Raw genomic sequence first — 107,789 nt, 5'->3', positions numbered from 1 at the left:
GACGATTTTTCAAAGTCGCACTTCTCCGCTCGGAGGTACAACTTGTGCTCTCGGAGTCGCCGCAAGACCTCCTGAACGATCTGCCGGTGTTTCCGGAGGTCGGAATGGGCGATCAGGATGTCGTCAAGGTAGATCATGACGTCTCCGGAGAGGATGAGGTCCTGAAAAATGTCATTCATCATCGTTTGGAACGTCACGGGAGAGTTTGTCAGGCCGAAATACATCACCAAGGGCTCGAACAGGCCTCGGTTAGTCCGGAAAGCCGCTTTCCACTCGTCACCTTCCTTGATCCGGACGTTGTTGAAGCCCCAACGGACGTCGAGTTTGGTGAAGTAACGAGCGCCTTTGAGCCGGTTGATGAGGTCGTTGATCAGCGGAAGGGGGTACCGGTTTTTGACAGTCATCGCGTTGAGAGCACGGTAGTCCTGGACGAAGCGGAGTCCGCCGTCCTTCTTCTTGACGAAGAAGACCGGAGACGCCATCGGAGACTTGGAGGGGCGAATCCGGCCCGTCGAAAGCCCTTCCTCGATGAACGCGTCGAGCTCGCGTTGCTCGAGGGGCGAGATGGGGTACACCTTGCAGTTGGTGGGCTTAGCGTCGGGGACGAGTTCAATGGCGTGGTCCCAGGCTCTCCGCTCCGGTAGCGTGTCGAAGGACTCCTTGTTGAAGACGTCCTGAAACTCCTTAGCCCAGTCCGGGATCTCGGAGGGCGGAGGGGCGGAGTTCCTGGCGAAGGCTTCGGCCAGGCGCTGTGAGACAGTACTGCCAGCGTATCTCCTCCGAGGGGCGGAACGAGGTGTAGAAGATGCGGTCACCATCTTCAAGCTGACCATCGTCTTCATCGTCGTCGGAGTCCGGCATCAGATCAGGCAGGGCGGAGTCGTCACCGGAGACGGAATCGTCTCCGTCGTCAGGCCCAGAGAGGTCCATGGCGCAGACCGAGGGGAACGGGCCGGAGCGGAGTCGCTTCTGGAGCAGCCGGAGTCGCCGTAGCTCAGTCCGTTCGACGCGTTCTTCCTCGCGGCAAGTGGAGCAACCGCGGGGGCACCGTGTCATCTTGACCTCCTTGGTTTCCCAATTGATTTCCGGGTTATGCTTCCGCAGCCAGGAGTACCCCAGAATAAGGTCTTGTTTACCAAGATGAGTGACGGCGAAGTTGAACACGCTCGGAATGGCCTTTGTAGCGTAAGACCAAGTCCGCGATCTGGTTGATGGAGCCGGCGTCGTTCGGAGTGCCATCAACGTTAAAGACCGGAATCGGTTGCGCCAGGGTGCGGACCGGAATGCCATTCCGAGCGACATAGTTTGTGTCGATAAAGTCGGAGGTGGCACCACAGTCAACCAGGCCAGAGAGCGAGAGCTTAAGCGCGCTGGTAGTGGACTCTAGCTCCAACGGGAGGTGGAGGGAGTTCACTCCGGGGGAGGCAGCGACAGTGTACTGCTTGGGCAATTTCTTTTCCCAGGCAGTGAGGCGGCGAAGGACGATGACCGGAGTCGCGGGCGGAGTCGGAGACGGAGTCGAAACGGGGGCGGGGGAGGGTATGTCTTTCTGTTTCAGGCTCGTTGTAGGGCAAAGGAATTGATTCGTCATACAAACAAGCGAAACGATTTACGGACGCGAACGAGGGCACACCAGTCACTCGTCGCGGGGACAAAATCCTCTCCGGCCATCGACTCCGCGGCTGTTTCCGGCAGCGCAGCTGTGTCCGAGTAGCGGGCGATCAACTCCGCTAACATCTCGTCACCGAGTTGTTGGATCACCTCGTCGAGGATGTCCATTGAGCGGACATCCGCGGGGAGGGGGCAATCTCGGCGAGATGGTTTGGGTCGCCGCACCTGAAGCAGGCGCGACGAGGGGCACCCCGAGCCCTAGTGCGATCCAACTCCATGGGGACGGGAGCTGGAGGCGCCGGAGCGGGGGCGCGGGCCGCGGGTGGCACGACCGGAGCCACCGGGCGGAAGGGAGCCGGAGCCGGGACGCGGTTGACCGGAAACGGAGTCCGAATCAAACCGCCAGGCGTCTTGGGGGCGGCTGACTTGATCAGCTTGGCCCGGACCAGGGCCTCGTATTGACGGAAGGCCCGGGTGCGCCAGCTAAGATAGTCCCGGAGGTCCGGGGGGTCATTCGAGGACGTGATTCCGTTGTTGATCAGGGGATCAAGTCCGTGGCGGAACTTGGTCACCTTGACCAACGCGTCTTCGAATCCGGCGAGGTCCATCAGGTCCTCGAAGTCGTCGGTGTACTGGTAGACATCCTTGGTGCCCATGTGATAGGCGGAAGTCTCCAGTTTGGAGAGAGCGTGATCTTGCTCATTCTCCTCGACGAACCGGAGTCGAAACTCGGAACGAACGAGCCCCAGGGACGGAAACGGAAACGGGGCTTTGCTTCCGTGGCGCTCCGCCCATTGCTGAGCAGGTCCTTCTGCCATAAACGACATGGCATAGCGGACGGCCTTTTCCTCGCCGCCTCTCCATTGACCACGAAGGCCTCAGGGGCAAGGCGGGCGTAGGTGCGGACCGCGTGAGGAACGCGGCCGCGTTTCCGATCGCCGTTAAAGGTGAACGGGGGGTTTGGTCGTAAAACCAATTTTGAGGCGAGGTTGATGTCGCCAAAGAGGGCCTCGGAATCGCCCTGAACCGGAGTCGGAGTCGGAATCGACGTCTCCGGTGGTGGTGTTTGGGGTCCGCCAGCAGTATTAGCGGCGGCAGCGGCAGCGGAAGCCTGGGTGGTGAGGAGAGTAAGGGCCTCAGTTAGGCGGTCGATTTTCGCCTCGAGTGCATCCAGCCGAGTGTCAGCGTCAGGAGTAGCTCCGGAAGGCATGACAGGTGCGGGGACGACAGGAGTGGCAGAGGAGGAGGGGACAAGTGGCAGGGGCGGTGACGAGGGCGGAGTGGACTCGGACTCCGAGCCTGAGTCAGCGCCGAACCTGGCAATCTTGTCCGGTTGATCCCGTAGAGAGTTTCTTCTGCTGTAAGGGCAACCCCGGAGGCCTGAGATCAAGGTCCTAGCAGGGGAGGATCCAAAGAGTGAATAGAAGTAAGCAAATACAAGTGAGGCTGACCTAGCAGGGGAGGATCCAAAGAGAAGAAACTCTAAGGGTCCGCCTGCTAGGTAGCGGAACTATATACTGCGCTCTTGACGCGCCAAGGTTGATCGTTGCTCCGTGCAGTATGCCTGCGCCATGTCGCAGGCCAGGTCCCAGGGGGATCGCCAGGCGGGGGCGGCGATGCGCCTGACGGAGGCGGTGATGCGATCACCGGAGTTGGAACCGGAGTCGGACCGGAATCGGAATCGTCTCCGAGGGGCCGAAAGGGAGGTTCCCCTGACAGGAGGCCGAAGCGGGGGTTCCCCTGACACTTATCAACAACACTGCAAGTTGAATCGGATCAAGTCTGACGAAACATTGTCCTTCATACTGTAAATAAGTATAGAGAAATTTAGTGCTTGCTTAAAATGCTACTTAGTTAACTTGTTGAAGTGCTTCTTACAATGTCAGCTTCTAAGAGTGTTTTAAGCTTGTCCTAAAGTTATTTTCTAAATCACTGGTTTTAAACATCTGTTTAAGCACTAGTGACCTTTGGTGCACGCAGCCGCAGGTGGAGACCTTGCTTCATTATCAAATTCTGTGTAAAGGCTGGGGCCTAGCTGAGGCTTGGCACTAATTCAAAAGATTCTTGGAGAAGCGGGCCAGAAGGATGCAGGCTATCATATTAGTGTGACTTGTTTGTTCATGTTTGTTCCTGATGTTTACACTTGTTTGGCTGATGGAATTTCAACCAGATGGGACCTTGTGAAGCAAGGTAATGAGCATTATTGGGTCTGTTAAGCAACATCCTAAACAAATACCAAAAGGACTCAGTTAAGCATCTTGTTGCAGATCTACCAAAATTTGAAGTTTAAGTCACTTCTTGAATTTTTGGTAGATCTTAAACAAGATGCTTAAATGAGTCCTTTTAGTATTTGTTTAGGATGTTGCTTAACAGACTAAATAGAATTCATGCTTAAACAGATGTTTAAACTAGTGGTTTAGGAAATAACTTTAGAAAAAACTTAAAACACTCTTGTAAGCTAACATTATAAAAAGCACTTCAACGAGTTAATTAGGTAACATTTTAAGCAAACCCAAAATTTCCATATTTACAGTGTGAATAGCTGTCACTCTGAAGTAACCAGTCGGACGTCACGGGAATCATAGGGCAATTTGCTTACAACAAGTTGTTCAACCAGCCCAAGAAGCTTAAGAAGATGCATTTTATTAGTCTTGAGAGGGCTACTGTACAGCAACATTTACGAGCATCGTACCATAGAATTAATTGAGATCTAACGCTAATCGACATCGTTCATACCGCCAAATGTTCTTGTGGGTGTGGAGGGAGGTCCTATGACAACGAGATTGGATAGTGGGATAAGAGGAGGTGGGCCGTCCGAGTCATCGGCAGGAGGCGAGCTCGCGGCGGCGGCTTTCTTCGCCGCTTCCTTCTTCCGCCGCTTTTCTGCCATAGCTACCAGCTTCTTGCGCTGCGCCTTGCAAAAGTCGAGCACTGCGTCCATGCCGTCTGCAATGTGCGCCTTGCTTGGTCGTTCACCGATTCTAGGACGGGTCAGGACCAGAAATATAGTCAACTGTTCCTGCCTACCTGCTCATCATCTCGTTCACCACATCTGCATGCTTAAAATAAGGCATCTCCTCCACAATTTTGTGGTAGACCCGGTTGAGGAGAGCAGACCCACCGCCCTTGATCACACCAACGGTGCTGACCCAACTCTCGAATCGCTCCCGTAACCGCGGCCGAAACTCCTCCCTCAAGTCCTCCAAGTCTGGGTCACCGGGGTCAAGGTCCAAGAAGCCAACCATGTCCCCAGTCTCGTCTCCGTCTTCCATACCCGGCGCAAATGGAAAGCCCAGCATCATTGCTGCGAATGCCATTGGATGAGTAGTTCCCGACCCAGGGGTGATAACACTATCGACCCATGAATCGATGCGCTGTCGCCTCGGAGCAGTATCCACCCGCAGCTTTCCTATGTCGGTGAGCACCGGTCCAGCTATCTTGTCTTCGATTTTACAGAAAGCGGAGCGTATCGCGACACGAATGGCCGCAGCGGTGTCCAGTAGTTCTCGTTCCGCTATTTGGAGCGCAAGAGGGTGGAGAGAGCTCAGTTCCGCTAGGGAAGCAACAGCTGTTTGGAGAATATTCGCATCACGAGGCCGAAGGAGGTAAGAATGCTCATTTAAAAGGGCCGCTGAAGCAATAGGGTTTCCTTCTGCCGTGTGAATATCGAGTGCCGCAACAAGAGTATCGGCAGAACAACCTGCGATTTCGGTGACGGTCTTTTGAAGTTGCTCTTCTGTTTCATCGTAGGTGGGGCTGATTGACAGAATGCTAGAGTAAAGTTTGTGTGATGGTGCAGTTTCGAAGAGTGCAGTAAGGTGGTCGAGAACAAGATCGCGGACGGAAGTGTGGTGCTCATTGATAGCTTGCGACCAATGACTTCCATGAAGTCGGCAAGGACAACCAAATTCTTGCTCACGGTCGGACTCTTCGTCCGATTCTTCTCCATCTTCATCGTCATACGTACCTGTGCATGTTTCAGAGAGAAAGCCGCATATAGCCAGAAGAAACGTACTACTGGAGCCACCATATAGAAGTTGTTCTAATGCCTCCCACGACAGACAGTCCTCGATATCCGTAAGCATGTTGGGAATGTTTTCGGTTCCTCGATTCTTGAAAAACATGCAGACGAAGAGATCGCGCCAAATCCATAGCAGAACACGGTCAAGCCGACGTGGTCCAGACAAGGTGAAATTTTTGATGACCTTGCGCTTCCTTCGTATTTCGATTGTGATTTTGTGGTGGTTTATTGAGCAGCGACATTGCCTTGGAGGTGTCAGAAGCTTCTCAGAGAGCGAATATAACCGCACCCAGCAGTGGGAATTGTTGTGAGAGTGTCGAGGACGTCGGCAAGAAAGAGCAGACAGCGATGGGCCTCTTCGAAGTTGATTTTATACTCAAAAACCACGCTCCAAATGTCGTTTAACCACTCCGTTATGCTCTCTACAATCTCCTCCATCAGCTCTTCACGACGCGATCGCTCCTTGACAATCGAGCGTTTAGCGTCCCGGACGAGTTCATCGACAAGCGCGTTGATTTCTCGCTTCTTCACTCGAATATTGAGGTCCGGCGCAGTATCATATTTCATGCGGAGCTGTGTGGCGGATTTGAGGACTACAAGTGGCCTTTAGTCTCTTGTTTCATTCTCAAGACAACTGCAACGCGCCTTTCTTTCCTCGCTCTCTCGAGACATGATCCAGTAGCGGAGCCAGCCTTTTCTCCACTAGCTGCTGTCTCGCTTCTGGTGGCAAGGCCTCGTAGAGCCTCATGAAACTGAATAGACAACGCGTCAATCTACTTGGATAATGTTCTGTGGAACAAACCTTGAACTGGTTGGCGCGTCTGGCATCCCTGATTCTGACACTAGAAGTGGTAGCAGAGGATTTGGTGGGAGCCGAGCGGCTGGCGTTAGGGCAACCGGTGGTGGACAAGGGAAGGGTAGATGGTGTTTTACGTAAGCCCTGTCATCCGTTCCAAGAATTTCAAAAAGACGCGTCTTCTTGCGACCGACCGCCATCCGCTCACCTGTAAATAGTGCCTGTCGGTGCAAGATGGTCAATCTCGCGATCTTGAGTGCTCTCTTCCTACTCTTCCAAGCCTCCTCTGCCACAACCTTCAATCCAAGAGCCTACACCAAGAATTTGGTAACATGCAAAGCCAGAAACCGCGCCGAAGAAAAGGACGTCGATATTAATATTCGTACGCTGTATCTCAGGCTCTTCTGTGCTATTAACCCAAGCCCTTTAAAGACTATGTCGACATCAATCAAGAGGCCAAAACGACTTTGCTTATGGTCCACGGTTGGCCAAGTCTTTGGAGCACTTGGTCCAACCAAATCCAAGAATTTCAGGCTTGTTCAGTCCTATATTCGACGGGCTGCTACTCACTGGGCTACCAGTAGAACGAATACCGACTTGTTGTCCCTGACCTCCGAGGGTTTGGTGAATCCACACATCCCGGCGACGTGAAAAGCTCCGGCACAATGGATGACATGGTCCGTGATATGGTTTGCGTGCTGGAAAATGCCGGGGTTACGTCTGCTGTTTGCCTTGGGTTGGTCTTATCATCATTTCCCCCGCTCAACTAACAATCTCATAGACATGACTGGGGCTCACAAATATGCTATACGGCCGCTCGTATGCGTCCAGACATATTCACCGGCGTCGTAGGAATTGCTGTCCCCGTAGGTAAATCTATAACCCAGTTTTCTATGCTGAAAGGCCCTCAGTACTTGTCTTCTTCGGGCGCATTCACACCTATAAAACATCTCGTCTCTTCGCTCCCGACACTCTCCTATCAAATTTACTTCAACGAACGTACTGCTGAGGCTGTTGCAGAGCTTGCCAAAGATATTCGTAGGACGACCCGAGCTACTCTCCGTTCAACTGCAAGCTCGCCTCCCAAAAAATTCTTGAGAAGCACGACATCTTTCTTGGATGCCTGGGCTGACGTTGCTGATGTTTGTATTCTCGGCTCGCATAGCAGTCATTCAACCTTTCGGGATAGATTCCTCCGGTTCCCTTCTTCAGTCCGGACGAAGAAGACTACTTCGTAGAACAATACTCCATCCAGAAGTTTGAGAATAGTTGGTATTTGACCTTCCTCATTCGGGTTGCACTGAAGCAGTGTCACAGCGCTCCAGTTTTACACCGAAGAGGTATGCATGCTCCCTACAGGTCGCCCTTACCCCGACACCCGGATCCACAGAACCGCAAACTAACCTGGCAATTCGCTCAAGAGCAAGGCAATCACACCCCTCCCACAGCCCGCCCTGTCCCTTTTGCCTAAACAGGTTGACATTTTCCCCTTCCATCGACCCAGATATATCTAAACCATCTATTTTGCCACCAGGACCCTGTCGCTAACTGGGGTTTCGTTGCGAAGTTCCTTCGTTCGGCTGATTTCATACCCAATCTCAAGACCAAGGTACGTCCTCCTGCTCCTCCACGGCGTTTCTTTTCAACATGAATTGCCAGTTTATGGAGGGTGGACACTGGTGCCACCTCGAACACCCAGGGAAGGCAAATGAGATAATCAGGGCATGGCTAAGTGAGAGTGGTTTGGCTGCTGCTGCCCAAGCGACGGCGGAAGATGGCGTGCATGACGAGCTGTAGGCTAGTCAGCTCAAGCTCAAATTTCCAATAAGATCTACAGAAGTCAAACATACTTGTAACTACTTACCCTCTCTTGCTTTATGTATAGAGCTTTCAAATAGCTGAAGCAACTCTGGGTACCGCGTTGCCTCTTGCTAAGAGGCCAGCGTCAGCAAACTTGTGGGAGGGTCACGTCTTTGACGTCGTAGAGCCGGAATATTCCTGTATTTACTCTTGGACTACAGCAGGCTGCAGGCAATACTGGACCTCATCTTGCGCGAGCTTTGACATTTGATCGCCAATACTGATCAGAATGATGTCACTGATCCGGGAACTGAGGGAATGTATGACTCATCGCGATAACGTGTGCCTTGACGCAAACTTCAGTTTGCAGCCATGAGCAGCGACAATGGTGAACACGACATCTTCAACCCGTCGACGCCATACTCAACATTGTCATAACGCTCTGCATGGCTTGCATGCTTACTGGAGCATAGGCTCTCCAAGATCGATATCGACGGCATCTGAATCATCGCCACCTGCGCGTGCAACACTGTGCCAACACCCCGTTTCGAAACTTCAAGAAGGGCTTCGGACCTCTTCGGACGGTTGTTATCTTTATTGGCGCACTTGTCCAGTCAGTTGTTCAAAACTTTATTTATTCGATTTATTTATGCTTGAATCAAAACTTGAAGACCTTAGGCAGGGTCAAGTTTCATTCAAGTCCTAGAATACAGGGAAGTCGTTATAGACTCCTTCCTCCCACCGTTCCCCTCTCGTGCAACAGAGTGCATCAGTACTTACGGCTAACTCGAGCCGACTTGAGCCCCCGTCACTTGATTGTAAGCGTAGATCAATCAAGCGGGTTTGATGGTTTTCACTGTTATGCGAAATTTCAAATAGACTAGGCGTAGTCTCTCTTCCCAAGACCACCACCAGCCGCATGACGCTTTCCTTGCTTTTGTTATGCCGGCTGTTTGGCCTCGCAGTCGCGTTGAGGTGCGTAGCTTGACTGAGAAGGCGTTGTCAGGCTGCTCACTACAGCTTGGCAGCCCGAAGATGGATGTTGCCGGTGAAACGGATGTCCTTGAGAGAGCCGTGGTGGTGCGCTTTCTCTCTGTTTTCTCTGGCCATCGTTCTGACCTTAGATAACAGTCAACCCATCTGCATTTCCTTTCGCGGCGAGCCGAACTCAGCTCATCCACTCTCATTGCCATCATCGTTGGCTCCGTCGGCGGTGTCGCACTGCTTATCACCCTCATTCTCCTCATTCGCCTCATCAGGCGCAGGCGGTCGGACGACAATCGGAGAGACAGCACTGACGACTCCCAATATCAGTATGCCTCCGCCTCGGTCACGAGTCCCAACACACCGGCCAACTTCATGACGCCGATTTCTGCATCTTCTAATGCGGAATATTACAATGCGACTCCAAGACCATCTTTCAATGCCACACGCGAAAAATCTCCCAGACCCATAACTGCTGATCAGTCGCTGTGGTTTTCCGAACAACCTTCAGAGAAGCAGATTGAAGAGCAGCCGACAGCACAGCAACGGCCAATAACGCAGAACTATTCATTGCCCCGCCCAGCAACAGCGTCCTTCTCAAGCATATTGCCTCCTACGCGGACCCTGGAACGCAAAAGCTCGATGCAGCAGTTGATCGAAGCCACTGGCCTGTACGACGACGCGCCACCTTTGCCTATTACTACGGAAATGCCCGCGCCTACACCATCACACAGTCCCTCTCCATCCCTTAGTCGGACGAGATCGACGCCAAGCCCCTCTGTTCCAACGTCGATTACTCCTGAATTGTCAGCAGCACTCGCTAGCAGGGCTACCCGACTTCGCGCAGCGTCCCCGCCGTCTATTGACCGTGGGAATTCACGATCACCTCCTTACCAACAACTTCCGCTAGCCAGGCAGAAATCTGAACCCAACTTCCGAGGGTCGCCACCCTCCCAAATGCGGCCCATGCTGACCGTTGCTGTCGCCCCTCCGGAGCCAATTCATCCTATGACTCTCATTCCTCGACCGCGAGAATCCAGTCTGTCCCCTGAACAACAGAACAATCGCACTCCCATTACCCCTGTGCGACGGAGAACGGGGCACCAAATATCAGCGTCAGAAGACACCGGTGCTATGTTGAGCCGTCCCTCGAGTCGGTTCAGCATCTCACCTGTCGCGCGGTCTTTCCCAAGCATGACGATGAATATCCTTGGGCTTCGAGGACAAGGGGAGGACACGACTGCGTCTTCAGTCGGCGTGGGAGCCAGACGGTCACGACATACGCGTAAATTTGGCTCTGACGTAGTGTCATAGCCCGTCGCGACTCGCTTTTGTGTATAGTATGCCTGCTGTATCATTATATTCCCCTCCCTCCCTATACTCTAGCTCTCCCGCTTTCCAGTAGTAGCTGCACGTTAACTTATTACCACTGCACTCTTTTACATAGACACACACTCGCTCTAACGTTGAAACTATCTTATCAATCAACCCTCCTGTCGTGATGCGGTATTTTTGCGCTCTCATATTGCGCCCATTAAACATTTCTGGTAGACACTCACCACGACGAGTCAGCTCGGGAGGTGAGCCTATTCTCACCGAGAGTGGACCATGCCGGCGAACCGGGTCGCGGAGAATGTCTTTGGAACAATGGGTACGCGCTAGTGCTCTGTAAAGGTTGGTAAATCTCACCGAAATTCATCACAGGCACGATTTGCTGGACTGTGCAGCTTACGCCCCAAGTCTGGAAGTCGTACCGGGACAAATCGACGCAGGGGCTGTCGCCATGGCTCGTGTTCGTGTGCCGCAACCTTCACAGTGACTGGCGTGGAACTTACTGAGCGCAATACTTACAGACTCTGCTGGGGCATCTCGGCTGGCTTTTTCGGCGTCTACGCTATTGTCCAGAACCTCAACATCCCCCTGATCATCCAGCCACAGCTCTTCGGGCTGCTCTGTATGGTCTCGTGGGGCCAGGTCTGTGTTTGTCGCTCCTCCACTCCCACTTTCGGGTGAAAACGATCACAGTGTCAGTATTACGGCTCCCCCCGACCCAAACGGCACTCATTGCTGCTCGGACTCGCGGCATTGCTGCTCCTGGGCGGCGTCGAGGCCGCAATGGTGTTTTCGATTCGCCCGTCAATGAACCCACGCGCAATCATGTTCTTTGGCATCTTCAGCTCCGTGTTACTCGCCCTGGGGCTGTTGGCACAGTACTACGAGATCTACCAGCGCAAGGAGGTCGTCGGGGTCTCGATCTTGTTCATGACTATTGACCTAATGGGGGGTGCGTCGGCCCACTGCACATTTCCTCTGGCGGCTGACGCACGGTACCCACCCGGAAGGCGTTTTCTCGGACTTGTCGCTGGTATTCAAGCCCAAGTTCGACGGCATTGCGGCCATTTCTTACAGCATTGTCATTGTGAGTGGTTGTGCTTATCGATATATTTCTTCACGCTGCGAAATCACAGGCAATGGATGCGGGTGTCATACTCTCTGCATTACTCTTGAACCCACGCGCGAGACGGCGAAGACGGCGAGTGGAGGATGGTGAAATTAGAGGCGTCGAGAACCGAAGTCTGTCATAAGTCAATAAACACACTAATAAACCTTGAACCACTGCTCATTCAACTCGAATACCAGCCTTCCTTGGGAATCATTCAGACAGTATATATCTACTACATGCTGTAAATTATAGTTTGGAGGTTGGTTTCCTGAGGGGCGCAAACGAGGCTCGTCGCTTCTCCTGTGAGGCACGCAGGCCCTCTGGAATGTCCTAATGATATAATCACTTTCAAGTAAACAAAACAGCGAAAAGGTACTAACCTGAGTGCGCAACGCTGCTGCATTCCATGCAGCAACATAGTCGAGATTTTCCGGGACACTGTCGGGCAGTTTACCCAGTGATACGAGGAAGCCTTAACCCGTACCTGTGGTCTCGCGAGTGAATTAATATCCTTTTGGTCCCGGACACCGCAATGGGACTTTTTGTCGCAATGATGCCAGCCAGTTCGAGTGCCGCATGGATCACCTCATCGCGGCCGCCAGGGACTACGCGAGAAATAAGACCCATCCGGAGGGCATCTTCAGCGTTGAACATTTTGGCGCTGTAGGCCAGTTCGTGCAGCATCGAGTGGTTGCCAACGACTTTGGGGAGGAAGGAGAGGCTGCCTACATCTGCCGCCAGCCCAATGTCGACTTCCTAGACGTTTCTCAGCCAAGAACTTAGCGACGCCTGATAACAAACAGACTTTGATACTGAACTGCGCGGTTTCTGCAGCATACCGGATATCACATGCGGAGACAAAGTCGACGCCGAGCCCCAGAACAAGTCCGTGGACCGCAATGATGACCGGGAAGTGGCAGAGCTGGGGGGAGCCGATGGCGCGCTGGTATTCCTGGATGTCACCGTGTAGCGAGAGGGAGGCGCGCGCATCATCAACTTGCTGGACACCAGAGAGACCTCCCTGAGTTATATCGGCAGCGGAAGCGACTGTGTTGTGAACTTGAGCAAAAGGAAAGGTTGTTTGTTGACCCACAGTCAATGCCGGCGGTGAACAATTTAGGCAAGGCGGACGAGACTACAGCGGCGCGAACGTCTCTTCCTTCCCTTGCCAGCCTTGTAAAAAGAGCACCGTATGCTTGCCAGTATCTTCAAGTTGCGTAAGTCGTTGTTCATCCAAGTGCAAACATAATACTCTGCAGGGAATGCGTTCACGGGCTTTCTGTGCACTAATTGTGAGAACAGCTTAGACAGAAGTTAGAATGCGGACCTGGATAGCTCAACATGGAGAACGTGTGGTATTGGTTCAGATACTTTGATCCATTGCGAGGATAGGTCTGCAGCAAGTCCCATCCCAAGATGAAAGCTCGAAGGAGAGTGATCGGCAGCCGCTTACCTAAGTCTGATACTAATTTTTGTTTTGCTTCTCTCCCTCAGACTCTCTTCAGACTCTCCAAAAGCTTCCATGGCCGCTGTCGCTCGTGCTGCTCTGCGTAACTTCTCTTCTTCCTCCGCCGTTGCATCGACAGCAACTGCAGGTGCTGCTAGGTATGCATTCGTTGCCTCTTCTCGCCCATTGCTGACGACCACCAGCAAACTCCCCAATGTCTTCGTTCGTAGTCTACTCTTTCTTGGACCCCTAACACCTAACCAGCACCGTAGTTTGACATACATATCAACTCACAGCCCAAGGGCCGCATTGAGTTCAAGCTCTACGACGCGGAGGTTCCCCGGACAGCCCGAAACTTCCGTGAGCTCGCCACTGGCCAGCATGGGTTCGGTTATGCGGGATCCGGCTTTCACAGGATAATACCCTCGGTGCGCTGACATACTCTACAACGTTTATTTTGTGCTCAGACTAGGACAGTTCATGTTGCAAGGCGGCGACTTCACGCACCACAACGGTACCGGTGGAAAGAGCATCTATGGCGAGAAGTTTGCCGACGAAAACTTCATCCACAAGCACACTCGGCCTGGGTTGTTGAGCATGGCGAATGCGGGGAGGAACACAAATGGATCACAGGTACGCAGTTTGTTGGTGGCCGTTAACTCCGTACTAACGCCATTTACCAGTTCTTCATTACAACGGTACCTACGGATTGGGTGCGTTTGTTCTCATTTTGCAGCCGCTCTTGTTGCTGACTTGCGCAGCTCGACGGAAAGCACGTCGTTTTTGGCGAAGTTGTCAAGGGCATGGAAGTCGTCAAGGCTGTCGAAGAGCTCGGAACTGGCAGCGGTACACCCAAAGCCAAGATTCTCATTGCAAAGTCTGGCGTGGTCTCGGAGGATGTCGACTAGAGTGTCAAAATAAGAAAAGTACCGCACTTTATTAGAGCCTTTTAATCGAAATACGACTCACTCATTCTTTTTTATTGGCTGGAACCAGATGAACCCGCGTAGCTCGAGGTAATAAACATTCACTCGGAGCTCGGATCGGACGCAAATGCGATCCTCCAGACGCCACGGCGAAATCTCTCCGCAATCGATCTATTCTTAGGCCTTGCGATAGGCCCGGAATTGGATGGCCTCGCAAGAGTACATATGACGGCCAGCGTTGGCGGCAATTTGAGACCGTTCCTTGTTTTCTTCCTCCTCCCTCACTCTTTTCCTACTTGCGATGCTAACGACTGTGGGATTGCTGCTTTCCTTGTCCCTGCCCTCTCTCGCGGCGGCGCCCACCTACAGCGCGACATACCTGCCGTCGAACCTGCCTGACCATACAGAGGAAGGCCAAACCGGGACGAATCGATGTGGGACGGTGGCAAACCAGACTTCTATGTGCCAGAATGCCTACAGTGCGTATTTTGCGCGGTTTAGGGCAAGGTTAATTGCTCCCCAGTGAATGCAGTGGACGACTGGTGTGTGTGGGCGCCGCCCCAGCCGGGGCCAGGCTCAGGTATCGGTGAGACAGAGGTGTGTTGATCCTTCTTATGGTGACTTCGACTAAACGGAAGAACCAAGCGCGTTGAGGTTTCGTGGTGTCTGAAGGTATGGCATGCTGCTTATCGTCTATCTGCCGGCGATACTGACCAAATGGCTTTAGGACGGCTACGGCACACGACTGATACCAGACGGCGCGGTGACGGGCGCTCATTGGATCGTCACGCCCGACTTTGTTCAAGTCACCGGTGCGCATAATGCCCGCGGTCTGTGTCTTGCTCACTCCAAACAGGCGCTGTCGATATGACCAAGCTGAATGTCCCTGCAGGCGATGAAGGAGGCGGTAAGTCACCAAATACCCGCAAGAATGATCTGACAACTTTCCTTAGAGCTGGATCCCCATGGTATGTCTCCCTTTCCGAGCTTTAGGGTGGGCTGAAGGGGGTGTAGGCGCAGACGGAAACGGTTTGTGTTCTTTACAAAGAGCTTGAGCCAGCTAATGTTCCCGTAGGAAACCCTGTCGGCGGAGTTGTCTTCTCGAGCGCATTCGGCCAGCTTCAGCAAATCTTCGAGTGGACAGTAGGTGCTAGTGTATGTCTCGCGAGGTCTAACTAATCAGCAAACTAGAACTTCATGGACGGCCAGCTGTTCTGCTTCCGGGCCTGCAACCCCAAAGGACCAAATGCACCAGGCTACTGCCAACACATCTACGATGTCATGGGTCAGTTCGCCTCTTTCTCTCCTTCATCTGTGCACTGACCCGGTCCAGGATGCCAATGGAACATGCCAGGCAACTACGATGCAGGCTTTACCAGCTGTCAAGCAGATAGCGGGGAGCCTATGGGTGTTTACGGGGGCTCTACGTGGCATCAGGGCGACGGCGCCACCCCTGCCGCGCATCCAGCCCCAGCAACAAGGGCCTGTACCACCCTGTCTACCGTCGGGAACGGCCAGGCGGTCCAGACTTCCGGTCCTGCCAGCGGTCTGAGCTCTGTGGTCAGTTGCTTTACATTCTCTTTTCCGAGGAGTGCATTCATCTCTTCCACCAGCCTGCGCCCACCGGAGGTCCGAGCGGCAGGTCGACCGGTGTTGCGCCGTCTGGGTCAAAAGCTACCTCATCAAGTCGCCCCAATCCGTCAGCAAGCGGCGGGGCCCCCAACTTGGCCGTTCGTGGTGCTGGCCTGGATTTTACCTTTTTGAGCACCGCGTTTGTTGTGGTCTCTGCCTTTGTCGGCGCGTTGATGGTGCTGTGATGGTGTATCAAGACATTTTTTTTCGCGCGCATTGTGATCCTACTATTATTACTTACGGACCTTAATCAGGACTTTAAATTTGGAATGGCTGCCCTACACATTGTGCATAGTATACTTGAGCGATCTTGTTGGCCTTCTGGGTCAAAGTCATGTCCTCTTCGCCCATCAATCAGACTCGACTAATCAACATTACGCTGTCGGGCCGGAGGTGTGAGCACATCACCGTCTTCAATTTTGTTTCTCGCTGACAGCGCAGTCTTCGGGCGCGATGACGGTGGGCGCGTTACCCATGGACGCGTCAGTGGGGGCTTTTTAATCGCTGGTTGAACACTGTAGTTCTCCAGCCGACCACGATTCGCCCCACATCCCAGTCCGAGTCTGATGCCCAAGGTTAGCGACTTCGATCCAGCAAGAGACGTCCCGAGTCTGGAGGGGAAGGTCATCTTTGTTAGCGGTGGTGGGTGCATGCCTTTTTTGTCAAATATTCTTGACGACTTAGCATGGTTTTCCAACAGGAACTGGTGGCTGCGGGAAGGAAGCTGTGTTGGAGTATGCGCGCCACAACCCCGCCAAGATTTACTTTACTGGCCGCGACGCTAAACGAGCGCAAGAGGTCGTCGACGCAACCCATTCTGTCGCGCAATTCGTCCAGTGTGACATGACCTCGCTCATGTCGGTTAAACAGGCAGCGGAAACGATAACAGCTGAAGCTGAGCGGCTGGACATTGTCGTTTTCAATGCCGGGATCATGAATGTGCCCCCTGCACTCACCAAGGAGGGCTACGAGGTCCATTTCGGCGTCAACCACATCGCACATGCGCTCTTCTTCAAGCACTTCTGTCCTCTCCTGCTCAAGACTGCAGCGCTTCCAGACTCCGATGTCCGCGTGGTGTCATTGACCTCGCTTGGATATCAAATGGCGCCAAAGGGTGGTTTGCCGCCAACAGAGAGGTATGACAGGCCCCGGATGAACCAGCCGAGGCTGGCCAGGAGCTCGGTCTCGACGACCCCGGGGTGGATGGGGACAGCGGTCAACTGTGGGTAGCGGCGGCTGATCTCCGTGGCGAGGTAGATGTTGGCGAGCTTGCTCTGGCCGTAGCGCCGTTGTTTGAGCATGCCAGAATCGAGCGGGGAGCGGAGCTTGTCGAAGAGAATGCCCCTCACGCCCGCCCAAGGCGCGTACAATACCCTCTGGGCAACAACGGCAGACAAGAGCAAGATCGAGCAGGACTGCTTTTACGTGCCGGTTGGACAGAAGGGCGACATTCGCGGGGAGTTTTTGAACCAGACGGTAGCAGGGAAGCTGTGGGAGTGGACAGAGAAGGAGTTGGCGGGATTTTAAGAGCTTGTTTCACATAGCCACTACTTACTGACAGATGGTTTCAAGATTTGCTTTCTTCACCCAACATAAGGGCTTATTACCCAAGTCTGTTGGCCGCCGGCAGAAATCAAACATAAGTATGCTGTCCACAATTATATTATGCTGCCAGAGTATAAATATGATTATAATATGCCTCCTGCTCATTGTTATGAATATGAATAATTATAATAAAAAATGCCTCCTGCTCATTGTGATGAATATGAATAAATATGAATATAATTATATTATGCCAAGGTCATATTCATTATATATTCATTGATGGCATAACCTGTTCAAAACCTTGATAGGCTGGTTTATTTTGCAACAAACATACTCTAAAGGCTTTCTCTAGAGACTAGTTATGTGACTTTGCCCCTACAAACCAAACAGTTCACTAATTGATGTCCCCATTTGAAGTCACATAATGATACAATGAGTTGACTTGGAATAGTTGTTTTGATATATTCTGGCACCACTGAATTCTACTAAAACATTTCTTCTCAAGCCAAAGGAATGTAATAGCTGGTATCAACTGCACTCTAGGGAACACTCTGACGGGTTGACCATAATTAAATATATTTCGAATATAATTGAATATATATTCAAGATTATGAATATAATTATATTATGCTCCCAGGCTCCAGCAATATAAATATATTATGAATATGAATATATTATGCAAAACATAGACAGTACTAAACATAACTAACTTCTTACTGATATCCATATCTCTTTGGCTGCATAGTGTTGTCCAAAGATATGATATGCAAAAATATTCTTTGGATATATCATGGAAACTACAGATACAATACGCAGGATCGTTGTCCATATCATATCATATCATATCATTAGTTGATGGGATAAAAAGTTTATGATATGTTCTAGGTCCCAAATGGCTCAATTACTAGTAAAGCTCATTTTAGATCATTTTATGAGCCAAAGCATGAGAGCAATCCCGTTACTGTACACGTACCACGGTACGGCACGGCACAGGTACATAGAGAGTATGCCTGCAGTGACTGATTGCATGTCCCACCAGTCATAAATCTGTTGTACCAGGAGGCGTTTTTGTTTGCTCCTGCAGTATAAACCCTTTTTTCCCCTAAGGTACATGACCTTATCTTCCCTGTGGGAACAAGTGGACTATCCCAGTGGTCTTTCCCATTGTCCCTGTAGGTACAAACTATATTTCACCTAAGGCCTATGCATTGCTACCACTCCAGGAACATTTTGTTTCTGCCACTAGGTACAAAGTTTCTTTTACCTCAATGTATATCCCTTCCTTCCTGGGAGGCATAACCATAGTTTGCCTGGAGGGACAAGCAAGTGATAACTTACCTTAGGGATTGCTTGTCCCTTCAGGCTAGCTATGTAATATGCCCCTGGGGACAAACTGGTATGCCTTGGGTCAAAAGTCAGGCATGCCCTTGAGTCAAAGTAAGATGGTCACCAAAGGCAATATTGACTATTTCCCTGTAGGAACTATATCCTTGTCCCTATAGGTACCTGAGCATTGCTTCTGTGATCATTTTGTGTACCAGGACAAGTTGTGGGTCCTTGAGCGTTTGCCCCAAGTGCGTTTGTCCCCAGGTGCGTTACCTGTCAACATTTTCTCTTATTTCTCTTCCATGCCTTTCTTCCAGCCAGGTCCAACTCCTCTAGCTGGGACTCTATGTCCTCGCTGCAAGAAGGGCACTATTCTCTTCTCAACCAAGATTCATGGCACCTATAGCACCACCTATAAGGGCCAATACCTTACGAAGTCTCGTATTTTAAGCATGCTACTTGCTACCGGTAATTGAGGATTATTTCAGTGCTCAAGAGCATATGACGAGCGGTCAACGGCTTCTTGGCTTACGGATGCAGCCTTAAACACTCGGTGTGATGGGCTATGGCTTGACGACAAGATGCAAAACCCCAAGGTACGTGTTTTTTTTTATGTGTGTAGGTACTAAGGACTCATATTGGTAGCCCGACACCAACAGTATTCCTTGCCTTTGCGGTAGTTCAAGAAACTTGACATGTACCCACTTCTTGTGTCGCAGATGTTGTCACGAGAAATTTCTCAGTGACGAGAGTCATGTATGCAAAGTTGGGAGCCATATGTCGGGCACCCTCATCTGCACCGCAGACACCTACAAGACCGAGGCAAACGGGTAATTCTGATTTTCAGTTGTATTCTTCTATTTGATGTCTTGACAGGACTTGCAACGTTTCACAATTCTCCTGCAGCAAGTTCGGTGGCTTATAAAATTCCCTCTTTAGCCATACCCTCCGAGTCCACTCTTTCTTCCATATTTGTCGCATCTCCCTCCCCTACTATCCCAATACCAATCACGGTTCCCGGGGCTAATTCATCTCAGTCCGGTATCCCTTCCTTATTTCAGCCACCAGTCCATCTAGAACACCGCCGGAATGTTTCACACTACTATTCAGCCCCTGCAAACTACCTCTTGGCCTCAACCGGACAACTTCCCAGCACACCAAATCCGAATCAAACGCGTGTAGCTAGGCTAGATGAAGTGCGCGCGGCACAAAAAGAAGGTTAATCTGATTTGGTATTCGGTGTGTACATACTACTAGGTCCTAACACAGGCTTAATGTGTTCGTAGAATTTCGAAGGCGAAAACCCACCTCCACGACACATTGTAGCTCCTGCTCCCGATCTACCTTTATTCAAACCTTCGACTTGTGTCATTCTTCAGCAGGTGACACAATTGTCCGCCTCAGAATTAGAGAACTTCTGTACGGTCCACGAGGAAACCAGTTGTTGGCAGGCACATGGTGTCCCTCTTTCTAACGTTCAGGCACCTACAACAATCATCCTTGGCCCGCTTCATCTGGTCGGCACTCCCTTCATTCCAACTGAACCGCCATTACCTGCTATGAAGCGATCTGCCTCCCCACTGGAATCTCCATCTAAAAAGTCTAAGTATAGGTATGTGCCGCATTTCTTCTTCTTGAACATTGCTAATATTAGACTAGCGAAGATTTTGATGTCATTCAATCTCAAGAAAATTACTCTCAGGCGTCCTCATCAACCTCATCCCCTTCCAAGAAAGAGAATCTTATTACTCATGAAGAATTCATGGCATACGAGAGGCTCATAAAGACTGGTGGTTATGAAGGGAGAAAGGAGGCTGCGCGCAAGGAAGTGTTAGGTCGTAAGCCATCCCATACAACCTGGTACCGCCAGTACAACAAATGGCTTGCAGCGCATACGGAGCAAGCTTAGCTTAAGATCGAATAAACCACATCTTAAATATTATCTTATATTCATTTAATTTAATAAATTTTCAAAAAAAAAAAGGAAAAGAAAAAAGAAAAACGTGTCACAGCTACTCTTTTCTGTCGGAGGCCCTATGGAGATTTTCCAGCCTCCTGCTTCTGAGTTGGAGTTATGGCTCCAAAGAGGACTCCTTTCCAGACAGGATCTCATAACCCTTGCCTCGGACCGCCGCCCACAACCAGGTGAACGTGCACGTCGTGACCCTGGTCTTGCACGGCAAACCCTTCCCCATCTTTGTCAGCTTGTTGCAGAAAGTGGAGTGGAGTACAACTCTCAGATAGTTGAAGATGGCAGAGGGAACGTTGGACCTGTCGAGGCGGTTCTCATACATCTGGTGGAAAATGGGTGCTTCGAGTTATCCCACCTGGCAGGTTTTACATTTTGGCTTTTATTTGAACTAAGGCCTCCTCTACTTTAGGAAGCACAAAATCTGTTGGAGATGGAGGTAAGTGAATACTGCAAGCTATAGTTCGTAGAGTCACAATATTTCATTAGCCCGACCATCAGGTATCCAATGAAGATGAACGACGAACTAGCTTAGAAGTATCTTCTGAGTCTAGTGAATCGTCAGAGTCTTCTTCGGAGTCAGAATCAGCAGCTCACTCATCTCCGAACAACGAAGGCAACAACGAGAGCGACAACGAGAGCGACAACAGTACACGAGCAATCACTGACCAGTTGCCTGCCTTTGGCCAAGGCCGTAGGGTCCTTCGTTTGAGGCAGCAGAGTACCGACTCTTCAAGTTCAGGAGATGGTAGTCAAGATTCGGATAATAGTTGTGGTGGTGAAGAACAGCAGAGTCATTCAGATGAAGAGCGTGATTCTGGTGACGACGAAACACAAGAAGAGGGTCAGAACACCAATGAAGGTAATTTTCTTGTTGACAATAAGCCATCTCAAATCACTGACATGCTATCCAGCCTGCATTCAAGTAAAGCTTCAGTTGCGAGATGCCAAGACCGAATACGAGCTTGGGCCGATTCTGACGATTGAACTTCCCTGTCCATTTGGCCCAGAGCTTGATCAGCAACGTTTTCCACTTGATGTTGGTATTGTGGCGTATATGGTTGAAACGATTGTTCAGAGAATGCCTACCAGCTTTTCACGTATGTGAGATTCACTACTAAGAAGTGATGCTCACGTGATGACAGCTGACGATACGTTGACGGTTCTAGGCAACTCCCATGACTATACCACTCTTCAGTCTCAGGCATATATGCTTATGACTGGTTCTCTTGAGCGGTGTTGCTCAGAATGTCGGCTCTCTTGTCGACCCACTGTTGGGGAGCCATATCACTTTCGAACGTTGGCTTTGGACCCTAACCTGATTACGCTACTACCTCAGACACCTAACCACTGGCACACATCAACTGTTGAAGGCCAAGACGACTTCTATCTCACCCGTGTTGCTAATGCATCTACACCCACTTTCGACTTTACTATTTGTGTCATCCGTCGTCAACTTCACATCGTGCCTGCTTTCAAACCTGTTCGTGCTCCCAAGAGGGCTCGGAAACGAGGTGACCAGCCTGATTCCCTGAAAAAGAAACAGCAGAATGCAGACGAAGTCAAACTGGTTGAAAAGCAATGGGGCACAACCGGTATCTTTAACGCAATCCACCATGCTTTCTACAACAAAAATGATTCCTATAATCTGGCAACGGTAATGGAGTGGGCAGATTGGATTTATATCGCAAATACGACCACCAAACGAGATCCTGATGACTCAGATGATACGAGTGACGGTTTGTCTTTTCTTTTACAAGTCTACACATATGCTAAGGCGGTTTTGCATATAGATCAATATATACGCATTCAACGCAATACCTGGCACGAGCTGCTCAAGCACTCACCTGATGGTTGGATTACTCCTCTTCTGCGCTGTGGCAAGATCATTCATGATATGGGCGGTGGATTCGAAAGAGTTTTAGCTGAGTATCCTCAATTGGAGAATGAATTAGGTGGTGTTACCAACAATGGCGTGCCGAAGAACCCACAAGTTTCACCTCAACGATTGCTTACCGCACTGCTTCAGGTTTTCAAGGTGTCACGAGGGGAATTGAAGGTGGATGTGCAGCACAGAGGTGAAAAGCGTAGACGTTAAATTCAGTCATCATCATCCTCTATTTCAATGTATTGGCGCTCGGGAATATACTCCTGCCCATCCTCGTTCTCCGGTTCTTCGTCCGCCAAGTAAAACATAGGGTCATCCTCCCACCGGTGCAATCGTTCTCTCCGCTGGGAACTCTGAACCTTATCCAGAAATTGAGACCGTGCCTGGCGAAGTGGCTCGAGAATAGTCGTATAATCAGAGGTTGATACCGACTGCCCAACCGCAGCTGCCCACATTCTGTACTGCCAATTTGGGAGATCAAAGCCACCACGGATATCAAGAAGAGTTGAACAATGAGGACAAGGAACTTTGGGCTCAGTCGGAGGAGGACGAGCAGTCCGTCGTGTATTTAACATGAATGCCATGCAGCTAACACATATAGCTGCACGGAGACAATGATTGCTGTGTCGTATAAGAGTTGAGATCTAACAATATAAAATATTTGCATACCAGGGATTGGTTGTTGGCACTGAGCCTTCATCCGTTTTACAAATCCCGCATTCAGCAACTAAATTATCGCGAACTGAATAAACATCTTTAGCTGCGTTTGAAACCAGGATTATAGCCTTACAGAGCTGGATAGCCTGAGCATTCAATGAAGGCTCTAATGTTTGAGCTCTTTTTTCAGGGCTTGAGCTCTCGACGCCACCTTTCGAACGCTCTCACTCGCTCAGCCCCGCGTGCAGCCGTTGTGGAACGTCGCTCCAGGGAAGATTGCTATTTTGGGTTAATGAGTGAGTGGCCATATTTCCGTCAGTTCTGCACCGAATCCTTAGCTCTCTTTTCAGGTTTCTAGCCCTCAATGATACCTTTCGAACGCTCTCACTCGCTCAGCCCCGCGTGCAGCCGTTGTGGAACGTCGCTCCAGGGAAGATTGCTATTTTGGGTTAATGAGTGAGTGGCCATATTTCCGTCAGTTCTGCACCGAATCCTTAGCTCTTTTTTTAGGCTTCAAGCCCTCGATGATACCTTTCAAACGATGCCACTCGCTCGGTCCCGCATACAGCCGTTGTGGAACGTCATCCAGACGAAAGTCGCATTAGAATAGCCACATCACCTTGACAGTAGTTACCTAATCTACGTCTTTTCATCGATAACTTGTTGTCCCTCCACCTGCTGCTCCATGCCTGGAAGATTCCTGTGCTGGGGAGGTCCACCCTTGGTCGACTCTCGTGAATTCTTGATTAACCATGTCTGGGACTTGGATGGGAGAAGACTAGCACGTGTTTTCCAGGACATTTTCTTCCAAGTCACTCCTCGCACTAGCAGCCATTCCACACTGGCTGCTCACATGGTGACACAACCATTCTGGGTCTGTGGCTTCAAATTTCAACCTTGGCATAATTGGCTAAAGCTATTCAGATCGATTTTGCTCTCCAATACTTTGAACGTGTTTTCTCCATGGATCTTGAGACCTTTCCAGCCAGCGAACTCAATGTCCTCATTGATCAGTTCCTGTTGTACCAGGAATTCCGCTTCAACCAAAATCAATCCCAGCTCAGTCGGACCCAACACACAGACTCAGAATCTTTCCTTATGCATGTCAAACGCAAGCTTCTCTCGATTCGTCCCGTGGAGAAGAGATGCTTTGTTGGTGTGATATATTATGACCAAGCCCTTCTTGACACTTTCCAGGATGCTCCTGACCGCCAATACTCACTGCTGGAAGCGGTCTTACTTCCATATGGTCATAACTGGCAATATGATTTCTCGGGAAATGCTGATCTCTCAGACCTGACTCCTCTGGATTCCGACATAGAGACTCCCGCTCCAGTATCTTCTTCGAAGGATGATGAACTAGATCTCCAGCCCCTACGAGAGGAGTTGCGTCTGTGGGAGTCCGAACAACCCAGTCGCAAGTTGCCTCTCATCTATGAGGATAACCTGTCTCTTCTCGAAATTCGTACTCATCTTCAAGTTGTTTTCTTTCCGGTAAAGTCTTTCCTTGAACTTAGTGGGTTCCTCTGACGCATGCTCATAATACAGATAATTCCTTGGACAATAGATCGTGCAGATGAGTTGAATATTGCTATTGCGGTGTTGGTCAACGATTTGGTTTGGCTTCGGAACGTAAAGCCTGGAACCTATCAACAAAACTCTTGGCTACACGAGCTTAAGGTTGGTCTATATGAGACATGCAGAGCACCTTCTCACACGAGCTAGACGTCAGGATTGCAACACGAGCTGGAGCGCCTATGTGATCCAGGCAACCTTATTGAATTTAGCAGCAATCATCTCCTGCTCCCTTCCTTCCGCAAATACAACTGGAAATTGGCCTTCATTCTACTGCTTGACCTTTGGCTGCCTCCTCCTTCATCTTCAACGGTCTGTTTTTTATTCATTTCTGAACTGGATAACTGATAATTGTGGCCTCTTAGCCCTCCCTGATACCAATGCTGGATCCAATGTATCCGAATTTTCCTCAAGACTTCTTTCAGCACTGGAGTGATACTCCGGAAATGCATGTCTGGAGTTTTAACCCAATGGCGTCTTTCTTCATGTATTCACGTGCGGCTTTCAAAGTCAACTGGCAGCAATGGATTCTGCCCCATCTCCGAACTCTGAATGCGACTACAGGCAAATTCAAGGCTTGTATTGAGTCCTATACAGCATTTATCTTCTGACCTACTGTGCAGAAGCTGTCGGAGTGGAACCCAACCTGTGTATATGACCACTTGATGGATTTTCTCGTAGTATCCCGCCCCGATCGTGATCCTGGTCCAACCACCACACACACTAACGCTCTGCATGCGAATGCAGCTGAGTTTGTGACGGGGTTTGGACCCACGTTTGCAGACCATTCTCACTGAAACCGTCTGGCAGAGGGAACTAGTGCAACGTACACGCGATGCCATTCTTTCCAAAGCCAATCGGAAATCTACAGGGACAATCGATTTGGTTTCCACATCACACTCAGAATCATTGACGCCAATTCCAGTTGCAGAAGCATCGTCATCTCGAAAACGTGCTGCTAGCGTCGATACCACCACCACCTCCCATGGCTAACAAAAAAAACCGAACCCACCCGAGGACAGAAACCCAGCAGAACCAGGTAGACGATGGCCTGCCAACGACCCCGAAACGTCGAACCCGAACCCAGAACAAGAATGCGAACCGACGATTAGCGGAAAAGGTTGCTCATAAACAAGTTCAAGATCTTCAATCACAGAGTATCGACATGGATGACAGCAACACACCAGCATTCACCCCTTCGTGGTGGTCAGACTCGTCCTGTGGCAAGTGTGACAAACTCCCTGACCATCAACGGTGTGTATTGTTGGTGGAAGTAGAACGGAATCCCGAAGTAAGTCAATATAAAGACTATGCTGTGACCCATGCCAAAGGGGACGATCGATTACAACCCCGGGCTTTGAAGGTAACCTTATTCTAACCCTGTGTCTGTACTCACTATTTGTTAGAAACGCAAAACCAAGCGCAAGGTCTCATCTCATCCAAACAAACGAACAACAAAACAGGGCTTTATATCGCCTGAAGAATTAGGCCTGCGGTACTTCGATAAGCGTCCTGGAGTTCGTGAGCAATGTGGTCGGGATGTTGTCAGATTTTATGTTCGGGAAGATGGGAAAAAGACACTGGTGCGTTTTTACTTATAGGTAAACAGAGTCTAATGACTATTAGGTTGGTGGTGTAAGCTTTGATACGTTCTCAGAAGAGGTGCTTCAGACGCTACAAGAAAGCCATCGACTTGTTCAAGTCAGATCGGTGCGGCGACGTGATGCTCTTGCACGGTGGTCACACATTGGCACGATGACAGGTTTTGGCACTCGACAAGGAAGTGGTGGATGTAAAGGCGATATATACAACCCATACACCTCATACTCAGGCCAAACAGTCCAAGATCTACTTGCTATCATGCGCCAGGGTCTAGTGCGTATCATCTTTTTATCGAATTAGTGTTCATATTCTCTAGACTCTTGATCTTTTGGTTGAAGGCAGTCGCATTATATTTTCCGGTGCTCCGCAGCAATACGCAGGCCTATGTGAAGATGCGGAGCTTGCTCATATGGGCCGATATGGCCTGACTGGGTATCATTGCAGTAATTTTGTTAGCTGCGTGCATCGTGATCGTGATGTCGACGCCGACACTACCTGTCTTCATCCCTGTTTTCAGCTGGCAAAAGAAAACTGTGGTCCAAACGACTTTAACTTTGCATATGTCAAGTTTGGTGTTGCAATTCATACCTCAACGAACACTTTGTGGTATTCCAAATACTTTATTATCTTCTTTGGTCTTATTTGTCTTTAGGTTGTTCGATGGGCGAGACTGGCATGCTACAATTATGCCTAGTGTGCAAGCAATCAATGCAGGGGCACGTTCTGAGGGGGATCATGCTTCTAACAACCGCCGAAATGTAAACCGGGCACGAACTTGTCGAAACGCTCGCGATAACTTTGTACGTCACAATGCTCGTGTAGTTTAGAGCTATATATTTGACTCCGTCCACTGCTTCATCAAGTCCTGTCAGGGGAACCCCCGCTTTTCGGCCTCCTTCGGACCCTCCGAACGCATCCGAGGCGCATCCGACCGGCGCCCCCTCGGACGCTCCGACCCACCCCGACCATCGTCCACGGCCTCCTTCGCCCGCACAATCACCGATCCGTCAAGACCCTCCCAACGATCACCTTGGGACAGAGCCTGCGACGCCGCTCAGGCCTTCTGCGCTCTACGTCGGCAGTTACGGACGACCAGTATATAGTTGGCGCCCTAGCAGGCGGACCCTTAGAGTTTCTTCTCTTTGGATCCTCCCCTGCTAGGTCGGTCCCTCCGTGTATTTCCCGTAGCTTTTATTCACGCTTTGGATCCTCCCCTGCTAGGCTTTCGTCGGAGTCTCCAGGGTTGCCCTTACAGCAGAAGAAACTCTCTACGGGATTAACCGGTCAAGATTGCCAGGTTTGGTGCTGACTCAGGCTCGGAGTACGAGTCCGTACCCCCTCGTCACCGCCCCTGCCACTTGACCCCTCCTCCTCTGCTCTTGTCGTCTTTACGCCCGCTATGTCTACCGGAGCTGCTCCGGACGCTGACGCGCGCATGGACGCACTTGAGGCGAAACTAGACAACCTCACCAATCTCCTCACCCACCTTGCTTCCCAGGCTTCCGCTGCCGCACCACCTCCGGCAGCTCCCGAACCGCCTTCGGCATCTCCGAATGCCCCCGACGCGGATGCGTTATTTGGTGACATTACTGTCGCCTCAAAACTGGTCTTACGACCAAACCCCCCGTTTGCGTTTAACGGAGATCGCAAACGCGGCCGCGCCTTCCTATACGCGGTCAAAACCTACGCTCGGCTTGCCCCGGAGGCCTTCGTAGTTAACGGAGAGCCGAGCGAAGAAAAGGCCGTCCGCTACGCCATGTCCTATATGGCGGAGGGACCTGCTCAGCAATGGGCAGAGCGTCATGGGAGCAAAAACCCCTTCCCCTTCCCTCGGTGGAGCCAGTTCCTCTCCGAGTTTCGCCTTCGGTTCGTCGAGGAGAACGAACAGGACCTGAGAACGAGCAAGACCTCGCGCTCGCCAAGTTGGAAAGCGCGGGTTATCATATGGGAACGCGGGACGTCTACGGATACACCGACGACTTCGAGGACTTGATGGACCTCGCTGGCTTCGAAGACGCGTTGGTTAAGGTAACCAAGTACCGCCACGGACTTGACCCCTTGATCAACAACGGCATCACCTCTTCGAACGACCCCCCAGACCTCCGTGACTATCTGGGCTGGCGCACTCGGGCTTTCCGACAATATGAAGCCCTGGTGCGAGCGAAGCTCATTAAGGGAACGGCTACCCCGCGGACCGCTTCGGGAGCTCCGCGCGGCGCCTTCCCCATCACTCGTTCGGCAACTCCGTTCCCCATCCGCCCGGTGGCCGCACCTGCGCCACCCGCGGCCCGCGCCCCCGTCCCGGTACCTCCGGCTCCCGTCCCTATGGAGTTGGATCGTACTAGGGCTCGGGGCGCCCCTCGTCGAGCCTGCTTCAGGTGCGGCGACCCCAATCACTTGGCTCGGGACTGTCCGCTCCCCGCCGATGTTCGCCATATGGACATCCTCGACGAGGTGATCCAGCAACTTGGCGATGAGATGCTGGGAGAGCTACTTGCGCGGTTGTCCGACACCGCGGCCTTAGCAGAAGCGCATTCGGAGGCTCCGGCAGAGGATTTTGTCCCCCGCGACGAGTGACTGGTGTGCCCTCGTTCGCGTCCATAAATCGTTTCACTTGTTTGTATGATGAATCAACTCCCTTGCCTTACAACGAGCCTGAAACGAAAGACGCACCCCCTGCCCCCTCCGAAGCCCCCGTTCGGATTCGCCGACTTGCCTGGGAGAAGAAGCTACCTGGCAGTTATACCATCTCTGCCGCTCCTGGCGTTAACTCGCTGCACCTCCCCCTTGAACTTGAGTCCACTGCGAACGCGCTCAAGCTCTCCCTCTCGGGTCTGGTCGACTGCGGAGCCACTTCGGACTTTATCGACACAGAATACGTCAACCGAAACAACGTGCCAGTCCGAAATCTCTCAGTACCCATACCGGTCTACAATGTCGACGGCACCCCCAATGATGCTGGGTCTATTCGCCAAATCGCGGACCTGGTCCTACGATACAACGGACACTCCGAACGCGTTCAGCTGGCTGTAACCCACCTTGGGAAACAGGACTTGATACTCGGGTACTCCTGGCTCAAAAAGCATAACCCCGAGATCAACTGGGAAACAAAGGAGGTGAAAATGAGCCGCTGCCCTCGAAGCTGCTCCACCTGCCGCGACGAGGAACGGACCGAGCGCTGAGGTTCGCCGCCTCCGACTCCTTAAATCGCGCTTACTTGCGGGCGCCTTCCCCACCGTTTGCGCTATCGATATCGCTGGCCCAGACGATGCCGACGACGAACTCGGAGCTCCTTCGGACCCTCCGGAGCGCTCACCAGACCTTGACGACGACGAGTATCTTGAAGACGGCGACCGCATCTTCTACACCTCCTTTCGCCCAATCGAGGAGATTCGCGCTGGGAGCACCGTGTCCCAACGCCTTGCAGAGGCCTTCGCCCGTAACTCGGCCCCCCCGCCTTCGGAGATTCCGGACTGGGCCAAGGAGTTCCAAGACGTCTTTGACAAGGAGTCCTTCGACACGTTACCAGAGCGGAGGGCTTGGGACCACGCTATCGAACTCGTCCCCGACGCGAAGCCCGCTAATTGCAAGGTGTATCCGATCTCCCCCTTGAACAGCGCGAACTTGACGAGTTCATCGAGGAGGGACTTGCCACAGGCCGTATCCGCCCTTCGAAATCTCCGATGGCTTCCCCCGTCTTCTTCGTTAAGAAAAAGGACGGAGGACTTCGGTTTGTCCAGGACTACCGCGCCCTCAACGCAATGACGATTAAGAACCGGTACCCCCTCCCGTTGATTAATGACCTTATCAACAGGCTTAAGGGCGCCCGTTACTTCACCAAACTCGGCGTTCGCTGGGGCTTTAATAACGTCCGGATTAAAGAAGGAGACGAGTGGAAGGCGGCCTTTCGGACCAACCGAGGGTTGTTCGAACCTTTGGTGATGTATTTTGGCCTGACGAACTCCCCCCGACTTTCCAAACGATGATGAATGACATTTTCCAGGATCTCATTCTCTCAGGAGACGTCATGATCTACCTCGACGATATCCTTATCGCGCATTCGGACCTCCGTAAGCACCGCGAGATCGTCCGCGAAGTCCTTCGGCGACTCCGAATGCACAAGCTGTACCTTCGCAAGGAGAAGTGCGACTTCGAGAAATCGTCAATCGAGTACCTGGGGGTTATCATCTCTCACAACCACGTCGAAATGGATCCCGTTAAGGTTGCCGGAGTCTCCGCATGGCCTCCGCCCGAGAACAAGAAGGACGTCCAGCAGTTCCTGGGGTTTGCTAATTTCTACCGCAGGTTCATTCGGGATTTCTCGGCCCTAGCGCAACCCCTCTTCGCGCTCACCAAGAAAGACCAGAAATGGGCCTGGGGAGACGCCGAAGCCGCCGCCTTTCAAGCTATCAAAGACGCGGTCGTCTCAGAGCCCGTCTTAGCGATCCCGGACGACTCCCGGCCTTTCCGACTTGAAGCAGACAGCTCAGATTATGCGACGGGGGCGGTTCTTTCACAACAATCCGCCCCGGACGGGAAGTGGCACCCTGTAGCGTTCTATTCCAAAAAGCTTAAATGATGTCCAGCGCAACTACGAGATTCACGACAAGGAGATGCTCGCGATCATCCGCGCACTCGAGGAGTATCGGCATTTCCTCGAGGGCGCCGCGCATCCGGTCGAGATCTGGACTGACCATAAGAATTTGGAGTATTTCCGAAAGGCACAGCACCTTAACCGTCGGCAAGGCCCGATGGTCGTTGTACCTTTCCAGGTTTGACTTTACGCTGCACCACGTCCCCAGGTCGCCAGATGGGCCGTCCCGATGCTCTCTCTCGCCCGGCCCGACCACGGTATCTCCGACGACAACTCGGATGTCACCCTCTTACGCCCCGAACTGTTCCACGTTCGCGCTTGAGGCCGTCACCGTCTCTGGGCCTGGCTCCGAACTTGTCCGCGACATCAAGGAAGCGCTATCCGGTGAGCCTGACCTAGAGGAGCCCGTCGCACTTGCGGCCCGGCAACTCTTGAAGGTCCGAGGTCAAGTTCGGGGCCCCCGCTCATCACGTTCGGACGAGTGGGCCGTCTCCGGCGACCTCCTGTACTTCCGCGGCAAGGTTGTAGTCCCTAAAGACAAGGACCTAAGGAGGCGCATCATCGAGCTCTGCCACGATACGCGAGTCGCCGGACACGCCCGGGCGGTTCAAGACCTTAGAGTTGGTTTCGCGCAACTACTGGTGGCCGCAGATGTCTCGCCATATCGGACGCTACGTCGCGACCTGCGACTTATGCTGCCGCACGGCGGCCCTCCGAAGGCTTCCGCATGGAGAGCTCCATCCGACCGAAGTCCCGCCCGAACGTTGGCACACTGTCACTGTAGACTTCATTGTCGAGCTGCCCGAGGCCCATGGGTATGACGCGGTTATGGTAGTGGTCGACGCCCTCGGAAAGCGCCCCCACTTCACTGAGTGCCATACGACAATAGACGCGGTCGGAGCTGCCCGCTTGTACTATCGGAACGTCTGGAGGCACCACGGAACCCCGAGAAGTACATTTCGGACCGTGGCTCGCAGTTCATCGCTGACTTCACGCGCGAACTCTGGCGCTTAATTGGCGTCAAACCGGCTACCTCCACGGCTTACCACCCGCAAACCGACGGACAAACCGAGCGCGTTAACCAAGAGCTCGAGCAGTACATCCGGATCTTCACCAACTACCAACAAGACGACTGGGACGAGCTTATCCCTGCCGCTGAGTTCGCCTATAACAACCACGTTCACTCCTCCACTCAACAGGTACCCTTTATGACGGACACTGGCCGGCTTCCCGAATGGGTTTCGAGCCAGGCGCCCGCTCAGAGTTGGAGTCGGTAAACGAGTTTCGCGATCGGATAGCTAACGGCGTCTCCGAGGCAAAGGCCGCACTCGTTAAAGCCAAAGACGAGTATAAACGGTACTACGATCGGAAACGTTCGGACGCTCCGAATATTCAAGTTGGTGATAAGGTTTGGTTGGACGCCTCTGACATTAGAACGACTCGGCCCTCCGAGAAGTTCTCCCACAAGCGCCTTGGACCGTTCAAGGTGCTCGCAGAGGTTAGCAAAGGTGCCTACAAGCTAGACCTCCCCCGCGTTACTCCAAGCTCCACCCCGTCTTCCCCGTTGTTAAGCTCGAGCCCGCTCAGGACGACCCCTTCGATGGACGACCCGGCTACGACGAACCGCCCCCCCGAACTAGAGGACGGAGTTCCCGAATGGGAAGTCGAGGAAATCTTGGATGCCAGGATAAGGTATAAGCGTCTTAACTATTTCGTCAGGTGGAAAGGCTACGATGCTTCACACGACTCGTGGGTTCGGTTCGACCGTGTCTTTGCGCCAGACAAGATTGCGGACTTCTATCGGAGATACCCGGGTAAACCACGGCACATCGCCTCAGCAACCTTCGACTCGCTGCCCTTCCGTATTATGCGTCGGGACGCCGCATTCAAAGGGGGGGGGTGATGTCAGGGGAACCCCCGCTTCGGCCTCCTTCGGACCCTCCGAACGCATCCGAGGCGCATCCGACCGGCGCCCCCTCGGACGCTCCGACCCACCCCGACCATCGTCCACGGCCTCCTTCGCCCGCACAATCACCGATCCGTCAAGACCCTCCCAACGATCACCTTGGGACAGAGCCTGCGACGCCGCTCAGGCCTTCTGCGCTCTACGTCGGCAGTTACGGACGACCAGTATATAGTTGGCGCCCTAGCAGGCGGACCCTTAGAGTTTCTTCTCTTTGGATCCTCCCCTGCTAGGTCGGTCCCTCCGTGTATTTCCCGTAGCTTTTATTCACGCTTTGGATCCTCCCCTGCTAGGCTTTCGTCGGAGTCTCCAGGGTTGCCCTTACAAGTCCTCCTCAGATTGCATAAACGGCTGCTTTCCCTTTTTCCTCATCTCCTCCACAAGCCATTCATTACGGAGTGAAATCATTTCATCGAGAAAGAAATTATATCTGAGCCACTTCAGTTGACCGATAAATGGAGGAAGTAAAATACCTAGCAACAGACATCTCCCGTGTAATAGCTTGAAAAGCACCAAACCAGACGTTGACCTGCTCTGCAACCGACGAGTTGAAGGTCCATGCAGGTTTACCATTTCTTGTAGTGCGTAACTCCGAGAAAAGGGAGGGAATGTTGTTGGCATTACAAAATGGTTCGTCGTGGTTTTTGTTAGCATGAAAGACATCCACAACAAGTCGGGTATGTTTGAAAAAGCTATCACCTTGAGCTTGTAAATGTTTCAGCAACTGACAGGCTTTATCATAGAAGATATGAGTCGGAGACAACCAAGGCTGAGGAAATACACACTTCAAGAATTCCTGTATGAGTACATTTAGAATAGAGTGGACTCTATAGGAATAAAACTCTGACCTTGGCCGATGCAGGGCCTTCCGCCGAAAAAAAAATGTGGCTCGAGCAGTGATAATTCCGCAGCACATAACAAACAACTGTTCATTATGAGTCCAACGCCGAGCAGTTCGCAGCTTTGGTTTCCTAGTAGTAGGGCTCTGTTCAACCGGAGTTGAATTGCTGGAAGATATCAGAGCCAATGTGGACTCAAGTGCTGGTTTGCGGCGGTTACGAGGAACATTATCTTTGGCTAGACGGCGACTAAGATCACGGAAGGCTGCATCTGCTTGGTTCTGAAGCTCCAGCTCTAGTTCTCGATGAGCAGGAAGTGCACACGTAATGAAATCGGGAGGGGTAGACTGGGTGCATCCGGAAATGTGACAAAGAAGTGCGTTGTTGCGATGCTCAGAACAATAATGGTCTTTGACGGATTGAAGTGGGTTTTGACAATTCGCTTCTGCACAACAAGGATGGCCCAACGTGACTCCATCCATGGTGCCGGCACGGATGAAATCTGGTCCCAGGTATTCAGAACATATGGAGTCAGATATAATAAGGAAAAAGACGCACTCAGCTCGCCATTTGGGCCATAAGAGAATTTTAAACAGTCTAAACAAGCATGAAGATATTGGGGCTGTCCGTTTCCTGCCATGAGAATATTGTATAGATGGAGTGCTGGGTCAAAACGGTGCTCTTGTATTCCATGATGTGGCAAAGTCAGTAAACGACTATACCGGGTGCTTCGTCGAATGAGAGCATGCATAAAAAAGCCATCTAGGATAGCACTGGCTTGTAACTCGGGCTTGAGTGCCAGATCTGGGCTCATGATGTCGGTTTGACCCAAATTAGCATTATATAGCCGGGCTAGATTTGTAGTAGAAGTGCTAACGCACTCAGTGAGTATCGAGAATATGGTCTACAACTGCAAGTAGAACGTACTGTGACAAACAAATCTGTAGCTCAAAGTATTCACATAGTTGATCCTCAAGAAAAGAGGTATCTTGAGCCTGAATATAGGTCTTCACTTCTGGATAATATAGGCGTACAGCGGCTGGATTGCTGGCTTGTGCAACAGCATAGCTATAATGGTATCGTGTGTAGCATTCTAGATTGAAGGTATTAGGTGATTATATATTAGATCCAGGAAAAAATATATACTTCGGCAATATAAAGAGATCTCGTATGCGGGCAAAATTCCTCGACGCAAAGGTGAAGAGACGACAAAAGGTCTTGACCGGATGACTTAGTCGTGCACGACCATACTGAGGATCTGGGCAGAGCTGATAGGGTGGGTACAACATCTCAGCCCCTATGAATAAATAAGTCAGGTTTGAACATGGCTACAAAATAACTGGTGTACCAAGTCCCAATCGTTCTCCATGTAACCGAAACACGTCATCTATAGGCTCAACAAGCAGTGGTGTAGTCCATGCAGGGATTTGGGGTGCTAGCACATGCCAAAGGTCTTGGAGATCTTTTGTTTGGATTTCTCCAAGGACTGGTTGAAGTACAGACACCAGAAGAGATATTACTTCAGGTGGTAGCAAATTAGGCACAACGCCTGCATTGCTTAATTGCAGGTATTCCTATAGACGAGTCAAAATTGAGACAGTGAGAAGAATAGCATGGAGCTGGAGCTGCTGAGAGGCAAGAGTAGCTGCAAGAAGAGGCAATGAGTTGGTGGAATCCATTAGAAAAGAGATGATGTGATGTCACATTTACTTGGTCGAAACGTTGAAATCCTCCAATAACCCCAAGGGAAACTTATAATGTCCCTGAGGGTACATGAACATCTAGCCATTAGGCAAATTAGGAATATCCCTGAAGGTTTGTCTAAAGAACACTGAGGTTGCTCTACCTATTCCACTTCAGGTACATAGAGAACTTAACCTCAGGCAAGTTGGCTAGAGACCTTGAGGGAATTTGAGATATTAGACATAAGTTATAATGTTTATTTAACTATAGGCAAATCTAAAGTACCACTGCAGTGTTATTATAATAGCCCTGTGGTTGTTTTGTACAAATTGCCTCCAGGTAAAAGTTAGTACTGTCCCCCTCGGGAAACTGGTAGTATAACATAAGTAACAGTGGTTGCCGTCCCCGTGCCGTGCCATGTACCATGTGTTGAAGTTCTGATGGTCACAGTGTGACTCGCCGGAATGTTCTGGCACTTTCCACTTTCTGCTGACTGATATTTTTCCTGATTGCCTGAGAATATACTAGAAGAATGTATAACTACAGTCACAGCGAAATTATAGGCAGATTCCTTTTTGGGTAGGTCACATTTCCCACCAGCCAAAATGCCATCAAAACCAGCGATATCGCCATTTTTTTTAGAAAAACACTATGCTACATGTGAACGAACTATCTATGGTACATTAGGAGACATTAGTAGTCAATCCAGTAGAAATTATTTGCCTTTAAAGCCTCTAATCGACGAGGGAATGAATAATATGTGTGAATAGTGTATGTAATAAACCCCGGGGAGCCCCAAACCTCCTTCGCGATGGAAAAGATATCCTCCCGGGTCTTGGCGGTCATGTAGCGAGGGAAGTGGGGAGGAGTAGCGGGACCAAGCCAAGGTGGTGCTCGCGGTTTTGTTGCTGGATGTGGCGGAGGCTGTGTTGAATTTCGAGTGCCGCGTGACCCAACAAACGCGTCGACGCGTCAACAAACGCGGTGGGCGTGCTCGAGAAGGACAAGGACAAGGGTATCAATGAGGTCACATAAATTCATCACGCGTTACATGGTACTACCCAAAAAGGAATCTGCCTATAATTTCGCCGTGACTGTAGTATATAAACAGAATAGATAGTCAGCGTAGGGCATCGTTTGCCCTAACGCACAGATCCCTCACAGGAGTGTGATTGCAAACTGATTGCGCTCACTTTGATCCCATCGCTCTCCGGATCACTCGGAATTTCAACACAAACGATCACGGTACACGGCACCGTTAACCCGCCCAGCATCGCGCCTCTGCCCGCGCATGCGTTGGCCGCTGTCCGACCTCACCGTCGACCGCTATCCCTTGGCCATGCCCATCGGCTCCACGCGCCGAAGCCCTGTCACTGCGCGCTTCTTCGCTTGGCGTTCCCACGCGCTCCCACGACGTCTCGGATTCATCGACGCCGCGCCGAGCCCGTTCCCCGCTTGAGGCCGCCGCCCTCTGCCTCTCGCAACTGGCTGCCGCCACTCTTGTGTTCTCAGGCCGGCAACCACGCTACCCCCATCGCTATGATGCGATCGAACTGTCGGCATTGACGCCGCCGGGCGTGCTGGACTCTTCTCGTTGATACACTCTGGGACTTGGCAACCGCTGTCTCACCTTCGGTCTTCCGCTTGCAACCGGAGCATGGCCGGTCTCCCGCGAACTCGACGCGCTGCGCATTGCTCCCCGCTTCCGACCTGGCTCCCAACTCAGCCAGATCAACCCTCTGGGACCTGCTCTCTGTCCCACTGGCTACCCGCTCACGATCAGAGCGAGTGCCATGCTGCCCGCTGCTTATGCGCCATTTATCTGGCATTCCCGCGGCCTGTCAGCACCCGTCAGCCGTCCTCCCGCACTCATTACTGCTTCCACCGCGAACGACGACGACGCTCTAAAAGATGAAAGCACCCATGGTCACTGGCACTTCCTTCATCGACTATACCCCCCACCTACCCTACAGCAACTCTAATCCTTCACCCACCTTCTTCCCACCCTGGATATTCACTCCCGACGGCACCCATGTCCAAAACCCAAACAGTACTTTGACCGTGACGATCTGGACATGTAGGCCTCAGCAATCCGAGTGTGCTGACACTTGCGGATGAGGCGCGCGAGCCGGCGACGGACTGCCAAAGGGCTGCGTAACTTGGTGTACTACATGATGCCAGAGGTATCTATGGACGGCAATCAGTTGATGGGGGAGCACGGACGGAATGGGGGAGCGGCTCGTCATGGGGGAGTGTTGAAGTTCTGATGGTCACAGTGTGACTCGCCGGAATGTTCTGGCACTTTCCACTTTCTGCTGACTGATATTTTTCCTGATTGCCTGAGAATATACTAGGAGAATGTATAACTAGTATATAAACAGAATAGATAGTCAGCGTAGGGCATCGTTTGCCCTAACGCACAGATCCCTCACAGGAGTGTGATTGCAAACTGATTGCGCTCACTTTGATCCCATCGCTCTCCGGATCACTCGGAATTTCAACACCATGGCACGGCACGGCACACAGGAACAGGAACTTTCTGCAAAGCATACGCTGAATGATGCATACAATATGATACACCAAATTCGTAATATTGTATCTGTATCAAGTTTGGACAACACTACAAGCTTGACCTCAATTTTGCATGTTCACTTTTTTCAGCACGAGGTCTTCTGAACCAAGGGAACGGAGGTCGGGCATGCTCCTGGCAGGGACCCGATGGTGGGGCCGGTGTTGGTGATGGTCAAGACGCCATCAACGTTCTGGACAAGATTAGCAAGCAAAACCTGACTTCCTCACGGACAACCCACACGGTAGACACACGCCGGGCTCTTGTTGGGGATCGCGGGCGTGTCGTAGCTAAGCAAGATTGAGTGTGTTAATGCTGAATGCTGATCCACTCACTTGCACTGGACAGTGTTGCCGCTCGTTTGCCATTGCAAGGTGAGGGTGCGCGTCAGCCCTTGGTAGAAGATGCTCGGCGCGCAGACACCACAGGAGACTGCCGTCACGCCGGGAATGAGGCTGACTGCAGCAACAGTCGCGAAGAGCGCAAGACGGGACAACATGCTTGGAGTTCTGCCTCTCCGCAAAGTGAGCATCGACCCTTTTATACGCTTCGACGCCCAAGGCGACACCGAAACTGGGTCTGGAGCAGCCCATGCCAGTGCTCTTCTCGAGGAACCAAGCGCTCAACCGCCCGTCAAAAGTCCACATATGCCGGTAAATGGCCTTCCATGGCGATTCATTCACCACACACCAAGCGCAAGATCCGCCAACTGCCAGGCCTTCGAATTCGCTGGTGGGAAAAGAAAGGACCCCCCGACAACCCCCTTAGAGGCCGGAGGCCGGGTTTTGGGGTTTTTATCCGGTCATTCTTTAGGCCCTTTTTACCCGAATTTTGCCTCCGGGGTCCCAGGAGGTCTCATTTGTACCCAGTTTCGACCCCCCCCCAGCGTTGGAGGGTAATGCCAAAAAACCCGGGGCTCGGAAATAAGGTGAATGAGCTCTTCGGGGATGGAAAACCAGTGCAACACAGGATCGAACATCGGCGGGAACCTAATTAGGGGCGCAGAACCGCACGAGGATGGCCGGTTACGCCAAGAAGGATTAGGGTGGAAGTTACCCAGTCAGGCCTCCGGCCCCCCCTAGAACACGGCCATTTTTTGACACCTGAGGCCCCCGGCTTAATTTAAGCCATTTTTACCCAGTTTACCCCCGGCCTCGGCCAAAATTTGGTCAAAATTTACCCTGTCGGGGCTTCGGCATTTGAGGGGGTTGTCGGGGGTCCTGAAAAGAACGGCCGCGATGGTCTGCGGGACCCCAAAACTTGAGAGAAGGTACCGGTAGTGCTGATCAAGAATCTACAGGATGGTGCCTGCCTTTTGACGCTGCGCGTCATTCTTGCAGTCCAAGGATTCCAATCCAAATACCCACTTGATTATTGCCTCTTCGCGGCACGACACGCACGTTGGCATCCATAATTGCGGGGCTTGGTAGGAACCCAAACATTGTCTCCGTAACCACCACTGGCATTTAATCATAACCTATGGGATCTTCAAGCTACCCGCCCCGGCCCGACAGCTTAGCACGACGTCTTCTGCACCAGCGAAATCACGGTTGGACACGCGCCGCCAGTGTTGCTAATCGTCAAGATTCTACAGCACCCAGTCAGCGAAAGCCATTCCACGGTGGATGCAACCTACGCGGTAAGTGCAGAAGGGATTCAAGCCAGAGATCGGCGGAGTGTCGTAGCTGGCAAGGTCACGGTCAACCCCGAGACCAATAAATCTGCTTGGAAACTTACTTGCACTGGACGGTATTTCCGCTCGTTTCGAGCTGGACGGTAAGGCTGCGCGTGAGGCCCTGGAAGAATATGCTTGAGGCGCAGACACCGCACGATACGGCGCTAGCGCCTGAGATCGCGGCAAGGCTGGCGACGAGGAGGGAAAGAGGGCGCAAAACCATTGTGTAGTGTCCGACTCGTGCGCTAAGCTCTGTTGGCTTGGCTGTTTGCCAATGCCGTGGACAACCCTCTTTTATAGCCCAGCGGTATTTCTCATGCTGCAGCCAACGCGACAAGTCCTAGAGGCTGCAGGCCACATCCTTCCTTCTTGCTGGCTCCAAGGCACTAACAAAAATGTCAGTCACAGGTCGTGGCCAGCCAGTAGGAAAAGCGGAGCTCGGGATAAAACGACTGAAAGCCTGAGTTGGAACTTCGCACGGGCGAAAACAACCTGATGCCGAGTTGAGGTCAGTAGGATTGTTGGTCAACAACTGAGGCTGCTATCCTCTCGCCCGCTTCTTCTTCTTTCTAGAGCTCGAGGTACCAACATACAGAAACGCCAGTCAACGGTCATATCCACCAAGAGAAGAAGTTGAAACATGCACCAACTTTTTTCAGCTTCCATCTGTCGCCCAAAATAACTCCTCATGCCAAGCACAACCTCCGCAGAGTGTCGTTGGCCAATAATGATCAAGCGAGAGCATCCGAGTACCTGCAAATTGACAATTGGAATGGACTTGAACGCTTCTTCCCTCGGCTTGCGTCAAGATGATTGCATCGAGTTGGATTCTTCTACAGTGCTGTCGTGGTACAATAAGCGATAACTAAACGGAGAATACAAGAAGAATAAGCACTGCAAAAAGTAAGAAAAGCTTAACCTGAATGACTATTCAAAGTCCATCTCGTCTTCCTTCACGTCTCTCACGAACTCCGACACATACTGCAGCAACTCTCTCGCTGCCGGCGTGCGATCCCATTCCGTCCGGTGGTGCCACACCTTGCCCACACATGTCGCCCGTAACTGCTCAAGTTGTTCGATTGACATACCCGCGGTCGAGTCCGACAAGGCAGCTTCGAGCTCAGAAACGAGCATATCGTCGATGACAAAGTCCGGCAGGGGCGGCGGCGGAGTTGGGGTCCGCTCAACTTCAATTATTAGCGTAGGCTCAGAGACGATCACGGGCGGCTGTTCTGGTTGCGGCTCGGGTTCAAGCGATTTGGGGCGGGGAGAAGGCGAAGAAGGAGCAACAGGATCGCTGTCGGGCATTGGAATAAGTAGAGATTGTATCGACATGGAAGATGTTGAAGCAACAGGCGGGGGTGAAAACCGGGTTTGTGTGATGAATGGGTCCTGTGCCATTTGCTCTGATCCTTGCTGTAGCTCAAAATGAACCGTCGGGACAGTCGGCAAAGTATCCAAAGGGTCGTCTGATTCGTCAGGATTGACAGTCCCCGTTCTTGACCGCTTTAAGCCTCGAGGTCCACCAGCCCCCTCGTCTGCTGAGCCACCATGCGAATCTGTCCCCGCTCCGTCAGAACGCTGTCTCTTCAGCCTTCGCTCCAACTGAACCGGGTCCGTAATCGTCAACTCAGGCTGAAGACCGTTATTTCGCGCGCTTCTTCTCGTTCCAGCAGGCGCATCCGACCCACTCGCATTACCACTCTCCTTCTCCTTCCCCTTGTTCGCATCTTTAGCCGCCTTGATGGCCTCCCCTTGCCGCCGCCCGTCTCGATCGCTCCCTGACCGCCATACGCTCACACTCAAGCCGCAATTGAGGGTCAAACTCGTGCATGCTGACCTCCGTCGCCGTCAGCATCGCTTGCGCCTTATACAGCCGCTCGATGTCTTCTGCCTGACGTGTTGCCGCATTATGCACCATTTTGCGAACATCTTCGAGGAAGTCGTCAGGCGTCAGATACCGGCCTTTGTACAGATAAGTGTGCATTCTTTCCAGGTCAATGTCGTAGAGAGTTTGTTGCTCTGGCGCAGGGGGTGGGGGTGGAGGGAGTTGAGGTTGTTCGAGCTCTGGCACAATTCCGTTCACGTGACCATTGACAAGTGGCTGTGCATCACCGACAACATCGATGTGCTGGGTTGTCGCCGTCCGGACGACCGGAGAGGTCGTGACGACTTCCAAGGAGTCGTTTTGTTGTTGAACATCCTCCATTAGCACGGTTTCGAAGCTGTACTCCTCTGTGGCCCGCTTGGTGAACCGCTTGAACTTCCTTTTGAGTGCAGTCAAGATTGGCTCGAGTCGATATTTTAACAGCGCCAGCACTCGCTGATCATTTTCCTCTTGCACGGCGAGTTCTGCAGCCGATGGTTTTCTTGGTTCAATCGGCGGAGCGATCTCCAACACTTCCAGTACCCGTTTTCTTCGCGGCATCCCATCAGCATATTCATTTGGTGGTCGGCGCAGGTCTTTGATTAAGGACGAGAAGAATTGGTGACGAGATTGTGAATTCGGGGCGTCGAGTTGGACACGGCCACTCTTTCCAACACCAAACCACCCCCTAACATCTTTGGGAAGCTCTCCAAATGCGCCGTCGACAACTGCGAGAAGGAGAACAGGGTCGGATGGAGCAAGTGTGTCAAGCATTGCTCGGACAGTTGCACGAGAAGTTTCGGAGACAGCGGCACACCAGCCAAGGAGAGCAGGAATGTAAATGACAGCTGGAGCATGTCGTTTGGCTTCAACGAAAAGTTGCACTATTGCGGCTTCAGGAGTCTATATATTGTTTAGTTTGACCATGTAGCCTCCAGATAGGACCACAAACCCGAGTCGAATCACTTAGCAGCGCGCCAAGTTCCAAGCTTTGCACATGATAACCTTCCAGATGATGTAATGCTGCTGCTCCAACAAATGTCTGACCCATTCCCATAGCACCATAAAGAACAACTCGAGGACGATATAGACGTAAAGAAGCCATCGCTGGAAGCAGATGAGAAAATCACAATGAGCGAATGGAGCATAACACACATTGCATAGTCATTTCCCTTTCCAAAGCACCGGCTTCGCCACCCACGTCTTCGAATTCGGCCTCTTCTAAGGCGCTAAGCTTCTTGTCGACAGGCAATACCATTGCGATCGCGCTTTTCACGCGTTCCAGTGGGTCGCCTAGTAATGGTACAAGCTGCTGCGGAAGAGGAGTCGCAACTGATGAGGAAGACCGTGCGGCCGAAGGAACCAACTCTGAGAAAGTTGATCAGCGATAACGCGATCACGAGGTAATAACGCGCACTCTTAATGGAGATCATGAAGTCGCGCAAACCAACTTCGATTGTGTCCGGCTTGAGCAGAAGGCGTTCTGAAGTTTTGTATATTTGAGGGTAGCGTCGTTGCACGGCATTTAATGCTGCTTCAGTACAGAGAGCCTGACTAGTGTCAGTGCAAAGATAGAAAGACGAAACCAGATCACACACTCTTAAATCAGCTCCACCATAACCCTTGGTCATTGAGGCAAGCCCTTTGAGTCGCTCCCGCCCTTCTTCGGAATCCCAGCCCTTCCAACCCTTTGTCATGATATTCAAGATCTTCTCACGAGCCTCGGCACCAGGCAGCGCAAAGTAAAATTCTCGGTCAAATCGCCCAGGTCGTCTCAGTGCAGGATCGATCGCATCCGGTCTGTTTGTAGCACCAATGACTACAACTGAGCCTCGTCCGTCCATACCGTCCATAAGCGCAAGTAACGTAGCAACAATAGATGCATGGATCTGGTCTTGTTTGGAAGAACGGACTGGCGCAAGACCGTCGATTTCGTCGAAAAAGATGATACTGGGTTGATGGGCGCGGGCTTCTTCAAAGAGCAAACGAAGCTGTCGTTCGGCTTCGCCAACCCATTTCGAAAGAATGTCCGCTCCTTTTCGCATGAAGAACGTGATTTGGCGCCCGTTGGTACGACACGACGCTGCAAGCGCCCGTGCAAGGAGGGTTTTGCCAGTACCAGGAGGTCCATGGAAAAGAACTCCGCGCGGGGGTGTAACCTTGAATTGTTGGAAGACTTCGGGATAAAGGAGGGGAAGTAGGGTCATTTCCTTGAGGGCATGAATGTCTAAGGAGGACATTAATATTATGGGAGAGAAAAATCAATGGAAAGCGACGTACGTTCATCTAAGCCACCGACTTCGTCAAATGTAACATTTTGGTTCACACCCAATGGATCCGCGTCAGCCAGCGCAGCATCCCCCACTTTCCCCAGACCAAGATTGCCCATGTTTCCCGGCGTCGACGAAAAACCCATTGCGACAGGCTTTCTCGGTGTACGAGGAACACCAGCCCCTGGGTTATCCGAGTCAGAATCGTCAGGACCACCCATTCCCATCCATCTCCCCAGTTCTGTTCCATTCGCACTCCAACCGGGCCCTGGCCTCGTTTTTTTGCGATGCGGTGGAGGCCTGGATGGTGGTGGGCGAGGCATTTCTTCTAGTGGTGGCGGGATAGCATAGTTGATCCTCTGTCGCTGGCGTAACGAATATGGCTTTCCATCATCTTCTTCGTCTTCTGCCTGCTCTCGCGCTCTTCGACGGGAGCGCTCTTCCATTTGCTCTTGATCCTCTATTAGCTCCCCAATGTTGTCATCAACCTCTCCTTCAGCATCAATGTCGGAATCGGGATGGGTGTCTGAAGTCTGGTTTCCAGGGGAGTAGTTGTCCTGTGCTTGCTGCCGCTGCCGCCGCTGAAGCCTCTTTTCACGCTCAGAAGGGCCATTTCGTTTGGCCGCGCCAGTGTAAGTGTTAGAGCGAGTCTGTGGCTTAGGCTGCTGCTGCTTCGTCCTGCGGGAACGGAGAACTCGTCGACCGTATTCGTTGCCGTCAAACAGTCCCTGTTCTTCTTCCTCATCTTCAGTAACAAATGCATCGAGATTTCCGTTTCGTCGTTTGGTACGCGGCCCGATAGGTTCGCTTTCGTCGGAATGAGCGCCGCTCCCAATAAAGTCATCAGGCTCTTCGCCCCCACTTTCTGCATAGTTCATCTTTGCATGCTTTCGACCACGCTGCGATATGGCTATGACTGGCTTCTCGGGCGATTCTTGCTCAAAGTCCTCCATAGGTTCGTCGTGGTTGGACGGCGAAGTCATAGTGTACTCTGACCCCGACCCACTCTTGCGCCGGTTTGAGCGGCGGAGTCCGTTCCCGTCAAACGACATAGTAGAGTGGGAAAAGTCGAGAGGGACGCTGCGTCGGGGTCGCTGTGGCGGTCGAGAGAAAGGAAAGATGTCACTGTCACACATGTGACAGTCTGTTTCTCACAGACAACAAACCTCAAAATCCCGTCCTCGATGCATCCTGGGGGGTCCCCAGAGGCTCCGAAAACTTGTTTTTCATAGCTGCAACTAGTTTTCTTGACGACTCATAAGCAAAAACGCGAAACAAAGCCGAGAACCCGCTCGAAATCGCGCTTTGCGACCCTCCCCAGCTTGAAGATTGTCGTCGGAGCTTTTTTTGCCACCGCAAATCGACGCGACGAGCTTAACGCGTTCAAACCGGCCCTGAAGTGATGACATCAGCAGTCAACAAAATGTTGTCACGAACGTGACTTCCACCCTCATCCTTTCATTCCAAGCGCACCTAGTTCCAGACCAAGTTTTCTCGCGTTTGCGACCAGCAGCAACCATGCCAGTCATTCGAACCGCGCAATTCAAGATCCCGACCATCTACTACGCACCCACAAGAGCGAAACTTGACGAAACTTACTTCCCCACCACTGCTGCACTAAGAGACGTTTATCGCACAGACGATGGCAAGGTCAGCGGCACCTTAACCGCTCGCATACACTTACTTCCGTCCTCCAGCGTGTTACTCAGCACCAATGGGATGTCTACGACTACACGAGAACGATCCCGGCTGGGAAAGTCGTTACCTACAAAGATGTATGTGAGGCCATTGGCGGCAGTCCTCGTTCAGGTGAGTTTTAACCCGAGTGTCTCTCCTAGAGAACCTATTTCAGTCGGTGGTGCTCTTCGTGTCAATCCATTCGCTCCTTTTGTTCCCTGCCATCGCGTTATTGCCTCCAACCTCTTCATCGGCGGGTTTGTGGGCGAGTGGGGCAAAGAGCACAAGACGGGTACCCAGTGCGATCGCAAGCTCGCGCTGCTGGCGCAAGAGGGGGTCAGTTTCACGGAAGAAGGATTTCTAGTTGGACGAGACAAGTTATGGAAGCGATAGCCTTCTTTTTTATTCGTCACTGTAACCATCCTATTCACCATGTACAGTATTTGTATCGTATGAAGAGCAAACTATAATGGAATTTTTTGTCATCTAGTCGGTCATGTTCTCACTTCCCACATCGCATGAAAACTTCTCCCCGAACCCTCACCATCCACGACCCAGACCACCGCATCTCGCTTCTCTCAGGCCCAATCGACTACCAACGCATTCTTCCAGCTCATTGCGACTCTGAATCGGAGAACTGTCATGTTCATCTTACCCGTGCCTCCCGTATTGGCTGTGGACACCATGCAAACGTCTATCGCGTCACTCTGGCTGACTACCCGTTTTCTGTTGTGGCCAAAGTCGCCGTTCCGCGTCAAGCAGCGCGCGATTTTCTCGAACATGAAGCCAAGGTCTACGCTGAGCTCCCAGCGGCTTTGTACTCCGATCTCGTCATTCCTCGATTCCTCGGGTACTATATATCCCGCAACGACGTTGAAGCCAGCCCAATCTTACTCCTGGAGGAATGCGGGGAGCCAATTGACCCAGCAGTGCTTTCAGACGACAACAAGTGCGTGCAATTCTTATTCCAATGCCCTGGAACGAGCTCATAGTAACAGAACACAGATTTTGAACCTCTTTCACCGTCTCCACGAAGCAGGCTACCTCCAGAAGTCTCCCTTCCGCAAAAACATTCTCGTTGCCAGTGACTCCGAACAGCGGTTTCGCATTATCGACCTAGGGCGGGCAGAGAAAGTCGCGGCGGGAGCACCAGAGATAGCGGAGGAAATGCGTGAAGTGAAGAAACTATTGCGAGTACGACAGGCGCAATCAGTAACCCAGCCGGACCAATCTTAATATTCTTTTTGGTATTTCAATGGTATTTGGTATTTGAAGCTCGAAGCCGCCATTGACTGTGAGTTGGCGTGCCCCGCGTGGGACCTAGGCCATTATTATTATTATTATTGACTCAGTCTGAATCGAATTTCAAATTGTCCAAGTGATTCGTAAATTGAGTGTATTTGATAAAAAGGCACCAAAACTACCACAAGCTAACGAGTAGAATTAAGTCGAACGGTCGCAGAGTACCACTGGTAACTCTGCTCTCCATCGATGTTCTAAGGGGAGTAAAGAGCAATTGCTCCTGGTCGGGCAGGCCCAATTCTCCGAAGGGCACCCGCTCTTGTTTTGCCGACTTGACGGTCATAGATGCGACAAAACACTTCATCGCCAATGACTCTCAATCAGGTCTGGCAAGATCAGTCTATACCACTGACCCATCTGCTTCTTCCACAACGGTCGATCCACCGATTCTCAATCGGGGAGTCCATATATATCGCAAGTGTCGACGGTCGAATTAGCTGATCGCGGGGCTTGAATACGCCTTCGTTCGTCGCTGTGTCGATTCTCGATCGAAACTTGCTGCCGGTCGCATCCCAAGGGTACCTTGCTCCACGCCATGAACTCCTCCGACGGTCAGTGGCCCGATTCTCGATTGTGGAATGATGCAGGTGTTGAGCCTACGCGGATCTTGCTGCTTAGTTGGCTCGAAGAATGTGGATAGGTCGTTTGCGTTTGCGCTTCGATTCCCAACCAACAACCTCGAAACCACACCACTCCCCCTCTATAACACACTCCTAAGGGATAATGGCAATCGCGGGGTCGGTTATGTCACCCGCACGAATATGGTGGGTTTGGGGAGCGTGTCGAGACAGTAAGAACTCCCAGGCGTCCCCGGTTGTGTCGTCTGTTCACCAATTCTTCCACGTCCATCACCCAAACAATGCCCAATTGTTTACAGTGTCGATCAAACCTTCCTTCGGTCGTTGCCGTCGACTCAGTCGGAATGCATCTGTATCGCAAGTCAGTATTACACGGGACTTGGAAGACAAGGGCTCACTTTGTAGGACGGAAGCGCCATTTTCTTTTAGAAAAAACTTAAAAGTCCGCTCGGCCATCTCCGTTAATGTGTTGTAGCAAATATGTTGAGAGGGAAGCCGATGGTTTAATGTCGGACCAGAAGTCCCCAGAGGCGTTTAAGCTTGCGAACAGTGATGGCCTGGTAGATGCTGTCAGTCTCACGAGCGGAAAAAATCACTTGACCGACTGACAGCTTCACAATATACGAAACAAAATATTGGGGGTCCAACGGCAAGCTATATAAGTAATCAATACGTGTCAATTCCCTTGGAGAGGATACTAACCAGAAGACGGAGCCACGATATGTGTTGCCAGAGTAGGCCGGTCTTCACATTAGGATGGAGGATGCAGTGGAACTGGGCTGCTATCCAAAGAGCAACATTGTCGGAGAGCGCGTCAATGGCTGGTTGGCGGATAGAGCGCGGGAGCCAGATGCCACATAAGATGTGGAGGTACGGCATGTAGACAATGTAGGCCACCATCCATAAAACAAGCCGCGGGACCATGGAAAGAACGCAGCATCCTGCGACAGCCATCGTATGAATGACGAGTACGAAGCATTCAAAGGGCCCAGACCAGATTGTCGAAATTGTTGCGTGGATGAGACGGACAAAGCTTGTCGTCGCAAGATGGGTCACGTGAAGGAAAAGATAAATCATGATAGGAGCAACGAGGAGCTGCAATAGTTCAGATAACAACCAAGAAAAGACTCGAAAACCACACACAGATATAAGCTCGGGGTCCCAGTCAACCGACATGAGTTCTTGGTAGGGCGCGGACCGGCCAATGCGCCAACTGAGCCCATACAGTAGAGTTAAGGTCAATTCTTGGGAGAGTGGGTTGCACCACAAGTCCAGAAAAGTCGGTAGTATGAAGAATATGGCCAGAAGTCGCGACCCAACCGATGTTGCGAGAATTTGTCTCCGCAAGCGGCAAAGTGGGGTGCGTAGGACAATCCAAGATGCGTGACTAGAAGCGAAGAGGAGGATGTCGTTCAGGTTGACAGTATACCGTCCGTAGTACGACTCGGCGACGATGGACGCAAGGAGCCCGCAGGTGGTTTGGAGAATATGGAACGCGTGGCTGAGGTTGGCCGCAAGGAAATGAGAGACACAGGATGGCCTCAAGACCAAATTTGGAAGATTGGTAAGGTATACCACTGCACACAGCATGCCAATTTCAGCTCGTGGATATAACCATAGGCTGAGAGGGCGGCACTTTACACGGAAGATGAGGGACACACATAAGCCAACGGAGCTTATATATGCCACAATCCCAAGCCAATTCACGAGTGGCTGTTCGATGCTAGGGACGCAAGATGACGGGGGGTCGATGCTGGTCGTTCTCGTCGGCCAACGAACCAGGTCCAATGGCAGAAAATCGACATCTTTCTTCTCCTCGACGATGGGATGCGGTAGAGAAAGAAGAAGGATTAATTTGGCACCAAGGAAGATGCTTTGAGTGGGAGTTATTATGGTAAATAAACGGCGCAGAGACGATGGGATTGAGAGCATGGTGGGCTCAGACAAGTCGTATGACAGTGGAGGTAACAAGCGTGACAAGCTGAGTTGATATCCGCCATCACGTGCCTGCACGTCTCGGTCATTCGCGTTCTTTCTGCTTCGTCCATCTCGCCCAGTGCACGACGATACGCTGTCTCAAACGACGACAACAGAATAATTGGTAGATTTTCGTCTAGGCTTATCTCTCAACCTGACCAATATTGTCAAATATTAGTAACGGCGAGAGGTCAGAAACAAACGATTGCAAGACCGCGCAGCTTCCTCGCCAAACACAAAGCCTGTCCCCTTGTGTAAGCAGTCATCGTGAGTAGAACATTTTTAACTCGCTGCCAAAATCGCTGATGGTGTTCATCTTGCCAGGTCGATGGTACTCTTGCGCTATCTGCTGTTCTTGCTTGCCGCCGTCTCGAAGATACCATGGAATCCGACGATGGGGCCGGCATTAATGTCTGGGGCAATCGAAGGTTACTCCCGCTTTCTCAAGACGCGCCTCAAGTATCGCCTCCCTCCTTCACCACCGCGGCAACCGAATGCAGCGCTTCGAGCTCGACTGAATCCTCCACGAAACACATGCTCGCCCATAGAGCCGTTTTCTTGCAGCGAAACTCTACCAGATTCTATTTCACGATCACGGCGTCCAGCAACTCCGCTTGAAGGTCGCAAACTTGAACATCATATCTGTGGGGAGGTCGGAAGCCACACTGCCGCAAACTCCATCCGCATCGCGTTTCAGACTGTCGACTCCGAGCCAGCGCCATCAAGTATGGAAACAGAGACACGATTGCGCAAGGGCGAATGCACAGCACATTCGGTCCTGAAGGTGATGTGGAAGAGAACAAGGCTTCGACTGGGCTCCAACGCGCCATTGATTCGCTCCCAGACCCACAAAGTGGCGTCGGAGCAGTGGTGTTCCACTTTGTTCTGGGGACTATATTGCAGAAAATCGCTTGGATATTCGTCGGTCCCATTGTCTGGTGGTTTATTGAAGCTCTACAACCACTCCTTCACAAGTTACTTGAGTTTTGGGGACCGGGGGAAGAAGAACTTGTACCTGCAGACAATAATGACCATTTAGACCCTTTGGACGTGGCGCTAGGGCAGGCACCAATCGAAGGTACAGTTGGTTCGAGCTCGGTCTCTCATTGCCAACATTATATCCACTTCTTGTTTGCAGGTGTCGTTCATCAATGGGCCGGTGACGATATTGTCTTCCATCTCGAGCCACAGCTCGTTGAGCAAGAAGAAGGTGAAACAATAGGGTTGACAGGATAGTTTGCTGACCGGTTACAGGAGGATTTGGAGAAAATCATGTCGGGGATGGAGTCGTCGGGAAAGCACATGATCCTCATCAGCGTGAGTGTCACGATTACCAAAGCAAGAAATTTCCCTCAAGGACACGACCACATGCGATTCCAGCAGAGTTTCCAGGCCGGGATAAAGACAAATGGGACCCAATGCACAATAACGACATTAGTGTCATTGGTGAGCTTGCTCCTGCGACCTTACTTCGGGTTCGGTAACCAGCTGTAGAGCATCCACTTGATGGATTGCCGCCCATAAGAGCCGCCGTGGAGGAGAACGAAACGACACAGAATCGTGAGTGTACATTCATGAACCATGGAGCTCAAGGCCAATTGTTCAATAGCATTGCTGCCGGATCATCACCATAAGGAAGGCGATGTGGATGAAGATTATTGCCGGTGAATACAAACACGTCGGTGTGTTTCAACTATCTACACAACTTGTCCCAACTGCTCACTCAGACAAGGCAAGAACAATCATGAGCGCGTGCGGGAAGCCAAGACCGAGAATGAAAACCAGGTAGAACACCGGTATGCTTTCCGAAGACTGCTGATATATCTTCTCTTACTTCATATCATTAGACTTGGAGGAAGACAAGACAACAGAAAAGAGTGCGTATCCTTGCTCAAATCATGGTCGCACTCTCTTATTCTCAAACCCCAAGGCCAACTTCACGAGACAGAGACAGGACATTACGATGAGACACAAGGTCGACATTCACTCCCTTGCGTTGTCTGTCTGACCATTGCCACTACAGACATTACGGCTCGCGATGAAAACAACCATTTGATTGGGCGAGATGTCGAAGCGGTCACATACGGTATGCTTGGTCGTATGCTTGGTCAACTTCCTTTCGACCGAGATCTGATTCATAAACAGACAACGACGAATTCGAAGACGGAAATCGTGCTTTCATTGTTGCCAGCGATAGTCAAGAAGATGTGGTGGACAATCCACCCGGTTTATTCCAGAGACACCACGCAAAGCCGTCGGTGCTATATCACAAGGTCTATCTCGTTCATTTGGCCGAGTCGCCTGGCTCATTGCTTCAGATATAATCACCTCCAAACCTGGGCAAGAGATAATCCTGACGACTTCTTTCCCATTCGCTCCCGTCTCTTTTCATGTCTCCGTTTCTCCTCCACGGTCAACCCTTGGGAGTAAGCTTGCTGCGCAACGGCGAGAATATAAAGCGCGCCACGGGCATGTTTCTCCGGATGCTGCCAGCAGAAAAGGAAAAGGGCGAGCAGTGACGGCGGATGAGCTGTTCGAATCCAGCCATATTACAAACACTATTGAAAATGATCCAGTGGCAGCCCGTCTTCCTGCAATTTTCACAGGTCTGCTTATTCCTTGTTGTGACCCGAAAAGTTCTGACAGTGCGCAGACTCCGTCCTGGTCCACCCACAACATCTCTTCCGCCACACCGCTCACTATGTCGCCCCTGGAAGACTTAGTTTTGCTGACATTCGTCAAATGTCGGCAGCGTCAAATCATGAACGGGGTGCTTCTCAACAAGTCCCAAGCGATACGGTGACGGACAGCAGCATAAAAGCAGATAGGAGAGGCCGCTCCCAAACAGCTGAGGTGATTATGGATGCTCGCATTCTTGTGGATTTAAACGGCCCTTGCCATCAACGAGCAATCTCAGACGGCACGCGTTGCAAGTTCTTTCCTTCGGGCATCCCGCGTCCACGCGGACCGATTTCTTTCCCAAGACGAGAACGTAGCCGAGCGGACAGTGGACCAGCGTCTGCTGCTGTCAACCTTGTTGAAACTCGTCCATTCATGCCGGAGTTGGCGGGCGACGAGAACGAGCAACCTGATCCAGTCAACTCGCAGGACATCGCACCAAGCGAAGGCCCTAATTTGATGCATTCCAACCTGTCTGCATTTCGCAGCCAAATGCGTCTCAGCGAGCTCGGGCCGATCGCACACATCTCGTCTTCTCAGATCTGGGCAACCGAAACCCCTACGACTCCTCCCGGAAGCCCACTCAAATCCGTCGACATGCCTTGCAAAGATTCGAGCACCAATGCCAGTGAACAAGTCAACCCTCTTGCCCAGCCAATATTGGCTGTTGTTGCAGCAGAGTCGACAGAAATGACTCGTTCGGAACGAATCCGTCATCTCCCCACTCACCTTCGTCAACAATTGGGACGGGATATCGAATCCGGCGACTTGACATTTCTGGAAGAATGTGGGCCCGCGGTGCCAGTTGCGTTGGTGCACTCAACCGCTCTGGTGCCTGTTGCGCAGATCGAAGCAGTGAAGACAGGCTGTACCGCGCTCAATACCACCCCTTCCTCTGGTTCTTTATGGTCGACAACTAGTCGTTCATACATGTCGTTGAGTGAGCTCGGCGTTGGTCCTTCTTCAACGTTGACGGAGGCTTTGGGCAAGCTCCCCAATGCGGATAAACTGTTGGGGGATTTTTCTCCAACAAAAAGTCGGCCAGTCAGGATCGCTCCAGTAGGTTTTTCGGGGGAAGAGGAAGGGTCGGGTTTGACGCGGTCTGAACGCGTGGATCGTTTGCCTGCGCATTATCAAGGTCAACATGGTAACAATGTCCAGTCAGGAGACATCGTCTTCCTCGAGGATATGCACGATGGTGCTGGCCCTCGAGCGCTGGCTCATTCCACTGGGGTATCATGTGCCAAGGTTGGGGGAGAACGGGCGGAGGATGTCATGGACTCGGATATGGTTGAAGTCGTTGTTAAACAGGCAGCAGATAATAGGCAGGCAACCTTCATATGATTTAGATTATTGTTGTACTTTGTTCATATCAGGCTGTGCTTGATATCTTTACGCTGGAGGTTCTTTTCTGTCGTATGAGCTTTCCCCACTGAAATCCACGTGACCTTCGCGTCGCGTTTTTAACTCCAGCCACAACTTTGGCATAACATCGTCAGGCAACTTCGCATTCAGATGGCGACAAACGACGACAGACCGCGAGTTCTACTGGTCTCTTTCGAGTTCATGGAGTTCTTTGACGACACGTACAAACCTCTGATTGAAGCTTTGAGCGAAAAAGCTGCTGTACAACGCGTCAAAACGGCAAACCCTGCTATTCGCACATTGGAGCAGGACCCCAAGGCTGTTCTCATCACGGACGGAGGGATTGCCAATGAGCTTGGGAAATACGGACGCGTTTGGGATGCAATTCTTGCTTATGTCCGACGGGGAGGTACTGCGATTGTGATGGGCCACTTTTCGAGCTTCGTCAAGCCAGACAACATCAAGCCGTTCTTCGCAAAGGCCGGGCTGTCGTGGGAGAGAGGGTCTTACCACCGGACTACGACAACGTTGAACCGCACGAATGCTGGGCCAATGGCGGACAAGTTGCCTGCGAGTTATAGTCAGAAGGCATTGTCGGTGAACAAGGTCGATCCAGCCCACGTTTGGTACGCGTCAACAGCTGAATCGGTTGTCGAATCGCATGTCTTTGCGCCGACCTCGGCGCATACCCCTTCAGAGGCAGCAGTGGCGCTGGCGGTGGTGGGAGATGGGAAGTTGGCGTATCTGGGAGATGTCAATGCAGAAGACGGGTCGAATGATGCAGTTTTGGCGATGTGTGGCTTCTTGTGAAGATGGTATTTATTCAAAGTTCTTCTTCTTCGCTGAGTTTTAACTGATACACATTGTCAGTAGGCAGAATATGATGTACAGTATCTTCTATGACAAATTTTGCGTCGCGTTCCACACCATTTTCAGCAAGAAAGGTCACGTGATAATTGTGACCCTCCTTCATGTCGACGACGACTGGCCAAACGAACAGGGCACCGATATATCTGGGGAAATTCATTGGAGAGGGCGCTTTCGTAGGTAAATTCCAGCTCATACCTCAGAGGCTTTGAACATCAACCCCGCTAGGCGTTTGTCTTCAAAGGTTACCTGCCTTCGGGCGGAGTTGTAGCTGTGAAAAAGTCGCGGGTCTCGCTACGAGTCAAGCGTCCGTCCCTGCAGCATGAGGCCCGGATTCTTGCAATGGTTCAAGGCCATCGAGGTATTGCGCAACTGGTTGGTTACTACCGCGGGCCGCATTTTGAGTACATCGCTATGGAGCTCTTGGGCCCACCAATAAAGAGCCAAATCCACGACGACCTGAACGCTCTGGCCCCCGAAACAGTGGCGCGTATTGCCATCCAGCTTGTGTGTCTCCTTCTCCTTTCTAGTGTTTGCTGAAAGTCAAACAGTTTTCTGCTCTTGATCACATTCACTCTCGAGGCATCGTCCATCGTGATATCACGCCAGAAAACATTCTTCGTTCCCTTGAAAACCCCTCCAAAATTTGTCTCGTCGACTTTGGCATTTCTCTGCCTGTTACCCCTATCTCTTCAGAGAGCCCTATCGGTCCTAAGAACTTTCGGAGGCCCGTTGGAACGCTAAGTTGGTGTAGCCTGAGCTCTCATCACGGCAATGGTGCGCTTTTTTCTTCTACTTGCTGACATTTTTTGCTAATGCTTGTAGCAATTTGTCCACCTGATGATCTCGAGTCAACACTTTTTGTACTCCTCTTTCTCCTCGCCGCCTCGCTCCCATGGCACATACCACATAACTACGGCGAAAAGCTGTCTGCTACTATCATCAGGATCGAAGAATCCAAGAGTGCGTTCGTTGGCAGCGCGTTGGAAGATGTCGACTGCGTTCTGGCGTTGCGATTGGGGCAGATACTTGATCGTATTCGTGGAGCTGAAATACCACTCGGCGTTACACCTCCCTATGCAGAGCTGGTTGCCCAAATTCTCGCCGTATCGAAATGCACACTGGAACTCGATCAGCAGCTGCCTTTGGATTGGACCCCCTGCTCTCCGCCGCCTATCTTGAACCAGCGTTTGGCACATCCCCCGGCAATGCGTTCGGACGAAAAGACGGAAGCCCCGACCGATCCCGTTGACGTCAAATTGGTCAATGACTTGAAAGACAGCCGCGGCGACAAGTATCCCGACAGCAACGCCTCTGACTACCAATACACGTGGTTCCCCAACTACAATCGCGACCGCAGCCTCACCCTCCCGGAAGCACAAGCCGCGATATGCGACGAGAATCTTCCCGCATGTTGTGTGGCACCGGGCCATCTTTCTGGCTTAGACGAGCCGGTATATTCGGATTCTGCCCAGATGTGGTCGTTTCAACAAGGCTACTACGTGTCACATCCAGGGCCGTAGTCGTCAGAGTAATATACTTTGTTCGTCATTGACATTGCTACATGCACCTGCAAAGCGCTATACTGTTGATACTTACAGCAGGTTGGCGGAGAACGGACTGGGGATTGGCCTTGATGGATAAATCCTCCACTAACTTCAATTCGGCACTTGAACTGCTATTCCCACTTTTTGCGATTTGTAAAACTCAATGTATTGCAGAAAGGCACTAGTACTACACGCTAAGGGAAAGTAATTACGACGGTCACAGGGCACCATTGGTAACTCTGCGCTCCAATCGATCTTCTACGCAAACGAAGAGGAAGATCTTCCTGGCCGGGGAAAACACATCCCTTCTCCCACAACGGTCAGGCCACCGATTCTCGATCGGAGAGTCCATATCGCAAGTGTCGACGGTCGAAATAGCTGATCGCGGGGCTTACAGAAGCCTTCGTTCGTCGCTGTGTCGATTCTCGATCGAGACTTGCTGCTGTCGCTTCCCAAGGGTCGGTTGCCCGATTCTCGCTTGCTCCGCGCTTTGGACTCCTCCAACGGTCAGTGGTCTGATTCTCGATTGTGTGTGAAGATGTTAAATCTTGAGGGTTGAGCGGATATTCCTTCATTGACAGGTCGGTATCCCAACTCGTGGACCTAATTAGGGCAGCATCTGAATATGCGCAGGTCTTGTTGGATTCTCGCTCGAAAGATGTGTTGTCATTTCTGGTGAACACATTAGATTAAGAATCGGTTAGAAGATCGAACATTACCGGCCCAAGAGCCCAGGAATCCATAAAAATGGAGACGGAGAGAGAGAGAGAGGAGACACAAGCAAAAAAGCTCAGCTGATGATCTTTGGGGATAAGGAATGTGGTGGTCGCATGTCGTGCTTCTCTTTGTCTCCGTTATTACTAGTCCGATAACTTGATGGTGGTCGTGATTGGCGAGTGTCGCAATCGCGGGGCTGTAGGTCCCTAACGGCAATGAATCGATCCAGAAGATGTTGGAATGAAAGCGCGAAAACTTCAGGCGTCCCTGAGGTAGTTCGAGTCCTTTTCGCGTCTCTTCTGCTGATAGATTGATTGCTAAACCTGGGTCCACGCCGTCGTTCGTTGCAGTCAGTCAACCACCACTCATCCTGCTATTATCCGCTCGATTCGATGCATCCAACTTGACGGCAGCATACCATCATTGAAGACGCCTCAATAAGCGAAGAAAAGTCCTTCGCAATCGAGGCCATAATGGCACCTGTGCGGATTAGGTTAACAGCGAACTCAGCAAGAAAGGCAAAAATCTACCAGCTCGAGCCTAGTATGAAAAATGAGGGGCGGAAGCACGACCAACTGTAATGTTAGTCAGCGGTAAGTAGTTTCAGCTGCTGCTGCGATGACTGACCACCAACATCACCCAATCAGATCTGAGACTGGCAATGCCCTTAATGATAATGTATTGAGCGCTCTCGAGGGACTTTCCACGCCAAATTTCGGCGTGAATTCGTTGCTTGTGTTCGTGTTGAATAACCTCGAAGGCCGATAATGATTGGTCGCTTGAGAGAACTACGATCTCGGCAACGATAATGTTCAGGAGGATTATCCAAAGAACAGAGAAAATGGCAACGTGGGGAAGGGTCAGGATAATGACGATTGCTGCTTGTGTGCATCGGTGAAAAATCAAGCGGAACCGAAGACGGAGGTCAATGAAGAGAGCCTCTGGGAGGAAAAGTGCCGAAAAGCTGGACGCTGAATGGGACAAGATGATGCAAAGTATATGCACTACCCCGGGGCCAATTAACAACTGTCAACGAGATGAGAAGGAATCAAGAACGGACACAAAGTGCGCACCATGATAGTGTCATGCGGCCATGGGATGACATATTTCATCCAACTCACAGCGCCAACAATGCTTCGCTGTAACTGAGCGTTCAAGACTCTTTGAGTCGTCCGGCTAACGGTGAAGCAAAATAGCCACAAGGTGTCTCGAGCAAAACGGAAAGTAGTCAAGAGGACGACAGTGGATATGAAGATTGCGTGTTTGAGAGGAAGGATAAGCTCCCAGTCGTCTCGGCCAGGCGCGAGGGGAAATTCGAGGGGGAGCCATGCACGCGTGTATGGCCGATAAATTCGTCGTATGCATAAGATGTAGCATAGTTGGCTTGCACTGACGACGACCGCGACGGAGAATCCGGACCGAACATCTCCCATATCGACATCAACGACTCGCCAGAGAAGAGAAAACAGATTCTCTATTGCAAAAGGGAGAGTGGCAAGGGTTCGACTCAAACAATGCGGGTTAACACTGGGGTACGCCTCCAGATACCATATGAGACTGGAAGATCCACAAATCATCATTTTTCCAACCCATCTAGATCTCGAATGCGCGTTGCGGAACGGCTTTCTTGCAATAAGAAGCAAAGTAACGAATGTACCTATCAAGAGAGGGTAAAACGTCACGGCAGCCCATGAGATGGACGGCTGGGGGAGCAAGGGGGAGCAAGGGGTAGGGAGTTTGAAAGTGATGGTTTTGGTTGGCCACACTGGAATGAGTGGCGCAGTCGCAATATCCTTGTTCTCCCCGAATTCACCGCTGAGAACAGCCCGAATGATATGAACGAGCTTGGCACCAAGCAAGAGAGTCTGTACGGGGCGGACGATGGGAATGCGGAAGTTGCGAACAGACGAAATCGAGTACATGGCTTCAGGAAGTCAAGAGTGGACCGTGACCGATTTGATGTCACATCTGATTGAAGGCTATCACGTGGACCCAATCAGCCTCTTCAGTCGCACGTTTCTATTTCTCGTTTTCCCCCACTCCAGCGAAACTCAAGCTCAAGTATATCGACCATCAGCTACCTCGCAGAACGCCGACAGCATCCTAGGGTCGAGAAGACTTGCTCCAAGCTGCTTGAAAGACGAAACCCGGTTGTTCGACATTCTCAGTCTGAGCACCATACGAGCTTCTCGCTGTTCCTATCTACAACTCTAGTGTCGCCAGTAATACCGACAGTGGGAATAGCCTAGCCTACAAATTGTGCGTGCTACTTATTTACCCTCCGTCAAATTCTGACGACAATTCTCAAGTTCTAAACAATGCTTGTCCTCCCTCTCCTCTTCATCATGACTCTGGTGGTCCCAATTGTAAACAACCCTCGCTTATTTCGGACTCGTGAAGATCGCATACCGACCATAGGACGATACTTCGAAATCATCGATGAACTCTACACCAAGCAGCTTTTAAATTCAGCAAGCCTTGCGATATCTCGTCTGGACCCTCCACCCAATGTTCACTCAAGCCTCACACTCTTGGGAACACTGCGAGATCCATTTTCTCACTGCCCTCTCCGACAGCCATTCTTCTGTCTGGTAGACGACCATCCGTCGATCCCTGTGCCTGTTTATATCAATCTCTGGCAAAACATAATCAGCACCCTTCATGCTTTGCCCCGCCACTCGTTGAAAGGTCTTTTCTCACATCTTTTGTGGTGGCTTCTCTTCATTGCCATTGTCTCGGCTCTGGTTCTCCTACTTCTGGCAGGTCTCAAGAGTGTGTACGACCGCCTTAATCTCCAAAAAATCCGGCAGCTTCTTCCACGCAACGCCTTTCGGCAGCTCATTTTTCTCGTTACCGGTTTTGCGATACCTGCGCCATGGCTTCGAAATCAACCTCAAGCCCTTCAAGCACCACTTGAGCTCGTTGTTCACCCTCTCGTCGTTCAAGCGCCAGCGCCAGACGTTGATGGGGATCTAGACGACAACTTGAATGACCACCGGTTGATATTCGGCAGTACGATCTATCAGTTTGGCAAACAATGAGTCTGGACTGACACATCATCCAACAGATCCACAGCATCGTCTCGCAAGACCGGAAACTAGACTTGATCAACGGCGCGATATTCTTGGTCAACACGCTCTACCACAAGAGGTAATAGAGCTCTTCGCACAGGATCGTGAGCCTTTGTTGTCTCTTCTTCCTGACCACACCTCAACCATACAACAGCAGATCAAGCAATCATATACGAGCATCCTATTCATGAGCCTCAAGAGATGAACCGAAGTATGTCACAATTTGTTTATATTGCCAACTCCACACTTTAACATTCGCCAACTGACGGTGAACATGACGACCTCGGAGATGGTGTGGATAGCACCCGTGTTGCCTTTGTCCACAGTGCGTCCTCTTTTGTTTGCAAACATTGTCTCATCAATATCTCCAATGTTTAGATGAGCTCAATAATAGCGAGCTCTCAACGACTGTAGACCAAGAAAGCAAAGCCGGTCCCTCCGTTGCAGGGTCTTCCCGTTAGTCTTGTCATTTGCGAAGCAGCTTGGTGATTAATTGTTTGCAAAGGCGGGCGGGCTTGCAAGTGTGCGGAGCATGACGATCCCAAATCATCAGCATGCCAACATCAACCGGCGTCTCGTCAAGGTTAGCTGTCCCTTCTTGTGGTTTTCGGTATATTGAAGATGTAGCAGGTCTGGGGGAAACTGTTATCCGTCATTCAAGGGGACCAAAAAATATGGAAAACGGTGGGTCAAATCATCTTTTTCCAGAAATACGCTAATTTCCAGTAGATGTGTTCTCGTCTGGCGTTCAACCTCCACTAAACAGATCTCGCCGTCTATCTCCGACTTCTTTGCTGTCAAAATCGATAGGATCAATCGCCTCCTCTCGTCTAAAAGGCAAAGGACGGGCAGTCGATGAAGCTCCAAGTCGGCAAATGACCACCGTGACGTTCGATGGCGTGTTGGCGGCGAGGATAGAGCGACACAACGCCTCTACTGGCAAGCCTATCTCTCCTTCAGCAATTGGTCGAGCGGCCGGGTGTTCTGCATTAGCTCCAACTACTCTGATTCAGGCCTTGGGCAACCTTGACCAAGCCGATAAGTTGTTGGGGCCCTTCTCCCCCGTCAAAAGGCCAACTGGAGGATCCATTGTCGAGATGCCGAGCGCACAAGTCGACATGAAATCGCAGAACACCCAATTCAGGCCTCATTATCGTGCAAAAACTTCCCTTATCCCCCTTCCACTTGGTCGACCTGCATCTCTGGTGGCGTTAGCGCGCAAATGTCGAGTATCGACCCTTCTCACACCGGCCAACAAGCTAGGAGAGCGACGAAGTACTATCATTGAGGTGCCTAAATCGGACTCGGGCATGAATGCTTCGTCCAAGTCGCCATCTCGCCCATCACCACCGTCAAATTCAACTTCCGTTTCTGTGGGGAACCTGCCTCAAAGCGATACACGGATGTCCATCAGCGAACTAGGTCCGCGTCGTGTAGAGTCTCAGCCAACCCGGAATGCGCCCCCCAATCATCAAGGTGGCCAAGTTGCTGGGAGTTTTGGGAATATTCAGGTCCACCCTGCGCCGCTTGAGGATATCACGCGTTCTCAGCGCGTCAATCGACTACCAGAACACCTCCGTTGTCAACTTCACAATTCTATCGGGCCAGGCGATTTGACGTGCTTAGAAGATCATGCGTGGAAACCCTCTGCTGGGCTTGTCCATTCAATGGTAGTTCCACTTGGATCAGCGTCAGTTCGTATGGGTGATGGAGATGGTAATGGGCAGGCACAACAAGGGGGTGGAGAAGGGGAATTGGGTGGTGACATAATGAAGAGACAGGCCACGTGGGCCGACAACAGAGGAGCTAGATTTGTCTAAGTGGGCACAGATTCATGAGTGGAGAGAAAAGGAATAAGCGGTTCGGAAGGCTACAACCATTGTTCACACTACACATACGTTGAATATATCCCCATACTTCAAGTCAGTGCTTTATCGCTTGATTGCGAGACTTTAGAGTCAGCCCAGTGGATTAATTGTGTGCGTACTTAGTCGCGCTCAAGCTGATAGATTGTTAACGCAGTCGATTCAGTTGACAAAACACAAAGTTCAGGCCTATTGTGACTTGTCAATTCGTATTAGCTGGGGTCAGTCCCTGAGCACGGCAATCCTGTCTTCACGCTTGAGAGGCAACGACTCGAGTTCGATGGTGGACACGCCACGTAAACCGACCTCCATCTCCTTTAGCTGTGTCAAAAAGCCTGTGTTGGGGCAGATTGCAGGCCGCGCCAGAATCAGGGTGGCCAAGGCCTGGCGAAGAGACATTTCACGATGTTGCATAAGAAACGCGGCAACCACGGTGGGTGAGCGAGACACTGCCGCCGAGCAGTGGACCAGAACTTTCCCACCCGCTTTCGCAACCGCGAGGATGATTGTGTTTGCCTTGGCGCTGACTTCGGAAATTGACGACGAGGGGTCGTCCACCAGCGATAATCGCTCGTAGGTTATTGAGGGCAGAGTTGCGATAGGCGATGAGCCAATGCTCAAGACATGAGTTATGCCTTGGGCCGTGCAGAAAGCGGCAGAAGCTGCCGTTCGTGGGCCAAGATAGAGGTAAGGGAGGACCTGGATAGCAGGAGGGTCATTGGTTGAGTTTTTCTTTGGTTTCTGAGAGCCTTTTGGCATGCTATTAGTTTGTTGTCGCAGCACGAGTCAAGACGCAAATCCGTAGGTCATGTGACAATCTCCGGATCAAAATTTTCTCTTTTCATGTCGGTCACCATCGGGATTCTAGGCAAGCGCTGCTTGCCTCTGGAAAAGGCCAAGGGACCAACACTGCTCTTCCATACAGCCCTTCAAGGCGCATTTGCAGAACACCAGTCAAGACTGCAAAATCTTCATCTCAAACGCAAAATCGCGACTGTGCTCGTGAAGACTACGGAGGACCTCGAGCGATGTGATGGACTCATTATTCCGGGTGGCGGTTCGTCTGGCCAGATCTCATTAAATCTCAGCATGTTCAAATAATCATGCCAGAATCAACCACTATCGCCCTTCTGGCACGGCTTTCGGGTCTGACAGACGCTCTCAAGCAATTCATCCAATCCAAACCGGTCTGGGGCACTTGTGCTGGCGCTATTCTGCTATCGAGATCGGTCACTGGTGCGAAGAAAGACGGACAAGAGCTGTTTGGAGGCGTGTCAGTTGACATTGCGAGGAATGGCTGGGGTTCGCAGGTCAGACGCTTTGAGATAGTGTGCTTTTCTTTACTTATCGCGTTCGCAGGTCGAATCGTTCGAGGCAGCTCTGGACGTCAATGGCCTCTCTGACTCGGCAGTACCGTATACGGGCATCTTCATTCGTGCTCCGGTGTGTTTCTCGTTTTGGATTGAAGTATTAGAGCTGATTGTTTTCCAGGTTGTCATTGGGCTAGATTCAAATGCTGCAATCCAAGTCATCGCACGACTACCACCCAATCTACTTCCAGAGCCAGTGGACGACGAGAATGACCCACGAACTATCGTCGCTCTCCGGGAAGGCCAACATTTGCTGACGACCTTCCATCCTGAGCTGACAAAAGACGATCGGTTTCATGATTACTTTGCGCGGAACTGCGTCTTTCCAACTCTTGCCTCATAGAATACGTAGCTGGAGTATAGATCCCTTTCTGACTCCGATTCCAGACCGCAGAAATCCAATTTGTTGCTCTGTCTTATCTTGACAATGTGCAATGCGTTTCCGACCGAATTCTTGCTCCAATCAGCGCTGTCCACTTGTTGCCCACGCTGATGATCTCATCGACACCGCGCCTCTCCGTAGTCTGTCATGGGAACGCAGAGATGGTGAACACGCTTCTCCGACGATAACAGAAATACTTGCCGTTCTACCCGCATGGCCATATAAAAGGATGCACGAAGGCTTGCGAGCTTTTCCTTCTGCTCGTCCCGTAAAGCACCATGCTTTCCAGTCTATTACTCGGTCTCCCGCTTCTAGCCGCTCTTGCTGGTGTCGCCAATGGCAAGCAAATGACCAAAGCAGAGCTCCACGCCCGACAGCAGGCAGCCGCTCAGCGTTTCCAACGCGCCGCTCCGGTCTCCGACGCAAAAACAAGTGGAGCTCGAGTGAAAAACATCACCTTCTCCAATCCCAAGGCGTCGCGTGTGTCTCAAGCCCTATTTCGTTCTTCTGCACCATGCCTAACCTAGCCCAGAATTCTTCGTCGACGGAAAGAGCATTCCAGAGGTCGACTTTGACGTTGGTCCCAGTTGGTCGGGCCTAATACCTATCAGCGCCGCAGCAAACGAGACGCGAAAGGTGAGTCACAGCATTCGCGGCTCTGAATCTAGTTGATGAATTCCTCTTGAATAGCTGTTCTTCTGGTTCTTCCCCCCTGGCCCCGAAGGCAGTTTAGATGACCTGATATTCTGGTGCGTTGGCGAGCCGCGCGCGCTATTTTCACACTCTGATTAGTGTCACAGGACCGTGCGGTTCTCACACCTGCGCTAAAATTAGTTCCTCTGACTCGTCGTCTAGAATGGCGGTCCGGGGTGCAGCTCGCTGGAGGGTTTCTTGCAGGAAAACGGAGCAAGTCTTGTTCTTCCTGTGGATTTCTACCGCTGGTCTAATCGAACACCAGCCATTCCAATGGGGCGTCGGTACAGCCAAACCCATTCCAAATGTCAACAGCTGGACAAATTTATCAAGTATGATCTGGATCGAGCAACCAGTGGGCACTGGATTCTCCCAGGGAACTCCGAATATTCGTGTACGGCCGGTCTGCTGCTGGAGGGTGAAACTGATTTCTCGCAGAATGAAGATGACCTTGCGGCGCAGCTTGTCGGGTTCATGGGCCAATTCTTGGAAATATTCTCCGAGCTCAAGGGCAAGAAGTTGTGGATTAGCGGCGAAAGTGTGCGTGCCGTCTTCTTCTCTCGATCAGCGACTAAGTTAGTTCTTAGTACGCCGGGATGTATGTTCCATGGAAGTGAAGCTGTTTGCTCCGCGTTTGCCAGCTCACCGACACACAGACATCGCCAACTTCATCTACGAAAATCCAACGTTGCTTGACCTGAACCTACAAGGCATCTGGATTGCCGACCCCGTTCTCGGCTGGGACGTCGTCCAGGACCAAATTCCCGTCGTCGATTTTGTGCACAAATACGAGCACGTATTCTCGTTCAAGTAGGTGATCTCTTGCCCGAGTTTAGAGCAAATTTTGCTCAACTTTTGCAGCCAGAGTTTCATGGCTCAACTCGATGCCGTTGCGGCCCGCTGCAATTATGCTGGTTATATGGATAAATTTGTCACCTTCCCGCCGAAGGGTTTGCTCCCATTGCCAGGCAAATCGACCTCAGCCGATCGCGGATGTGATGTTTGGGATATGGTCTTCGATGCCGCGGTGACAAAGAACCCTGCGTTCAATATCTACCGCATTTTCGATACGGCAAGAAATCCTCTTGGAGATTTCCTCAACTTACCTTGCATCCAGTTCCCTGTTCTCTGGGATGTGCTTGGCTTCCCGTAAACGCGTTCGCCCGTCTGTCTAAGCCCGCTAACGATCATATCAGAGGCTCATTTGAAGACGTCCAATTGTCTCCGCTTTACTTCGACCGCGCTGATGTCAAGGCTGCGATTCATGCCCCCGCCAATGTGGACTGGACTGAATGCTCCAACGTCAGAGTGTTCCCTCGCGGAGATGCCTCTGCGCCATCTGCCTTCACTGTCCTCCCTAACGTTATCGAGAAGAGTGTCCGCAGTGTGGTGAGTGTCGTTCCCCCATTATCTAAAACTGTGTTCAATGGAATCGTAGATTAATCACGGACTGGCCGACTTCATTTTGATTGCTGACGGGTAGGCACTACGCACATCGTCCTGCTGCAGCGCTCACTTCCTTTGTCCAGAACGCGTATCGTCATCCAAAAGTCTGTCCTCCTTCATAGCACAACTTACCACTGAACTCCACCCAGCATGACATGGAACGGCATGCAGGGCTTCCAGACCCCGATTGCCAACGACAGTTTCATCGTCGACGGCGTTGGCTCGCTGGGAACGTCGCACACTGAACGCGGGCTGACCTTCATCGAGGTCGAGCTGAGTGGACATATGATTCCGCAGTTTTCGCCGCTGGTAAGGAACATGATCTGTTGTTGTTGTTGTTGTTGACAATACCCCTAGGCTGCTTTCCAGAGTATGGCGTTCTTGATGGGCTTCCGCCCTTCTCCTTGAGTCATCAGCAAAATGCCGACGCAAAAAATAAAATCCGAGTCTGGGCAGGGAATCAGTAGTTTGCTTGTTAGATTGGATAATGGCATGACTCGGACACGTCCTTGTGCTGGTTGCGACGGATGTTGAAGTGGAAGAGATAGACGTTCGACTGCATTTGGCTTAAAATAAGTCATGGCCGCGGCGAAGCGTACGCGAGCAGTGACGGATCACGGCGTTTGTGACGCCCCGCGTTCCCGATGACCAGGACGACGGCCAAGCTTGGCCAATTTGGCCAAGTGTCATGGAACCAAAAATAGGCTTCAATAAGCCCAGTCAACATTTTGCTTCCGGCCCGGGTCGAGGTAGGCTTGTACTACACAGAATTACAGTCTGCTCACGCTTCCGGATGGTAAGCTTACCGATAGTCTCTGGGTTCGACGACGCCTGTCTGCAGCCTGTTTGCCTCGTATCACCCAGCTCAATTTGTACAACGCGTTCTCAGTCAGTTCTGTTAAGAGTCCAACTGCTACAACTGCGACTGGTGTTCCTGAACATCAAACTGGCTTCTATGCCTTCACCTGCATTGCTCCTGCTCATCATTATCTTCAGCGAAGAACTTGCACTGTCCGGAGCGCTGATGCCAGTGAAGTGGGGCTTCTCTTTATCTGTCAATGTCGTTTTCGAAGATTCGCCCATATGCTGTTTCGACGCGGAGCACATTTTCGTCGCGTCCGCAATAAACGACCTGCCAACCTTCTCTAGAGGAACGGCGCGCAGTCACGGTTTAATCGTGTGCCAGTGCGTGCTTGGCGGTGCGACCAATTGGTAGAGGCCAATCACGGCGACGATTGATGTGTCGATCCGGGGAAGATCACTGGAGCCATCGCAACCATAGGCTGTGGTTGTGCGATAACCGTCTTTCAGCAGCCACTGGCAGATCGAAATGTAAGTCGATGTATCGCTGACCTATGGCCAGGTTACTCAACCAACCGCGACTGAAAAAGTTCAGGACAATCTTGAAGAGTTTTCTGCACTCACAGGTCGGCGCGAGTTTCCGGCCACCATCGGCAAACCACCATCCGCCGGGGTTGGCACATGGGAATGCACCATCTCCATAGAAACAGCTTGGCGAGGACTTACCGAGATCAAGATCTGCGTCAAGCCAGCTATATAAAGCACGCCCCGCCGAAAACCAGTCCCCATTCCCTTCGTTCCGCTCCGACCTGGTGTCTTGTTATCTTTTCGCTCATCCTCTTCCGCTTTACACGCAACTCTCCTCGCTACCCACTTTGATCTGAAATGGCTCGTCTCTTCGCTATCATCGCCACTCTTTTCCTTGCTTCGTCAACAGTTGTTGCTGGTGCGTGTCGTCTTGGGTATATGATGAGGGCTCCATCTTATGCACGCTATCAGCTCCGCTCGATTTCGGAAAGATCCTCAGCAAATGCAACCTTGACCGCTTCAACATCGTCACTTCTCTTGCCGCCACCGGCGTTGCCCTGGCCAAGATTGACACCAGGTCCGTGGTCCTGCTTCTGGCTCTTGTCCCACATCTCAGATCGTACAGTGATGCTGACATGGCTGCGGCTGTCGGCACCGCCAAATCCGGCCTCGTCAGCGCTGGCGAGGGCATCGGCAAGATCGCGCTCGCGCTGATCTCTGGCGGTGCTCCTCCCGCGGACGCACGTGACCAGACCCAGCAGGGCCTGCTCAACGCCCAACAGGCGCTTGCTGGCGTGACCGCAAACGAGAAGACCAAGGCCAGCCTCGCGGCCGCGCAAACCAAACTCGCCAAGACGATTCAGGACGGAAACGATGTTGTCGCTGACTGCCAACCCTCGGCCTAAGGATTGCATTTTTTTTCTTTGGTTGGGTGTGGCTCATGGACTTGGATTGGAACACGACCTATATTAATCTGGGATGCTTCATTGTAATGGTTTTGGAGAGACGAAAGTTTCAATGCAATACGGACTTCGGGCTTCAATTTGTGTGTGAATCTCTCTCTCTTCACTATTGAAAGTCCAGTCAATGGCCGCGCTGCATGACAGTGCGTGTGTCCTTCGATGTAATGCCGCCATGATAGATTATAGTGGACGCCTTTGCGAGCGTGAACACTGAATGAGGCCATTGCAGGGCACTATCTGGGGCTGACAACCCAAATTACCCAACGACAAAGGAAAACGGTGACGAAGCTTGAAGCCGCCAGACGATAATAAGAGTGCCAGGGAGATAAGACGCTGGGAAACTGGTCCTTGCGGATAGGAGTCAGTGGACTAGGGCTGGCTCAACGACATCAACACGCACCTATAGATGTTAAGTACAGATGAGAGACTCGCAGAGAGAAAGCAAGGAATATACCGTGCCACAACTTCACCGCCTGAATGGCTTCACGTCTATTTGCTGCGCTGACGAGTCAATCAGCTCTGTCAGCCGCCTCTCTTGGGTCTCAGGCCGTTTTGCTGACATGACCCAGTCGTACACCTGTCGTCTATACCCCGCTGCCCGCCCCTCCAGGTATTCAGAAGCCTCTGAGTTGGCGGCAAGACGGGCTGCAAACTCATCACTCAGAGTGTGGGCTTGTCGTTCGAAATACGCCTGCGCGGTGTTGTCCTCGGTTCTACGCGCAAAAGCAGCCCTTCCGGGCTCGTGTATTCTTCCCGCGGTCTCGAGAGCAGCGAATTTGTCAACATTGACACGACTCCAATGGCTCTTTTTGGCCCGCGGTGTGAAACGGCGAGCTGTTCGGTTGGCGTCGACACTGCGGGCATGGCCGTCTATCCAGCCCCAGCAAAGCGCTTCGTCAACGGATTCAGACCAAGTCATGGTCTGGTTGCCTGTGTGCTTCTTGTGGAACCCTACGAAAAGCTCAGTGTGGGTGTTGTAGTGGGCCGCGAGCCAGTCGTTAAAGGCGGCAGGCGAGGCGAAATAGAGAGCGTTGTCAAAGCTTGTTCCCGGGGCTGCAGAAGAGGATGTCGAGGCAATTGCTCGTTTGTTTTGTCGAGCCATGGAGACAACAAGAACTTGAACGCGGAGATGACTCGTAAACATTGACGGTCCGAGCCGCCGGTCACGTTTTGATGCCTGCCAGCGCGAGCACGTGCCCAAAACGGGTCTTCAGACCACCACGATGGCGATTCTCGCTCCTTCCTTGTCACCCCCTCCAGCGCCATCCATGACAGCGGCGCCCAAGCCTTTTAAAAATGCGCCTGCCACTGTTTTTCCGCCCAACGGCGAAGCGATGCCAACACCCGACACGGAATCACCCATACCCCGACTTGCGTTGGACGTGGATTCGATTAGTGCGGGACTGGCGTCGGCGCTGGCCACCTCTGTCGTCGCGCATGTTTTATTTCTGAAAAACCAAGTGCCATTGTACGTGGCACACGACCAAAACTGATTGCTAACCAACCTGATTAGCCCCATAATGCAGCTCTCGCGACTGCCAAACGGAAAGGTGCGCTGCTTTAGCCACAGATCTCCTTCTAAGCCACCTCCAGTCCGCGCCGCGTGCACTCAAACTACGAACTGAGCTCCTTACCTCGTTCGACACGCTCTCTTCCCACTTGGACACCACATTCACCGCTCTCTCGACTGCGATGGCGCTCTGCAGGCGTAACCAGAATCGAGCAGATGGCACATGTCGCGCGCAACTTGCGATTCTGGTTGGGCCCAGCATTGGCGCGGCGAAAACCAAAGTGATATTCGTTGTCGACGGGTTGGCAGCGCGAGTCTGGGGCGAGCGTGATGATTCAGACGAAGATGAAAGTGGCGATTCAGAGTCGGAATCCGAATCAGATGGCGAGGATGCATCAGAGCCACCAGAAAGCGACTCTGAAGAGGAAGTCGATAACGAGGAGTCGTCAGAATCTGAGGCGGAGAATTCGTCTTCTCCCCCACGACCAAAACCGCGCATCCCATTCTCCCCAGCACCGTCAACGCCGCCCACAAGCCGCGGCCCGCATGCCCCACGCGAAACAGACAACGAGCAGCAACTAATACGGACCGCGACCCGCCAACTGTCGCATGCGATGGCTACAGCAGAAAGCCTGTCTGCTGAACTCAGTATGTTAGCACCATCCTTTTATTTTCCTTTCACAAATACTTTCGTAGGCTCAACACAAACACACATCCTCCTTCATGCCCCACGGCGATTCAAACACCCTGCGTGGGTGCCGAGACAGACGGTCGGGAATGCGATGGACCGGGCAGCTGCCTCGTTTGCGGAGCAGCTTAGCGGTGATATCAGGGCCACGAAACGAAAGCAAAAAGTCGAAGGGGTGTGGGTCGGATGTCGGACAACGTCAGAACTGTTGGATGGCGAAGATGAAGAGGATGAGATGATTTGGTGGAGCTGGGACGGCAAGATTGTCGGGTTTTCGGACTGGTGAATACTCCACAGAACAGGTACATCACGCCTTCAGTAGGATTCCTAGACCAGCTACCTAACCATCACTCTGTAGAATTTCCAGCCAAGACACCGGTAGATACTTATGTAGAAGCTGAGTAGAGTAAGTCTGTCTACTAGTAGAGTAAGTCTGTCAGTAGAAAACAAAATCATTCCGCCGCATTCTTGGAAACATCTGCCTCGTTTGCGGAGCAGCTTAGCGGTGATATAAAGGCCACAAAAAGTCGAAGGGACTCCAAGAATAAGTCCATCACAGTAGGATTACTAGACCGACTACCTAACCATATATATAGGCATTGTGTAGAATTTTCAGGTAGATGTGTAGAATATCAGATGACTAAGTCAGTGGTAGTGCAAGAAAACAAGATCATTCCGCCGAATCTTCCCAGAAGCTCCGAGCCCATTGCTCCTGCTCCTCGTCCGACATGCCCGCCGTATTCTCAACGATCAAGTCGAATACCTCAGGGTGGTGTTGGCGGATATGATTCGACCGCTGTCGTCGTGAGGCGTTCTGAGGCAGTTCAAACGCATCTCCCTTTCCTCCCTCGGCTTTCCTGCAACGAGTCAGACAAGCACAACACACCAAATACGGGGGGAAAGGCACCGTTTCTCCCAGCACTGCACACACGGGATCATGTGCTGCGAAAACGGCGGGAAACAAACTTGGGTCAGGCACATGGCGAGCATGCGCTCTTCCAGGATTCCTAGGGAGACAAAATCAGTGGGGAGGTTGTTCGGAGAGTGTGATTGTCTCACCTGAAGAGATGTCCTCCAGCTTGATGGGGTGCTGCGTGCTCTTGCAAACACCAGGGTCTAAGAGCGGTCCAACATGGGCATCGGGGGCTTCGAGAGGGAGGGTTTCGACAGCGGACTCGACAGCTAGGGATGCTTTTGGTCCAGATTGGGTTAAAGCAGACGATTCTTGCGGTATAATCGGCCCGGTGTCGTTTTCAGGGACATCTGTTGTCGGAGCAACATATTGCACATAGTACTCCCTCAACGCCGGGGCGGTCTGTCTCCACAGCTCCTCATCGTGCTTGGTATTCTGCGGGACCCCCAAAAGCCCAATATGGGCGAGCACCGAGTTCCAGTCCGTGTTAGCAGCATCACTTCCTGGGTCAACGCAGCGCAGCAAGATCTCGTTGGCCACGTCAACATCAGAAGCGACAAGGTAGAAGTGGTCAGGTTTGGAGGGTGATGGGCGGACAAGGGGATGAGTACTGGCTGGGCCGCTAATTTCAGCGCTCGAATGGTTATTTGAGGACACTTCGTCATCTGAATCCACTGAGAGATCGATAAATACTCGTCCTCCAGAAGTTGTCGGCTGCGGAAGCAGCGGCGGACGCTGTTCTTGGTCGCGCTTGACCTGTACTTCCTGCAAACGTTGTCAGCAAGTCAGTTGCGCGAAGGTAAGTCACCAACCGGGTTCTTTTGAGCATCTGCCTTTGACATTTCCTTCAAAACGGTGAGCCATCCCAATAAACAGCACCAAAAGATTAAGCAGACCTGATTTTCTTTCTCCGATTCAGACCGTCGCAGCGGCATTTCCGAGTCATCGTTTGGCAGATTAGGCAGTGTCCGATTATTATTCGCAGCAGGTCGGATGCCAATCATCTCATCATTTTCGAGCAACTGGTCCACAAACTCCGCCAACTTCCTGGGTTTCTTCTTCGAACGAGGTTTACTTCGCATCAAGGGCTCTGCAGTCACCCGGTTCGAGGCCGGCGTTGCTGGGCTTGCAGAAACCAAAGACGTGCGGTTTGGTGCGTCATCGAGGGCTGGAGACAATGGACGTGAGAGCGGCGCGGGAATAACAGGTTCGGAAGAAGTAGCAGCACGAGAAGAAGAAGAGGTAGGGTGTGGTAGGGAAGCGAGCTTTGGCGTAGGTGCCTCTTCATCGTCAGAGTCCAGCGTCAGATCAACCACCTCCTGGCCCGGTTTCGGCCCAGCATTGACACTTTGCAAGAAAGTCGAAATGGGCTCTGTTTTGACTTGGATTGGTGGCAGAGGTGGTGAAAGTGGAGGTGGAGTCAAGGCATGAGACAAACTGGGAGCCGGTGATGCTGGTATGATTGTTTCGCGATCCACAGCTTGACCAGGACTGGGGGCGTCACGGATGTCCTCCAATATCGGACTCGGCTCGCGAGATGGGACCCTTTCAGGCTCTTCGTTCGATTGCGGAAGCTGCATACGGATGGGAGTTTCTTCTTGCGGCTCTTGCACAACTGGCTGGTGCATGTTGGGCAGAAGAGGTGACTTCACATTCAGAGGCGGCGTAGTTAGCTTCGGTGCCAACTCGTGGCCCGACGGGAGTTCTGAAGTCGGTTGCTTGTCAGAAATGTCAGTGGGCGCAGACTTGATCGCGAAAGAAGGACGAGGCTCGGCTTTTGGTTTCATGCTTGTCGAATGTGGTGGCCTGGGCTTTGGCAACGCCGCTTGAATGGCATTGTTTCCATTGTTTTGTTGTCTGTCCGCAGAAGACCGCGCTTCTTCTTCTATCGCTCGGAACGTGGCCCACGCTGTTGTCGACATTTCAACGCCTTTCGGTCCTTTGTACTTCTCGTAGAACGAGCGAAAGGTACCAATCTCCTTCCAAAATCCTTGACAGTACGCCCACATTCCGACTTTCCACTGCTGCGCAATCGCTCGGCTGTCGGCCCTATCAACCCACGGTTCCTTCTCCCGCATCTCGCTCTTCTTTGTCTTCGTGACCTTGTCAATACGCCTCCCCACCTCGAGCGCCAGCCCGCCGATGTCATCCGCATACGCCCATGACTTCAGTTTGAGCGTGTTGTGAATTGGGTCCTCTCGGTCGAATAGCGCGCTTGCAGCCGCCAGCGTGCCTTCCCATGGCCGTTTAAGAGTCGCCATATGTTTCTGCAGCGCCAAGTCGAATTTAATCAACCACGAATTGAATGAACGAGCACATACCAATCTCGACTTAAACGGAGCAAGCGCCTCCTTACACAGTCTTCTTCTTTCTGCTTCCGCAGCTTTGGCAGCACTTGGTGGTTCTCCGGGAAGAATGTCGTCGTCTTCATCATCTGGCTCCACACGACGTTTCTTTGGAGGACTCGGCTCCAACCCTTTTGAGTGTGACCGCTTCGTTGGAATGGTGCTAGGAGGAAGAGGCTCCGTAGGTTTCTTGTCTGATCCGGTTCGCTTTGGCAGTGGCTTTGGCGTAGATGTCATTGTTGGATGGAAAGTGGAGGAGCTGGGTGTTCGCGACATAGCTGAGAGATCACGTAGAGGATGCGAAGATGGTTTCTTGAGCTTTGTTACTTCGGGTGGTGGTAAAGCTGGTATAGACGGACTGGGGCTTCTGACCGAAGGTGGAGGAGAATAATTGTTGGAGTGAGATGGGGAAGGACTCGTCTCTTTCGCCGGAACAGGCTCAGAGAGTCGAGGGCGCTTGGAATGACCAGTAGTTTGGTCGGGTTTCCGTTTGGCGTTGGGAGGAGCGGATATGGAACTGGTGTTGGGGGTGCCATTGTTTCGAGGAGTAGAGAGAGAAGTATTTGTCTTTGTTGAGATAGAGGTTAGAGTTGAGTCTGACACTCGAGGTCGTTTGGCGGCATCACCACCAGCATGGTCTGCTGGTTTTCGCTTGGCATTCAGTGCTTGTTTCTTGAGTAATTGTTGGAGAAGTATATGGGCCGGTTGGACTAGAAGTAAATTAACCTAAGAGCACAAAATGAAGAAGGAAGACGCACTCATTCGTGCATTCAGGGTTTCTCGCGGCAACCACCCATGCTCCCCCCTCAACAGTGCGATATTGAGCACATACTTGTCATCCTGCGGACACACAATAGGATCCGACCGTCCCTTAGGCCCCATCCAGATCCTCCATCCATCAGGTAGTCGAGCATAGAGTGCGGGTTTGGTCTGATTAGTGTTGAGATAAATGTCGCCGACTGTGCCGATTGAGGGGGTCGGTGGAGAAGGGAAGCTGTAGTGTGTGTGGCTGAACGGGTCATTGCAGAGCGTCGCGGTGGGTTGTTGTGCCATTGTGCATGACGGTTGAGAACTTGAAGCAAGGAGGAGGATTGACAGTCACAGCGTGACATTTCGCGATCTTCTCTTAGGCCCCCGGCGTATGCGCTAAGATGTTCGATCCAAAATGGCATGATTTGGTCAAATTTCGACATAGCTGTTTGGCTTCAGAACATCCGCATAAGGATCTGCTTGCCTGTTTATTCTGCGTCGACATCCGCACAAAGATCGGAGTTTCTCAGCAGCACCAGCATTATTTTGGTCATATTTGTCCGCACAATGGATCAAACATAGAAAACCGAGCTACTACCTTGATACTATGAGCTGATTGAAGCAGAGTTTTCGGGAAATATGATTTGGCTCAAATTTGGATACTGTGAGAGAACACGAAGAATTACAAGAATCTAGGGACCGCATAATGCTTTCGAGGCCCTTGGAAGTCCGCATTGCGATATGACTTGAGCACCAGCAGCACAATCCGACCTCGGACATACAAGGCAAAAGGACCCATTTTCGGCGCATAAATATCGTACATTAGAGCCTTTTTTGGACGACTTTCATCCGCATAACTATCGAACATCTTAGCGAATACGCCGGGGGCCTCTTCTCTTCACAGCGTGACATTTCGCGATCTTCTCTGTTTTGAACCTGTTCAGGACACACGAGCGCTCTTGGCTTAGTTTGCGTTTGCTCAGATGGCCTCGGAGCTGCTGCTCAGGGTACTTACCAGTCTTGCTTGCTCAAGGAAAGGAAAATGCTGACCAAGACGAGTTTAGGTATAAATCGTAAAGAGCGTCATGGATTTACTTACGCGAGCGATGGTAGGGACCTTGTTTCTTGTCGATCCCCGCCTGGATCCCCGCCTGGATGAACATGGCCAATCACAAGGAAACAGAGCTAGGCAGGAAATCCCTTGACACAAGACTTCGAACTTCCTTGCAACTTCATACCAACTTGTCTCCCCCTCACCGTCGGCGGTCGTTTTGACCCGACACTCATCATAATTGCAGGTCTTCCCCCAAGTATAGCACTGAGCACTTGAGACAAGGCAGTCCCGACCTTTTCTTTGGCTCCGTTCCGGGTTGTTTGTTTTGTCGGAAGGGTCTTGCCGGATTCTGTTTTCATCATATGCTATTTTTACCATTTGGCAGGTGCATTTTGAGCCCCTGGCCCGCGGTTCACGTTTCAAGAATCAGCGGTAGCAGCTATAGCAACCCGCAACTTGATTTTTTTTCTTCTCTCTTCTTTCTTTCTAGGCATTGTCATCCTCCTAAATATACTTGGTCAATGAAGAGGCCTCATGCTGCCTCATGTGCCCTGAATCTTTTTTTAACGTTACACGTAGCGCTCAACCAGTTCAATCATTTCAGCTAGTTCGGGGTCATAGGCCCGAGCAGATTGACAGCGACCGACATGCCGAATAAACTGGCGGGTAGAGTTCGGTAACCGTGGACTCCATTTTGATTCGAGCGTAGATGTTGGCTTTGCCAAACCTGGGCCACGCAAGGGTCCAATCCACTCTCCCCATTCTCCCCACGCAAGGCAGAAAAACGACGCTCTAAAGTCAGCATCAACTGATGCGATGGGCGTGACAGCTTCTCAACATCTTCTTCTCCACACCCCGAATTCGATGGTTGCTCCACGACTTCTCTGTTGTACCGCCGGATCCGGACCTGGCCTATGAAACTTCAAAAAAACGATGGACCATGCGGGCACCTTACGGCCACCCCATGGGACCGATTCTAAAATTATATTGGCTCGCCCGATACTTAAATAGACGGGCTACGTTGCCAGCTCTTCTTCGTGTCTTTCCCCCACCTTTCATTCGCCCAACATGCCCGGAGGCGCAGTCGTGTTTGGAACGGCCGACACAAGCCGCATTGAGGCGCCAGTAACCTTCAAGACATACTTTATGTGTGTCTTCGCTGCGTTTGGCGGTATCTTCTTCGGCTACGACACTGGCTGGATGGGTGGTGTCTTGGGAATGCCCTACTTCATCCAGATGTACACCCACAAGCCATATCCCGCAGACCCACGAGCGGCCCATATTCCTTGTGAGTAAATTTTCTCTTAGAGTCACAACCCCCCCCCCGCTTAACGTTGCTCTAGCCGACTTTGCTCTCCCTGGTATGCCCATCGTAGCATCCAGAGAGCCTCAGCTAACACTTTGTAGCCTGGGAGAAGTCGTTGATGACCTCGATTCTCTCTGCTGGTACTTTCTTCGGTGCTCTTATCGCGGTGCGCCAATCGATGTTCTTTTTTGCTCAAAAACTGACTTTTGTAGGGTGACGTTGCGGACACCATTGGTCGTCGTCCTACCATTGTCATTGGCTGTGTGGTTTTCGCTGTTGGCTGCATTCTCGAGATCGCTCCTAAAGACGCTCTCGCTTGCTTTGCTATCGGTCGTGTCATCGCTGGCGCCGGTGTTGGCTTCATCTCCGCCATCATCATCCTCTACATGTCGGAAATTGCCCCCAAAAAAGTCCGTGGTGCACTCGTCTCGGGCTACCAATTCTGCATCACCATTGGCATTTTGCTCGCCAACTGTGTGGTATACGCCACGCAAGACCGCCTCGACACTGGCTCCTACCGTATCCCCATCGGTGTCCAATTTCTCTGGGCCATCATTCTGGGCGGCGGTCTGCTTTTCCTCCCCGAATCGCCGCGTTACTGGGCGAAGAAGGGCGACATCGAGCGCGCCACGGACTGCCTTGCACGTGTCCGTGACCAACCGCGCGACTCGGACTACGTCCAAGACGAGCTTGCGGAAATCATCGCCAACCTGGAGTTTGAGAAGGAGCACATCCCTGCCACTGGCTACGTCGGTTCGTGGCTCGCTTGCTTCAAAGGCTCGATTTGGGATGGCAGCTCTAACATCCGCCGCACTATCGTCGGCACCGGTCTTCAATGCGCCCAGCAGTTCACCGGTATCAACTTCATCTTCTACTTCGGCACGTCCTTCTTCCAAACCCTTGGCACGATCAGCAACCCCTTCCTTATCTCCCTTGTCACGACCCTCGTCAACGTCCTCTCGACGCCGTTCTCGTTCTACATCATCGAGAAGTTCGGCCGTCGCCGCATTCTTCTCATCGGTGGCTCGTTCATGGTCATCTGCCAATATATTGTCGCCATCATTGGCACCGCTGCCCCCCACGCTCAAACTCCGGGGGGCAACCCGGCTGCGGTCAGGGCCGAAATCGCGTTCATCTGCCTCAACATTGCCTCGTTCGCCATGACCTGGGGCCCGGCCGCCTGGGTCGTCGTCGGCGAAATGTTCCCGCTCCCGATCCGCTCCCGCGGCGTGGGAATGTCCACCGCCTCCAATTGGTATGCTTTGCCTTTTCTACCTGGGTCTTGCTAACTCTTAACCAGGTTCTGGAACTGCATTATCGGCGTCATCACCCCGTACTTTGTCTCGACAGACGAGGCCAACCTCGGGCCCAAGGTGTTCTTCATCTGGGCGTCGACCTGCGCTCTTTCTGTCACCTTCGCCTACTTCACGGTCTCTGAGACGAAAGGCCTGTCGCTCGAGCAGGTCGATCAGATGCTCAACGAGACGACGCCGCGCACCTCAAGCAGCTGGAGACCGCACACCACCTGGGCTGCCGAAAAGGGCAAGGTCGGTGCGGCAGAGGAGAAGCTTGAAGATAAGGAGAGCGCTTAATCGCTGTAGTTTCTGCTAGGCTTTACTTGGTATCATAATCTAATCGAGGCTTACTTGGAGCTGAATACATATTAAAATAAGCAAGCGGCTAAATACTGGTGCTGTGGGCAAATACTGCCAGTAATACTAGTAATACTGACGGTGTGACGCTGACATCACATCACCAAGTATCCGTTTTGGGACGGGTTTTGATCCTCCGTGATTATCGGAGGCCCGCGCTTTGCCTAATATTTTTGCAGACAATAATCAATTCAAATGGTGCTTTGTGCTGGATTACATACTATAGATGTACTATGCTCCTTTTCTTGCTCCATAATTTATTTAGTGCTAGAACTGCTGCTGGAACAGCACAAAGGATGAAACAGACACAATAATGTATGTTTGGAAGCAATATCTGGTCTAGAGAGCAGGGAGTCTGTTAAAGCTACACTCTTTGACTATGCTGCCAACCATTTACCATCTCCTTAGGTGCACAGAGCTGCTGCCCACTGTGGTATCCACTGCTGCCTGCTGCTGGTGCGTGAACTACTGATGCTATGTGACTACCGTGACATGATGATGCTCAACTAAGCCGCTGATATCCCATCACACCACTCCTATTTGATGGGTCTGTGACTCTGTGCCACATGGTGTGACGGGCATCGGACCGTGGAACAGCCGGCCGGAAAAAAACCGATTTGGGTTCAGTATTTGCCATCAACAGGTGCCACGTGGCAAAAATATTCAAAAACGGAAATTTTGACAGTATTCTGTGATATTTTACACAAGATATGTCACACACCAAACTGCCTGCCGCAGATGCCTACCGTAGGCCAGATCGATTTGGTTTATTTTTCATTTGAACCTTTTGAGATCGATTTGGTCCGCGTTCAAACCCTGATGGGAACAGAATTCCCAAGTATTTCTGGATAGTTTAGCGACTTTATATATCTGTTTTGAGCCTCAAGGGCTCCAATACTGCCTATTTTCCACATTGGGTTGATGCTCTGTCAGGAACGGGGCCGGCCCGGTGATGAGTGCGGAGTGGGGACTGCAAATGAGCTCTCTAACTAACCAAACCAACAAAAACAACCAAAACTCCACTTGTCGTAGAGAGAAAGATGTATAATGTCGAGTAGGAAAAGTCACAAAACCCAAAAAATCGTCAACTCCTTGTGCGAGTACAGGCCCCTGTGAACAGAGCCTTGGCACAGATGTGTAAGGTTGTAGGGTAGATACGAGTTTCTTGCGAAAAACGTTGATTTGTCGTGCCCCAAAGCGTACTATCGACGAAACTCAGCAATAGAGAAGCGCCAATACGATGCCCGGAGAGTTTATACTCGTTGGATCAGGACTAACTGCCTTAAACCCTCTGAGTTGTCTCGAGTCAGGAACTAACTGCCTTAAACTCTCGACCAGCAACCGAAACCCAATAAACAGCAACCGGAACTCTTGTATTCAGCAACCGAAACCCTCAACCAATAATCCTTCCGACGCGATGATACTATTTCGAAAGAGCTAGCAAGATAGATTGACAAGCTAGATCCCCAGATGCACCTAGTAGAGCGGGGCAATCCGTGAACCTGCCAAATACAAAACAGAGATATAAATACTAAACAGAAATTGATAGAATCAGGGAAAATCTCGAGTAAGAAAAGTAGTCCATGTGCATAATTGTATAGGTATCGTTTCATCATACGGCCCAGAGTCGAAAATCCAGGTCCAGATGACTGGTATCGCGTGTATTGGAGTCAATGACCTGTGTAAATCTTCCGTGTTCGCGACCATCTAGTTTTGCTTGTGAAGAATCCCTCGATCTTGAGTAGGATAAGTGGATAGCTCTGCTTCCCAGCTTTCGATTGACACCCATAACTCGTATCTTGTGCATATGGCCTCAGCGGTGGTTGTCCCAACTCTCCTGGCGCATTTCCAATGTTCAGATGATCTGTTCCTCGACAGTGTTTTAGAGTCGCCGTTGATCACAGGTCCAGGCCCCAGTCAATTGAGTAGGTTTTCGCCGTTTAACCGTCCCTTGGCACTCTCGACCCTCCAGCATGATCCGAAACCACGTTCCAATGATGTCAGTCGTCGATACCAACAGAGATAGGGGTGTCCCTTATCTAGGAGAAGTCGATCTCGAGTCTCCACCGAGCGCCAAACCGAATATGCCTTTTAGAATACACTCCCTTTGGGTATTTTTGTAGAATTGGATAGATTCTAGCGTAGAACGGGCTCTGCGAACTTTTCCTAGTCAAGATTTTGGAATCACTGAGAGCGATTTGATAGATTTTGACTGGAGTTTGACTGGTTCTTGTGCAGGTAATTCCCTAGTTGACCATTCGGGACTCATGTCAACTCTGAGACGTGCGCTGAGCAACAAAATCGACAAAAATAGTCGTTTCCTGGTCTGTCCCAGACTGCGGCTTATCACCGGGCCCACGTGACAGTCTCCTGCCAGTCTGATAAGTGTGGGAAAGATGGTTCAACCCCCTATAACTGGGTGGTTGGCAACCAGGCAGAGCAGGTGGTACCTCTGCAATAGAGAGCAGGGTAGGGACGGCTCGGGGCGACTCGGGACGCCCCGCTGTCACGTTGTGTGGCAGCGGCGTCACAGGACACGAGTAGTCCTAGAGTGTCCTACCCCTGCTGAGGGGAACATGTCCATAGTCAAAGAGTGCTGCCCAGGAGAGGTCCTATCAGTGCCCAAGGCATAGGACAAGGCATAGGCTTAGCCAGTCGAACAAGCCATTTGGGCGGGGCGTGACGTCACGCGGTCACACCCGACGGCTCAGGGGGGTCGAGGGGAGTTGCCCTGCAACAGGGGCTGCGGGCCTGAGACCCCTGGAGCGCTTGAGGAGGGTTGCCAGTCTAAGGGGTGACTCATCTCCTAAACTGGAGGAGTGAGCTGTTAAAGCTCCCGGAGACCGTGGCAACGGTCCGGTGTGATGCTTGACATATGGGCCCGATCGGTCCCATACCCTCCCATCGCCCCATACCAGGGGAACCCGAGTTTGAGGCCAGAAAGCAAGCAGGAAGTGACTAGGACAAGGAGTGAACATAAGAGATAAGAGCCTGGGCTTTCCAGCCCAACCAAGGGCTCAGGTCAATGAGGCAAGCTAGCCTGAAGTGTTGGAAGTTGTCTAGATGCCCCTTTCCTGGGGTATGGTCGCAGCAACCCCGCTCGAGGGGACCAGGCCAGAGTAGGGTTCAAAGAAAGAGACTTCAATGCTAAACCTAAGGTACAGGAGTAATACTCTAGTCTTTTATATACTATAGGTGCTAGGGGCCGATCAGGCCTGCTGAGGGTTGATCAGAATGGAGCAGGGACTGTCTCTGGTCGTCCCTGGTCGCTCCGCTAGGAGCCCAGGGACCATTCCTCTGGAAAGGAGCCATGTCAAAGTCGACACTAAGAAGTGTTTGGCAATGCAACAGTAAGGAGCTCCCTCCTGGGCCCTGTGGTTGCCTGGGGCCGATTGGGCCCACTGTCAAGGGGCGTAAGGCAGCGCATCATGATCCCTGATGGTGGGTCATGATGGCTTGATGGCTGACTAAAGCGCGATCCGTGATTATGTCCCTTCTCTGGGAGATTAGTGTTGTAGCTCAGTGCCTTGAGCTTGTGAATTATGAGGGCTTGTCAAGCCCTAGGGCTCTAAGGGTGGTGATGGCCCGATGGGCCATATAGGGCCCAATGGCCCGACCCTAACCGTGACATGCTTAAAGACAGAAATTGTTAATAGACATGGTTAACATGAACTCAGAGAAGAAACAGTAGAACTCTGACTCTTAGGTCTCTTTTGCAGAAAAACCTTACTTTTTCAGGCCTCAGTGTTTGCCAGATCTTGACTTTTTACCTGCAACAAGTGGTATCTGTCATTTTAATAAGCCACCACACTTGCAGGCTTGTGAGTTTTGGATAGAACTGGGGGGTTCTTGTCACGGATAAGACCCGGCCCGTCTGCTCCAGCGCTGGTATCGGGCCATCGCGGGCCCATAACATGCAGCATGTGACAATGGGGAACATGCGCCCCAGTAGGAGGAACGCACACGTGGGAAGCACATGACCGAGAACGATGTGTCGAGCCATTGCTGAGCCCAACTCGATACCAGGGGACTGGGGAGGAGTGCTAGGAGGTTAGGAGTAGCACCTGGCCCACAAGGAATGTATGATTGTCCCCTCTGCTGTCCCCTCTGCGGCCAGGAACGGGGGCGAGGGAGGAGCAGGAGAGGCCAGGGTGTCCGATCACCCCTTTGCGGGCCCGTGTATATAATGTGTGATAGCGTACCATGTACTGGAAACCTGGTGGCCCAACCAGGAAACACTGAGGAAAACCAAGCAATACAACAGAACCTTGCTGTATTTGAGAACTATGACAGGGTACAGGGATGAGTGACTAAAGAACATGTGATCTATAGGTGAGTATGTAAGCCAGGCTTACACCCTCCCCCAATTTAAAACACCAGACTATGCAGTAACAAAGGGATGAAGTACCATGAAGTGCAACGAACGGCGGACACAACCAAGACAGCAAACAGGACACCAGGCCAGCCAGGCACGGAGCCCACGAGGACCAGATGCCAGGGAGCTTATCCCAATCGGGCGGGCGGAAGCGAAGCTGGGGTGGGCGAGAATGAAGAACGCGATTAAACGGGGAGTAAGGTAGTTCCAATGGCAAAATACAACAGTAAGCGTCAGTCTTCACGTGTCGAGAGATCGTCCGAAGAGTCCGAGTCGAAAACGTTGTCGTGCGGAAACGAAGGCATCACAGCAGCAACACGACGTGCAGGGAATGTGGTAACACCCGGCGAATAGTAGTCAGCCTCGCTATCGGAAGAGTCGGGATTGTTCGCTCGACCCATAATAGCAGCCACACGACGGACCATTGCTCGGGGCGGGATACCTGCTGCAGGGTCGCCCAAACAATCATGTTGACGATGTTGGACCCATCCAGGGTCACCTGGTTTACGGCGGCAGTTATAACAACCACCTGCATCGCGCAGCGCATTCCGTTCGGCAGTCGTGAGGGGGGCAATAGCAGGGAGAAGGGCCGGGGGGTTTGTTGCAGCAGTGGCGGTGGATGACAGAGGAGGGTTAGATGGCAAGGCAACCGAGGTCGGGGTAGCCTGGCGTGTTTTGATTACACCTTCGCCGACAAGACAGTCCCAGGTGCCCTCCAACAGTGTCAGACTGCGGGTCGGGCCGTGCAAGGACTTCTCCTAAGAACGCGCGCCCGGAACAGAACAGACGAATAGTCGGGCCCGCAAGTATGGCGGGCGGGGTAGATTGAAACCGAAAGGGCCCGTGAACTCGGTCCCTTGCCGTAGTCGGTGGTCGAAGGTTCGAATCGGGTCGTGTCGGGCCCGAGAGCCGTAGTGGTAATATATAGCCTAAAACCAGTAGGTGTAGCTAGGAGAACGCTTGCCTAGGAGGGTAGCTGTACCTAGGTAGCCTTTTACATGCCTCCATTAGAGCCAAATGTGACGATTTGTAACGTGTGACATATGTGTGACATATGTGACACATGTGACATTCTTGTGAAAAAATACATTATTATTCTTTATCTAGTATCCTATAGGTTGTGACAATGCCCCTATCTGAGTAATGTTTTTAATGTGGAACCATTTTTGATAGCCATCAGTACTTTTGATGGCTATATCATAGTACATCAATTTTGTCCTAATTAGGATTGTTATTGATTCAGGCCTTCCTAACTATAATCCGGGTCATCGGCCTGAAGAAAAGGAGTTAAAAGTATTATATATATATTATTATCAAATTATATGTATCCTATACCCATTTATCACATCATTGATGCTATTTAGTTATCTGCCTATTAGATAGAAAAGGGCTTAGAGAGCTATGTACAGATAGCCCTAGGTACAGCTACCCTTCCCGGCAACCATTTTCCTACCTGTACCTAGGGCTGAAGGCTAAATCTTACAGCTACGGGTGGGCCCGATGAGTCGATAGCGTCTCCTCGCACGGAGTAAGGTAGTTCTTCAGACGATCTAAGCGATAGAGTACAGGGTACACTATCGCGCATTATATACGCGGGCCCGCAAAGGGGGTGATCGGACACCCTGGCCTCTCCTCCTCCTCCTCGCTCCCGTTCCTGGCCGCAGAGGGGACGATCGCACATCCCTTGCGGGCCAGGCGCTACTCCTGACCTCCTAGCACTCCTCCCCATTCCCCTGGTGTCGAAGTTGGGCTCGGCGACGGCTCGACGTCGTTCTCGGTCACGTGCTTCCCACGTGTGCGTTCCTCCTACTGGGGCGCATGTTCCCCGTCGTCACGTGCTGCGTGTTGCGGGCCCGCAATGGCCCGACACCAGCGCCCGGAGCGGACGGGCCGGGTCTTATCCGTGACATCACCCCCCCCCTAGGAACGACTCGTCTCGAGTCGGCGTGGCTCGGTCGCCCGGTTTCTCGGGTTTAATTTTGACTCTAGCTCGTCCTTCCAATCGCAAATTCCATCCAGCCCATAAGCTTAAGCTAAGCTTCGGCTGCGCATTTTAATCTCCCTGGCTTCTGACGCCTCGTGGCGTCCGCAGATCGATTCTTCCTGTCCATCAAGTGTTTCATCGCGGTCACGTGCGGTATAGCGTAGGTCCTTTTCAATTCAGTTGCGCGTCCTTTGTTCGTATTGCTTGCGAGTAGGCTGTGCTGCGCGCCTCGGTCGAGTTCGATATAGAACGCGTTCGTTCCCCCATATAAGCCGGAGCTTCCCCTTCTAATCCTCTTTATGTCGTCCCCCAACTTGTACCGCTCCGGCCCTCTCAGTTCTCAGATGGTTCCCCCATCCTCAGAGCCGGGTCGTCTGTTCGTCCGTTTCGCCTCTATGTCCCTCGTCGAAGTTTCCTGCTTCCTGGCCCATCGCGCAAGGGCGAGACCCGTCGTACCGGGAGTCGTTCGAGCCCCTGCGCCTGTTGGAGGACTTGCCCCCGTCTCAAGCCGTCGACTATTCCTCCAAGCTACTCCCTCTGCTGGCCCCCGTAGTCCGTTCACATCGAGCTCCCGCTCTCCCAGTTCCCCCCAGCGCCCCCGGCCGTCGTCTTCCCGCCGAATCCTGTGGCAGTGCGACCGACCGCCTAATGAAGGCCGGTTTGTGGCAGCCGCTGGTCTTCGGGCCCCATCACCTCTATTTCGGTGTTCTGTTCGATGCGTTCCCCTCCTCCTTCGTCTGGCGTCGCGAGGACGGCTCTCTTCAGGATGTTCGCCCTTTGTTTGGACAGCTGGGCCGTGGCCTCCTTGCGCACCTCCTCGCTGCCGACGCTGCTTCGCCCAGTGATTCGTTTTTTCCCCGTCTGTGGCGTTGGGTGGTATGTCTCCCTCTCTGTGCGCTTTCGGCCGCGTGCTGACTGGCTCCGTTCAGCGCCTCATCCTTCACGCCTTGTCTTGCGCCGCTTCTGTCGGTCTCCCTTCCTTCGTCTCAGATCGATTCCTCGTCCTAGCCCACGTGGCCGCTTTTCGCGTGTTTCCCCAGTACATATAGCTGCATCTATGCAAAAGATGTGGGTACCATCCCAAGGGGGTAATGCAAAAGATGTTGTGACAGATGTATTTCATGAATTTCTCACTGGAATCAAGAGATATGACTAATATAAAAATACATATAGGAAGATAAATCACCTTTTCTTTGGGCCGAATATTCGTAATATTATATTTGGGACTTATAAGCCCAGGGACCAAAAAATTAATAATCGATTAAGTAAGGTTGATGTAGCAAGATGCAGTCATCAAAAGCTCTGATGGCAATCAAAAATCGTTCCACATTGATCAACATACCTAGCTGCCATTGATCCCATCACTGATACCTTGATATAGCAGCCACAAACAAGAAAACAGTGTTATTTAATTTAATTTCCAAGCAGTTGCCCTCATCTTTTGCATTACCCCCCTAGGATGCTACCCACATCTTTTGCATAGATGCAGCCATATGAGCTGGTTTCCCGAAGAGAACGTAGCTCGGCCCGATACGCTGGCCCGACTACTGGGTCCTCTCCCTCCATCTCTCGTGCCGCCGTTCCTTCATGCCGACCGGTGGTCGTCCCTTCATCCGGGTGGTTTCTTTGCCCGATCCTCGGGAGGAGTTTGCCTTCTCGGGCGGCCCCTCGTTGGATGAGGCGGAAGCGGGTGTTTCGTTCAGCTTTCTCCCGTTGGCGGCCTGGTTGGATGATCAATTCCCGAGCACCGAGAGTGATCCGGAGGATTCCGAGTCGACGGCCCCGGTTATGAAACGTTTCCCCTACTCCGGTGGTTCGGGCGCGGTCTTCGTCTTCGATGGAGGTCGACGTGGAACGGGATGGTGCCCCGCCGGTTTCGACCCTACTTTTCCTACCTTCCGACTCGGGTTCGGATTCGGATGTGGAGGTGATCGCCGGCCCTCGTCGTTTGTCTTTGGTGGGGATCGACGCCTCTGAACACGAGTCGGCTACGGATGCCCTCGACCCTTCCTTCTCCCCGGCCGTGTCGCCTGCCCCGTTGCAACAGGATTTCGGCACCCCCTTGGCCCCTCGTCTTGAATCCACTGGACAGCTGGCGCTTTTTCGAGGGGAGCCCCTCGTCAACCGGGAACAGTGATCCGATCCCTTTCCCCTCGCTGTGAGTATTGCATCGCCCACGATCGTTTGTGCACCGTGTGGGGGCGTCCCAGATAGTTCTCCCCAGAAACTCCCTGGTCCCGTGCGTCGGGCTTGTGACGCGTGCAGCCCGCTCCATCGTGCTTGTCTGCGTTGGCGGTCTTTTGCAGATGCGTACAAGGCTCGCTCCGCGGCTCTGCACGATTTTTCCTTCGAGTTTTGGGAGCGTCAGGTCGAGGATGGCGAGTTTGCGCTGCTACGTCCCGATCCCCGCTTCGCTGATCTAGTCGGGCTGTCCGCTTCGGTCCCGTACCGGTCCTTCTTGTTCTCCTATTTGCCCCGATCAAACGAGGATCGGTTCGGGCGGAGCCCGACCCCGACGGTCGGGCCTTCTTCGGGCCGTCGTCGCCGCCCGGTCGTCCTTTCGTCAGCGTCTTCTCGGGACTCCTCCCCGTCCCCCGTGCGAAAACGAGTTCGCACCCGCTCGCCGTCTCCCCCACCATCGTCAAGTCGGCCCCCGCCGAGGCCCCGCCCCACTTTCCGCCGGCCGGCCTCCCCTGTCGCGGATCGCTCATTAGGAGAGGCATCGTCCCGGTCATCCGTTCCTGCCGGTGAGACCCACCCTCTTTCTTATCCCACCATGGGTTTCCAGGTGCCTTCGTTCCCTCGAGTCTCCCTGTGGTTCGGGAGGGGATGGGACTTGGATCGGGCCATTGCCGAGTCTCGCCGGTTGCATGGGGACCCGTCGGTACCCGCCGATCAGCGCTTGTCTCCGTTGGGCGTGCTGTTGCTGCAACAGTCGGCGGTTCATTCGGCCGACGGGGGCTTCCCGGATGCTCGGACCCGCGCACTCGCGGAGTTGTCGTCGATGCGTTCCCTGGACGCAGACCTCCGGTTGGTAAACTCGCTGGAGTCCCTGACCGCCTCGCGGGACGTCGCCCGGCGTGTGCCGCTATCTGGGCGCCATTCTTCTGGCTATCCACCGGTCCGAAGGAGAGGTCGGGATTCTGGGAAACGCCGGAGGGTTTAGAGCGTCGGGCCGCTGAACGAGAGGTATATGCGAATGTGTGCCGTCAGGACGGCCTGAGCTTCGGCATGATGGACCTGGATTAGGCTTCGGCGGGTCGTTGGTCGTCTTTCGGCGACCTCGGCCGGAGTTCCCCGTCTACTCGGGTCTCGGCGTTCGGGTATCCTCATCCTCTCGTCTGCTGTCGTCGTTCGCGCCCCTGTCAAATCGGCCTTCTCTCGTAGGGCGCCCCGTGGTGGTTCGGACCGTATCGTGTTTTTTTTTTTTTTTTTGTCTATGTATTTGACTTTTTGTATTCCTTTTCGCGGTCTTGCAATCGATCGATTCATCTTGCGCTCGTTCGTTGTTGTGATGGAGGAAGAAAGAGATTTATTACTGGGGACAGAGGCCCCGCCACAGATTAAGTAGAGCAGATTACGAAAGAGATAAGAGCGGCCCCCAGGGCTCTCGTGCGGAGGGAGGTGTGCCCCATTTCATCAGGCAGAGTGTGCCGGTGGCGCGGGGCGGTCCGAGACGATCGGACCGGGGGTTCGGCCGCACGGGGGAGGGGCGGTGAGTTGTTGAGGCGTCGGCGCTGCGGGCGGGCCCGGCGCCATGGGCCGGGCAAGCGTGTTCCATGTGCCGATGGTGCTCGTCCAGGGAGACCCGCCTAGGGGTACCCCACTTCAGGGCGGGCTCCTTTCTCCCGTAGAGGACGCGGTTAAAGACCACGGGTTGGGCTTCGAGAGTGCGCCCGTATAGGTAGGCAAGGGAGGCGATGACGATAGCCACGATCGTAGCCCACGCCGGGAGTGCGATAACGGTGGTAGCGTCCATTCTGTTGCGGGTGTAGGGGGATCGCTTAGATTCTGTCAGACTGCGGGTCGGGCCGTGCAAGGACTTCTCCTAAGAACGCGCGCCCGGAACAGAACAGACGAATAGTCGGGCCCGCAAGTATGGCGGGCGGGGTAGATTGAAACCGAAAGGGCCCGTGAACTCGGTCCCTTGCCGTAGTCGGTGGTCGAAGGTTCGAATCGGGTCGTGTCGGGCCCGATGAGTCGATAGCGTCTCCTCGCACGGAGTAAGGTAGTTCTTCAGACGATCTAAGCGATAGAGTACAGGGTACACTATCGCGCATTATATACGCGGGCCCGCAAAGGGGGTGATCGGACACCCTGGCCTCTCCTCCTCCTCCTCGCTCCCGTTCCTGGCCGCAGAGGGGACGATCGCACATCCCTTGCGGGCCAGGCGCTACTCCTGACCTCCTAGCACTCCTCCCCATTCCCCTGGTGTCGAGTTGGGCTCGGCGACGGCTCGACGCGTCGTTCTCGGTCACGTGCTTCCCACGTGTGCGTTCCTCCTACTGGGGCGCATGTTCCCCGTCGTCACGTGCTGCGTGTTGCGGGCCCGCAATGGCCCGACACCAGCGCCGGAGCGGACGGGCCGGGTCTTATCCGTGACAAACAGCGTAACGGCACCCTCAATCTTCAGCGAGCTCAGGCGAAAGCCAGGGGTGTTGAGAATGCGGCGACGGAGAATCGGGTGCGCGTAAAACAGCAAATGGTGGATGATAATGTTGTCCGCCAACTTAAAGTCGTCGCCTGCAGCGTTCAAGAGTCCACGGCCTCTTTCAATCGATTTGACCCATTGCTTTGCGTCCAATGTGCCCTGGCGCAAATCGTAGAACTCCGCGAGTGCCTCAAGACGCCAAGTCGAGCGGACGAACTTGTCACGCAATTTGATCGCAAAGTCATCGAACGACGATAGCTTCTTCAGCTCGTCTCGATTCTCCTCCCACCAGTTGGAAACGGCGCGTTGTTCGAGCTTCAAGCCTGCCAGAGTGATAAAGTTGCGGGTGGCGAGGCCATGCGTGGGGTTGACAGCTTCAAAGGACTCGATGGTGTCCTCGCAGCGCCCAATCCAGCTGCGGACCGAGAGTGGGGTAGGGTCATCCGTGAACGCAGGAAAAGAGATGAGCTTGGTCATTTTCGCTCGTGGATTTCGTGGGGCACTCAATGGGGCGTGCGGTGAGGGCAGTGGGTTGAGGTGGAAGTGCAAGGAAGGCGGAGGAGGAGTTGGCAAGCTGTGGAGCGAGACAGGAGAGGTGGAGCCGCAGGGGGACAGCGAGGCCGCGAGAGACGCGTCGTCGTCAGTCGGCAGTGGAGACGCGGGCTCAGTGGACCCGGAGGACAAGGCTGGGGGCGATAGACGCGTACGAGAGGCGATTTGGAGGTGTGGTGGTTGTTCGCGAGCCGGGGAGGAGCTTGGTCGTGGCCCAGGGCGGCTAGCAGCCGACGAGACCGGCTTTCTTCGCTCGCGGGACGTGGCTGCCAGCGGGGCCGTGTGCGGGGACGCGAACGGGGACGCTGGGGCTCCCAGCGAGGACTTTGGCAAGCTCGGCGAGGTGGTGGGAGAGGAGGAAAACGAGTGGCGCCATGTCACTAGCGGCGTTCCCACGTCGAACGCCTCGGTGGGTTCTTCGGTGATGTCGGCGACCGCGGGCTCGGCCGAACGGACCCTTCGGCGACGCGGAGTTGTGAGCTCGGGAAGTAGCGCGCCGGCGCTTGTATGGCGAGTTAAGCGCGGAGTTGTTGGTGCTGATGCCATGAAGGAGGGGAAAAAAGAGGACTAGAGCTAGTGTGTTGTAAAAAAAGTGGAAACCTGGTGGCCCAACCAGGAAACACTGAGGAAAACCAAGCAATACAACAGAACCTTGCTGTATTTGAGAACTATAACAGGGTACAGGGACGTCAGTCGGCAGTGGAGACGCGGGCTCAGTGGACCCGGAGGACAAGGCTGGGGGCGATAGACGCGTACGAGAGGCGATTTGGAGGTGTGGTGGTTGTTCGCGAGCCGGGGAGGAGCTTGGTCGTGGCCCAGGGGCGGCTAGCAGCCCGACGAGACCGGCTTTCTTCGCTCGCGGGACGTGGCTGCCAGCGGGGCCGTGTGCGGGGACGCGAACGGGGACGCTGGGGCTCCCAGCGAGGACTTTGGCAAGCTCGGCGAGGTGGTGGGAGAGGAGGAAAACGAGTGGCGCCATGTCACTAGCGGCGTTCCCACGTCGAACGCCTCGGTGGGTTCTTCGGTGATGTCGGCGACCGCGGGCTCGGCCGAACGGACCCTTCGGCGACGCGGAGTTGTGAGCTCGGGAAGTAGCGCGCCGGCGCTTGTATGGCGAAGTTAAGCGCGGAGTTGTTGGTGCTGATGCCATGAAGGAGGGGAAAAAAGAGGACTAGAGCTAGTGTGTTGTAAAAAAAGTGGAAACCTGGTGGCCCAACCAGGAAACACTGAGGAAAACCAAGCAATACAACAGAACCTTGCTGTATTTGAGAACTATAACAGGGTACAGGGATGAGTGACTAAAGAACATGTGATCTATAGGTGAGTATGTAAGCCAGGCTTACATGTACTCTATCACTTAGATCGTCTAAAGAACTATCTTTCTCTGTGCAAGGTGTTAAAGATCCGTTGCCAAGAGCCTACCAGCGATCACGCAGGACGCTGTAGAAGGGGTACAACTGGTGGAGAATCCGTTCTCCACCAGGCCTTTATATACTGTCCATACATACATATCATATGACATAACCGCCATGTGCGCTCGCTCGTCACATGCGCATCTCCATGCGCTAACACAAGGAGGTGCCAACGACTCATCAGGCCCGACACGACCCGATTTGAATCTTCGACCACCGACAGCGACAAGGGACCGAGTTAACGGGCCCTTTCGGTTTCGATCTACCCTGCTCGCCATACTCGCGGGCCCGACGATTCGTCTGTTCTGTTCCAGGCGCGTGTTCTTAGGAGAAGTCCTTGCACGGCCCGACCCGCAGTCTGACAGTTCTTGGCTATTAGTAGCCCCCTGGGGTGTCCAAAGGTACTTTTTGCCTGAACTCAGAGTGGACTCTCCTCAAATATTGGAGTTGATGGACTGCATCAAGATCATCATGATCAATCTATAGCATCATTGTGTAAATTCCCTCTTAATTAACCTCGAGAGCGGTGGATTATATTAAAGAACATGATTTATACTAGTATCCTGTCCCAAAAGTTGTCTCAAACACCCTCCAAGGACTACAGAAACATCCCAGAAAATATGTTGCCATCGGGACTCGAACGCGTAAGACGCCGCTCAGAGAAATTTACACTTTAGGATTGCTCATTTTGCATGTATAAACAGTAGGAATACAATACAGAAATCTATTCAAATCCCTCTCTTTTCTTTTCCTCCCTCCTTCCTTTTTGGGAATTTTTATTTTTCTTCTTTCGGCTGCCCACAACACCAGTATTTTGCCAAATAAGCGGACTAAAAGTACGACACTTAGACTTTTCTACTAAAACTGCGACTATCATATGGTAGCACTAGGTTCCACAGATGCGGCGTAGATGATAACCAAATGGACCGGGGCCCTCATCTTCCGAACTTGAAAAAGACGTGTCTGAGTCCGAGTCGTCCTCGTCCTCGTCCTCGTCATCTAGTCCCAATTCCAGCAATGCCATTGCAAGCTGTTCATCTTCTGCTTCATCCTCGATGTCTGGAGAGGGGGCTTCATCCTCTGTCTCATCACAATCGGGACAGTTGTCGTGAATGCCGCCGGCACGGAGGGAGGGCTGAGCAGAGAACGGGACATCCCGGGGGAGGCTACTAGCAGCGACTCGGAGCTTGAGCGACAAGTCGGACCATTCGGCACTTGCTAAGTGCATCAGCAGATCGACTCGCCCGACTAGCGCAGCAGATTGAGTTGGCAGATGTAAGTGCGAAAGCGAGACTTACAATCAATGTAATGTTTGACCCCGCGTCGAACCTCTACGGTCATTCCAGTGATATCCTCTCCGCGGAATGCTGAGCCTGTTAACCCTCCCCCCTCCCGAGACGTGAAGGTAAACAGCTGCGTCGGCGAACGCCTCACGCTTCGCCGCCCCCCGTTTCACGATACGTCCTTGTACATTGTCAGAGATTTGCCTGTCCAAGCAGGACTCATTGTGAAACAGGGACCGCATGACCTGAGCAAGCTCGTGGAGCAAAACCCGGAGAATGAAGAAGCAGAGCATCCTTTACAAAATTATGGCCTGGAACAAGCGGAAGTACCAGTAGGACTCACAAGCACTGGGCCCTGGCGGATGGGTGGGTCGAATGATGAAGAAGGCGGAATTGGTGGTAGAGATTATAGGAAACCTTTATAGAAATCATCGCACGTCGTTCTGTTGCCGGGCGCGCCAAGAATGGGATGCCGTCGACGCATGGTCGCTCAACAGAGGCAAACGCCGTTGTCAACTCGACGATTTGAATCAGAGGGGGAGACTGGCCCAGCACTTGCGTGATCTGACGGACCCTGGTGTTCAGCGAGCGAGGATTCGGACGGCGGTTGTGCTTCAGGGTAAAGTGGGCGAGACACTGGAGACCAGGTGCATCGACCAACAGACAGTAGCGCAGATTGTTCAACATCTGGAAAAGAAATGGGTCGCTATCCTTGCTGAGGATGTCATAGCAGCTTGAGCCCGGCCTCATTACGCGGACTTTCCATGGCTGAAGTGGGTCGGACATGGAGAGAAGGTGGTGATTTCAGGGGTATGTCACCCAGTCACGTCCGAGTCAGCGAGAGGGCGAGGATTATTTTTTTGACTGGTAAATCAAGTACAACCTCACAAGTCCCAGTTGTTAGACGACGGGTTTTATTCGTAACGGCAATTGGAATCCTCTTTCGGGCTGGCTCCGAACTATCGGCCGTTCCACAATCGCCGTCGCTTTCTTCCCAATGTCCGTTCCAGGCACCGCTAACTCGAACTCGAACGCGCGTACGAGTGTAAACAGAATTGCCTTCATCCTATTTATTACGTCAGTCACGTGATTCATAGCCTGAGTGGATACCTAACTCGTCCAGTGCAAATCGGTACCCAATACAGCTCCGAGGCCCTCCAAGAAAAGTGAGGGTGTGTCCCCAAATGCCAGGAATTGTGCTGGCACCACTGGGTGGATTGTCCCAGCGTCGCGGTCTGGAGAAGTGAGCCAAAATGACAAACTTGAAGCCAGGGAACGAGCGCACGAGAACTCCATTCCATCGTCACCCCAGACAATTTGCATTCGATTCACGGTGAGAATGGGAATCATGATAGTTTGGCCCTTGGTAATTCTAGACAAATCAGATCCGTCATTCAGCAAAAGGTCAGGACAAACCGAATGCTATCACGCAAGACACCCGCGCTATCTGTGAACGGGGTCGCGAGTGGAGCAACATCGTCACTTAAGGCGACCCGGGCTGCGATAGAGTAAGTCATGCGAGTGTGGATCAGCATGAACACTTACAAGTCGACGGCACAGGTGCATGGAGTCTCAGTGTCTCCCGAACAACACCATCCAAAAGTGATAACGCGTTGAGGGTTTCTGAGCTGGGATTTTCAGACCGAACCGAAAGCAGTTCTTCCCGGAGTCCATTTTGTATGTCCGGATGTTGCGTGAGTTCAAAAAGAGCCCACGTTATCGCAGTGCTCGTTGTTTCGTGCCCAGCAACTAAAAAAGTAGGAACCTCTGCACGTTATGAGTCGCTACTCCAGTTGATGATGAAAAATGCCTACGGGCAATCACGTCCTCGTCGGTCAATCGCTGAGAGTGAGGCACTTCTTTCGCCGCGTTGGCATGGACCAGCAAAGAAAGTAAGTCTTTGGCGTCACGAACATCTGATTCACTATCTCGTTTGCTCTCTTCCAGCAGTTTTCGTCCAACGCGAGCCATTGTGAGCTGTGCGCTGGCGACATTACGGTCGGTTCTTGTCGGCTTGCATCAATATACTAAATCAGTATACTGCCAGCTAGATTGGATAGCACCCACAATCCATTGCAGAATCGGAATAAAAGCTGGAAAAGCTTCCAGAGGTTGAAACCCGTCTCCGCAGCGAAGATGGTTTCGAATGCCGTCGCCAACTCATTTTCAGAATGGTTGTCCACGCGGAGTGAATCGATTGGATAATTGAAGCCTGGGTTTCATCATTGCAGGCAAAACGACATAATTATACGAGATTTCATACCAGCCAGACCAATGATATCCAGCGTCGTTTTACTAAGCCACGAGAGGGCATCAACCGTCAGGGTTGTGGATTCAGCGGCCCGCTCGAGCCAGATGTCCCGTAGCTATGATTGTTCGAGTTCAATGAGTGACATATCTATGACATACGACGAAACCAACCTGGTCACCTTTCTCCAAGAATATCGGTGTTAATTCACGGATATGCACTTGCCCGAAGGCTGGATTCTGCGCAGATAAGTGTGAGAAATGGCTTCTATGGACAGGCCCACCATAATCTTCCGCTGAATACTCGGTCAGAACAAGAACAAACGCAGCGAAAAGACCCACTTGTTGTTTGTGCTGACTCCCCTCCACGACAAGCACGCCTGGCCCGACCACCGCTGTCAAGCTCCTCCGGACCGTTTCCGACTTTTGGTATATGTCGGTATGAGCGAGAATATGTTGAATGAACTTGGTATCAACGCTATAGAGTTGCGGCTCTCCCTAAAGCATGGCTCAGTCTTCAACGTCGGGCATATGAAAGAGACGTACCACCAGGCCATGCCATTTGAAGGTTGGCCCATATATTCCCACCCACCGCTCGAAAAGGCCATTTTCACCCTGAAAATGAAGTGAGTAAAGGACCTTTCAAGTACCAAAGTAAATACTCGCATCTTTCACAAGCTCCGCAACGTTCCCGGACAACCAGTTTCGTCGCGGAGGCCCAGGAAGGGTGTGAAGCGGCGAACGGGATCCATATAATGCTTTCAAGATGATCTTGAAGACTGCGTAGGCAGTTGGAGCTCCCAAGAGAGTTACGAGGAGCTTCGAGGGCATTGCTGAAAAAAATTGAAGTGGGTGTGTTCGTTGGGACGCTGTTTTTTATTTGCCGCAACAGGTCGTATCAATTCGGAAATCCATTGGCTATGCCGACCCCGCGTATACCCTGCGTATTGTGTCGGCGAAGTCCAAGCAAATGATCTTTTGAGAAGACAAAGTGACGCTTCACTAAGCTGAAGTGGCAGCTTGTGCAATCTATTATACAAAGAGAGGAAGGGAGGCTGTGCTTACCAAAAAAGGAAGAACCTCACTTAGCTATCCCGATTTGGATAGACAACTTTACCAACCTCAAAGCCCATGTAGACAGTGGTTTTAGCTACAGAAAAGTGTATGTAGATGTTGAATACACCTTAAAGACTCTGTATGCGCCGTTTTTAGCACGAAAAACGACCCAGTTTTGAGCTTTTGAGGCAGGGGTGTAGTCAACCATATCTGCCATGCTCTCTGCTAAGCCACGGGCGGCCACTGAAAGCTGGGGGTTCCCACACTCTGCTATTGGGTAGGCTATACAGTGGGCCTCATATTGCCAGTAACTTCCCTTCTCGCTGGCCCCGCCATCCACCTCCGTTTGCAAGCACTCGGCTTAACTCGGCCCGGTCATACCCGAGGTCATGTGACTCGGACAACCACTTTTCGCGCTACCATCTTAATGTGCGTAAACTTCTCCGTTCAGTTTATGAAAAACTTATTCTTGCTGGCTGTTGCTTAGGACACGAGCTCAACGAGTATTATGGGGCCCAGGGGCGGGCTATCCACTCACCAGCACCAACCTAAATGGATCAAACTCTCAATGGGTGCCAACGGGGACGTTGACAGGCAGCACGGGCCTCTCGATGTAAGCACCTCTTCTTTACTACACAGTATCTAACGTCTCTTCAGTCTCACAGGAAGAACTTCACTGGCTCAAACTAAATATATACAAAAATATCTCAATAAGGCTCACAAACAGAACCAAAAGAAGTAGGATTCAGACAAAATGTAGAAGACTGAGAGTCTGGGCCGCGCGCCGCCGAGCCCCGCGAGGCGGCAGTGCGGCCCTTACAATCTTTTCATACAAAGAAATTTTTAATATAAGAGTACACCCAATTTATTTAAGTTCCCGTTGCGTAGCACGGGCAACCCCTAGTGAAAACCAAAAGAGTGAGAGTTTCCATCACAGTGTCACAGTGAGTCACGGACACAACACCAGTTGGATGCATGTTGAAAGAAGCAATAAATTTAACTTTCAGCGAGTTGTATTGTCTACTGAGTATCTAGGCTAGGAAGCACGCACTGTCGTGCAAAGTAGTCATGAAACCGATCGTCTTTTGTCAGCTCAGGATGGAAAGTCGTCAGCAGATGTCGGCCTTCCCGGAGAGCAACGATAGTTCGTGGGTCATTCTCGTCGTCCACCGGCTCTGGCAATAAGTTGGGTGGTAGTCGTGCAATGACTTGAATTACAGCATTTGAATCTAGCCCGATGACAACCTGCAAAACAATCAGCTCTCATACTTCGGTGAGTTTCTCGATTCGCGAGAAACTCACCGAAGCACGAATGAAGATGCCCATATACGGTACTGCGGAGTCAGAGAGGCCATTAACCTCCAGAGCCGCCTCAAATGATTCGACCTGCAAACGCGATAAGTAAAGGAAGGAAAGCACACTATCTCAAAGAGTCTTACCTGCGAACCCCAGCCATTCCTCGCAATGTCAACTGACACGCCTCCGAACAGCTCTACCATAATCTATCTACCATAATCTAGTTGATGCTTACTTGGAGCGTGTTAAAATAAGACATTGGTGCTAGGTTCCACATCTGCGGGTACCACCATATCTCGGGCCCTCCTCTTCTGAGTCAGAAAACGACTCGCTTGAGTCTGAACCTTCGTAATTGTCCTCGTCATGGCCATCTAGTTCCAATTCTTGCATTGGAAGCTGTCCATATGTTGTTGTTTCGTTGCGAGAATATGTCTCGGACTGTAGACCGCAACCATCGATGTCTTCATCCTCTGGATCAGTGTCGTCCTTGTCGTGGTCATCGCAGTCGGGACAGTTGTCGTGAATGCCGCCGGCACGGAGGGAGGGCTGAGCAGCGAACGGGGCATCCCGGGGGAGGCCACCAGTAGCGAGCTTGAGCGACAAGTCGGACCAGTCGGCGCTGGCCAACTGCATCAGCAGGTCTACTTGCCCCACTAGCGCAGGATGACTTAGCAGATGGTGGAACTCGTAGTGCGAAACTCACGGTCGATGTAGTGTTTAACCCCACGGCGAATCTCCACAGTCATTCCACTGATGTCTTCTCCACGAAATGCTGAGCCTGATAATCCTCCTGAGACGTGAAGGTAGACAGCTGCGCCGGTTAACGCGTCGTCCGAGTCAGGTTGCGCCTCCCCTGCTGGGTGGGCGCCGGGGATGTGTTTGTTACGTTTACACTGGAAGAGGGACCGCATGGCATGAGCAAGCTCGTGGAACAAAATTCGCAGAATGAAGAAAGATAGCATGCTTTACAAAAACATAAATGATGGCTTGAAACAAGCGCAAGTAGGACTTACAAGAGCTGGGCCCGGGCGGACGGGTGGGTCGCATTCTCGAGAACACGGAGTTGATCGTACAGGTGATGGGAAACTTTGATTGACGTCAATGCGCACCGTTCTGCTGCGCTGCGCGCGAAAGAAGGGCACGTCGTTTGTGAATGGTCGATCAACAGAGGCAAACACTGTTATCAAATCGGTGAAGTAAATGACAGGGGGATACTGGCGTAGCGCCTTCGTGATCTGACGGGCTCTGGCCTTGACTGCTGAAGGAGAGTCGGTCCGGTTTTTACGCGTGAGCGTTACTCGTGCAAGGGCTTGCAAACCAGGTTCATCTTGAAACAGCCATTCACGTAGATAAGTTAGCAGTCTGGTCTTCTTAGCCAAGGGGAAAGGAAGGAGGGAGACGAGCCCCTGCGGGGCCCGCCTCCGCCTGCGGTCTAGCGCTCACATAAGTGTGCGCTAGTGGGGGGAAGAGTCGGGGGCCCGGGAGGCGGCGCGGACCCGACGCGGAGGGACCGGGCCGGCCCCGGCGACAGGGCGCGAACGGACACAGAGTGCCTGAGAGTTCGCCGGCCTCGAGGGGAAACCCCGGGCCTGACCCGCCGACTCTGAGCGTGAGAAGAAAAGGGAGCCTGCGGGCTGCCCAGATCTCGCAATCTGGAGCACAGCTCACCCAGGATGGGCAGCGCCGCAGGCTCGGGCCAGCAACCCACCAAAGGAGCTGGGCGACAGAGGAGATGGAACGCGGGAAAAAACAGGAGAGGAGGAAAGGGCACGGGCAAGCTGGGCAAGAGGGGTTACTTCACGGTAGGGGAACAAACGGTAGCTAGAGGTCTTCTTCGTGTACAAATTTGATGTTATTGTCGATACGGAAACGTTCAAAGGCTGCGGCGACTTCCTCGATTTTTTTCTTGTCGTACGCTTTGCCGATGGCCATTGCGATAATGTGTTCGAGCTTGCGCCAGTAGAGTAGGAAGGCGAGGGAAGACCAGCCGCCCGTGGCCGCCACGACTTCGCATGGAACACCTGCCAGAAGTAGCTCGGTGGACCCGCCGATGCGGAAGCTGTGGCCCGCGACCGCGAGGAGGTCGCAGCTTTTCCAGATTTCGGTGCAGCGTGTGAGGAACCAATCCTTGGTCATGGGGAGCCAGCTTCCGCCGGGTTGGGAGAAAGCGAAGAGGGGGGCGTCTGCCGGGATGTTCGCGTTGACGGTGAGATGGTTGCGCAATGCCACAGCTGGGCAGAGTTCGTCGTCGCGGTCTGTGAGGATGACGGTGCCACCGCGTTCCTGCGTGGACTTGGTCCAGGGGATGTGGAAAGAGGACGCGAAGGAGTTGGCTTGTTTGCTGCGCTTGATCTCGGCGCTGCGGGCAATATGGAAGAGCGGGTCAAAACCTTGGGTGGTCGGGATGGTGAGTTCTCCCAAGCGACGGCAGCCCCAGAAAGCTGCGCAGGCGAGAGCCCAGACCGCTGCGTCGAAGGGAACCTTGAGCGAGAGTTTCGAATACAAGGCGATGAGGTGCTGGACGGTGACCGGGCCGCGCTGGGCCTTCTTGAAAGCTGTACCCTGCTTGTTAGCAGTGCGGCGGGCCAGCTTCACAACACGAATATCGCCGTGCCACGGTGCTTGGTGGATGTCGTGCCAGGCACGCAGGCCCGAGAGCCATGATTTGACGGTGTCGCCGCCAACCGTTCCCGTGTGATGTGCGATGAAAGCGGAGAGGAGGGTGGCGGAAGCGGGCATGCGGTCTTCCTCTGGCAGCTTGCGGTCGTCACAAAATTGGTGGAAACGTAGGAGGCCCGCGGCGTATGTCGATTGGGTGTCTGGAGCAAAGGAGGCAAAAAGAATCGCGTACATGCGGTTGACGTCGTCCTCGGGAAGGGAGTTACGCAACTCTGTCTCTTTGTCGCGCGAGGAAGGGGGAGGACCACGTGCGCAATCGGTCTTTGGCCAGGGCTGGTGGTCTGAAAGGGCTTGGGGCGATGTCGTTGCCGCGTTTGGCCTTGCGGGGCTTTGCGGGAAGGGTTGGGAAGGGGGGAAGGGGGGGACGGGGTGGTGCAGGGCTTGGGGTTGGTTTGCCGCGTCTCTCGGGCGGGGTGGCGGATGGGAGGAAACGCGAAAAAGGCTTGACCACCGCGGCTTTTCGGAGGCTGCCGGCGACGCTGGGGGCCGGGGCCGCAGCCAGGGCCGGGGTCGGAGGCGCGAAACCCAAGCGGGGCGGCATTGGGACTGGCGGGGGCAGGTAGGCGGACAGATCTGGGCGGCGGGGGGGTGGCGGCGTCATGAGAAATGCACGCGGTCACGTGTGAGACATGTGATTTACATTGCTACGAAAAAGGACTTAATGTCCGCGGGGAGACAAAAGGAGAACGGGAGGTGGGTGTCTAAGCCCGGGAGGATGCCCCGTGAGAGGGGGTCCGCCGGGTTGTCTGCGGAAGGTATATATACGAGGTCTAATGAAATGTTGCATGCTGCCAGGGTAGAGAACGAGCGACGAAGGGAAAGGTTAATATCGGGGTTGCGGCTGCGGCCCTTGTCGAAGGCGCCGATGACGCCCTGGTTGTCCGAGTGCACGAGGAGGAAGGAGTTGTCAACGTTTAAGGAGTCAAGAGCGAGGATGAGGAGCTCGACCGCCACCGTTTCTAGCCAGCCGATGTGGCGCTGGCGGGATTTCCAGTCGCCGGTGCCTTTCCAGGCTGCCCATCTGCCGTCTAGCCAGATGCCGATTCCCCACGCCGTGGATGCATCTACGAAAAGGCGGCAGTCTTGGCGGGGTCCCCGCCGGCGCGATGGAGCGGGAAACGTTCTGCAGGGAGAGTGTGTTGTCCCACCAGGACAAGGCAGAGTAAACGGAGGGGGCTGGGTGGCGCGTTTGGAAATTGTTTCCGTTGAAAGCGATTATGAGTGAGGTGAGGGGGGGGAAGGTAAGAGCGGCCTTGCGGGTAGACGAACGAGATGTGGCAGAGAGAACCGTGTATCTTTTGTGCGTCCAAAAGCTGGCATTTGCCCGCCTTGCATTTGATGCGGAAATCTCGGATTCGGTGCAGAAACTTCAAACGCTTGTTCTCGGGAAGGGCGACCGATTTGTTGGGTATGTCCCATAGAAAACCGATATAGGTTGGGTTGGGGAGGTAGTCCGTCCATTTGGTGGGGTGCCATGGGATGCAGAGAGGTTGAATGGCGGCGATGGCGTCTGCGCGGGAGAAGGTGTACCAGAAAGAAGCCGGGTGAGGTGCAGGGGGGATGCGGGAGGAGGCTGGCTGTCTGAGAGAGAGGATGTCGTCCTCGTAGCGGTTTGCGGGGGCAAAACCGAGAGCCGTCCAGATGTCCATGATGGCGGAACCGATGAGGCCCGCGTTGCTGCTTGAAGAAGCGCAACCGAAAGGACAACAGTGGTCTATGTAGAAGCCTTTGGGGCCCTGGAGCACGAACCATCGTTTGTGGGCGGGGAGGATGGGGCAGGTGCGGTGGAACTTAGCGATGTCAAGGACCATGGCCTGGGAGCTCGCGGGGGCAGTGGCGATCTGGGGATGGGGTCAGCGGGGGAGGGTGGCACGAGGTGAGAAAAAAGGAAGGGCACGCGAGAGTCTGGGGGAAAGACGAGCACGATACGAGGGAAGGGGCATGGCACGGGAAAGAGCACGGCACGGGAAAGAAAGAGGCACGGGAAAAAGCACGGGCACGGGAGAAAGCACGGGCACGACGTGGGAACGGGAGGGGGACTTAAGCACGGGACGGGGAGGTGGCACGAGCCAGGCAAGCACGAGGATTAAGCACGGTAAACGAGTACAGGTGGAGGGTGTAGCACGGTAGGGGACGTTGGAAACGATGGGGAGACAGGTCATGGAAGGGAATCAGTACGGTAGATAAAAGTCCAACTCACGATTTCCGCCACGTCCGAGGCTGATCCAAACTTAGTGGGGAACTTTTCTTTATCGACAAAGAAATTTGTGGATGGGTGAGTTGCGTCGCCCTTGGAGAGGTGGCGGCAGAGACGGAGTTTGTCTGGCTTGCCTGGGCCCTGGGGTTGAACCGCGATGAGGATGGGAGAGCATTGGAAGGGGCCTTTGAGAATGGTCTCCGTTTTGGACTGGGAGAAAGGACCGCTCATGCGACCCGCCTGGACTTCGTCGTTCAAGTAGTCGTCGACAAACTCGTCGTACTCGCGGGTCGATGGGTGGTTGGCAAAAATGACGGTTTCGTTGAGAACCGGGAAGTCGCCCATGGGAAAACCATGGCGCAGTTTGTCCGGGAGGGACGCATGCGAGTCAAGAAGATCAAGGCGGGAAAGGAAGTCGTTGAAAGCGTCCGGGTTGTATGGTGTGATAACGCGGCTGTAAATTTCGTTGTCGAAGTCTGCGGAAGGCAAGATGGAGTTCAAGAAAACGACCGCCTCTGCTTCAAACTGGGTGTGGGTTGCGCTGGCAGGACCAGCTGAAAGCGTGGTGGGCCCTGCTCCCGCAGAAGGCGCAGAGATGGGCGCGGTCTCTTCCGTGGGTGCAGGAGGCAAAGGTTTCGCCGCGGGTGTTCCAGTTTCTGCAGATTTCGGATGCGCCTTGCTTAGTAAGGATGGCGTCGTGTTTGAACTCGCAAAAGGTGTGCTTGCCGTCTGGGAGAGTCTTGTTCAAACAGGTGGGGGCCGTGTGGCCCGATTTTGCGCAGAGGAGGCAGACGGGGTCGCGGCGCGCCGACCCCGGTGCCCGACCGAAAGGAAGGCTTGGGCGGGAGGCCCCCGCCGCCGCGCATAAGGGGCCCACGGCCAACGCGCAGGAGGGCGGACGGTTGGAGGCGGTAAGGGGCGGGCGGCGCGGCCGGGCCCGAGGCCGAGGCCGAGGCCGAGGCCGGGCCGCTGGCGCGCTCGATCTTCAGGTCCGTAATGGCCGCTTGGAGGTGGTAGCTGTAGAGCGGGATGTCGAAAACGAAGGGGGCGACGGTGTACTGGGAGCGCAGTTTGATGTCCGTCTTCAGCAGGGCCGGGAAGAGGTCCTCGCCGTCTTGGTGCTGCTCGAAAAAGGCAAAGTGGTCGGAGTAACGTTGTTCGCGCTCGGGGTAGGACTCGTGTATGAAGGCGAGGAAATTTTTGCTGGCCTCGATCCACTGCCCGCGGTTGAGGTCGCTCTCGTTGAGGATTTGTTTCTGGAATTCTCCAACGTCCAACACCACGGGTCGCTTGTCGGTGCCCTCGGGCGCGTTCATCTTCTTGGTCGGCAAGGTGGCGGTGTTGGCGGCGATGTAGCGCAAGGAGGAAGTGGTGAAGAGGGAGAGCGGGCATTCCAGCTCCAGACAGAAGAGGTCGTGGATCATGTGGTGGAAGGTGACGGGGAGGGCAAGGCCCGGGACCAGACGAGCCTCCTCGCGGAATTTTTTGGTGAAACGGTAGTCTTGGTCGCCCGGGGCAGGGTGCTTCCTTTTGCCGGCCAGCGCGTCGCCGAACTTCGTGATAACCTCTCTGGCAGTGCGCGGGGAGGCCTTAGAGAGGATACGGGACCAGAAGGAGGGGGAGTTTGGCTCCTCATCGATGGTGATCATGGATTCGTTGTCGGACACGTCAGATGTGGCGCCCTCGTCGCCGCGCGCGAAACGCGAGCTTCTTCTCCGCTCTGGCCGCGTTGCGCGCCGCGATCTTCTCATTCTCCGCCCGCTTCTGAGAAGGATTGAGGTTCTTAAGGGCCTCAACGACGTTTGCAGAGGAGTGGGTCCGGCGGGTTCTCGGGGCCGGAGATGTCAGGGGAAACCCTGATGCCGTCACTTGATCCCATCAAGCGCCGCGTCTCCGCTCGCGTCTCCGCGTCTCCGCTCGTGTCTCCGTGTCTCCGCACCCTGACGCTCTCCCTCCACTGCCCGCACCACATCACACATCCAGTGATCCCCAGTCTTCGACTTCCCTGGCCACCCCTTTCCGGGAGTCTCTCCGCCGGCGGAGTCACCATCAGGGATCACTAATGCCATCGGAGACCTCTCCGGATGTGGACGCACCACTTCCCTCCGAGACCTTGAGCCTATGGCCTTCTAGCCTCTCTGGGCTGTCACTTATCAAGGTCTCCCTACGATCTCTACCTGCTGGACCTCTTGGGTGTCCCCAACCCATGTCAGCGTTCGGGCTTATGTTCGGATGGCTGAGCCTTGCCATGGCTCCGCTCTCCACTCCGCCACCACGGCCCCCGTCATCGGGCCTTCCCCTGGGTGAGGCCTACTGCCGTTAAGGCTCGTGCCTACTGCAGCGCCCCAGGCTGCACGCCCTCACACCTCCACCTCTCTGGAGACGTCCGGGGACGTCTCCGAGTGACCCTCCTGTCGCTACCCTCCAGTGGTCATGGCTGGCCGCCATTCCCATTGGTCCTCTCCGACACTCCCCGGCCCTTGGGCTAGACCAGACTCCTTCCCCTTCCGCTCCACGCCTTCCCTCTCCGTTTCCGGCCGTCACGTCACGGTCACACACCCGGAGTCGATTCCGATTCCGGTTCCGATTCCGGTTGTCACGGTCACGGTCACAAGCGGAGACGCTCAGAGGCAGCCTGGACCTCCCGAAGCCCTTCTTAGGCCTTCTAAGGATGCCTGGGCTCCTCCCTTGGCATCACGGTCCCAAACCTGCCTCTCCGGAGCTTCGAGGGCTACTCGACACTCACCTAGGGTCCATTAGCGACACCTGACTTCTCCCATGCGTCGTTCGTCGCTATGCAGTCACTCTATCATTACTCCGGTCACTAGTATATAGTAGTGCACCTGAGCAGAGGGCTCCTTGGCTTGTTCTCTAAGGATTCCCCCTCTGCTCAGGTGAGTCTGTAGCGTCCCCTTCCTGTTGTAGTAGTTTCACTAAGGATTCCCCCTCTGCTCAGGACTCTGATTTCGAGCCTCGCGAGGTTGCCCTTACAGCAGAACAAGCCCACCAATCCGGACCTCACCTCCCAACTCCCTGCCAGGGCCCGCAGTCTCTGACGCCCCCCTGCCGGTAACCTGGAGGTGGCCTCCGGAGGGGCTGCATGCAGGAGGATTCTTGGTGGATTGCGACAGATGGCTCCGTCCCGGCCCCACCCGACCTTGCGCTGCACAGCCCCAGCCCCCCTTCGAACACTTTGGTCCTCGTGAGGCCTCAATACTTCCTCCTGCCCGGCCCTTGGTGTTCTCCTCCGGCCGTGGTTTAGCTTTCCCGTGCCCCGCGCCCTATGGCCCCGGGCTGTCCTGAACCACTTCCGGACCCCCTTCCCCCCGATTCCGACCGTGGCCCCGCCTTCCTTCCCTCCACCCATGGCTAATGCTGGCCTCTCCGGCCACCGCTGGTCTGTCCCTAGCCGTTCCTGCTGCCAGCCACCTGTCGGAATGGGCTTTCCCTGTCATGCGGAGCGCCCTGATGGCATCAAAACGACTCCGGATTCCGATTCCGATTCCGATTCCGATTCCGATTCCGCTTTCCCGCGGTTGTCGCTGCGATGGCTATTATCTCTGCATGCTCCCCACTCTAACTGCCAAAGATGCTGATCACAGTGTTTTTGCTGGTGCGACAACTCTTTCTTCCGCACCTTCTGCCATCACCATACACCTCGCCTCTGTCTCCAGCACCCCGGAGATCCTTTCCGCTGATGCTGTCATCGCGCCTTTGACACGAGACCGCTCACACCCCGAGCAAAGGCTTGGGAGGCAAGTCTCCCACACTCCATCACCCGTGTTCCCCTACGCACGTGTCTCCGCGGGCTTCACAACCCGGCCCCGATTCTCATCGGACCACCCGGGTGACCTTCCCTACGTGTCCGGCTCGACGCGTCCAGTTCGACTCTGGACCTTGGGATAACCGCGAGATGGCTGATCCCTTTGATCGGCTTGCGACACCTTGGCATGACACCACTCGTTGCCGCCCCACTAGGTTCTGGGCGTGGCCTACTGCCGTATAGGCCCGTGCCAGATGCGAGACGACGAGTCCGCTCGCCTGGGGCCGCCCTACTAGGCGACGAGTGGCAGGTGCTGAGTCGGAGTGCCGACTTTCCCCCTCACTCTCCGGAGACGGACTCCACCCCATAATGTCATTCACATGGCATCGGAGTTCATCTAGCACACCCCCTGGAGACGTCTCATACGTCTCTGGTGTCAACATAGCTGCCCCGGAGGGTACCCTTGCCTTAGAGGATCCACCATGGTGTTACCTAGGCAGTCACTGCAGTTCAGGGCTCTGCAGGTGCCCCTTCCGTTCATGGGACCCCTCTCCGCTTTCCGCCCGTCACGTCACGGTCACGCGCTCGGAATCGCGTTTCCGTTTCCGGTAGTCACGTCACGGTCACGTCACAAGCGGAGATGCTCAAAGGGTCCCATTGTACAGCCGGACCCCGAACAATGGAATCGCTTCTGGAATGCCTACGTCAACCCGCCTCTGCCGCACAACTAGGATGGGTCGAGCTGTTGCCACCCAGTCCGCAACACTAGGCTTAGTGCCCCGGCTGACAGCGCAGTGTCCGGAGTCACACTGCAATTCCTTTCCCCCCCAACCTGACATCTGGGTGCAGTAAAAGTGAGCTCGCCACTCGCTATGCTATCACCCCATGGCAAGTCATTTGCCGCCCAACGATCTCCAACAACCAGTAGAGATGGTCGGAATCGCCCTGTGACGTCACAGGCGTTTCCGGTCACGCTCGGAGACGTTTCCGGGCACAAACGGAGACGTTTCCGGAGGTGTACTTGGTGCTTTGGCTAAGCGCAGACCCCCCCTTTTTTTTTTTTCTGTGGTGCGTCGGGGGCGCCGCACTCTTGAAGGGGGATGGAGGAGGTATAGGAGGGGACTCGCAGAGGACCCTCCTGGAGCAACATGCGACCAGAGCGCAAGCGGGCGCACACCGAGCTACGCAAAGGTGTGGTTGCACCATCTCTCGGAGAGGCACCGGGACCGCAGGTCTCCGGGCGTCTCCCGAATATGGGCGCGCAACCAGTGGAGAACGCAAGTACTCCATGGGTTGACCTTGGCAACAGCAATCACTGGAGCAACGCCAAGGTACCGTCACACTGGCTCTTGGAGATGGACAGTCTCTGGACATCGACAGAGACAGGAGCTTGGCCACCGGAGGACAAGGGACTCCGGAGGACGAGCTCAGTGACCCCCCGATTTTTTTTTCCTGCATCGGGGCGACGCAGCTTGAAGGGGGGATGATGTCAGGGGAAACCCTGATGCCGTCACTTGATCCCATCAAGCGCCGCGTCTCCGCTCGCGTCTCCGCGTCTCCGCTCGTGTCTCCGTGTCTCCGCACCCTGACGCTCTCCCTCCACTGCCCGCACCACATCACACATCCAGTGATCCCCAGTCTTCGACTTCCCTGGCCACCCCTTTCCGGGAGTCTCTCCGCCGGCGGAGTCACCATCAGGGATCACTAATGCCATCGGAGACCTCTCCGGATGTGGACGCACCACTTCCCTCCGAGACCTTGAGCCTATGGCCTTCTAGCCTCTCTGGGCTGTCACTTATCAAGGTCTCCCTACGATCTCTACCTGCTGGACCTCTTGGGTGTCCCCAACCCATGTCAGCGTTCGGGCTTATGTTCGGATGGCTGAGCCTTGCCATGGCTCCGCTCTCCACTCCGCCACCACGGCCCCCGTCCATCGGGCCTTCCCCTGGGTGAGGCCTACTGCCGTTAAGGCTCGTGCCTACTGCAGCGCCCCAGGCTGCACGCCCTCACACCTCCACCTCTCTGGAGACGTCCGGGGACGTCTCCGAGTGACCCTCCTGTCGCTACCCTCCAGTGGTCATGGCTGGCCGCCATTCCCATTGGTCCTCTCCGACACTCCCCGGCCCTTGGGCTAGACCAGACTCCTTCCCCTTCCGCTCCACGCCTTCCCTCTCCGTTTCCGGCCGTCACGTCACGGTCACACACCCGGAGTCGATTCCGATTCCGGTTCCGATTCCGGTTGTCACGGTCACGGTCACAAGCGGAGACGCTCAGAGGCAGCCTGGACCTCCCGAAGCCCTTCTTAGGCCTTCTAAGGATGCCTGGGCTCCTCCCTTGGCATCACGGTCCCAAACCTGCCTCTCCGGAGCTTCGAGGGCTACTCGACACTCACCTAGGGTCCATTAGCGACACCTGACTTCTCCCATGCGTCGTTCGTCGCTATGCAGTCACTCTATCATTACTCCGGTCACTAGTATATAGTAGTGCACCTGAGCAGAGGGCTCCTTGGCTTGTTCTCTAAGGATTCCCCCTCTGCTCAGGTGAGTCTGTAGCGTCCCTTCCTGTTG

The 107,789-nt window shown here is 52.9% G+C and overlaps 25 protein-coding genes across 25 annotated transcripts; 13 read left to right on the top strand and 12 right to left on the bottom strand.

The window, feature by feature from the left end:
• Positions 1–4,327: 4,327 nt before the first annotated feature.
• On the bottom strand, positions 4,328–6,547 carry MIND_00667100 (uncharacterized protein; the record flags this gene model as incomplete). Its single annotated transcript, XM_037363389.1, has 6 exons — positions 6,435–6,547; positions 6,278–6,384; positions 5,922–6,225; positions 5,627–5,877; positions 4,639–5,578; positions 4,328–4,592 (listed from the first exon to the last, which is right to left on the bottom strand). Exons 1-6 carry the CDS (start codon positions 6,458–6,460, stop codon positions 4,328–4,330), a joined length of 1,893 nt encoding a protein of 630 aa, XP_037219033.1. The 5' UTR covers positions 6,461–6,547.
• A 37-nt stretch (positions 6,548–6,584) lies between these two features.
• MIND_00667000 (Alpha/beta-hydrolase) lies at positions 6,585–7,899 on the top strand (the record flags this gene model as incomplete). Its single annotated transcript, XM_037363388.1, has 8 exons — positions 6,585–6,810; positions 6,861–6,970; positions 7,013–7,164; positions 7,210–7,294; positions 7,340–7,570; positions 7,618–7,696; positions 7,746–7,768; positions 7,819–7,899. Exons 1-8 carry the CDS (start codon positions 6,663–6,665, stop codon positions 7,897–7,899), a joined length of 909 nt encoding a protein of 302 aa, XP_037219032.1. The 5' UTR covers positions 6,585–6,662.
• Positions 7,900–9,147: 1,248 nt separating this feature from the next.
• Positions 9,148–10,526, top strand: MIND_00666900 (uncharacterized protein; the record flags this gene model as incomplete). The annotated part of the gene is made up of 3 exons (XM_037363387.1): positions 9,148–9,203; positions 9,257–9,308; positions 9,360–10,526. 3 exons carry the CDS (start codon positions 9,148–9,150, stop codon positions 10,524–10,526), a joined length of 1,275 nt encoding a protein of 424 aa, XP_037219031.1.
• A 294-nt stretch (positions 10,527–10,820) lies between these two features.
• On the top strand, positions 10,821–11,797 carry MIND_00666800 (uncharacterized protein; the record flags this gene model as incomplete). Its single annotated transcript, XM_037363386.1, has 6 exons — positions 10,821–10,863; positions 10,917–11,004; positions 11,066–11,186; positions 11,238–11,496; positions 11,555–11,631; positions 11,681–11,797. 6 exons carry the CDS (start codon positions 10,821–10,823, stop codon positions 11,795–11,797), a joined length of 705 nt encoding a protein of 234 aa, XP_037219030.1.
• A 104-nt stretch (positions 11,798–11,901) lies between these two features.
• MIND_00666700 (Delta-2 dienoyl-CoA isomerase) lies at positions 11,902–13,095 on the bottom strand (the record flags this gene model as incomplete). Its single annotated transcript, XM_037363385.1, has 7 exons — positions 12,983–13,095; positions 12,908–12,934; positions 12,749–12,861; positions 12,461–12,702; positions 12,140–12,411; positions 12,036–12,093; positions 11,902–11,985 (listed from the first exon to the last, which is right to left on the bottom strand). Exons 1-7 carry the CDS (start codon positions 13,063–13,065, stop codon positions 11,902–11,904), a joined length of 879 nt encoding a protein of 292 aa, XP_037219029.1. The 5' UTR covers positions 13,066–13,095.
• An 82-nt stretch (positions 13,096–13,177) lies between these two features.
• MIND_00666600 (Peptidyl-prolyl cis-trans isomerase) lies at positions 13,178–14,010 on the top strand (the record flags this gene model as incomplete). Its single annotated transcript, XM_037363384.1, has 6 exons — positions 13,178–13,260; positions 13,306–13,324; positions 13,375–13,530; positions 13,580–13,735; positions 13,786–13,815; positions 13,864–14,010. 6 exons carry the CDS (start codon positions 13,178–13,180, stop codon positions 14,008–14,010), a joined length of 591 nt encoding a protein of 196 aa, XP_037219028.1.
• A 319-nt stretch (positions 14,011–14,329) lies between these two features.
• On the top strand, positions 14,330–15,845 carry MIND_00666500 (uncharacterized protein; the record flags this gene model as incomplete). The annotated part of the gene is made up of 11 exons (XM_037363383.1): positions 14,330–14,507; positions 14,552–14,625; positions 14,674–14,700; positions 14,756–14,840; positions 14,885–14,935; positions 14,982–14,996; positions 15,043–15,057; positions 15,104–15,171; positions 15,220–15,313; positions 15,362–15,588; positions 15,642–15,845. The coding sequence occupies 11 exons, from the start codon at positions 14,330–14,332 to the stop codon at positions 15,843–15,845; spliced, it is 1,038 nt and encodes a 345-aa protein (XP_037219027.1).
• A 22,113-nt stretch (positions 15,846–37,958) lies between these two features.
• On the bottom strand, positions 37,959–38,378 carry MIND_00666400 (uncharacterized protein; the record flags this gene model as incomplete). Its single annotated transcript, XM_037363382.1, has 3 exons — positions 38,206–38,378; positions 38,112–38,160; positions 37,959–38,063 (listed from the first exon to the last, which is right to left on the bottom strand). The coding sequence occupies exons 1-3, from the start codon at positions 38,367–38,369 to the stop codon at positions 37,959–37,961; spliced, it is 318 nt and encodes a 105-aa protein (XP_037219026.1). The 5' UTR covers positions 38,370–38,378.
• Positions 38,379–40,472: 2,094 nt separating this feature from the next.
• Positions 40,473–44,734, bottom strand: MIND_00666300 (AAA-domain-containing protein; the record flags this gene model as incomplete). Its single annotated transcript, XM_037363381.1, has 7 exons — positions 40,473–41,299; positions 41,346–42,315; positions 42,365–42,519; positions 42,568–42,780; positions 42,830–42,962; positions 43,011–43,639; positions 43,693–44,734. The coding sequence occupies 7 exons, from the start codon at positions 44,732–44,734 to the stop codon at positions 40,473–40,475; spliced, it is 3,969 nt and encodes a 1,322-aa protein (XP_037219025.1).
• Positions 44,735–45,877: 1,143 nt separating this feature from the next.
• On the top strand, positions 45,878–46,595 carry MIND_00666200 (Protein kinase domain-containing protein; the record flags this gene model as incomplete). The annotated part of the gene is made up of 2 exons (XM_037363380.1): positions 45,878–46,308; positions 46,358–46,595. 2 exons carry the CDS (start codon positions 45,878–45,880, stop codon positions 46,593–46,595), a joined length of 669 nt encoding a protein of 222 aa, XP_037219024.1.
• A 1,147-nt stretch (positions 46,596–47,742) lies between these two features.
• Positions 47,743–49,171, bottom strand: MIND_00666100 (uncharacterized protein; the record flags this gene model as incomplete). The annotated part of the gene is made up of 4 exons (XM_037363379.1): positions 47,743–47,796; positions 47,849–47,893; positions 47,942–48,334; positions 48,383–49,171. 4 exons carry the CDS (start codon positions 49,169–49,171, stop codon positions 47,743–47,745), a joined length of 1,281 nt encoding a protein of 426 aa, XP_037219023.1.
• Positions 49,172–49,610: 439 nt separating this feature from the next.
• Positions 49,611–53,239, top strand: MIND_00666000 (uncharacterized protein; the record flags this gene model as incomplete). The annotated part of the gene is made up of 16 exons (XM_037363378.1): positions 49,611–49,941; positions 50,001–50,294; positions 50,355–50,426; positions 50,471–50,533; positions 50,597–50,662; positions 50,711–50,776; positions 50,826–50,880; positions 50,944–50,968; positions 51,006–51,012; positions 51,064–51,093; positions 51,147–51,191; positions 51,240–51,314; positions 51,362–51,412; positions 51,454–51,489; positions 51,535–51,822; positions 51,870–53,239. The coding sequence occupies 16 exons, from the start codon at positions 49,611–49,613 to the stop codon at positions 53,237–53,239; spliced, it is 2,874 nt and encodes a 957-aa protein (XP_037219022.1).
• A 992-nt stretch (positions 53,240–54,231) lies between these two features.
• Positions 54,232–55,650, top strand: MIND_00665800 (Kinase-like protein; the record flags this gene model as incomplete). The annotated part of the gene is made up of 4 exons (XM_037363377.1): positions 54,232–54,303; positions 54,356–54,634; positions 54,679–54,904; positions 54,953–55,650. 4 exons carry the CDS (start codon positions 54,232–54,234, stop codon positions 55,648–55,650), a joined length of 1,275 nt encoding a protein of 424 aa, XP_037219021.1.
• A 5,899-nt stretch (positions 55,651–61,549) lies between these two features.
• On the bottom strand, positions 61,550–62,086 carry MIND_00665600 (Dual specificity protein phosphatase 19; the record flags this gene model as incomplete). Its single annotated transcript, XM_037363376.1, has 1 exon — positions 61,550–62,086. One exon carries the CDS (start codon positions 62,084–62,086, stop codon positions 61,550–61,552), a length of 537 nt encoding a protein of 178 aa, XP_037219020.1.
• An 84-nt stretch (positions 62,087–62,170) lies between these two features.
• Positions 62,171–63,040, top strand: MIND_00665500 (SNO glutamine amidotransferase; the record flags this gene model as incomplete). Its single annotated transcript, XM_037363375.1, has 4 exons — positions 62,171–62,384; positions 62,438–62,637; positions 62,687–62,770; positions 62,819–63,040. The coding sequence occupies 4 exons, from the start codon at positions 62,171–62,173 to the stop codon at positions 63,038–63,040; spliced, it is 720 nt and encodes a 239-aa protein (XP_037219019.1).
• Positions 63,041–63,357: 317 nt separating this feature from the next.
• On the top strand, positions 63,358–65,626 carry MIND_00665400 (Carboxypeptidase; the record flags this gene model as incomplete). Its single annotated transcript, XM_037363374.1, has 13 exons — positions 63,358–63,559; positions 63,612–63,715; positions 63,770–63,828; positions 63,872–63,883; positions 63,935–64,166; positions 64,211–64,312; positions 64,353–64,582; positions 64,634–64,921; positions 64,969–65,161; positions 65,211–65,251; positions 65,302–65,322; positions 65,368–65,527; positions 65,576–65,626. 13 exons carry the CDS (start codon positions 63,358–63,360, stop codon positions 65,624–65,626), a joined length of 1,695 nt encoding a protein of 564 aa, XP_037219018.1.
• A 1,278-nt stretch (positions 65,627–66,904) lies between these two features.
• On the top strand, positions 66,905–67,452 carry MIND_00665300 (uncharacterized protein; the record flags this gene model as incomplete). Its single annotated transcript, XM_037363373.1, has 3 exons — positions 66,905–66,965; positions 67,019–67,124; positions 67,173–67,452. The coding sequence occupies 3 exons, from the start codon at positions 66,905–66,907 to the stop codon at positions 67,450–67,452; spliced, it is 447 nt and encodes a 148-aa protein (XP_037219017.1).
• A 523-nt stretch (positions 67,453–67,975) lies between these two features.
• MIND_00665200 (Bacteriocin-protection protein) lies at positions 67,976–68,644 on the bottom strand (the record flags this gene model as incomplete). Its single annotated transcript, XM_037363372.1, has 1 exon — positions 67,976–68,644. Exon 1 carries the CDS (start codon positions 68,609–68,611, stop codon positions 67,976–67,978), a length of 636 nt encoding a protein of 211 aa, XP_037219016.1. The 5' UTR covers positions 68,612–68,644.
• Positions 68,645–68,732: 88 nt separating this feature from the next.
• On the top strand, positions 68,733–69,993 carry MIND_00665100 (uncharacterized protein; the record flags this gene model as incomplete). The annotated part of the gene is made up of 4 exons (XM_037363371.1): positions 68,733–68,977; positions 69,023–69,059; positions 69,103–69,667; positions 69,716–69,993. 4 exons carry the CDS (start codon positions 68,733–68,735, stop codon positions 69,991–69,993), a joined length of 1,125 nt encoding a protein of 374 aa, XP_037219015.1.
• A 384-nt stretch (positions 69,994–70,377) lies between these two features.
• On the bottom strand, positions 70,378–74,018 carry MIND_00665000 (uncharacterized protein; the record flags this gene model as incomplete). Its single annotated transcript, XM_037363370.1, has 7 exons — positions 70,378–70,564; positions 70,615–70,714; positions 70,767–71,385; positions 71,433–71,465; positions 71,517–72,887; positions 72,942–73,675; positions 73,724–74,018. 7 exons carry the CDS (start codon positions 74,016–74,018, stop codon positions 70,378–70,380), a joined length of 3,339 nt encoding a protein of 1,112 aa, XP_037219014.1.
• Positions 74,019–75,819: 1,801 nt separating this feature from the next.
• MIND_00664900 (General substrate transporter) lies at positions 75,820–77,667 on the top strand (the record flags this gene model as incomplete). Its single annotated transcript, XM_037363369.1, has 5 exons — positions 75,820–76,057; positions 76,113–76,130; positions 76,177–76,241; positions 76,288–77,330; positions 77,376–77,667. The coding sequence occupies exons 1-5, from the start codon at positions 75,838–75,840 to the stop codon at positions 77,665–77,667; spliced, it is 1,638 nt and encodes a 545-aa protein (XP_037219013.1). The 5' UTR covers positions 75,820–75,837.
• A 4,668-nt stretch (positions 77,668–82,335) lies between these two features.
• MIND_00664800 (uncharacterized protein) lies at positions 82,336–82,637 on the bottom strand (the record flags this gene model as incomplete). Its single annotated transcript, XM_037363368.1, has 2 exons — positions 82,336–82,468; positions 82,525–82,637. 2 exons carry the CDS (start codon positions 82,635–82,637, stop codon positions 82,336–82,338), a joined length of 246 nt encoding a protein of 81 aa, XP_037219012.1.
• A 6,201-nt stretch (positions 82,638–88,838) lies between these two features.
• MIND_00664700 (uncharacterized protein) lies at positions 88,839–90,268 on the bottom strand (the record flags this gene model as incomplete). The annotated part of the gene is made up of 3 exons (XM_037363367.1): positions 88,839–88,896; positions 88,955–89,705; positions 90,046–90,268. The coding sequence occupies 3 exons, from the start codon at positions 90,266–90,268 to the stop codon at positions 88,839–88,841; spliced, it is 1,032 nt and encodes a 343-aa protein (XP_037219011.1).
• Positions 90,269–91,587: 1,319 nt separating this feature from the next.
• MIND_00664600 (uncharacterized protein) lies at positions 91,588–92,770 on the bottom strand (the record flags this gene model as incomplete). Its single annotated transcript, XM_037363366.1, has 4 exons — positions 91,588–91,949; positions 92,000–92,114; positions 92,173–92,278; positions 92,328–92,770. 4 exons carry the CDS (start codon positions 92,768–92,770, stop codon positions 91,588–91,590), a joined length of 1,026 nt encoding a protein of 341 aa, XP_037219010.1.
• A 3,537-nt stretch (positions 92,771–96,307) lies between these two features.
• On the bottom strand, positions 96,308–96,786 carry MIND_00664400 (SNO glutamine amidotransferase; the record flags this gene model as incomplete). Its single annotated transcript, XM_037363365.1, has 3 exons — positions 96,308–96,532; positions 96,590–96,673; positions 96,727–96,786. The coding sequence occupies 3 exons, from the start codon at positions 96,784–96,786 to the stop codon at positions 96,308–96,310; spliced, it is 369 nt and encodes a 122-aa protein (XP_037219009.1).
• Positions 96,787–107,789: the final 11,003 nt, after the last annotated feature.

Source organism: Mycena indigotica (genome assembly GCF_014461135.1).
Source record: "Mycena indigotica strain 171206Taipei chromosome Unknown Mind.scaff0006, whole genome shotgun sequence".
Taxonomy (NCBI): domain Eukaryota; kingdom Fungi; phylum Basidiomycota; class Agaricomycetes; order Agaricales; family Mycenaceae; genus Mycena; species Mycena indigotica.
The sequence above is the reverse complement of the archived record's forward strand: the minus strand, read 5'-3'. Positions and strand labels throughout refer to the sequence as shown.